This window comes from Haliotis rubra, unplaced genomic scaffold (assembly GCF_003918875.1).
Source record: "Haliotis rubra isolate DU_JTF1 unplaced genomic scaffold, ASM391887v1 Scf498, whole genome shotgun sequence".
Classification (NCBI taxonomy): domain Eukaryota; kingdom Metazoa; phylum Mollusca; class Gastropoda; order Lepetellida; family Haliotidae; genus Haliotis; species Haliotis rubra.
This window is the reverse complement of record NW_025767188.1, coordinates 146680-290858: the sequence shown is the minus strand read 5'-3', so window position 1 is coordinate 290858 and position 144179 is coordinate 146680. Positions and strand designations below refer to the sequence as shown.

Here is a 144179-nt window from a genome sequence, read left to right as displayed (position 1 = left end):
TATCAGGTTTATATATGTCTTTGGTTATGTCACCTGATATGCTGTGTCTTGTCCGTTGAACAGATATCCACAATGAAAGTTCACATTCCTCACAAACAGTTTTTTTATATACATCAAACTATTCTAGTATATACATAGCAGGGGTCATACAATGTGCATAACATCACAAACATTTATATTGCTTAAATAAATTATTCTGTTACCTGCTTGCAAACAACACGTATATTGCTACAACCTACAACTATTCACCTTTAGATCCGGGGCCAAACGAGTCCAACAGTCCCTGGATGACAAAGATAGGCTTGACGTCATCCGCCCACTCCTCCACTGGTCTCTTGGGGTCAGACACGTTCGTCATCTTGCTGCAGAATGGACACAGGAGAGACTTGGCACTGAGGGCTTCCCGTCTGGTTTTGGTGTAGTTGACGACACATTTCCGACAGAAGGTGTGATTACACACAAGTGTACAGGGCTTGTCAAACACCTCTGTACATATGGTGCATGTCAGGAAGTGTTCTGTCAACTTCTGGGAGGTCGCCATCTCTCCTACCAAAAGTCAGCAGACACAACATAAACATTCTATCCACTATACAAACCACAACATTCATTACACAAACACCGACCATATTTGTAGTCCCGATTTACTGACAGGTCTAAAACAACCAAGTCTAGTAAATCCTGCTCTTGGAATTATGAACGAATGAAAACATATTCCAGATGTATGTAGATCCTATAATCAATGAGAGGTAACCATGGTAGACGGGTTGTAACTGGGTCGTCTGTATTGTGTGTGTATGATGTGTGCGTGTGTGGGTCGCCCTGTCTTGTTGGTCATAAATAAAACATAGAACAGCTATTCTATCACATATTTCACGTTATACACAAACAATCCTGTATTTGAGAAGCGTTAGAAACTGTATATAGGATGAAGGGAAGTGACCATCAGTTGGTTTGATTCTGTCAGTCTTGTAGATTCTTTCTTTGGCCTGATATTGATACTGGATACTTCTTCATACGTAAAACACAGAACATACAATCCCTCAGATATTTCACGGTTTACACAAACACAAAATTCTCTCCTTTGCCTGACATACTGGAACCGTTGAGCCACAATACGAATGTTTATGGGCACTCGTGGTGCCTCCTCATGTCGTGGTAAGAACATGCACGCAATAGAAAGGCAGCTACAACTCTGCCTTAACAAAATCCAAAAATGAGCCAATGAAAATGGTTTTTAAGTTTCCAAAATCCAAAACAAATTGTATTCACTTTTGTCGTAAATACAAACCACACAAGGATCCAGACCTAACTTTAGATGGTACTCCCATCAAGGTAGTAGAAGAGGCCAAATTCCTTGGACTCATATTCGACCGCCACCTGACATTCTTACCACACATAAAATATTTGAAAACAAAGTGCTTGAAGGCTCTAGACTTGCTAAAAGTAGTTTCAAATACAGAGTGGGGAGGGGATCAGACCACCCTCCTTCACTTGTACAGATCATTTGTTCGCAGTAAACTATGGCTCCAATGTCTACGGTGGAGCCTGCAAAAGCAATTTAGAAAAATTAGACTCTATCCACCACCAAGGACTGAGGCTCTGCCCACCACTTGGAATCAGGATCAAACCCAAATAACTGCAGCTAAAATTGATCTCGACATCATTGCACCATACCGACTTCTGTCCTCACCACCATGGCAAATGGTGAAACCACAGGTCGATCTTTCCCTCACCAAACTCAAAAAGTCTGAAACAAATCCCTTGGTGTTCCAACAGGAATACAACCAGTTACGTTCGAAGTATAATACTCACAGATCCATTTTCACAGAAGGATCAAAGGACGATGGCCAAGTTGCCAGCGCTACAGTCATCGGAGCCAAGACTGTCTCCTCTAGGATCCCCGACAACAGTTCCATTTTCACCGCTTAAGCCAAAGCTATCTTCTCAGCTTTGACCTACATTCAACAGCAAAATCAGTCCAAAAAATTCATCGTATTTACAGATTCATTATCCTGCCTTCAACAAATTCTAAACGTGACTTCAAGTCACCCAATCATCCTGGACATATTAGAACTGTACAACGACCTTTCTACTGACCAATATGACATCATCCTCTGCTGGTTGCCGGGTCACGTCGGCATAGCAGGTAACACTAAGGCCGATGCTGCAGCAAAAGCAGCTCTAGAAAAGCCCTTATCTCCACTGCTAATCCCGTACAGTGACTTCAAACCCACTATCAAAAGCTATACTCGGGACCTGATGCAAAAAAGGTGGGACACTCAAGTAGGAAGAAACAAACTCCATGAATTGAAGCTAATAATCGGTTATACCTACTTGGGTTGTCAGTCAAGACGCGATGAGGTAATTTTACGACGATGTCGTATTGGCCACAGTCGATTTACACATGACTATCTGAAAACGGATGGGGATGGACCCCCCATGTGTGTCTCTTGCAATGAGGTGTTCACCGTCAAGCATATTCTGCTCGAATGCGTGGACTTATCGCCTGCAAGGGACTCACATTATGATGCAACAAACCTAGATCTGTTCTCACGCGTGAGCGCCCATCTGATACTGAACTACCTCAGGGAAGTTGATCTGTATCATAAATTGTAACTGTGAAATGTAACAACCATAAATTGTAACTATGAAATGTAACAAACCGCCTGCCCTTAAATTTGATGCTATGACTTTTTCTGCTTTTGAATGACAATGTAATCAATAAATGTCTTTGAAATAAAACTCATTCCGAATATGTACTTACAATGTTTACTAATGCAAACTTGTTCTCGCCACTATATTGCTGGAATAATGCCGATGTGACGTAAAGCCCAACTCAACTCAACTCAATTGTACTGATTTCTGAACTTAGTTAATTTTAGAATACAACTCTTAATTACAGCACATTTCTATGTTGTTGTTTATGTTGGTTTCAAACCCTGCTCGTTTACGGTATTAATTCATAATTTAGTTCAGATGTTTAGTTCAAGAAACACTGCCATGAAAGTCAAGTGGTCGGTCCCCGTGCTGTTGTATGAGTTGTGCTATTGTGCTATAGGAATATGTTATCTTTTGAGGTTGACAAGCATTACCACATGACATTGTATAGTATAACAGACTGGGCATGTTTTGGTGTCACGAAGCACCATGAATCAGTGGTCTGTCTGTGAGCAGCTCGTCAATGGATCTTTGCAACTCGTCGTCACCAGCTTTACAACATGCAGTTATGAACCGTGTGCAGCATGTCAATCACCTGACAGAGTTACATGGCGACACCCGCTCATTACCATATCGAAAGTAGGAGAAGTTCAGTTCGGGTTTCTCTATATTAGATGTAAAATATTGTGGTAATGTAGAAGTATTTTACCATATTTTGTGCTGTAGCAATTATCTGAGATCAATTCAGTAACAACTTAAGCAAACACACATTATATACATACATCCACATAGATCGGGACAGATCTCAGTATTGAAGTCACGAGGCTGATCAAGGAAGTAATGAAAGTAGACACTTCATACACCATGCTCAGTCTAAACATTGCAGGATATTAGGTGCCCGGATTTGAGAATGTACCTGGAGATGACCTAACAGTTAGATGAACCATTGTGGTGTTACCTGTACACAGTAGGACAGTTGTGTAGCTTTATAACTGGAATAGACACAGCCCCTGTGACAACACACTTACCTGAGACAGACAGGTAACCGGTGTGGAGTTAAACTGATCATCAGGCGAGATGGACCCTAGGTAACCCGTGTAGAGGGAAACTGAGCACAGAAAGTGATATACCGTACAGGGTTGACGTGGTTCATTCGTGATCAACTCGTCATTCAGGGACAGTTTGCATGCTACGGAAAGGGACGAGAGTGAAATCGCCATTGAATGCGCGGGTAACGATTCAAGATTTATTGTCGCAGTTTTATAGCTGTGATAGTGTTAAGATTACAAACTTCAGGTTCCTGTGATATAGGTGGATGACTGCATAACTACAATCACTCACTCACTCACCCACCCAGGAATAAGTCACGCCGTTATCTTTTTGTGGGTCTGTTATATTCAGTACATTAACAGTTGGTATGTTAATACAGATTGAATGCATGAGCGCCGACAATATTATCTGTGCATTAAAACATTACAGAAATATAATGATCACTGAGGGGTTGAAATTTACAAAGACCAGGGGCGATAACTCATGACATGAGTTAAACAAAGCCATAAATGATATCGGCGGTAATCGCCGCATAGCATACAATATTTACCTTAGATGGTTAACATAAGGAACTGAGAACGTGCTGTCTCACGGTAATTTTTGCCTTAAAATAAAATATATGAATTCAGGATAATGATGACATCAGAGTTGCTAGCGTTCCAAGGTTTATTCAGATGCAGAGTGAATTCAACAAAACATTTCAATTAACATGTTTTGAACATTACATTTATGAATTATTTCAATTCCATCATATGTATACATATATATGAACACATCAAATAATGATAAGGTACAGTATTACAGATAACTGATAAGAACATATTGTACTCATATATATAACACTATACTTATCGAAACATCAGTGGAGGTAGGGGCATAGAACGTAGATGCAGTTAGGCTGCATTAGTTTAATAATGGGGCTATATAAAGAAGGAAAAAGGGGTTAAGCTTCGGTGGGTGTGTGTGTGGGGGGGCGAGGGGGGGCGTAGAAGGCAGTAAGGCAGGGGACAGCAGCTGAGAGACGAGCGCTGGGAGTAAGCTGGCTGTGTTGAGTGGCCTTGACCTTGTCAGTGAGAGCTTGCGTCAGGTTGTTTACATTAGTATGGTGTCCTATAATTGCCATCGCGTGTCGCGTAAAAAAAGAACTACGTCGTGGGCGACGTCGCTCACGACGTCGCATAAAAAAGACGACGTCGACCACGACGTCGAGTAAGACGTCGTCCACGACGTCGTGCAGAAATACACAAGAATGATCTACGACAAAAATACAAAATCGACGTCGTCCACGACGTCGAAGGCGACGTCGCCCACGACGTCAAGGCCGACGTCGCGCACGACGTCGCGGGCGACGTCGTGTTTAGAAATTGTTTTATTGGAAAATCGGGGAATAACCTTTTGTGGTGCAGTTGTATTTCTATTGATCTCTAATCACTGATTTCATGTTAAACATTACTACTTATTTAAGTAAACCAATCGAGGGGTAAGCGCCAGAACACCTTAAGTAAAAAATTCTGTCAAATTTAGTTGATGCTTGATGTTGTGAAAACGGTGTTGTTTTAAAGGATCAAAACACTGGTTTTCTACAAAATGTAAAATGTCTCCACTCAGGAAACGAAATATGACTTTTGTACCAGCGGGTTGACATGTGAACCAGCGGGTTTAGTGAGTGAGTTTAGTTCACTCAGTTCATTAGTAATGAGTTATTCAATTTCTTACATAAACGTGCAAGCTATAAGAATGTTGGAATTGACAGTTTTCATCATCATTTCCACAAATTCAGTTATGGAAAATGCACAATTGTAGCGACCAGAACTGGGATAAACAGTCCACAATTTCGTAAAACCCTATTTACTGCAGTACTGCTCCCGGTTAACTCTAAAACTTAAGGCAATCTATGCGCGGAATATGATTTAGTTAATGTTTTTGTGAGGAGACACTGAAAATTATCAGTTACATATTTCCATATTCCTCTGCAAATATGTAGCTCACATTTAATTTTCCAATATAGGTTTGAAGCACCTTAAGAGTTTCTAATTATTTTTGTACTTGTCAGTTATTCAATCGTTTATATCGTGTGGCAATTCCCACTCAAACAAACCTCTCGTTTCATTTTCATTAACTGTGTTGTTTTATAATGCAAGCATCATGTTATTTACATCACGTAATAAATATCATATAATCGGCCACGTTAATGGAAATAGTTCAAACACCCCATTGTGTTCTGAAATAATTCTGATTTTTGTCGTAATTAGCTATGTAACTGTGAACAAATTTCCGTATTCAGGTGTATGTGACCGAATTTTGCTGCATTTATACATGATCCTTTACTTGCATGGGGGGTGTCACTTACTTTGTAAATAAATTGTAAGGGGAGTTGGTCATTCACGTTGCACATGTTTCTCCATAAAGATCAGCATCACACCCCATCAATTATGAAATATCCCTTAGATAAAAGTGTTGAAAACAAAATATTGTAATATCATTCAGGCTGAAAGGCAAGGGGTGGGGTGGGGGTGGGGGGTGTGTGTATGTGTCGGATATATAACTTCCATCACAGAGAATGAAAGGAGGGAAGGGCGTTTATCGGATATATTAATAGAAGAGGCCAAACCTTTTCCACGTCCATAAGTAATCTCTACTAAAAGCTGAGTCGAATGTACAATTCTGACTATATCATGAGCATGTATTTGTTTCAGCAGTATTACAGGTGTGCGACGTTGTTGGTAAACAGTCATTGATTGTCATCATACGACATCACACAGAATGAAAGTCGTGAAGGGTATATCGGATATATAACTTACACCTCAAAGAATGAAAGTCGGAAGGGTATATCGGATATATAACTTACACCTCACAGAATAAAAGCCGGGAAGGGTCTATCGGATATATAACTTACACCATACAAAATGAAAGGCGGGAAGGGTCTATCGGATATATAACTTACACCTCACAGAATGAAAGGCAGGAAGGGTATATCGGATATATAACTTACACCTCACAGAATGAAAGGCGGGAAGGGTATATACCGGATCTATAACTTACACCATACAGAATGAAAGGCGAGAAGGGAATCTCGGATATATAACTTACACCGTACAGAATGAAAGACGGGAAGGGTATATCGGATATATAACTTACATATCACAGAATGAAAGGCGGGAAGGGTATATCGGATATATAACTTACACCACACAGAATGAAAGACGGGAAGGGTATATCGGATAAAAAAAACTAAGCCACACAGAATGAAAGGCGGGAAGGGTATATCGGATATATAACTTACACCACACAGAATGAAAGGCGGGAAGGGTATATCGGATATATAACTTACACCACACAAAATGAAAGACGGGAGAGGTTGTACACCGGCTATGTTCTATTCATTCAGACTGATGGTGAGGGAGGGTGTGCATAGCATGTTTAATGTATACTCATGCCAATAATGGTCGTCACCCCCCACACCCCCACACCCTCACTGCAATTAAAAAAATTGAAGGGGGTGACAACCATTATTGGCATGAGTATATTACAAGTCAGTGTGCGAACTGGTTTCCAAATTTTGTTACCCAGTCGGGCTACCTATGCCTGAAAGTTACTAGCCCACAAAATAATTCACTAGCCCGAAATTTGAATGTAGAAATTAGCAAAAGATTGCAAAAATGAGAATAAGATAATGTCGGCATGGCATGGGTTTCATCATTAATCTGCTGATATGATGAACATTTTTGTCAGACCATAATCTCGCATGATTCAAAAGTTTATTATAACTTAACAAGTCGGAGAGAGTGAAATATTTACAAAATGACCCCGTGAATTGGGTGTGGGATGGGTGGGGGCGGGGAAGAGAATGGTTTCTTTTGTTGTATTGGATATGCTGCATTATTCATGCAGATGCAAGTCACACATATCTTCATAGCTGCTTAAAAACTTGTAACATTTATTGGTGTTTGACACAACCTACCTACTGTGTGTGTGAGTGCGTGCGTGCGTGCGTGCGTGTGTGTCGTTATAACTAACGGGCCGGGTGCTCTTTTTAATGTATCATACTATGTCTATACATTTTGTACCACAGCATGTGACACTTTGAGAAAATAATTTCTTCTTCTTCTTCTGGAATATTGCTAAAAGTGGCATAAAACCATACTCATTCACTCGATCTGCTTCTTAAGTGCCTTAATCATAAGCGCAAGCTCACACACCATTTCACTTTAGACATATATACGTGCTGGTATTTCTATGACCGAACCCATTTATAGGCATTTTTCTACTGTCTATTACTGAACATTCCTATGGTTGATGATTTGCACTGGATATAAGTTGGATATCTTGTACTCTTGGCCATGTGGCCATGTGAAGAAATCAGCTTTAGAATGGTATGCATTTAAAATATTGCATAGAATGAAATGAATGTTATTTCCACAGAAAACATCCAGAATGTTGCTTAATTGTTGTGATTGAGCACACAGTACATGACATTGTTGTGTATTTTAACAATGAAATACTACTCAAAAGTGTTTTTTGTTTTGGAAGCTGCATCATAGGTATGTCATACCATTAGCCATGAGGAAGTTAATGGTCATGATAGTCATGGCATATAAGAAACTTTAGACTTGTGCTGCAATCTAAGAGCTCAATACTTCAAGCATATTCCTATAACCTCTTAAGATTGTTAGATAGGTCAGGAAATGGCAAGCATTACTTTTCATAATTACCTTTCCCATCTTCAGTTATAACTGCACACTTATAACTACATGTATATTATTCATGATTTTTCTTCAATGCTTTGTTCTTGACAAACAAGTGATAAAACCCCACATATATAATATATTTTAATTCATTTTATCAAATTTAACAACCAAAATCACTGGATGGCTGAACATGTCAGTCTATCAAACAAAACTTTTCAAGGTAAGAGCTTACTCCACAGTCCTTCTTAAATTTACTTGTCCAATAGTATACATATTAATCCAAATTCATATTTAATACCTTAATGGGTCACACTTTAACTTTTCAACATATTGTATACATGGGTTAAAATCAAGACAACATTATCTCTTTACATGCATTGCAAAAATTAAGAAATTACCTAACCATATACATTCCCGTCCAAATTCATTCACAGATTTACAAATTATTTCACAAATATTATTATTTCTCCCACAAAATGTCCTATATGAAATAACCACCTTGCTCAAATAAACAGTAGGTTCTCACACCTTTCATAGAGTCAGTTCCTCCTTGGAATTCTTGTTTCAACAATCTGGTGAGCAGCAGCAGATCTGAACAGACAGCTACTCAGTAGCAATTAGGGAAGCATCTGGTGACATGTTCATGGCAAGTCTGCACAGTCAGTGCTAACTCAAGCTGGTCTCTATTCACTTGACTCAGCCATTAACAGACAGTTTTAACCAATTCCACTTTCACCAATTCAGTTCAAGCAAGTCTAGAAACAGACAAACACTCATATCCAAATATGATGGCAATTCATTGATTATAATCAACCTTTGATATACTAGTATAGTACATAATATCATCTGTCAAATACTGGAATTTGTTTTCTGCAATACATATTACAATGTTTGCAGCAAAAGTGAAAAATACAACCCCGTTATGACACTGTATAATTGTATAACTGGACTCATTTGAAAACAATGAAATGTGACTGTTTCTTATAGTACATCTACATAACATAGCAATTACCCAATCACAGCTGCTGTAAAATGCCACCAAATTAGGCTGTGAACTGTTTGCACCACTTCCTCCCTCAGATGCCAAGACCCCCTTCCCTCCTCTACCCATCCCCAGTGTCAGTGTCAGTGTCTAACTGGTAACTAGTTGAGGGTTGTTGGAATTAATTAAGAGTGTAAGAACATTTGACCTCTGGGTTTATAACCAAAGGTTTCAGAATACCTTTATCAGATAGTACAATGTTTCCTTCATGAACAGTTGTCATAGTACAGGCACTGATATAGAAAGAACTTCAAAGAAGAAGAAAAAGAAGAATGGCCATCTTCACCTGAATGCTAACACAAATAGGTAAGTTAATATTTCATTTAAATTCTACCAGATTTATGACCACTGACTGAACTGTTCTGTAATATCAGCCTGCAATGATAAAACTGTAATTTACCATTTCTCGCATTGTTCCACACTGTTATACATTCCTTGTGAAGGAAGTCTTATTGGTATACTTATTATTATAATTCTATGTATCATTGTTGTTATTCGTAATTATATATATGGATGGAATTTCAATGATATTTGTATGAGAAATTCTGTCAAGTCTATTTATCTTTGGCATTATCCAGTTAAAAAGGACAAAGGTGGGAAATGAAGATCTATTGAAGGTTTGAGATTTGAGATTATCTCTTACAAATGTATTCATATTTTCAAAAGGATGACCCCATGTGTTTTCAAGAATTTGATAATAGTAGTAACATGGGGCTTGAAATTTAGTTTTTGACCCCTCAACTAGGAAATTACCACACTGTATAAATATTCCAGAAGCTAAATGAATTGGAATCTTATGACCTAAACTATGCTTGAAGTGAATTGAAACATTAAATGTTACACTTGAAATATAAAGAAAAACACATATAAATTTATCAAGGAATTATGTGTTCCCAAACCTGATATGAGTGATATGGAAAATGACCTTTCAGATACATTGATGATTTATTGAGCGGTTTAAAGAAAACTCTCATTGAGCAAGAAATAAGCGTTACAGAATTTCAAAAAAGTGTTAGAGAAAACTTTAGAAGTGTCAATGAAGGCATGTTATCAAGTCTTTAAAAATATATAGTATTTCTTGGAGAAACAACACAGAAGATGAGATACACAGAAAACTGATATGACATAGAATGCAATAGTAGAATGAGAAAACAATATCCAAGGACATCTCACATCAAAAGAAACTCAATTAGGAATGATACACTACACAATATTTAGAAGCAATCCTAATGAAAACTAATAAGGTTCCTGGGGTGAGAACAATATCCAACGATTCATAAATTCTCTGAACATATCCTAAGAAACTGAAGTACAGTCCTCGACTTTACCCACCAGTCTAATAGCTAAGTCTGGTAAAATTTGTTCTTGTCAAGTAAGAGCACACAAACTTCCAGTCCATAAAGTGAGACAAAAATGCTGAAAATAATGCCAATTTACATTTTCAGTCCAGCAAACTTGAGAGACTTTAGCACAGACTGCAAGTACAGTAACCAAAGTTAAAGGGTGCCAGAAACAGATATATCACTCATCTAGCATAACATTTAAGGAGCTATTTTCTGTGTACTGTAGACTGAATAATGTTATCCTACTTGACATGAAAAATATTCTATGTATATGGTGAAATTGAATCTACTAAAAGAAAATTTTTGATTCAAGTACAGAAAATAGCAGCGTTCAACTTCAGAAACTATGCAAGTTCCAAGAGCATTCTTTGAGAACAAGGTAAGTATGCTGGATGAATAACAATATAGATATTGTTTACTGTTTAAGCATTATACAGTGTCATAATGTCACAAGTTTATAGGAGTTGTTTCTACACAGTGTTCACTGTTCTTTCTCTATGAGGTTAATCTTGTCATGTATCGACAGAACCTAATACAGGGAAACTTCTGGTAAGAAAATGTAACATGTCTAACTTGTTCCCATATCCTTGTTCCATGTGATTTCTGCATTGATGTGTAGTTATGTAACAGACTAAACCCAAGAAGTTCTCAACAGCCTAAAAGTTAAATGCACATTCATATAATTCACCTTTGGTATAGCTTACGTTAACATAACTAAATGAAACTGCCATTCCTATTTATTCTTAAAAATTGTCATGGTTTATAAGAAATTAGGTAATTAGTAAGTCAATGTTTCTTCATCTCGCCTATGTATGTCTAGCAAAAAGTGTACTCTCCTTACAGTGGCGACGGAAATGGGTGCGGAGAGAGTCACACAATGTTTCTCCAGAGATATCTGTATCAGGAAGTAAAGGCAGGATTTGCATCCTGTTACATACATGTAAAGGTAACTGAATAGTTAATGATAAGATACAGTGCATGAGTGAAGATGTTAAGTTTAATGTTAGACTTTTTAAGTGTCCCAAATACCAGTTTGGTAAAATAAATGTTTCATATGACTAAAATTCTCACTCCTCTCCAATCACTCTGCTCCGCTCCCATCAACTCACTCCGCTCCACTCCACTCCACTCTCCCCTCCTCCCCACTCCACTTAAATCCAGTCATTCCCTCCACCAACTCCTCCTATTACACTACTCTCACTACACCCTCTTCAGTCGCTCGACTCACTCCGCTCCAGTCACTCCGCCTACAACGCTACTCTCACTACACCCTCTTCCCTCGCTCGACTCACTCCGCTCCACCCACTACACTACTCTCACTACACACTCTTCCCTCGCTCGACTCACTCCACTCCACCCACTAGACTACTCTCACTACACCCTCTTCCCCCGTTCGACTCAGTCCGCTCCACCCACTACACCCACTACACTACAACCTCCCCTCGCTCGACTCACTCCGCTCCACCAACTCCACCCACTACACTACTCTCACTACACCCTCTTCCCTCGCTCGACTCACTTCGCTCCACCCACTACACTACTCTCACTACACCCTCCCCTCGCTCTACTCACTCCGCTCCACCCACTCCACCCACTACACTACTCTCACTACACCCTCTTCCCTCGCTCGACTCACTTCGCTCCACCCACTACAGTACCCTCACTACACCCTCTTCCCTCGCTCGAAATCACTCCGCTCCAGTCACTCCACCCACTACGCTACTCTCACTACACCCTCTTCCCTTGCTCAACTCACTCCACTCCAGTCACTCCACCCACTACACTACTCTCACTACACACTCTTCCCTCGCTCGACTCACTCCGCTCCACCCACTCCACTACACTACTCTCACTACACCCTCTTCCCTCGCTCGACTCACTCCGCTCCAGTCACTCCAACCACTACACTACTCTCACTAGACCCTCTTCCCTCACACCACCCACTCCTCTCAAGTCAACTCCACCCAACTTCTCTCACTCACTCACTCATTCCCAACCCATCCACGCACTCTCTCATTTCACTTGCACCACCCACTTCTCTCCACTCCGCTCTTGTTCAATCCACTCACTTGGCAACTGCCATTCCAAGTTATTCAAAGTACTTTCCATGGTTTTTAAGTATGTTGGTGGCCATTTTCTTGAATGTTTTTGATGTAGTTAGTTAATGCAAACATGGAACATTGATTATGTCTTTCTGTTTTCTTCACAGTACAACACCACACCACACTTTGTACGAAGCAGTGAAAGAAGCATGTCATTTCTGATTGAGAAATTCAAGAACTTGAATTACAAGCATCTCAGCAATGAAAGTTCAGAAATGGAGTCCATCCCAAGTGTTTGTGACTGTATTGAGTTTTGATACAGAGGGGCAGAAGGGCAAGAAGGCTTATGTTAATTTCTAACTCTGTAACTGGAAAAGTGTAAATGGAGGAATGACTAAATAAATGACTTTTAAAGCTTTGCAGATGCCATATCTTCATTATATTTCAAAGTTACCATGTGCAGATTTACATGTAAGAAATGGAAATACACTAAGCTGAAATTCTTAATTTTTAACAATCATTATTAATTTACATGCATTTGACCAGAAATGGGATAATGCCTTTAAAACCTACAGTTTATGGAATTTCAAGAAGTTTTCTTGGTTGATGATTGGAAATAGCATTTAAAACCTACAAGTAAACTATTAATGTACTGGGTCTATAATACAAATGTTCAGAGATTTTTAACTATTATTATTAACCACGTGCCTTTGACCAGAAGTGGGATAATGCCTTTAAAACCTACAGTTTATGGAATTTCAAGAAGCTGTCTGGGCTGATGATATAGATTAGCATTTCAAACCTCTGAGCAAATTATGAATGTACTAGGTCTATAATTCTATTTTACAGAGATTTTTAACTATTATTATTAATCACGTGCCTTTAACCAGAAGTGGGATAATGCCTTTAAAACCTACAGTTTATGGAATTTCAAGAAGTTATCTTGGATGATGATAGGAAATAGCATTCCAAACCTACAAGTAAGTTATAAATGAACTGGGTTAATAATTCAAATTTTCAGAGATATTTAACTATTATTATTAATCACATGCATTTGACGAGAAGTGGGATAATGTCTTTCAAACCTACAGTTTATGGAATTTCCAGAAGCTGTCTGGGCTGATGATATTAAATAGTATTTGAAACCTCTGAGCAAATTATGAATGTACTAGGTCTATAATTCTATTTTACAGAGATTTTTAACTATTATTATTAACCATGTGCCTTTGACCAGAAGTGGATAATGTCTTTAAAACCTACAGTTTATGGAATTTCAAGAAGCTGTCTGGGCTGATGATATTGAATAGTATTTGAAACCTCTGAGCAAATTATGAATGTACTAGGTCTATAATTCTATTTTACAGAGATTTTTAACTATTATTATTAATCACGTGCCTTTGAACAGAAGTGGGATAATGCCTTTAAAACCTACAGTTTATAGAATTTCAAGAAGTTATCTTGGCTGATGATAGGAAATAGCATTCCGAACCTACAAGTCAATTATTAATGTACTGGGTCAATAATTCAAATTTTCAGAGATTTTTAACTATTATTAGTTATCATATGCATTTGACCAGAAGTGGGATAATGCCTTTAAAACCTACAGTTTATGGAATTTCAAGAAGCTGTCTGGGCTGATGATATAGATTAGCATTTCAAACCTCTGAGCAAATTATGAATATACTGGGTCTATAATTCTATTTTACAGAGATTTTTAACTATTATTATTAACCACGTGCCTTTGACCAGAAGTGGGATAATGCCTTTAAAACCTACAGTTTATGGAATTTCAAGAAGCTGTCTGGGCTGATGATATAGATTAGCATTTCAAACCTCTGAGCAAATTATGAATGTACTAGGTCTATAATTCTATTTTACAGAGATTTTTAACTATTATTATTAATCACGTGCCTTTAACCAGAAGTGGGATAATGCCTTTAAAACCTACAGTTTATGGAATTTCAAGAAGTTATCTTGGATGATGATAGGAAATAGCATTCCAAACCTACAAGTAAGTTATAAATGAACTGGGTTAATAATTCAAATTTTCAGAGATATTTAACTATTATTATTAATCACGCGCATTTGACGAGAAGTGGGATAATGTCTTTCAAACCTACAGTTTATGGAATTTCCAGAAGCTGTCTGGGCTGATGATATAGATTAGCATTTCAAACCTCTGAGCAAATTATGAATATACTGGGTCTATAATTCTATTTTACAGAGATTTTTAACTATTATTATTAACCACGTGCCTTTGACCAGAAGTGGGATAATGCCTTTAAAACCTACAGTTTATGGAATTTCAAGAAGCTGTCTGGGCTGATGATATAGATTAGCATTTCAAACCTCTGAGCAAATTATGAATGTACTAGGTCTATAATTCTATTTTACAGAGATTTTTAACTATTATTATTAATCACGTGCCTTTAACCAGAAGTGGGATAATGCCTTTAAAACCTACAGTTTATGGAATTTCAAGAAGTTATCTTGGATGATGATAGGAAATAGCATTCCAAACCTACAAGTAAGTTATAAATGAACTGGGTTAATAATTCAAATTTTCAGAGATATTTAACTATTATTATTAATCACGCGCATTTGACGAGAAGTGGGATAATGTCTTTCAAACCTACAGTTTATGGAATTTCCAGAAGCTGTCTGGGCTGATGATATTAAATAGTATTTGAAACCTCTGAGCAAATTATGAATGTACTAGGTCTATAATTCTATTTTACAGAGATTTTTAACTATTATTATTAACCATGTGCCTTTGACCAGAAGTGGATAATGTCTTTAAAACCTACAGTTTATGGAATTTCAAGAAGCTGTCTGGGCTGATGATATTGAATAGTATTTGAAACCTCTGAGCAAATTATGAATGTACTAGGTCTATAATTCTATTTTACAGAGATTTTTAACTATTATTATTAATCACGTGCCTTTGAACAGAAGTGGGATAATGCCTTTAAAACCTACAGTTTATAGAATTTCAAGAAGTTATCTTGGCTGATGATAGGAAATAGCATTCCAAACCTACAAGTCAATTATTAATGTACTGGGTCAATAATTCAAATTTTCAGAGATTTTTAACTATTATTAGTTATCATATGCATTTGACCAGAAGTGGGATAATGCCTTTAAAACCTACAGTTTATGGAATTTCAAGAAGCTGTCTGGGCTGATGATATAGATTAGCATTTCAAACCTCTGAGCAAATTATGAATATACTGGGTCTATAATTCTATTTTACAGAGATTTTTAACTATTATTATTAATCACGTGAATTTGACCAGAAGTGGGATAATGCCTTTAAAACCTACAGTTTATGGATATTCAAGAAGCTGTCTGGGCTGATGATATAGATTAGCATTTCAAACTGCTGAGCAAATTATGAATGTACTAGGTCTATAATTCCAATTTACAGAGATTTTTAACTATTATTATTAATCACGAGCCTTTGACCAGAAGTGGGATAATGCCTTTAAAACCTACAGTTTATGGAATTTCAAGAAGTAATCTTGGCTGATGATAGGAAATAGTATTTCAAACCTACAAGTAAACAGTTAATGTACTGGATCAATAATTCAAATTTTCAGAGATTTTTAACTATTATTATTAATCACTTGCCTTTGACCAGAAGTGGATAATGCCTTTAAAACCTACAGTTCATGGAATTTCAAGAAGTTATGTGGGGTGATGATTGTACATAGCATTTCAAACTTACAAGGAAATTGTGAATGTACTGGGTCTATAATACAAATGTTCAGAGATTTTTAACTATTATTATTAATCACGTGCCTTTGACCAGAAGTGGGATAATGCCTTTAAAACCTACAGTTTATGGAATTTGAAGCTTTCCTTTGGACTGATGATATTGAATAGTATTTCAAACCTGTGAGTAAATTATGGATGTACTGGGTCAGTAATTCAAATTTTCAGAGATTTTTAACTATTATTATTTATCACATGCATTTGACCAGAAGTGGGATAATGCCTTTAAAACCTACAGTTTAAGGAATTTCAAGAATTTATCTGGGAGGATGATAGTAAATAGCATTTCAAACATACAAGCAAATTGTGATTATACTGGGTCAATAGTTCAAATTTTCAGAGATTTTTAACTATTATTATTAATCATATGCATTTGACAAGAAGTGGGATAATGCTTTTAAAACCTACAGTTTATAGAATTTCAAGAAGTTATCTTGGCTGATGATAGGAAATAGCATTCCAAACCTACAAGTAAATTATTAATGTACTGGGTCAATAATTCAAATTTTCAGAGATTTTTAACCATCATTATGAATCACGTGCATTTGAGCAGAAGTAGGATAATGTCTTTAAAACCTACAGTTTATACAATTTCAAAATGGTATCTGGGCTGATGATATTGAATGACATTTCAAACCTGTGAGCAAATTATGAATGTACTGGGTCAATAGTTCTTATTTTCAAAGATTTTTAACTGTTATCATGAATGACATGCCCTTTGCCCGAAGTGGGATAAAGCCTTTAAAACTTACAGTTTATGGAATTTCAAGATTTACTCTGAGCTTATAGTGGTAAATAACAATTCCAACTTGTCAGCAAATTCTGAATGAAATAATAGTATAGCATTAATAATGAAATAGTAATAATGATACTCACATGTCCTTAACCAAGAGTGGGAATATGCCTTAAAAATCTACAGTTGGATGTATTGTATGAGAAGGGTTGATTGTTAGCACACTATTAATGTATTAGTGATTTGCATGTAGTAACCTTTAGTATTTTGAGGGAAACAGTGATTGTGCAATGTTTGATTTGTGTCTAAACTGTGTGCTGTGCGTGATGCCCTTGAAGGGTGATAGTTATTTGACTCAAGCTGAATGGGTGTGAGTGTGTAAACTGTTAGGTTCATGTTATATCTATCTGGTAAAGTTATTATGGCGTTCTTATTCCTTGTTGTGACAATATCTGCTTGAGTAAAGTTGAAAATTACAGTTATCGAATCTAAAGATTCCTCATGGCTGTTGATAGTATTTAGTCATAAGTGAAACTTGTGAAACAGAGTCTACATGCAACAGGTCAATATTGCCAATGTTTAGAGATTTTAAAACTATTTTATACTATTCATATGCCCTTAATTAGATAAAGGAAAACAACTTTAAAATCTGATGATAGTAGATCATATTTCAGACATGTAGAAAGCAGACTATGAAAGCAAATAGGCCATTAATTAGTACAACTTTAAGAGAGTTAACTTCATTTAATCCTGTAAGCCTTTGACCAGGAGAGGGATAATGTCTCCTAAGTCTAATACTAACAGAATAATCTGACATTTAAAAATTGTGGGCTGAATCTTGAACAGGACAATATCTCTTATTTTCAGAGAATCTGTACAATATTCTTATAATACATACAGATTCAACCAGAAGAGGGATAACACCATCAAATTACAATCAATGGAATCTTCTGATTTCATTTTGGCTGCTCATAGCAAATCACACTTCATATTTAAGAGCACACTGGGCTGATCTACAGTACTAATTTTAAGAGATTTATTTAATAGTATTACTTATATTCCCTCAACCAAACGTGTTTGAAGTGGAACAAGTTTAAAATCTATATTTTAATGGAATTTATTATTTTCTTTTGGGTTCTTATACTTCATACTTATGGGCAAAATCTAAAAGCAGTGGGGCAATATTGCATGTTTTAATTTCCTTGACTACATTTATCACACAAATTCCCTAATCCAAAGCTGGCATAAATTGTTTTTGCTTGTTTGTTGTTTGTTGCTACACAATATTCTAGCTACATGATATCTGTAAATAACTGAGTTTGTACCAGACAATCCAGTTATTGATATCATAAGCAGCCACACATGCAATCATTGAGACTTGATTCTAAACAATGACTAAGTCATTGAGCCTGACAACCATATCCACATCAGGTAGCATTGGTTTCTGGGGAAAATTACACACAAAAAGTAAATATGAAGGCATCATTTACCTTGACAGTTTCATCTCAGTAACAATATGTCATCAAAGAAGCTTCAGCTGCTTGGCCTTCTAACACAATGAGCAGATGACCCTTTCAAGCAAATTGTGAAGGGGGGACTACTCTAACCGCTAATTAGTTCAGCAAATATAATGTTATTGATGACAATGCATGGAATAACAAGTTCAAGCTGCTATGAAGGGCTCAGTGAATTTCCCATTTATATCAAGCTGACCAGGAAGGGGATTTTCAAAGGAACATTAAAGAAACATTTTTTGATAATTTCTACATTATCATTTTTCTTCAAAGTTATAACTATAGCCTTCTGAGATGGGGCACAAACTCTCCCACTTTTTTCATTCTGAAGTAATTATGCCTTGTATGTCTGGTGTCTGTTACAAACAGCTTCCATGTACACAATAATGATGAAAGCTATAAATGATCATTACTGGCAAATCGTATATGCTAATAGCAGTAATATTAACACAACATTACTTGGAGGCTAAACATGTTATAAAAATAGGGAGCCACTAACTGCTTAGGGGCCATGTAAACATTTGGGGATGAGAACTTTAACTGGACCTTTCACTCAGCATTATCAGCATAGTATTATGTGTGATGGCGTGTTACTGAATACACCCTACCATTATAAATAATAGATCACCACTCTTTTCACAGTGTCATGAATGTGTACATGAACCTGTATATTTTTCGAGTATTTCATAAGAAATATTATCTGAAAAGTATGACCAAGCAACATACCAATCTCTTATATACTCTCACAAATGGCATAACACAAATAACTTAAATCCCCAAAACAAACTTTAATTGTTATACATACATACCCATCAAGAATGGATGTAACATCATTAAAAAAATAATTATGACATAATTTAATTTTCTTTTATTCCCCGATCTTTTTTAAAAGAAACTATTTACTGTATTATTACATAAAACGCTGTGCAAAAATGGCCAGGCTTGCCGATATTTAGATACAACTTACTATATTTTTACACATATTAGCATAATTATCAAACTATAAAATCAAAATCCAATACCATTCACATCATATCTTTTCTGGTTCTATTTGTGGGCATACACATGTATTGTTAAAAGGAATAATTAGCTATATTTTAAAATATCATTAGATATTGCAAGAAAGTCATATTTCAAGTTGAGCAGTAACCATTTCTGGGAATGAATGAATCATTATGAATAAAAAATGAATGAAGAACACCTGACACCTAAATTCAGCATCCACAACCAGGAACATTAATTGGTCGCTCACTTATTTTTAAGCTAGTAGAGTAATTACAGTAAAGCGTATGAAAATGAATTCTATTTCGTTTCAGTTTCACGTTTCTACATTTTCTGCGCTGCTATATTTAGCTATTATGGCGGACATCGACTATGGAGCGCTGCCATTGGCATTTTTGCGATCAGTAGTTAAAATAAAGGACACGAGTTGTGCAGCTGATTTTGATCTTAATAATTGTTTGTCGATTAAATACATAGTCGACAGTAAGACGTATAATTCTCCATATTAGTTATCCCAGTTCTGGTCGTATCCCACTTCTGGTCGCAACACACAATAGGTTTCTTTATACTTCTCGTGGTGGAACATACATATATGTAAATGGTTATATGTTTATTGTGAACAAGAAGAAAAGGGGAAAATGGATCTCGTGGAGATGCATTCAGAACGACTGCATATCAGTCTTAACAGTGAACGACATAATTTCCCAAGTACCTGGAGACCACAACCACGGACCTGTACACAGCGAAGTCAAAGTGAATCTTTTCGACTGTACCAAAAATACTGACGGCCCCCGCACAAACAACAACCTCCGGGGTTGCAATCGGCATGGCCGTCTCATGAAGGTTGTGGTAAAACAACATCCCACCCTATTCGAGATGGCCAAGTTCCTGGAAGATGAACAAGGACTGAACGAGGCAAAGATGCTTCAGTACAATGCCGGCCAAAGACTGTCCCCAAATAGAAGTACAGAGATTTGGAGGAACGACTAGATACCTTGAAGTTCAGGCTTGCAAATAACCACCCGACATTGATGGAGTACCTGGACAATGACAGATAGACAGACAGACAGTCACACAGGCTTTATTCAGTAGTTACGGCCCAGTGGCCCAGAGTACAATTGAAGTTACTCAATTACAACTATTGGTCACGTGACATTAAATTATGATTTTACATGTGATTTACGGATGGACATCAAATGTTTCATGAAAATGGCAACAGCTTTAATAATATCAGCATTATTAGAATTAAGTACATTGAATATCGTTTGTGGGGCATCATTAGTGCATTTTAAATACTTCTTTCGGCAGGCAGAGAAAGTCTTACAGACTAATAATAAGTGTCGTTCGTCTTCAGTTTTACCAGAAGAACAATAAGAACATGATAAATCTTCCAATATATTATTATCTTTTCTAAAACGTTGTATTTTTAAGGCATGAAGAGAGATTTTAAATTTGCAAAAAAATTATTAAAAGGGACTTATCATTAAGAACACTGACATATTTTGCAGGTCCGAACATCGGTTTACATTGTGAATAATGACTAGGAAAACTGGATAAATTGACTGATGCGTACCAACTCTGAATATATATCTTTTATTCGTTTTTTAAATGTTGACAAAACATTTTTATATCAACAACATTTTGCTTAAATCAAACATGAGAAAACTCGCTTGAAAATAACATATTTCTCACATCTGAAGCCCATGAATACTTTCCACATTTATCCAGTGATAACAATATTTGACAGCTTTGATGGGGGTAGCGATAATCAGGCATTCTTATAAGTTTAATCCAGTATCTAATAACTCTCATTTGACTCTCAATATGCATGTTATAGCATCCTGTTTCGCCAAGTATGGCTTTATTGGAAGCAAATATACCTTCTGTAAGAAATCTTTTAAAATAAGATGCATGGACATTTTCAATGGCTTCGAAATAATTTGCTCCCCATATTATATGGGAAATTATGACATGATTATATATGTTAAAAGAAATATACTAAATCACAACCTTTTGTAATATGTTATAAAGGATCAAAGAAAGTATACATTTACACACACACACATTCTTATTCTAAACCGTAAACAACACCATCCCAAATCCGATAGCCAGCGCGTATGCATATGCTTAAATTTGCTAGTACACATGAAAGGCAAAATGGTATTATATCTACTAGTACCTAAATACTTCTTTATAGAGTCGCAAAGCGTAGTATTTTAAGCAAACACGTTGCTCGAAGTGAAGCCTTCATTTCTATATATTCTGAACAAACACACTGTGTCACAAGCGTTCGGTCCGGGTTGGCTCGAGTCGTCTAAAGCACCTAACACCTCAAAGGTGTATCTTTAATTGTGCTTAAATCCATAGATTAGTATTATATCTACCTACATATCACATTGAAATGTTACAAAATGCCACATGTAAAGGTAACTGCTCCGTTAAAGTGAAGCCCTTGTCTGCCCACCCTCAAAATAGCCTCAATCAAAGTGTTCAGTCTGTTCGGCCTGACTTGGCCGGGCTGTCAAAAGCAACTAAAACCTCACACATGTATCTTGAAATGTGTTTAAATCCATAGATCATTATTATATCTACCTAAATGCCACATTGTGATGTTACAAAGAAAACTGGGTCTATAAAGTGGTATTTAGATAGATATAACTATATTCATTGGATGTAAACAGAATCTAGGATTCATCTGTGAGACTTCAAGATACATGTGCGAGGTTTAAGTTGCTTTTGACAGCTCCGGCCAAGTGGGGCCAACAAAACTTAACACTTTGATTGAGGCTATGTTGAAAATAGAGAGTGAGTGAGTGAGTGAGTTTAGTTTTACGCCGCACTCAGCAATATTCCAGCTATATGGCGGCGGTCTGTAAATAATCGAGTATGAACCAGACAATCCAGTGATCAACAGCATGAACATCGATCTGCGCATTTCGGAACCGATGACATATGTCAACCAAGTCAGCGAGTCTGTCCACCCGCTCCCGTTACGACAAGCATGGGTTACTGAAGGCACTTTCTAATCCGGACCTTCACGGGTGAAAATGGAGAGAGGAAGGGGCTGGAAAAGTGATATATAGGTAGATGTAATACTAATCTGTGAATTAAAACGCAATTTAAGATACATGTGTGAGGTTTAAGCTGCTTTTGACGGCCCGAGGTATGCCGGACCGAACAATAGTGGCGGTGATTATGTTTAGAGTGTGGGGAAGAGATCGTTTCATTTGCAGATGGGTATGCCTTACGTACAATGAACAGTGGCCTTCTAGGGTGGTATTTGATTGGATATAGGTGTAAAAACATTTTCGGGTGGACAGAAATGTTTATAGGGAGTGACTGAAGTATTTTTGCGTTTTAAATCCTGTTTCGTTTAACGATTCTTCTTTTTAGACGTAACCTTGGTCAGCCACGTTCAGAGGCCGATAACCACTCGATATAGTCCGACGTCGCTCACGACGTCGCCCACGACGTCGTCCACGACGTCGTTCACGACGTCGCCCACGACGTCGCCCGTTATTTTTTGTAGCCAAAATATATTTTACAAAGCGCGACGTCGTCTTTTTTATGCGACGTCGCCCACGACGTACTTCTTTTTTTACGCGCCACGCGATGGCAATTATAGGACACCATACCTCTCTCACCTTCAACCTACTGTTACATTTAGACCAGGCGTTCAACCCTCAGTTATCCATTCTATGTCCCAAGTATAACAAATAAGCCCACACTTTCAGACCCGCCGCTCAAACTCAATTACCCATACTCTGCACACGGCACGCTACCTCTCCCCTCTCGCTAATGTATGGTGTCCTATAATTGCCATCGCGTGGCTCGTAAAAAAAAGAACTACGTCGTGGGCGACGTCGCCCACGACGTCGCATAAAAAAAGACGACGTCGCCCACGACGTCGTGTAAGACGTCGTCCACGACGTCGCGCAGAAATACACAAGAGAGATCTACGACAAAAATACAAAATCGACGTCGTGTTTAGAAATTGTTATATTTGAAAATCGGGGAATAACCTTTTGTGGTGCAGTTATACTGCTATTGATCTCTAATCACTGATTTCATGTTCAACATTACTACTTATTTAAGTAAACCAATCGAGGGGTAAGCGCCAGAACACCTGAAGTAAAAAATTCTGTCAAATTTAGTTGATGCTTGATGTTGTGAAAACGGTGTTGTTTTAAAGGATCAAAACACTGGTTTTCTACAAAATGTAAAATGTCTCCACTCAGGAAACGAAATATGACTTTTGTACCAGCGGGTTGACATGTGAACCAGCGGGTTTAGTGAGTGAGTTTAGTTCACTCAGTTCATTAGTAGTGAGTTATTCAATTTCTTACATAAACGTGCAAGCTATAAGAATGTTGGAATTGACAGTTTTCATCATCATTTCCACAAATTCAGTTATGGAAAATGCACAATAGGTTTCTTTATACTTCTCGTGGTGGAACATACATATATGTAAATGGTTATATGTTTATTGTGAACAAGAAGAAAAGGGGAAAATGGATCTCGTGGAGATGCATTCAGAACGACTGCATATCAGTCTTAACAGTGAACGACATAATTTCCCAAGTACCTGGAGACCACAACCACGGACCTGTACACAGCGAAGTCAAAGTGAATCTTTTCGACTGTACCAAAAATACTGACGGCCCCCGCACAAACAACAACCTCCGGGGTTGCAATTGGCATGGCCGTCTCATGAAGGTTGTGGCAAAACAACATCCCACCCTATTCGAGATGGCCAAGTTCCTGGAAGATGAACAAGGACTGAACGAGGCAAAGATGCTTCAGTACAATGCCGGCCAAAGACTGACCCCAAATAGAAGTACAGAGATTTGGAGGAACGACTAGATACCTTGAAGTTCAGGCTTGCAAATAACCACCCGACATTGATGGAGTACCTGGACAATGACAGATAGACACACAGACAGTCACACAGGCTTTATTCAGTAGTTAAGGCCCAGTGGCCCAGAGTACAATTGAAGTTACTCAATTACAACTATTGGTCACGTGACATTAAATTATGATTTTACATGTGATTTACGGATGGACATCAAATGTTTCATGAAAATGGCAACAGCTTTAATAATATCAGCATTATTAGAATTAAGTACATTGAATATCGTTTGTGGGGCATCATTAGTGCATTTTAAATACTTCTTTCGGCAGGCAGAGAAAGTCTTACAGACTAATAATAAGTGTCGTTCGTCTTCAGTTTTACCAGAAGAACAATAAGAACATGATAAATCTTCCAATATATTATTATCTTTTCTAAAACGTTGTATTTTTAAGGCATGAAGAGAGATTTTAAATTTACAAAAAATTCTTAAAAGGGACTTATCATTAAGAACACTGACATATTTTGCAGGTCCGAACATCGATTTACATTGTGAATAATGACTAAGAAAACTCGATGAATTGACTGATGCGTACCAACTGTGAATATATATCTTTTATTCGTTGTTTAAATGTTGACAAAACATTTTTATATCACCAACATTTTGCTTAAATCAAACATGAGAAAACTCGCTTGAAAATAACATATTTCTCACATCTGAAGCCCATGAATACTTTCCACATTTATCCAGTGATAACAATATTTGACAGCTTTGATAGGGGTAGCGATAATCAGGCATTCTTATAAGTTTAATCCAGTATCTAATAACTCTTATTTGACTCTCAATATGCATGTTATAGCATCCTGTTTCGCCAAGTATGGCTTTATTGGAAGCAAATATACCTTCTGTAAGAAATCTTTTAAAATAAGATGCATGGACATTTTCAATGGCTTCGAAATAATTTGCTCCCCATATTATATGGGAAATTATGACATGATTATATATGTTAAAAGAAATATACTAAATCACAACCTTTTTTAATATGTTATAAAGGATCAAAGAAAGTATACATTTACACACACACACATTCTTATGTGTTTTCATTGTATTCTAAACCGTAAACAACACCATCCCAAATCCGATAGCCAGCGCGTATGCATATGCTTAAATTTGCTAGTACACATGAAAGGCAAAATGGTATTATATCTACCAGTACCTAAATACTTCTTTATAGAGTCTCAAAGCGTAGTATTTTAAGCAAACACGTTGCTCGAAGTGCAGCCTTCATTTCTATATATTCTGAACAAACACACTGTGTCACAAGCGTTCGGTCCGGCTTGGCTCGAGTCGTCTAAAGCACCTAACACCTCAAAGGTGTATCTTTAATTGTGCTTAAATCCATAGATTAGTATTATATCTACCTACATATCACATTGAAATGTTACAAAATGCCACATGTAAAGGTAACTGCTCCGTTAAAGTGAAGCCCTTGTCTGCCAACCCTCAAAATAGCCTCAATCAAAGTGTTCAGTTCTGTTCGCCCGACTTGGCCCGGGCTGTCAAAAGCAACTTAAACCTCACACATGTATCTTGAAATGTGTTTAAATCCATAGATCAGTATTATATCTACCTAAATGCCACATTGTGATGTTACAAAGAAAACTGGTTCTATAAAGTGGTATTTAGATAGATATAACTATATTCATTGGATGTAAACAGAATCTAGGATTCATCTGTGAGACTTCAAGATACATGTGCGAGGTTTAAGTTGCTTTTGACAGCTCCGGCCAAGTGGGGCCAACAGAAACTTAACACTTTTGATTGAGGCTATGTTGAAAATAGAGAGTGAGTGAGTGAGTGAGTTTAGTTTTACGCCGCACTCAGCAATATTCCAGCTATATGGCGGCTGTCTGTAAATAATCGAGTATGAACCAGACAATCCAGTGATCAACAGCATGAACATCGATCTGCGCATTTCGGAACCGATGACATATGTCAACCAAGTCAGCGAGTCTGACCACCCGCTCCCGTTACGACAAGCATGGGTTACTGAAGGCACTTTCTAATCCGGACCTTTACGGGTGAAAATGGAGAGAGAAAGGGGCTGGAAAAGTTATATATAGGTAGATGTAATACTAATCTGTGAATTAAAACGCAATTCAAGATACATGTGTGAGGTTTAAGCTGCTTTTGACGGCCCGAGGTATGCCGGACCGAACAATAGTGGCGGTGATTATGTTTAGAGTGTGGGGAAGAGATCGTTTCATTTGCAGATGGGTATGCCTTACGTACAATGAACAGTGGCCTTCTAGGGTGGTATTTGATTGGATATAGGTGTAAAAACATTTTCGGGTGGACAGAAATGTTTATCGGGAGTGACTGAAGCATTTTTTGCGTTTTAAATCCTGTTTCGTTTAACGATTCTTCTTTTAGACGTAACCTTGGTCAGCCACGTTCAGAGGCCGATAACCACTCGATATAGTCCGACGTCGCCTGCGACGTCGACCACGACGTCGCTCACGACATCGCCCATGACGTCGTTCACGACGTCGCCCACGACATCGCCCGTTATTTTTGTAGCCAAAATATATTTTACAAAGCGCGACGTCGTCTTTTTATGCGACGTCGTGGGCGACGTCGCCCACGACGTAGTTCTTTTTTTACGAGCCACGCGATGGCAATTATAGGACACCATAGGTTCTAGATCCTTTGAATTAGGTTTGAGTTTTGAAGGTAAGCTGCTATGGCGTTGAAGATGATGGGGTTGGGGTGGGGGGTCGGGGGTTTGTGTGGATTAAGGAGTAGTGGGATATTGTGATATTTAGGGGGAATGCTGTTGTGTAGTTGCTTGATATTTGCTTGTTGTAGTTTGCAGTGAATGAGTATGTGGTTTATGTCGTCTTGAGTATTGCAGTGTGTACATAAGCCATCTGTATGTCTATTTTGTTTATAAAGTGTGTGGTTTAGGTTTGTGATGCCTGTGATGAGTCTGTGTATAGCCGTGTCAATGTTTTTAATGTTAGAGTATACAGGGATTTTCCTTAATGGTGATTTTATTATTGATGTGACCCATGTTGATTTGTTTGTGTTGATGTTGTGATGGAAGTTGGTATGTAGTATGTTTGATTTGATGAGTTGCTTAATTTCTGTCTTGGATGTGTGAAAGTTTATATTCGGTGATGTGTGGGTTGTTGCTAGTTTGGCTGCTGTGTCAGCTGTGTCATTTCCAGGTATGTTTGAATGGCTGGGAATCCAGATAAATGTTATATTTTGGTTTGATCGTTTAAGTGAGTCGGTTTGGATAACTATATTGTGGATAAGGTCTGGACGAGATTTGGAGTGCTTGTTTTGTATTTGCCTGATGGAGTTGAGTGAGTCGGAGAGAATGAGGAAGTTGGTCTGGGGGAGAGTGGGGATTAAGTGTAGTGCAGTGAGAATAGCTGTGAGTTCTGCAGTAGTTATTGTGGTGTAGTTTGTATAGTGGAGGTTGGTTGTAATAGGGGGGTTTTGTTGGACATGAATGCCTATACCAGTGGTTTTGTTTTGGTTGATTGAAGCATCTGTGTATATATGAGTGTGGGTGGGGTAGCTGTTGTTGATGTAGTTGTTTGTGATGTTTGTTATAGTGGATTTGTTGGTGTCTTTTGTTAGCTGATGGAGGATGTTATCTAGGTTGGTGTCTGTGATGGGTGGAGGTTTGTTGTGAATGTAGCTTGTAATGGGAGGTGTATGTTGTATGTCGTTTAGTTGTTGTGAGTGTAGCAGCTTGTAATGGGAGGTGTGTGTTGTATATCGTTTAGTTGTTGTGAGTGTAGCAGCTTGTAATGGGAGGTGTGTGTTGTATATCGTTTAGTTGTTGTGAGTGTAGCAGTTTGTAATGGGAGGTGTGTGTTGTATATCGTTTAGTTGTTGTGAGTGTAGCAGTTTGTAATGGGAGGTGTGTGTTGTATATCGTTTAGTTGTTGTGAGTGTAGCAGTTTGTAATGGGAGGTGTGTGTTGTATATCGTTTAGTTGTTGTGAGTGTAGCAGTTTGTAATGGGAGGTGTGTGTTGTATATCGTTTAGTTGTTGTGAGTGTAGCTTGTAATGGGAGGTGTGTGTTGTATATCGTTTAGTTGTTGTGAGTGTAGCAGTTTGTAATGGGAGGTGTATGTTGTATGTCGTTTAGTTGTTGTGAGTGTAGCAGTTTGTAATGGGAGGTGTGTGTTGTATATCGTTTAGTTGTTGTGAGTGTAGCAGTTTGTAATGGGAGGTGTATGTTGTATATCGTTTAGTTGTTGTGAGTGTAGCTTGTAATGGGAGGGCGTGTTGTATATCGTTTAGTTGTTGTGAGTGTAGCAGTTTGTAATGGGAGGTGTATGTTGTATGTCGTTTAGTTGTTGTGAGTGTAGCAGTTTGTAATGGGAGGTGTGTGTTGTATATCGTTTAGTTGTTGTGAGTGTAGCTTGTAATGGGAGGTGTGTGTTGTATATCGTTTAGTTGTTGTGAGTGTAGCAGTTTGTAATGGGAGGTGTGTGTTGTATATCGTTTAGTTGTTGTGAGTGTAGCAGTTTGTAATGGGAGGTGTGTGTTGTATATCGTTTAGTTGTTGTGAGTGTAGCTTGTAATGGGAGGTGTGTGTTGTATATCGTTTAGTTGTTGTGAGTGTAGCAGTTTGTAATGGGAGGTGTATGTTGTATGTCGTTTAGTTGTTGTGAGTGTAGCAGCTTGTAATGGGAGGTGTATGTTGTATGTCGTTTAGTTGTTGTGAGTGTAGCAGTTTGTAATGGGAGGTGTATGTTGTATATCGTTTAGTTGTTGTGAGTGTAGCTTGTAATGGGAGGTGTATGTTGTATTTCGTTTAGTTGTTGTGAATGTAGCAGTTTGTAGAGGTTGGTGATGCATGAGACTCTTAAAGGGTTGAGTTTGAATTTTTTAAGTGTTGATTTCTTTATGTTGTTGTATTTGTGTGTAACGAGTTTAAATAGTGGATTGTGTTGGGCCCCAGCCCAGTAAGTGAGTGTTGTTTGGTTGATTCTTTGTGTGATTGAAGTGGTGCCTGAGAGTAGAAGAGTGTGTTTAGGGACAGACAGACAGACAGATAATTTATTTGAGTCTCACCTCAACATCATACATATGTACATAAAAGGGAATAATAAAACGTTGAGCCAATCTTTACAGACTTATGAGAGACTATATCATATAAAATACAAAACTAAAAGAACATAGGATATATAATACATATTTACAGTACGAAGTTAAGAATATAAAAAGGCATGTCGACGCCGAATGATAAGAAAGCAGGTTTTGGCTGTATTAAAAGACACCTGTGGATTGGACAGTAAAAATCGGATCTTATCAAAGTCACTAAAGGACAAAAAGCTCATATTAAGCTGTTCACATTTACTAAAAAGGACACCTCTTTCAAAAGAATAAAGTGGACAGTGCAGTAAAACATGACATTCATCTTCAATAAAATCATTACAGTAAAAACATGTTCTTTCCTTTAGAGGAGTACAATTATAACGTCCAGTTTCAACTCTTAGAGGAGCAATGCCACATCTGAAAAGTGCTAAAGCACGTCTATAAGAGCGAGGCATGTGGCTAAATAAATAAAATTCAGGATGATATTCATCCTTAAAGGTAGCATATGTTCTTAACTTATTACCTCCATTGCTCGTTGTACCATTTACATTTGAAATAGAATTTTTCCAAGAAGAGTTAAAACGATCAAATAATTTACGTGTCACTTCCGAAACGACAAAGGGAATATGATAGTTAACGTGTATGTTATTAAAATGTTGGAGACCAAGATCACAAAATTTAACGTGCACTCTAAAATTCCAATTCCGTTTCCTTACTACAGCAGAAACATTACTCCAAACAAAGATTTTACTTGTTATACGGAATGGATCTAAATTACATAATCGCCTAAATAATCTAGACACACCTCGCCACTGATTAACAAAGGGTGGGCACCAACCCATGTCGCCACTAACAGCATTGTTTGGGGCATATTTACGTAAACCCATAAAAAACCTCATTGCACGGTTTTGTACAGCATCTATACATGAAGATTTATAGGTGCCCCATATGGATACGCCGTAATTAATGGTGGACCAAACCATAGAAAAAAACAACTTGGAATATGTTTGATAAGGCATACCGCCTAACACTTTATACTTAGTAGTTAATAAGCCAAGTGCCCGACTAGCGGAATTAGCTACAGATTTTGCCATGCGTAAATAATCTAAATGCTCTGTTAAAAGCAAACCTAAATAGTTATAACAATCTGTTGTCTCCAATTCCGTATCACCACATACAAATAAAACATTACTTCTTGAAACTGACGGGCGTCTAAAATGAACAACTTTGGATTTAACATTATTGACAGTCATCTTATTGGATATACACCAATTATGTAAACAGTCCAGCATAACATTTAAATCATTCTCATTTTCAGCAATTAAAACAATATCATCAGCATAGGCCAAAACTCCGATGCTGGTCTCGTCAATTTTAACACCCAGAGATAAATTCTCAATTGAAACAATGAGATCATTAACATACAGATTAAACATAAGTGGTGACAGTAAACAACCTTGCTTTAAACCACACTGCACATCGAACCATGATGTATATTGCCCATTAATACGCACAGCACATTTGACATTTTTATAAAGTGATAAAATAGCTTTATACATGTTACCATTCACACCAAGAGATCTTAGTTTCTCCCAAAGTAGAGACCTATCAATGCAATCATAGGCTTTTTTAAAATCAATAAATGCTGTAAAAGTAGACTTGTTCTGTGATTTTCTTGTTTCTATGATAGACGTCAGACTTGAGATGTGTTCCACGGTTGACCGACTCTTTCTAAAACCATTCTGATGATCATGTATAAGTTCCTGTTCTTCAGCATATTCACTGAGTCTGTTGTTGAGAACACCACAATATAATTTATACGAGGCACTAGCCAAAGTGATACCTCGGTAGGAGAGGGGGTCACGGGGGTCTTGAGAACCCGACTTCGGAATGGGTGTAATCACTCCCTTAGCCCAGCTTGAAGGCTCACACCCACTTTCAAAGCAGGTGGCAAACAGTTTATGTAGATATAAAATGCTTGTCTCGTTCTTCAGCACATCAACTGGGATACTATCGAATCAAGGGGACTTTCCCGCTTTTGCTAGTTGAATAATTCTCCTTACCTCGTCGACAGATATACTAGTGTTGAAAATATTTCCTGTTGTGTCCTCGTTGTCAGTCTGTATGTCACTAATCGCGGAGTTACCGTTCAAAAGGTCACTGTAGGCCTTACGCCAAGTCTCTAGTACCATAGTGACGTCATTACTAACGCTGCCGTCTTCACGCGTCACTTCCATCGGAATCTTCTTTCTTCTTTCTTCCCCTACTCCTACTCGCCCTATTTTCCTCCAAAATTCCCCGCTATTAGAGCTACACAATTCTTCTAACTCCTGTAGGGTTCGACGAGTGTGGTCACGTTTCGCCTTTTGTACTTGTTGATCGAAATATTTTCGTTTAGAAACATATATACATTTAAAAACACTTTTACGAGGTCCTTTACACCTACACCACTGCTTTTCAGCACTGCACATGTCAATCCACAGGAGAGCTAGTCTGTTACACCACCAGCCCTTCTTAGTCCGCTTGCGTTTATTACTTCTGCAAGACAAGTAAATAATTACTTGTTTTGTAGGTAAGACCTTCTCCATTTCAGTCCTAACTGTGTCCGTAAATACGCCGTAAGCTTGATCAATATCAAACTGATCCTTCCGCGACGAGTCTAACTTATCAACAGCATCCTGTAACGTCGCACAACATTGTTCAGATGATAAAAACCCACTGGGTACGTTAGAAGTATCGCATCTAGTCACATTAGTATTTTCAACACTGTTATCACACGGAGCCATGTACTCGCCCGCCTCTAAGGTAAGTCTATTCTCCAGGAAAGAATAGAGTGGTCAAGCTTCAACACAGCCCTGGAGCCCGTCATGCCTTCACAATCAGCTGAGTCTACCAGGGAACTAGGACGCGTCACTCGGAAATCCTTGAAGTTTTGCAGTTGTTCGTAGGGGCAAATACAATAATCTACCACGGATAAACCTCTGGGAGAAACATTAGTATAATCATTCACTTCACCATATCTACCATTAAGTATACAGAAATTTGCGTTGATAAGCATATCAATAAAACTATGACCATGAGCATTTATTATATTGTCTAAAACATGCCTCTGTGGCAACACATCAACCCCTTCCACAAAGTCTAGTAGATCCCCGCACCTACTATTGAAGTCCCCGCATATATAGGTAACACCAGGCTGGTAATACTGGTGTATCTGCGATAGAAGGGTATCACAGAAATCTGAAGCATCCGGCTGTCGTGTCGAGTTCTCGGGGGGTAGGTAGCACACGCATGCTATAATAGAGCAATTGGTAACAGTCTTGTCAGTAAGGCGTACCCATAGTATGCCTTCAAATGAATTATCTAACACTTCTAAGTTAAAATCATTAAGCAACGCCTTTTTAATAAAAAATCCTACACCACCGGATCCACATTTGGCCTTTACATGCAGTAATGTTCTATTGTGGCCTATCCAAGAGTAGTTTTCAAGATGTAAAGTAGAGTCAGCCTTAAGATGTGTCTCAGCCAATCCAATAATATCAAGGTCAGCTGAATGTAAACAAGAAGCACGAATCACGTGGTTTTCAGAAAGTGTGTCAGTAGACCATCCAGCAATGTTCCAAAACCCGCATGATACCTAGTACCGACGCGTATTACCTCGAATATCACGCCTCTCTGACGCTGCACGTGGGCTGACCCTGTTGTCGATGGATCCTCGTCTGTGATTGGACGCCCTCTCTGGGTCATGTGACGAATGTTGGTAAACATCTCCACGTGGTTGGAACGTATCATCGCTGTTGTTGTTGCGATGTTTACCGTCGTTGTAACGTCGATCGCTGCTTCCTACTCTTACTATTCTGCCGCCAGATAGTTTCAGCTTACCATCGCCCATCGTGTCCACTAATGTCTTCATGTTAGCCTCCAGCTGCCGTTGTTGTAATGGCTTGTCACTTGACAGGTAGATATTGCTGTAGTTCCTACTGTCCTTCAGTACACGTTTTGCAGACAGAATAGCTTGTTTATCACCAGAGCTTTTACACTTACCGATGATAACTCCTGCAAATCTCTGGTTTCTTGATTCCTTCCTTTCTGCTGAGTCTATCGTAATGTCTCTTAACTTGAGACCCTCCCTTATCAGACTGTTCACTTTAGTGCAAACATCCTCAGCTCTTGACTCTGGAATATTCTTGATAACGATGTTTAGATGTTTCGTGTCCGGCGCAGAACTTGCAACTTGCGAATACGCACGCGATTTCAGCTTCAAATCAGAAACCTCCCTCTGAATGTCCTGAGTCACACGTGCATGATCGTCACGGAGCTCTCGCATTTCAGCATTCACACTGTTCAAGCCAGAGTGCAATTCACTTCTCACATTACCAATGTCAATTTCTAACATCGCTTGCATTTTTTCAAGCAATTTAGATTCCATAGCATCGAATCTCTTTTCAAAATAATGTGTTTGCTTCTCGATCGCCGTCAAAACATCGGACACCGTTCTCGTGCAAATGGCGGGCGAGTCATTGTTAATGTTCGAATCACTTGCAATCGGTAACGTTTTTTTACAAACCTCATTTTTCTGCTTCTTAAACGATGTATCAGATGAGTGTTCAGCCTCTGTATGACATCTCTTCCGTGCATCTGATGGACGATGTTCGGTGACTAAGCCCGGCCCCGGCATGACATTTTCAACAAATTCCTGTGACGAAGCTAAATCCAACTCCATCGGCCTTTAAAAAGTTGTGAAACGGCGATCAAACTGGAGGAACGTTTGCAGATACTAACGTTTATCTTACTGTCGATGTTGATCGCTCGATTTCTTCTTTGTATAAGGTAATTTGACAAAAAAAATTCACAGCTTCTTCACAGCTTCAAAAGCATGTCCGCCACTCACCAAGGGCGTATAACTCTGGAGGTACCAATCCTCGTGCCTAGGGCTAGTTTTAGGGCTTTATATTGTATAGAGTTTAATTTTTGGAGGTTGCAGGAGGAGAGGGAGTGGAGGACCGGGCGGCGTAGTCCAACGTAGGCAGTATAAGCGTTTTATATATGTTGATAAGTGTGTGTTTGTCGGCACCCCAGTTTGTGCCGCTGATGGCTCTCATTAAGTTGAGATCTTTTTGACAAGAGCTGACCAAGTTATGAATGTGGGGTGTCCATGTCATATGTTGGTCAAAAGTTACTCCTAAGAATTTGGCTTCCTTTTTTAATTCAATTTTTGGATTATTTAAGTGCAGTTTGGGTGTGTAATTTTGCATTCGTTGAGTTTTGAAAAGTATGCCCACGGTTTTTTTAACATTTATGAGGAACCCCCATTGTTGGGCCCAATTTTGAATGTGGTTAAGCATTCTTTGACATTTAATAGAGACATGTTTAATAGAGGTGGAAGAGGTCCAGAAGGAGATATCGTCTGCGAATTTAGCTTTGGAAATTTCCGGCCATTTTTCTGGGAATATATCATTAATCATGAATTTAAAAAGTGTTGGAGATAATATGCTGCCCTGGGGGGTCCCATTTTCTAGGGGATGGGGGTCCGAAATGGTGTGAGATTTGAGGGTTATGAATCTATTGTTTAGGAAGGAGTGAATGAAATTTAGAATTCTGCCATGTATGGCATTTTTTGGCGCTTTTGTAGTAGGCCGTTGTGCCAAACCATGTCAAATGCCTTACTAAAGTCAATGAAAATGGCCATAGTGTATTGTTTTTGTGCATGGGCTACTTTGATATCTTGTTCTTAATGTAAAATGTGGTCCAAGGTTTGCCGATTATGAGTAAAGCCACTCTGGTCCTCCTTTATTAGTTTTTTTTAATTAATAAGATGTTTGAGCCTGTTGTTAATGATACTTTCTAGGGTTTTACATAAATGGGAAGTGAGAGAAATGGGGCGATAAGAGTAAGGCTCATTGCTGGGTTTACCCTGGTTTGAGGATTGGTACCACCTTGGCTGTTTTCCATGTGTTTGGTATAGTACCTGAGGTCCAGATATGATTAAAGAGAGTAAGTGTGAGTTTGTTGAGTATAGTGTATGTAATGGTATCTGGACCCGGGGCTGAGGCTGTCTGTTTCTGAGTGCAGATTTGAGTTCGTGTATGTTTATGATTTTATTTATTGGTAGGTCTGTATGGGGTGGTTGTGGGGTGTATTTGGGGTGTATTTTTATGGTGTTTGGGAAGGAGGGTGGGTAATTGGCGGAACTGCTTACGGCCGAGAGGTGGGCGACTTGACAGTCAAACTGCACCTGCTTATATATCGGAGGAACGCATAGCAATTGTAAATTATTGTCACCATTATCCCTTTGTTATTTCATGGGTTGTTCCTGGTTGATACAATAGTCTCATAAATTGCCTAACGTATATCGGTCTATGACCGGACGGTGGTAATAAAAACACAAGGCTGCCGTTTCATTTAGCCAGAAGCATTTCAGATTGACCGCCGACTTGCTTGTGGGATTATCATTACGTGGTCAGCGTGTCAATCAGGAAGTGACATGCAACCGGTAACTGCAGTGCAAACCGTTATCCATTGTCTACAGTATGTGCATGTCTGGCGGCATGTATTTTACAACCTGAGTGAGTTACTCTCGTTTGTGTACGGAAAATCACAACATAGAAATTTCATATCATAGTTATTATATATTTGTGTGTGAAATATTAGTGAAATATTTGCACTATTACAATACCCCTCTGTCGCGAGAAGCTTTTGTCCTCAAAAGCAAAAATGAGAATATTGTTTACAAAAATTATGTACATAACATAATACACTTCTATATGGAACCAAATTGATAAGGTTCGTACATAATGATACAAGCTGTAACACAATACACGGTAAGAAATATGTTGTAATGATAATCTAGTTGTCCATAGGGAGGACTTCATATAGGCCATGGTGAGAGATGAGGATGTTTGTGGCAAAAGGCTGAGAGAGTATGACGTTTATACGTCTTGCCATAAATGGTGAGATTTTTACTGAAAGGGGAATTTTTAATGATTGCTGGGTAAGCTTGCTACACTACCACTACCACATTAATTTTACCATCCAAGAGAGAGTCAGTCAAACTTTGAAAGATAACCTCATTCTCTTTAACACTCTAAGCCATACGCTTAAGACTAAGGTGATCCTTATGATCATTAGCAATAACTTTCGAAAACTGATTCGTGTAAAGATGAAAGTCAGGAATCGTGACTTGAACTGGTTCATTATATAAGGTATACCAGTAATAGTATCTAAAGTTGATTCCTCGAGAAAGTGCTGTAGTAATGCTAAGTTTACGGGATGTAGGTAGGTGATATCCTCGTGAGTAAGGTTTTGACAAGTTCCTAGATGAGCAGGAAAGACGAGATTCTGTGTTGAGACAGAACATAAGCATGGCAGTGCGATCATGCAAAAGGAACAACCTGTGATGATTCGTTGACCATCAGGGCAAGTGAGGGTTAGTAATGGAGAGTTATAGACAAGTAATTTGGAGGGGGTTATTTCAATTAGTTGTTGCTTTTGTTCCTGCTGAAGGAACCTGAAATTACACTGTGCTTTGACTTCCGCTTTGCTTGTAGCATATTTTATTGCCTCATGATTGATTTTTATGCCTTTAAGAGCATTTGAAAATCGAGTATCTTCATTTGCCATTATCGAGGTCAAATTGTGTTCATGCTCTGTTAATACATTGCCTAACAGTGATTCGTGCTTGGTTAGTGCATTGATGTGTTTGGCTAAGGTGTTGACATCCTTAGATGTTGCAGTGCCAAACAAAGATTTTGAAAGTTGGCCAATAAAGCCTAATAAAAATCACAACATAGGTACTTTTGTGAATTCATATAAATTTCATATCATAGTTATTATATTTTTGTGTTTGAAATATTAGTGAAATATTTGCACTATAACAGAACGATGATTCTTTATGTTAGAATGATATATATACATGTTATAAACAGTATTGTCCGGCACATTACATACCCAATGTATCGCACAGGGGCCCGTGTTTATGCCTGGGCTGCCATAGCAGACGATGAAATAATGTGTACTGGAAATAAGATAGGTTGTGATCAAAACCAAACCGATTCAGCGTAAACTGTCCATATAGACATAATGATAAGCATGGAAAGATATATTTGATACTCTATAAAACCTTCAATTGAGATACTTTGCCATTATTTGTTGTTGTGAAAGCCAGGTGATAGGGAAAGGCGCTTACCTTGCTTCGTAAGCGATGATGAGTGGGGAGATCAACTTTATAGGGTTCTGCGAAGTATTCGTGTCCGTAGTCGTCAGTGTCTCGTCTTGATCTCCTGATTGTCATCTGTCAGATTTGGCGGGTAAGTTGATCACGTGCGACGATCACACTCGGAAACATACGAGCAGCATCGGATGGCCAATCCAATGTTACCCGATGTACTAGTGCTGTAGCACCGATCACTACATTGTGTTTAGAGACAGCCCCGAGAGCGGAAGGTCGCGGGCTCGATCCCCGACCGCGTCATACCAAAATACGTTAAAATATGGTACTTGTTGGTCCCTGCCTGGCGCTCGGCATTAATGGGTACAACAAGGACTGGTCGGCTCGGAGTCAGTATAATATGTCGCACATACACATACACACGCATGCACGTCGTCATATGAGCGAAGTATTCTCAAGGACGAAGTTAAACGCAATTTCACCTCACCTCACCTCACCTCACTCACAATGCCTCGCTTTATAGTTATTTAATGTTATTTACGTTTAAAAGGGAAGATAGGATACACATTAAAATAGAAACTTTGCGTCTATCCGCGTGTCGTTTACAACACACGCTAACTACCCTGACGGCATTAATTACCCGTATTTAATATGTTGTGTGTGTAAGATTACACATTGAAGATAGTTAGTTTACTAACCTGTCACACACGTTTTGTCAGTCGTGTCTGGTGACGATATGACGTGAGAGGGTGCGAGGTGTTCAGACATAGAAAAGGCATGCAGGTTTGAATGGACCAATCGTAACGTATTGTCATTGTTGAGTAGAAGCTATTGATTGTATTATTAAAACTAAGCGATTAAGTATATGAACTGTTTCAGCGCTGATATCAGCTGAAATCAAGAAACTTATCAAAAGTACATGAATTATTCACTATTTCATTTCAGCTACTATAGTGAGCAGAAACAAAGCAATATATTACAATATATTTTTACATTGCATATGTAAGCGCCTGTTGAAATAAAGATAGAGAATTAACGATTATTTACAATACTTAAAAGGTAACTGGCGCAAAGTGATCATAATACTCAGATATACAAAGTAGGTCGCTGCCACAAACACGAGGCTGGAAAACTGAGTGCTGCGTTGACCATCAAGTAGGCATGTACACTGTTGCCGAGGGGCTATCAAAATGTTTTGAGACTGAAGTACTTCTGTTATGTGCATGATAAAAATAACTGTATGATATTGAAGAAAGGTTTTATATCATTCACATAAACGTAATGTTGACATGCACATGTCCCTACTTTACGTGACATCACATGTACCCCTATCGAAACTGCAGAAATGGATAAGCTTGTGTACAGAGAATTCATAAAGTTTTTGGTCCTCTAGGGCCACACGGCGAAGCACATTGAGAGCGATTGACAGTACCCGTTGGAGATTAGTGTGCGCCATGCTGGCTGCACCTCTGAGAGCTCTGCTTTTCACTTGCTATTTCTCAATAACACTTGTGACTAGAGGCGTGAAAATTGTCTTGAGTGTGTATCGAGTACCAGAGAACACAACCGTGAAATCATTTGGACTCTATTCCTTTTTGTTGTGGAGATATTTGAGGATATAATTTGCTGATATTTGTGATATATGGAATTCAAGCAGGGTGCCCAAGCTTGTTGGCAATCAAGAGAACAATAGACTGGCCACCTGAGTCCGTTCAGTGGACCATGCAGATTTATGTAATCAGCTTGTCATGCACTGTGTTGTTAACAATGCTGGTATATACATCAGAGGAGTTACATAATGTGGAAAAAAGAACTCACCACAAGTTACCCTTACCAACTCTCAGCTTAATAAGGTCACTGGATATTTGTAGTGTGAAGAAGACACGAAGAGGATGTCGTGGTGGATTGAAGTCAAATTCAATCTTGAACAAGAACACTATGACATACAAAACTTATGAATCCAGAATTGGTGTTTTGAATGCTAGATCAGTCAAAACTCAATCAGTCACTGTTGATAAACCAGAGACTATACAATCTCTTGTTTTAGACAACAGGTTGGATGTACTGGCCATCACAGAGACATGGTTACGGGAGGGTGACATTGACAGTTTGGTTATCAATAAACTCGCTGCACCCGGTTTTAAGTTCATCCATAAGGCGAGGACTGGCAAGCATGGAGGAGGTGTCGGTATTTTATACAGAGACTCCTACCATTGCACTCAACTTAAAATTGGGAATAGCTTCTCATCTTTTGAACATATTTCTATCAAACTGAAATCTGGCGATGAACATCTGGTACTGTCATGTGTGTACAGGCCCCCTGGCAGAATGTTGTTGGCGGAAACAGGTTTTCTCAATGAATTTTCTTCATTAATAGATGATTTGATATTGATAAAAGGTAAACTGCTACTATGTGGTGACTTTAACATTCACGCTGAAAACATAGACCTTCCTGAAACAGTTAAGTTTCTGGGTCTTCTGACCTCGTATGGTCTTCTCCAGCATATTCAGGAACCAACCCATGTGAAGAACCATACACTGGATCTTGTGATCACCAGGAAGGATGACTTAAATGTCAAGAACATTCACATGGATCAGTCTGTCATGTCAGACCACTTTGCTGTGCTAGCTACAACCAGCTTCAAAGTGCCTCGGAGGCAGAGGAATGTAATAACATTTCGGAAATGGAAGAACATTGACATGGTGCAGTTCAAAACCGAGCTGAAAGATTCTCTGGTTCAAGACACTGGTACTGGAGTACAGGAAATGGCTGAGAATTATGACACCACTGTCAGAGAAGTTGTAGACCATCACGCTCCTCTAAAGACAAGAACTGTAACTGTTCATTTGAGAGAGGCATGGTACAACGATGAAATCCGTGCAGCAAAAAGAGAACGGCGTAAACTGGAAAGAATTATGCGACACAGTGGGCTCACTGTACATAAAGAGATGCACTCCCAAGCACGGAATAGGGTAAATGCATTGGTTGAGCAGGCGAAGAGGACATATTTCACTGACATCGTGGAAGCTGCAAAAGACCAGAAGGAAATATTCAAGATCTCTAACAGACTACTGTTCAAGACAAAGTCTCAAGCCTTACAAGACAGTCTTCCTGAAGACGTTATTGCTGAAACATTCTCATCATTCTTCACAGAAAAGATTGAGAAAATTCGATCATACCTCACAAGTTTGCAGACGATCATACAAACCTCACCCACAGCTCATGCCGACATGAATATGACGGATATTCCAGAGCTGTCTTGTTTCCTACCAGCATCTGATATGGAGGTGAGACAGGTGATTGTGAGGAGTCCTACAAAGTCTTGTTCACTAGACCCCATGCCGACTTGGTTGTTGAAGGAGTGTCTGGATGAGACAGTACCAACACTAACCAGTGTGATCAATGCTTCCTTCAGTCAAGCTTGTGTTCCTAGAACCTTCAAGTTAGCATCTATAACACCACTGATCAAGAATCTTCGGCTGGATTCAAACAACCTAAAAAATTACAGACCAGTCTCCAACTTGCCCTTTGCTGCTAAGATCATGGAGAGAGTGGCAGCGTCAAGGCTTCATGATCATATCATCCGAACTGGGAAAGAAGAAACATTGCAGTCTGCATACCGATGTCATCATAGCACGGAAACGGCTCTTGTGCGTGTGCAGAGTGAATTGCTGCAGGCAATTGATTCAGATGGTGCGGCAGTGTTGGTGTTGCTCGATTTGTCAGCCGCTTTTGACACAATTGATCAGTCCATTCTTCTCAAGAGATTGAATGAGAGATTCGGTGTTACTGGTGAAGCTTATTTCTGGCTGGAGTCCTATCTGTCAGGACGATTTCAGGCTGTGAGAGTCAATGGGCAAATGTCAGAGAAAGTTAGCCTCAAGTATGGAGTTCCACAGGGTTCTGTACTGGGACCAGTGTTGTTCACAATCTATACATCACCTCTTGGGGACATTGCTCGCGCCAATAATCTCTCGTTCCATCTCTACGCTGATGACACCCAGCTGTATCTGGCCTTCAAGCCCTCCAACAGAACATCAGTAGTGGATTCATATCGTCGTTTGATGAACTGTATCAAGGACATCAAGGACTGGATGACCCTAAACTTTCTCAAGCTCAACAGTGAGAAGACGGAACTGCTGATTCTCTCTTCAAAGTCAACGAGAAGTAAACTTGCTCTGCCCATCTTTGAAATTGGAGGCTGCATCATTGAACCAAGCAAAGAAGCACGAAATCTGGGATTTGTATTTGACTCATCTATGAATGCAGAGTCCCATGTAAACAAAGTATGCAGACATGCATATTTTAATATTCGAAACATTGCCCAAATACGTCGATTTGTAAATCTTAAGACCGTAACATCTCTTGTTCAGTGCTGTGTTGTGTCCCATTTAGATTACTGCAATGCTCTTCTAATTGGACTACCAAAGCAATTGATTGCAAAGCTGCAGCGCGTTCAGAATTGTGCAGCTAGACTCGTGACAAAGACACAGAAAGACAGCCACATTTCTCCAGTGCTAAAGAAACTTCATTGGTTGAAGGTGGCAGACAGAATCACTTATAAAGTGCTCCTGTTAACCTTCAAAGCAAGGACAGGCCTAGCCCCTGTGTATCTCCAGGAACTCCTCCAGGAATACAAGCCAGCAAGGTCTCTTAGATCCATTGGACAAAGCATGCTGTGTGTTCCACACGCAAGAACCACCACCTATGGAGATCGATCATTCGCCAGAGCAGCTCCACGACTCTGGAATGATCTGCCAATAAAACTGAGACTTATAAATAACTTGGCAACCTTTAAAACCAATCTCAAGACTCACCTATTCTCAAAGACATACGCCTAGACCGAGTGGACCTTGCTTATACATGTGACATGCATCCTCTCAAATCTCTCATCTCTCTCTTTTGAGCAGTTATACTGACTGGATTCTTGCGCTATATAAGTTCTTAGTTGATGATGATGATGATACCCCATGGGACTCAGTACTCGTACTGCTACTCGAACATCGCTCTTCAATGTGCCCCTCGTATGTCTGTTTACAACACACGGGAAGTTCGGGAACAGCTCAAGTGGTGATACACTATTTAGGCGTTCGCTCTAATTGCTCTATAAATATACCTCATCTCGACTGATCTCCCTTCCACCACAATAATGTCAAGTCAATTCAGTAACAGGTGTTGATCGCGTTGAACAGAAGGCAGCTCAGACGTATGTCATTTGATCGTACACACAACTCTCCCATGTGGAGATATCCCAGAAATATCTATAGTCTACCTCCTCTACATCTGTAGTCTACCGCCTCTACATCTGTAGTCTACCTGCTCTACATCTTTAGTCTACCTCCTCTACATTTGTAGTCTACCTGCTCTACATCTGTAGTCTACCTACTCTACATCTGTAGTCTACCTGCTCTACCTCTGTAGTCTACCTGCTCTACACCTGTAGTCTACCTGCTCTACATCTGTAGTCTACCTGCTCTACATCTGTTGTCTACCTGCTCTACATCTGTAGTCTACCTGCTCTACACCTGTAGTCTGCATGCTCTACATTTGTAGTCTACCTGCTCTACATCTGTTGTCTACCTGCTCTACATCTGTTGTCTACCTGCTCTACGTCTGTAGTCTACCTGCTCTACATCTGTTGTCTACCTGCTCTACATCTGTAGTCTACTTGCTCTACATCTGTAGTCTACCTGCTCTACATCTGTAGTCTGCATGCTCTACATTTGTAGTCTATCTGCTCTACATCTCTGGTCTACCTGCTCTACATCTGTAGTCTACCTCCTCTACATCTGTGATCTACCTGCTCTACATCTGTTGTCTACCTCCTCTACATCTGTGATCTACCTGCTCTACATCTGTAGTCTACCTGCTCTACATCTGTAGTCGACCTGCTCTACGTCTGTAGGCTACCTACTCTACATCTGTAGTCTACCTCCTCTACATCTGTAGTCTACCTGCTCTACATCTGTAGTCTACCTCCTCTACATCTGTAGTCTTCCTGCTCTACAGATAGATATTCTTTATTTCCTCCAACTGAATGAAGATTACAATGTGTGGTAATAATATATTTTACATCAAATGATTAAGATAGATTATTGATAGAGTCACAAATGTTCATAAACATACAAGTGTTTTAGCAAGTATCGCCATTTCCTTATACAATGGCTTACATTAATTATTACTTTTGCCCATTCATCTCTTTCTAGTTCCATTATGCACGCAATTGGACATCCACCAAGTAAAAATGCAAGAATAACATCATCATCTTGATCCCAGATCTTAACAAAAGTTTCTACATGCAGTATATCACATATGGAGTTAAAAAGTTCATTTCTGTCATTCATATTTATCGTACATGACATAAACACGTGCTTTACAATATCATTGGCGACAGTTTTACATAAACATTCTCTTGAAACAATTTCAGCTGATCCATAGTATACAAGTCTTGCAATATCAGTTAACTGGTCGTTCTTCTCTGCAGCTAGCTTCCAGAGATAGTGTTCATTATTGAATCTTATATTGATATATCTTGACAGACGAAGTCTTGAATTAAGATGAACATAAAATAGATTTTCTCGATGAGATTTAGAAGCATCATTTACGGCATTGGACCAGCATTTCTTACTGATGAATTGACCATTATTGACATAGTTAGCTAGTTTATCGTTTAGGTTATACTTTTGTACAAGTTGCAGCATATTGTATATCGGGGATTTTCTACTATATACATTGCATGTAGACCTATCTGTACACATAAATTGACCAAGGCGAACTAGAAACATTACTTTAAAAACACAGTTATACTTTGCATTACATAACTTTCCTAATAGGTAGAGGGCTCTTTTATCTATGTTATACTGTAGTGGCATGATACCGATACAATCCAATACAACAATACTGGGAGTGCGCTCTTGTAGTCCCTGAACTTTTTTACAAAATTGTCGTTGTACAACTTCAAGTATTTCATACTCTTTAAGAGGAAGTTTACCCCATACGTTACATCCATAGAGGCCACATGATAAGATTACCCTCTCCCAGATACGTGCTGCAGATATTGGGTTAAGACCTCCAAAATACAATCCATTATTATGATTAGTGTTCATGAGTACTCGTAGCTTTTCACATGCAGTTTTTGTACGTTCAAGTGATGATTTATCTGTACTGAGATATACACCTGCATATTTAATAGATTTCCTTTGTGGAACATGTATATCACCAATTAATACATTACTGATGTCAACGTTATTGTTTGAGCATTCAAAGTGTAGAACCGCACTCTTGCTTACATTATATTTTAGTTGCCATTTATGAGCATAGTTTTTAGCGACATCGAGAAGATTTTGCAGGCCTTTGGTAGAGGAACTCATCAGAGTAGTGTCATCAGCAAGAAGAATCCCAGGGCATTTACCCCATGGCAAAATTAAGCCAGAATCTGAATTCCCAAGTTCATATAGGAGGTCATTAATAAATAATGTGAATAGCCAGGCGGACATTACTCTACCTTGGCCTAATCCTTGATTGACGGGAAATGTATCCGATTTATACCCTTCAAAGCATACAAATGATTTCATGGAGCTATAGGAGAGCCTTAATATTCTCCATAGTTTACCCGTTATTCCAATGTCATACAGTTTAATAAATAAACCATCAAGCCACACCCGATCAAATGCCTTTTCATTATCTAAGAATGCACAGAATACAGGCGACATCCTTTCATTGTAATATGCAATGTTTTCTTTTAACGTCAGTACGGCGGTTTCAGCACCATAGTGACGCCTAAATCGAAATTGCAGAGGATGGGGAAATTCTATCTTAGTATCTATCCAGGACTCTATTCTGTTAAGGAGAAGTCTTTCAAAGAGTTTACTCAATACAGAAGTCATGGTTATTCCTCTATAATTGGCAGGGTCATGTTTTGGTTTACTGTTGCCCTTGTGTATTGGAAGAATTTGACCTATAGAAAATGACTTAGGAATGTATTCAAACGTAATAATGGCATTGAAAAGTAAGGCAATATGATGCAGCAGCGATCCACCAGCCTTCTTTATGTGCTCATTCACTATACCGTCAGGACCAGGCGACTTTCGTACTTTAAATCGTTTTACTGAACAATGGATTTCATCTTCAGTGAATGGACAGTGCAATGGCGAACCGATGTCGTTATGCATGTCATCGCTTGTTTCAATATTAGCAATTTGCTCTTTCACATTCTGAGCATGTACATAGTCACATTTTACATCAGGGGAAGGAGTAGCTAGTGAATGGAAATAAAGTCCAAACAGACTCCAAATATACTTTCCCTCGTAGCAAGTTTGAGAATCATAGGTAAGTTTTTCAATATTACCTTTGCAGCGTTTGTAACGTTTTGTAGTTTTGTAAAATTCTTTAACATCTACTTCTGCTGCTTCGTAGATTTCATCAAATCTATTTTTAGCTAACTGGTGTTTTGCATGGCGATGTTTCTTACGAAATAGCCGTTTACTTTCCTTATATTTTTGCATAGGCAGCATCGTTTTTATCTCTAACTTTACCTTCTACATCTGTAGTCTACCTGCTCTACATCTGTAGTCTACCTGCTCTACATCTGTAGTCTACCTGCTCTACATCTGTTGTCTACCTGCTCTACATCTGTAGTCTACCTGCTCTACATCTGTAGTCTACCTGCTCTACCTCTGTAGTCTACCTGCTCTACCTCTGTAGTCTACCTGCTCTACATCTGTAGTCTACCTGCTCTACATCTGTAGTCCACCAGCTCTACATCTGTAGTCTACCTGCTCTACATCTGTAGTCTACCTGCTCTACATCTGTAGTCTACCTCCTCTACATCTGTAGTCTACCTCCTCTACATCTGTAGTCTATCTGCTCTACATCTGTTGTCTACCTGCTCTACATCTGTAGTCTACCTCCTCTACATCTGTGATCTACCTGCTCTACATCTGTTGTCTACCTCCTCTACATCTGTGATCTACCTGCTCTACATCTGTAGTCTACCTGCTCTACATCTGTAGTCGACCTGCTCTACATCTGTAGGCTACCTACTCTACATCTGTAGTCTACCTGCTCTACATCTGTAGTCTACCAGCTCTACATCTGTAGTCTACCTCCTCTACATCTGTAGTCTACCTGCTCTACATCTGTTGTCTACCTCCTCTACATCTGTAGTCTTCCTGCTCTACAGATAGATATTCTTTATTTCCTCCAACTGAATGAAGATTACAATGTGTGGTAATAATATATTTTACATCAAATGATTAAGATAGATTATTGATAGAGTCACAAATGTTCATAAACATACAAGTGTTTTAGCAAGTATCGCCATTTCCTTATACAATGGCTTACATTAATTATTACTTTTGCCCATTCATCTCTTTCTAGTTCCATTATGCACGCAATTGGACATCCACCAAGTAAAAATGCAAGAATAACATCATCATCTTGATCCCAGATCTTGACAAAAGTTTCTACATGCAGAATATCACATATGGAGTTAAAAAGTTCATTTCTGTCATTCATATTTATCGTACATGACATAAACACGTGCTTTACAATATCATTGGCGACAGTTTTACATAAACATTCTCTTGAAACAATTTCAGCTGATCCATAGTATACAAGTCTTGCAATATCAGTTAACTGGTCGTTCTTCTCTGCAGCTAGCTTCCAGAGATAGTGTTCATTATTGAATCTTATATTGATATATCTTGACAGACGAAGTCTTGAATTAAGATGAACATAAAATAGATTTTCTCGATGAGATTTAGAAGCATCATTTACGGCATTGGACCAGCATTTCTTACTGATGAATTGACCATTATTGACATAGTTAGCTAGTTTATCGTTTAGGTTATACTTTTGTACAAGTTGCAGCATATTGTATATCGGGGATTTTCTACTATATACATTGCATGTAGACCTATCTGTACACATAAATTGACCAAGGCGAACTAGAAACATTACTTTAAAAACACAGTTATACTTTTGCATTACATAACTTTCCTAATAGGTAGAGGGCTCTTTTATCTATGTTATACTGTAGTGGCATGATACCGATACAATCCAATACAACAATACTGGGAGTGCGCTCTTGTAGTCCCTGAACTTTTTTACAAAATTGTCGTTGTACAACTTCAAGTATTTCATACTCTTTAAGAGGAAGATTACCCCATACGTTACATCCATAGAGGCCACATGATAAGATTACCCTCTCCCAGATACGTGCTGCAGATATTGGGTTAAGACCTCCAAAATACAATCCATTATTATGATTAGTGTTCATGAGTACTCGTAGCTTTTCACATGCAGTTTTTGTACGTTCAAGTGATGATTTATCTGTACTGAGATATACACCTGCATATTTAATAGATTTCCTTTGTGGAACATGTATATCACCAATTAATACATTACTGATGTTAACGTTATTGTTTGAGCATTCAAAGTGTAGAACCGCACTCTTGCTTACATTATATTTTAGTTGCCATTTATGAGCATAGTTTTTAGCGACATCGAGAAGATTTTGCAGGCCTTTGGTAGAGGAACTCATCAGAGTAGTGTCATCAGCAAGAAGAATCCCAGGGCATTTACCCCATGGCAAAATTAAGCCAGAATCTGAATTCCCAAGTTCATATAGGAGGTCATTAATAAATAACGTGAATAGCCAGGCGGACATTACTCTACCTTGGCCTAATCCTTGATTGACGGGAAATGTATCCGATTTATACCCTTCAAAGCATACAAATGATTTCATGGAGCTATAGGAGAGCCTTAATATTCTCCATAGTTTACCCGTTATTCCAATGTCATACAGTTTAATAAATAAGCCATCAAGCCACACCCGATCAAATGCCTTTTCATTATCTAAGAATGCACAGAATACAGGCGACATCTTTTCATTGTAATATGCAATGTTTTTTTTTAACGTCAGTACGGCGGTTTCAGCACCATAGTGACGCCTAAATCGAAATTGCAGAGGATGGGGAAATTCTATCTTAGTATCTATCCAGGACTCTATTCTGTTAAGGAGAAGTCTTTCAAAGAGTTTACTCAATACAGAAGTCATGGTTATTCCTGGCAGGGTCATGTTTTGGTTTACTGTTGCCCTTGTGTATTGGAAGAATTTGACCTATAGAAAATGACTTAGGAATGTATTCAAACGTAATAATGGCATTGAAAAGTAAGGCAATATGATGCAGCAGCGATCCACCAGCCTTCTTTATGTGCTCATTCACTATACCGTCAGGACCAGGCGACTTTCGTACTTCAAATCGTTTTACTGAACAATGGATTTCATCTTCAGTGAATGGACAGTGCAATGGCGAACCGATGTCGTTATGCATGTCATCGCTTGTTTCAATATTAGCAATTTGCTCTTTCACATTCTGAGCATGTACATAGTCACATTTTACATCAGGGGAAGGAGTAGCTAGTGAATGGAAATAAAGTCCAAACAGACTCCAAATATCCTTTCCCTCGTAGCAAGTTTGAGAATCATAGGTAAGTTTTTCAGTATTACCTTTGCAGCGTTTGTAACGTTTTGTAGTTTTGTAAAATTCTTTAACATCTACTTCTGCTGCTTCGTAGATTTCATCAAATCTATTTTTAGCTAACTGGTGTTTTGCATGGCGATGTTTCTTACGAAATAGCCGTTTAATTTCCTTATATTTTTTGCATAGGCAGCATCGTTTTTATCTCTAACTTTACCTTCTACATCTGTAGTCTACCAGCTCTACATCTGTAGTCTACCTGCTCTACATCTGTAGTCTACCTGCTCTACATCTGTAGTCTACCTGCTCTACATCTGTAGTCTACCTGCTCTACATCTGTAGTCTACCTGCTCTACCTCTGTAGTCTACCTGCTCTACATCTGTAGTCTACCTGCTCTACATCTGTAGTCTATCTGCTCTACATCTGTAGTCCCACAGCTCTACATCTGTAGTCTACCTGCTCTACATCTGTAGTCTACCTGCTCTACATCTGTAGTCTACCTGCTCTACCTCTGTAGTCTACCTGCTCTACCTCTGTAGTCTACCTGCTCTACATCTGTAGTCTACCTGCTCTACATCTGTAGTCCACCAGCTCTACATCTGTAGTCTACCTGCTCTACATCTGTAGTCTACCTGCTCTACATCTGTAGTCTACCTCCTCTACATCTGTAGTCTACCTCCTCTACATCTGTAGTCTACCTGCTCTACATCTGTAGTCTATCTGCTCTACATCTGTAGTCCACCAGCTCTACATCTGTAGTCTACCTACTCTACATCTGTAGTCTACCTGCTCTACATCTGTAGTCTACTTGCTCTACATCTGTAGTCTGCATGCTCTACATTTGTAGTCTATCTGCTCTACATCTGTTGTCTACCTGCTCTACATCTGTAGTCTACCTCCTCTACATCTGTGATCTACCTGCTCTACATCTGTTGTCTACCTCCTCTACATCTGTGATCTACCTGCTCTACATCTGTAGTCTACCTGCTCTACATCTGTAGTCGACCTGCTCTACATCTGTAGGCTACCTACTCTACATCTGTAGTCTACCTGCTCTACATCTGTAGTCTACCAGCTCTACATCTGTAGTCTACCTCCTCTACATCTGTAGTCTACCTGCTCTACATCTGTTGTCTACCTCCTCTACATCTGTAGTCTTCCTGCTCTACAGATAGATATTCTTTATTTCCTCCAACTGAATGAAGATTACAATGTGTGGTAATAATATATTTTACATCAAATGATTAAGATAGATTATTGATAGAGTCACAAATGTTCATAAACATACAAGTGTTTTAGCAAGTATCGCCATTTCCTTATACAATGGCTTACATTAATTATTACTTTTGCCCATTCATCTCTTTCTAGTTCCATTATGCACGCAATTGGACATCCACCAAGTAAAAATGCAAGAATAACATCATCATCTTGATCCCAGATCTTGACAAAAGTTTCTACATGCAGAATATCACATATGGAGTTAAAAGTTCATTTCTGTCATTCATATTTATCGTACATGACATAAACACGTGCTTTACAATATCATTGGCGACAGTTTTACATAAACATTCTCTTGAAACAATTTCAGCTGATCCATAGTATACAAGTCTTGCAATATCAGTTAACTGGTCGTTCTTCTCTGCAGCTAGCTTCCAGAGATAGTGTTCATTATTGAATCTTATATTGATATATCTTGACAGACGAAGTCTTGAATTAAGATGAACATAAAATAGATTTTCTCGATGAGATTTAGAAGCATCATTTACGGCATTGGACCAGCATTTCTTACTGATGAATTGACCATTATTGACATAGTTAGCTAGTTTATCGTTTAGGTTATACTTTTGTACAAGTTGCAGCATATTGTATATCGGGGATTTTCTACTATATACATTGCATGTAGACCTATCTGTACACATAAATTGACCAAGGCGAACTAGAAACATTACTTTAAAACACAGTTATACTTTGCATTACATAACTTTCCTAATAGGTAGAGGGCTCTTTTATCTATGTTATACTGTAGTGGCATGATACCGATACAATCCAATACAACAATACTGGGAGTGCGCTCTTGTAGTCCCTGAACTTTTTTACAAAATTGTCGTTGTACAACTTCAAGTATTTCATACTCTTTAAGAGGAAGATTACCCCATACGTTACATCCATAGAGGCCACATGATAAGATTACCCTCTCCCAGATACGTGCTGCAGATATTGGGTTAAGACCTCCAAAATACAATCCATTATTATGATTAGTGTTCATGAGTACTCGTAGCTTTTCACATGCAGTTTTTGTACGTTCAAGTGATGATTTATCTGTACTGAGATATACACCTGCATATTTAATAGATTTCCTTTGTGGAACATGTATATCACCAATTAATACATTACTGATGTTAACGTTATTGTTTGAGCATTCAAAGTGTAGAACCGCACTCTTGCTTACATTATATTTTAGTTGCCATTTATGAGCATAGTTTTTAGCGACATCGAGAAGATTTTGCAGGCCTTTGGTAGAGGAACTCATCAGAGTAGTGTCATCAGCAAGAAGAATCCCAGGGCATTTACCCCATGGCAAAATTAAGCCAGAATCTGAATTCCCAAGTTCATATAGGAGGTCATTAATAAATAACGTGAATAGCCAGGCGGACATTACTCTACCTTGGCCTAATCCTTGATTGACGGGAAATGTATCCGATTTATACCCTTCAAAGCATACAAATGATTTCATGGAGCTATAGGAGAGCCTTAATATTCTCCATAGTTTACCCGTTATTCCAATGTCATACAGTTTAATAAATAAGCCATCAAGCCACACCCGATCAAATGCCTTTTCATTATCTAAGAATGCACAGAATACAGGCGACATCCTTTCATTGTAATATGCAATGTTTTTTTTTAACGTCAGTACGGCGGTTTCAGCACCATAGTGACGCCTAAATCGAAATTGCAGAGGATGGGGAAATTCTATCTTAGTATCTATCCAGGACTCTATTCTGTTAAGGAGAAGTCTTTCAAAGAGTTTACTCAATACAGAAGTCATGGTTATTCCTGGCAGGGTCATGTTTTGGTTTACTGTTGCCCTTGTGTATTGGAAGAATTTGACCTATAGAAAATGACTTAGGAATGTATTCAAACGTAATAATGGCATTGAAAAGTAAGGCAATATGATGCAGCAGCGATCCACCAGCCTTCTTTATGTGCTCATTCACTATACCGTCAGGACCAGGCGACTTTCGTACTTCAAATCGTTTTACTGAACAATGGATTTCATCTTCAGTGAATGGACAGTGCAATGGCGAACCGATGTCGTTATGCATGTCATCGCTTGTTTCAATATTAGCAATTTGCTCTTTCACATTCTGAGCATGTACATAGTCACATTTTACATCAGGGGAAGGAGTAGCTAGTGAATGGAAATAAAGTCCAAACAGACTCCAAATATCCTTTCCTCAGTAGCAAGTTTGAGAATCATAGGTAAGTTTTTCAGTATTACCTTTGCAGCGTTTGTAACGTTTTGTAGTTTTGTAAAATTCTTTAACATCTACTTCTGCTGCTTCGTAGATTTCATCAAATCTATTTTTAGCTAACTGGTGTTTTGCATGGCGATGTTTCTTACGAAATAGCCGTTTAATTTCCTTATATTTTTTGCATAGGCAGCATCGTTTTTATCTCTAACTTTACCTTCTACATCTGTAGTCTACCAGCTCTACATCTGTAGTCTACCTGCTCTACATCTGTAGTCTACCTGCTCTACATCTGTAGTCTACCTGCTCTACATCTGTAGTCTACCTGCTCTACATCTGTAGTCTACCTGCTCTACCTCTGTAGTCTACCTGCTCTACATCTGTAGTCTACCTGCTCTACATCTGTAGTCTATCTGCTCTACATCTGTAGTCCACCAGCTCTACATCTGTAGTCTACCTGCTCTACATCTGTAGTCTACCTGCTCTACATCTGTAGTCTACCTCCTCTACCTCTGTAGTCTACCTGCTCTACCTCTGTAGTCTACCTGCTCTACATCTGTAGTCTATCTGCTCTACATCTGTAGTCCACCAGCTCTACATCTGTAGTCTACCTGCTCTACATCTGTAGTCTACCTGCTCTACATCTGTAGTCTACCTCCTCTACATCTGTAGTCTACCTGCTATACATCTGTGATCTACCTGCTCTACATCTGTAGTCTACCTGCTCTACATCTGTAGTCTACCTGCTCTACATCTGTAGTCTACCTGCTCTACATCTGTAATCTACTTGCTGTACATCTGTAGTCTACCTCCTCTACATCTGTAGTCTACCTGCTCTACATCTGTAGTCTTCCTGCTCTACATCTGTAGTCTACCTGCTCTACATCTGTAGTCTACCTGCTCTACATCTGTAGTCTACCTGCTCTACATCTGTAGTCTACCTGCTCTACATCTGTAGTCTACCTGCTCCACATCTGTAGTCTACCTGCTCCACATCTGTAGTCTACCTGCTCTACATCTGTAGTCTGCCTACTCTACGTCTGCCCGGTCCTCTCAAACCCACCATGGCGTGTCTTCCATGTCACTGTTATTTATTTTTTGTTAAAGTATCACACAAAGGTATCAAAACCAAAAAGCATACATCTTTGTTCGTAGACCAGTCTGTTTTTCCTTACGGCCAATAGATCGTGGTCATTATGTCGTGTTGGCGTTTTACTTTCATTGCATGTCCTCTGTGACCTCCTTCCGTGATTCATGGCAGTTCGTGGATAACACCGTGAAGATCAGGGATAGAATTGTTCTTCAGTAACCTATGCTTTTCGTAACAGGCGACTAACGGGATCGGGTGGTCAGGCTAGCTGAATGGGTTGACACATGTCATCGTATCCCAATTGCGTAGATTGATGTTCACGCTGTTGATCCCCGGATTGTCTGGTCCAGATCCGATTATTTTGCAGAACGCCGCAAAATAGCTGGAATATTGCTGGGTGCGGCGTAAAACCCAACTCACTCACTCACTCTCTCGTGGATCACACAAAGACGTGTCTACATTTCTCATCAAAGCGTAAACAGCACAATGCAGAAATACGCAAGAATTAAACTGTTGCAATATGAACTAATAATTACAAGTTTCCAACAAGTAGATACAATTCCTGGATGTTTAAGCACACAGGTAGTAATACATATAAATGGTGAGGCTACACTACCACTAGCAGTAAGGCTGCACTACCAGTAGTCGTGGGGCTACACTACCACTAGTCGTAAGGCTGCACTACCACTAGTGGGGCTACACTACCACTAGCCGTGAAGCTACACTACCACAAGCCGTAAGGCTACAATACCACTAGTCGTGAGGCTACACTAGCACTAGTTGTGAGGCTACACTAGCACTAGTTGTAAGGCTACACTACCACTAGTCGTGAGGCTACACTACCACTAGTCGTGAGGCTACACTACCACTAGTCGTGAGGCTACACACCAACTAGTCGAGAGGCTACACTACCACTAGTTTTGAGGCTACACTACCACTCGCCGTAAGGCTACACTACCACTGGTCGTGTCAGGACTTCATATAATGTACGGAACAGTGGAATTGCCTACCCGCCAAAACCTTCATATTTCCTTGAATCCAATATAGCCGCCAAAATGAGCCTCTTGGCCCCATGGGTCATGCAGTTGAAATTGAAGGTAATCGGATTCCAGAGTTGCCCCTGACAACAACCAGATGTTATGCACACAAAATATGAATGTTATTAAAAGCCTAGCAATCTACCAGAAGAGAAACCTACCTGTTTGACTGCTATACAGTGATGCATTATATCTATGTTTATGTATTGTATGCGCACAAACAAACAATTATATATTTTTTGTACTCTGGGCCATGAGGCCATTATACGAAATAAACGCTCACTCTCACTCTCTGTATCTATTTTTGTCACGAAATGTTTAACAAAACAATCCCCATGGGAGTCACAACGTGATAAATTATGACGTAACACGTGTACACTAGTATACCACTTAATATGGGCAGTGATATGGACAATGAAAATGTGTTAACATGTTGCTACTCTTATAGTAGGTGTAGGAGTAGTCACTCAACTTCACTGTGTCACTGTGTTATTCAACTTGCTAAAGGAACCATCTGTAGCGTCGTTGTGTGACTTGTATTGAACCAATGTCACTGAGGGACACTCGACTTGGTCCAATATCGCTTTGAAAATGCATAAGAACATATGTTCCCAAACCCAGCAGAGTATCATAAATCATGCAACAGATCTGGCCACCATTACGGGTATCTAATATTGCGATTTCTGTGTTGGGTCTATATATGCCAATAGTGTGTGTGCAGATTAAAGCTAGATCTGGCCACCATTACGGGTATCTAATATTGCAATTTCTGTGTTGGGTCTATATATGCCAATAGTGTGTGTGTAGATTAAAGCTAGATCTGGCCACCATTACGGGTATCTAATATTGCGATTTCTGTGTTGGGTCTACATGCCAATAGTGTGTGTGCAGATTAAAGCTAGATCCGGCCACCATTACGGGTATCTAATATTGCGATTTCTGTGTTGGGTCTATATATGCCAATAGTGTGTGTGCAGATTAAAGCTATACACATGCCACACAACAACCGACTGTTAAACAGGAGTGAGTGAGTTTCATTCTACGCCGCATTTAGCAATATTCCAGAAATATCACCAGAAATTAGTACCCATGTGAGGAATCGCACCTATTTAACAGGATACCTCTGTCTATTGCAGACCAAATTAAAAAGCTTCAGCCAAGCTTAATAGTTGTTGTTTAACGCTGCACTCAGCAATATTCCAACTATATGGCGGCGGTCTGTAAATAATCGAGTCTGGACCAGGCAATGGAGTGATCAACAGCATGAGCATCGATCTACACAACTGGGATACGATGACATGTGTTTGAAGTTTGAAAGGTATAAACTCCACCATTGACGAGTGGCGGTTGCAGTATCCAGTTTCTCAGTGTGCGAGTGGGTGTTTGTGTGAATAGCGTTTTACGCCACAGAGTAAACAGATGGTATTTTGGGTAAAGGTCTTCTGTTAGCCTTAGCCACACCAAGGTGGGGTCGGACCAACCTTACAATTTCACCTTAACTAAGGCTACCTTAGCGTAAGGTAGATTCGTACAACGGGGCGTCAACCTTAGCAAAGGTCTATGGTTAAAACTTAAGGAGATAAGGTAACCTTAGAGCTAAGGTTGTTTTGTACAACGGGACCCTGGAGATTGACAGTGGGGATCTCTCTCTGTGCCTCTGTGTCTCTGTGTCTGTGACTGTCTCTGTGTCTCTCTCTGTGTCTCTGCCTCTCGCTCTCTCTGTCTCTCTCTGTGTCTGTCTCTGTGTCTGTGTCTCTCTCTCTCTGTGTCTCTCTATGTCTCTCTCTCTCTGTGTCTGTCTCTGTGTCTGTCTCTGTGTCTGTCTCTGTCTCTGTGTCTCTGTCTCTCTCTGTGTGTCTCTCTCTCTATGTCTCTCTCTCTCTCTGTCTCTCTTTCTCTCTCTCTCTCTCTCTCTCTGTGTGTCTCTCTCTGTCTCTCGGCACCCATGAAGGGCCACCTCCTCGTGGTGGGTGCTGGGTCACGCTAAGCGCCCTTCAACCCCCTGTTGTGGACCCGGGGGGATATTAGGTCCACCAACCCGTTTGCCGTGGGTTGCGCCCCTGTGTCGGTGGAGGATGGGATTCTGGTGGTTGAGGGCAATAGGATCCTGGAACCGTGTTCCTGTTGCCCAACACACCACTTCGGCCCTTACTTCACCTAGACGGGTGGTGGAACTGGCCCGGTTCCATCAATCGGCTGGTCACGCCAAGCCCTGTGCGTGGTGACTATATTGCACATTATATTATCATTGGGTCTTGGATTTTTTGGATCTACTGTGTTTGAAATGTTATTACATTAAATTGCCTAGAGTCCTATGCCAGAAGGCGGTGGCTCATGGGCCAATCTGGTGATAATAGACCTCTGGAATCTGTGATTCTTGGGAATGGTGTCATGGGCCGAACCAGCCTGGCATATATTCTTTTAGTTTTCCATAGCTTTTCAAGTCTTTGTCTCTGGAGTATAACGCCACTGTATCCCTGGTGTCAGCATCTAGGAGATCCGGTGCTATTTGACACTGTCCTTGTTGACACTCCGTGGTGGGTGGGGAGCAGTGGTGCTGAATCTATTTACACTTATCATGGATCCCACTCCATCTGGTTCATTGCGAAACGAAAAAAAGCGACGTTTCGAACATGTTGATGACCCTTCAAAAACTGTTTCTTCGAATTCTGACTCATGGGCTCGTTTCCTTGTGATTGAGGCAACTGATTTTCTGCCTATAAAACTAAATCCTTTTGCGATATCTAAGGCTGTTTCTGGAATTTGTGGAGATGTTAAGAACGTCACCCGTCTCCGTAGTGGTTCACTTCTGGTGGAATGTGCACGGAGACAGCAGTCTCTCAATCTTTTGTCCATCAAAACTTTTGCCAATATTGAGGTTGATGTGTCTGTGCACAGAACATTAAATTCATGTCGAGGAATCATTCGCGACAGAGCTCGCTGTCTATTCGACATGTCAGAGGATGATATTGCTGCAGAGCTTGTAGATCAAGGTGTAACCACTGTAAAACGTTTCACCGTCAAGAGAGAGGGTACCCTTGTGAAAACTAATACCTATCTCTTGACGTTTGCCCGTGCATCTTTACCACAGTCAATTAAGGCAGGATACTTTAATATCGGAGTGGATGTGTATGTCCCCAGTCCACTCCGGTGTTATAAATGCCAGAAATTTGGCCATGGATCCAACTCTTGTCGTGGCTCTGTGGTGTGTCATGGCTGTGGTGACAATCATGAACACGCAGACTGTGACAAAGAGTTTAAATGTGCAAACTGTTCTGGTCCACATGACTCTTCATCCAAATCCTGTCCCGTTTGGCAAACGGAATAAAAAATAATGAAGCTGAAGTGCGAAAAGAACATCCCATACCTTGACGCTAAAAAACTCTTTAAAAGTGAGAATCCGACTCCATTACATCCGTCATACTCTGCTGCAGTAACTCGGTCTGTAATGACATCCTCTGTTACCTGTCAAACAGATCTGACTTGGGTCAAGTCAGAGAAGCCCATGAATTCTTCTTCACCCTTACCCTCGACATCCCGAGCAACTCAATCTCCATCTGCCTCTCAGACCTCATCTGGATCTCAGACTTCGTCTGTCTCTCAGTCTTTATCAGACTCTCAGACTAAGACTCGGCCAGAGACATCTCAAGCGTCAGCTCAACAGTCAAACACTGGTCATTTGCCCAAAAAGAAAGGAAAAAAATTCAACAGGAAACAACAATTACCAACTGTCCCAATACCTTCAGAGGTTCCTTTTGAGAACCCCTTTGAACCTCTAGATATGGAGGTGTCACCGTCCACTCAGGACACACGGAGGAGCTCCACTTCCTCACATTCACGCGGACGATCACCAATTGAGGCACCATGACTCAATTGTCCACTATAATTCAATGGAATTGCAGAGGACTCAAACATAATTTCAACGAGATTCAATTACTAACACAGGATTTTCAGCCGTCAGCTATATGTCTCCAAGAGACATATCTAAAACATACAGATAACTTTATTCTGAGACGGTATAGTGATTATCACTCTTTCTCCTCCAGGAGACAAAGCAACTGGAGGTGCTTCCATTTTGGTACGGCAAGGGATAATACACAGCCCTGTTCCTCTTAGTACAAATCTTCAAACTGTTGCTGTTCGCATTACCCCTGCATATTGCATTGACTCTGTGCAGTTTATACATTCCTCCTCTACTGATATTAGACAGTCGGATCTTAAAAACCTATATGACCAGCTTCCGAAGCCATGTATCATCATGGGCGATCTGAACGGTCACAACCCACTTTGGGGAAGTGACCATACTAATACAAAAGGTAAAATACTTGAATTCATTTCCGATAATAATTTATGTATTTTTAATGATGACTCAACCACTTATTTACATCCAGCTACGGGAACATATTCTTCCCTGGATCTATCACTCGCCGATTCCAACGTATATAATGAATTTGAATGGGGGGTACATGATGACCTATGTGGGAGTGATCACTTCCCCACCATTCTCAAAGCGGTCAACCCTGGTGATGATCCACCTTTATCACGACGGAATTTTGCCAGGGCTAACTGGTCATTGTATCAGACACTATGTACTGATCACTTAAAACATGACATTTTTGCGAACAGCGAAGATCCTATACAGTTATTTTCAGATATACTGAACAACATTGCTGACCAAACTGTACCAAAGTCCTCTGCAATTCCACACCTTCGTAAGCCATGGTTCAATAATGACTGTAAACAGGCCAGAAAGTGTAGGAAGAAAGCTGAAAAGTATTTTCGCCGACATCCTACTGTCCATAATCTAGACAAAGTTAAAATTTTAAATGCTAAGGCTAGACGTGCTTTTAAACAAAATAAGCGTCAGTCTTGGCGAACTTATGTTTCTAAAATAAATTCACGCACACCTATGTCAAAGGTGTGGAACATGATTCAGAGAATAAAGGGCAAAGGTTCCAAATCTACTGTTCACCATCTGAAGGATGGTGATAATTTATTAACTGATAAAACTGATATTGCCAATAAACTTGGTGAAACTCTCGCCAAGCACTCATCTTCATCCACTATGTCCCTGAGTTTCAAAACTTTCAGAAACAACAGGAGAAGAAAAGGTTACATTTTAACTCAGACAATGGTGAAGATTATAATGAATTATTTTCACTACATGAGCTACATACCGCCCTTGAGCAAGCTCATGATACAGCAACAGGGGCTGACGATATCCACTATCAGCTCCTGAAGCATTTGCCCGAACCATGTTTGGAAACATTGTTAAATATTTTTGATTCAATATGGACTTCAGGGAATTTCCCAACTTCATGGCGTAATGCCATTGTCGTCCCCATTCCAAAACCCGGCCGGGATCATACTGATCCATCAAATTACAGACCAGTTTCTTTAACGAGTTGTGTCTGTAAAACCATGGAACGAATGGTAAATAATAAACTGACATGGTATCTTGAAACCAATAATCTCATAACAAATATTCAATGTGGTTTCAGGAAAAATCGTAGTACCATTGATCATTTGGTACGTTTAGACTCCTTTGTCAAAAATGCAATAGTCAATAAACAACATGCAGTATCGCTATTCTTTGATCTCGAGAAAGCGTACGATACCACCTGGAAGCATGGCATTTTAAAGGATTTACATGATTTTGGTTTAAGGGGTCGTTTACCTCTTTTTATATCACAGTTTTTAAAAGACAGGCAATTTCAAGTCCGAGTGGGTTCAACCCTGTCTGACCATTACAATCAGGATCAGGGTGTCCCACAAGGCAGTATTTTGTCTGTCACTTTATTTAGCATTAAGATCAACAGTTTATCCACGGTTATAAACGATTCAATTGATGGATCACTTTTTGTGGATGATTTTAACATTTCTTGTCGCGGTAAGAATATGCATACTATTGAACGGCAACTACAGTTGTGTTTAAATAAAATACATAAATGGTGTCTTGAAAACGGCTTTAAATTTTCTAAATCAAAAACTAATTGCATACACTTCTGCCGTAAATATAAACCACATAAAGACCCAAAACTGTTTTTAAATGGTACTCCCATCAAGGTTGTAAAAGAGGCCAAGTTCTTAGGTCTCATTTTCGACTCCCATTTAACTTTTCTTCCGCATATCAAATCTCTCAAAACTAAATGCCTGAAGGCACTTGATTTATTGAAAGTCGTGTCTAATTCAAGGTGGGGAGGGGATCAAGCTACGCTCCTACACCTTTACAGATCACTTGTCCGCTCGAAGCTTGATTATGGCTCCATCGTTTATGGTGGAGCCTGCAAAAGCAACCTAAAACTCTTAGATTCAGTCCACCATCAAGGTCTGAGACTTTGTCTTGGGTCCTTCAGAACATCTCCTGTTGACAGTCTCTACGTCGAGGCAGATGAGCCTTCTCTTACCCAACGCCGTATAAAATTATCATTACAGTATATTACGAAGCTATATTCTAACGAGTCTAATCCTGCGTTTCACTGCATCTTCACTCCTCTTTATGAGGATTTGTATAACAAAAAGCCTTCTCTTGTTCCGCCTCTTGGGCACAGAATTAAACCATTCCTTTCTGCTGCCGGCATTGAGCTGGAAAATATATCTCCTTCTCGTCTTTTTTCTTCTCCTCCTTGGCAATTGGTGAGGCCAGACGTTGACTTAACATTAACCACATTTAAAAAATCCGAAACTAATGATTTAAAGTATAAACAAGAATTTAGTCAATTAAGAAATAAATATAATAACTATAAATCCTTATATACAGATGGATCCAAGGATGGTGGCGCGGTTGCTTGTGCCACTGTCATTGGGTCCAAAACAATATCTTCCAGACTACCCAATGACAGTTCAATTTTCACAGCAGAAGCAAACGCAATACTAACAGCTCTTAAATATATTAATAAACACCGTAAATATAAACAATATATCATCTTTTCAGATTCTCTTTCGTGTCTTCAGGCTATTAAAAATCTTTCTTGCAAACATCCACTTTCATTAGAAATTATTGAATTGTATAATGAGCTTGCTACTGGCCAATGCGACATCGTCTTTTGTTGGTTACCCAGCCACGTTGGCATTTCTGGGAACACGATGGCTGATATTGCTGCTAAGGCTGCACTCAACAAATCTGTGACACCACTTCTGCTCCCATACTGTGATTACAAAGCTTGCATTAGATCTTACATCCATGATCTGATGCAAAAGAAGTGGGACACCCAAGTAGGTATCAATAAATTACATGCAATAAAACCCTATATCGGGTACACTTACTTGGGTTGTCAGTCCAGATTTGAAGAGGTCATTATACGACGATGTCGTATTGGCCACACAAGATATACGCATGAGTACCTATTGAAAGGTGAGGATCCTCCGTTTTGTATCCCTTGTGATGAACGAATCACGGTCAAGCATGTCTTGCTTGACTGTGTTGAATATTCCATCACAAGGGATATTTATTTCAAAGTAAAAACTATGAAGGATCTTTTTAGTCATATAAGTTCTCATTTAATTATTGCCTTTTTAAAAAAATTAGACTTGCTAACTGATTTGTAAATAGATATATATTTTATTATTGGTAGTTTAAATTAGTAAATGATATTGTTAGTGGCTGTACCCTCAAAGGGGGTTGAAGTAGCGTAAAATTATTGTCCTCCTGAGAGGGTACGTAAGTCCCAAAACATTTAGTCAATTTAAGTGTACCAGGTTTTTAATCGTAGAATATGTGTACTTTTAATTTATGGTTAGGTTTTCTTCTGTCGCCAATGGCTGAAGGGATGGTGTAAATCCAGCTAGGGTCCATGCAGGAAGCAAATGTACTGTAAGTCCCCATGGTGATAGTGTGGTGATCTACCTTCAGTTGTTGGCGATCAATAGCCTGTTTTTATATTGTATCGTCTTGTATAGTTCAAATGTTTTAGATTTAGTTACTAGTTTTATATCTATATCTGTGATAATTTAGTTATTTTACTATCCTTCGTCGGCAGAATTCTATAATTTCACTTAAATTGTTGATATATTTATAACTTGCTTTAGTCACGATATGGCTGAAATATTGCCGATGTGACTTAAAATCTTAACTCACTCACTCACTCTCTGTCTCTCTCTGTCTCTCTCTCTCTGTCTCTCTGTGTCTCTCTCTCTGTCTCTCTGTGTCTCTCTCTCTCTGTCTCTCTGTGTCTCTCTCTCTGTCTCTCTCTCTCTGTCTCTCTGTGTCTCTCTCTCTGTCTCTCTCTGTCTGTATCTCTCTCTGTCTCTCTCTCTGTCTCTCTCTGTCTGTCTCTCTCTGTCTGTCTCTCTCTGTGTCTCTCTGTCTGTCTCTCTCTGTGTCTCTCTCTGTGTCTCTCTCTATCTATCTCTCTGTCTCTCTCTGTGTGTCTCTCTCTGTCTCTCTCTCTGTCTCTCTCTGTGTCTCTCTCTCTGTCTCTCTCTCTCTCTCTGTATGTCTCTGTCTCTCTCTGTGTGTCTCTCTCTGTCTCTCTCTCTTTGTCTTTCTCTGTCTCTCTCTGTCCCTCTCTGTCTCTCTCTCTCTCTCTCTCTCCCTCTCTCAAAACAAAATAGTGTGAAACAACACATCATAATTAGAAATTTCAAAGGCAGAACAATTGCAAGGGTAGTATACCATATTAGCCAAGGAAATGGTAATGTTCTATACTGAGCCAGACATCACTACGTACATGTAACACATCAGGTCTTTGGTGACATTTAGAAGGATACACATCAGGAAGAGTTTTATCGATGTCAACTTCTTTATTATCAGGAACACAACGTTTCTTACTCCTTCATCAAGTGAATGAATGATATGAGGCAGAGAGTATATAACTGTACACGTCGGTATAAACACTACATGTATCAATTTACAACACTCACACTAAACAGAAATTTTGATAAAATAGGGGCCGGGTAACCCAGTGGTTAAAGTGTTCGTTCGTCACGACGAAGACCCGGGTTCGATTCCCAACAAATGACAAAGTGTGGAATAATGTGAAAAGCAGCGTAAAAGTGCAACTAAATTTTGTAAAACAATTGTTCATCAAAGTCACTTATAGAAAAAGTGATTCAAAAGCATTACAACTCAAAATATCAATATTTTACATGATTTTGGACCACATAGTGTTATTGAGACAATATATCTGAATATAAAGTAGAAGTAATGGCTGCTTACATTACATTACATTCCAATAGAGTATGGTTTTATATCGCTTTTAGCTTTTTAGCAATATCAAGTCGGGGGACACAAGAAATGGACTTCACACATTGTACCCATGTAAGGAATCAAACCGGGGTCTTCGGCGTGACAAGAGAACATTTTAACCACTAGGCTACCCAACCAACACTCGTTATATTACAAGTTGTGTCTTTCTACAACAGGCATGATTCGTCACGTTCACATCAAAAGTCAAATGTTCCTACAGTGCATCACATCATATCTATCAAGGTAACATATATCTATATTTAACATACAGAAAGAGATTGTGACATGTTCACTCACTTACAGCATGTAAATACCTTCACTTCATTGTCTTTACACAAGTACATACGACCACGCCCACCAACACACAGTCCCCATGGACTCTTGACACCATCCTGTGATGTCAGTATGTTTCTGACAAACTGTCCTGACTCTGTCAGATGGATGACTCTGTGTTTTGAGAAGTCTGTCACCAGGATGTCGCCTGTGCTGGTACTTGTGATACCACGTGGGTACTTCAATGCTGTGTCTCCTGTAGGTCTGTAGTTGAACACCACATCACCCTCGGGGGTCAGACACACGACACACTTGGTTCCACCGTCAGACACCAGGATGTTTCCCGTCCTCGTGGTACAGAGGGAGTAGGGAGACTTTAAGATGTCTCCACTTCTGTGACCAGAACAAACTGACTTCAGCACGTGTCCCGACATATCCAGGATATCAACACAGGGAGGGGAGTGGGAACCTGCTGCTAGTGTTGATGGTGTCAGAGACGTTATACCCCAGTACTGTTTGCTGGTTGTGATGGTCGAGAGCAGCACCAGGTCAGGGTTCACTTCAACTGTTACAATCTGACTGGTATACGGCACAGTGACAGCCACCTGGTTGTGTTTCAGCCTTGTTATACCATAGGGTCTACCTTCCAGACTGAGCTTGCTGTGACCTGGCTGACTGTTCCTGGTGTAGAAGGACTTTACACTGTTGTTGTTGTAGTCTGTAACTACCACTGTGTCTGTACCATTCACCTCTAGCATTGTTACGTCATAGGGGTCTCCCCTACCTGCATCTCCTGCTACAGTCACATCAATGGTGTCCTGTAACACAGGAGCAGCCTTCAGGTCCAGCACATCGTCATACTGGACGTGTATCTCACCCAGATGGAGATCTTCCAGTGCTCTACTCAGCTTGTCAGTGTCCTGTCTGAATGTTATCCTGTCTATTCTTCCCTTCTCATTCACGTCTAAGACTCCGACAGCCTCCACATCACCGGCCTCACATCCCTGATACATCTCATACACATCCATGTCACACTCAGATTGTAGAGCCTGGTCTATCAGCTCAGCCTGTTGTTGGTACATCTGTACTGACATCTCACCCGACTTTACGTCTGCTTTCAGTTGCCCAATGTGTCTGTCAGACAGCTCTTTCAATTCAGACAGAAGTTTCCGTTCCTTGGCTTTGATCATCTGTATTGCTTTGAGACTTGCAGACTTGATACTTGATTCTATTTGTATATATAGCGCCAATTCTTCTTTGACAATGAAGTTTTGTTTTCCAACATATGTTTTCATCTCATCGTGTTTCTTTAACAAATTCTGTTTATTCCTTTTCAGCTCGGTTTTCATTGCAGGAATCTCTGACTCAATTTCAACAATCATCTCACATTTCCTGTGATGGATAGTGCAGCATGTTTGACAAACACCTGTTTTACAATCTTTGCAAAGATATTTCAGATTCTCGTCCTTGTGAGTTTTACACATGACCTTTCTCTTGACCTTGACCTTTGTCTCTCCAGACAGGTCAACTACGTCATGGTGACGGAAGGAGGGGATTCGTTGGTGCATCCTTGTACATTGTTCACATAGTGCGTCGTCACAAACAGAACACCAAGATGTAGCTGGAGTTGTCTCCCCATCCTCCTTACAATAACTGCAGTTAGTTGTATCTGAAATAACCATTCATTCATGTGGTGACATTAACCTGGTGACATCACAATGTATTAAAGGGCTAGATGTGGTGATAAAAACATGGTGACATCACAATGTATTATAGGTCTGGATGTGAGGATATCAACCTGGTGACATCGAAATGTATTATAGGGCTAGATATGGTGATATTAACCTGGAGACGTCAGAATGTATTATAGGGCTAGATGTGGTGATATTAACCTGGTGACATCACAATGTATTACAGGGCTAGATATTGTGATATAAACCTGGTGACATCACAATCTATTATAGGGCTAGATGTGGTGATATTAACCTGGTGACATCACAATGTATTATATGGCTAGATGTGGTGATATTAACCTGGTGACATCACAATGTATTATATGGCTAGATGTGGTGATATTAACCTTGTGACATCACAATGTATTATAGGGCTAAATATGGTGATATTAACCTTGTGAAATCACATTGTATTATAGGGCTAGATGTTGTGATATTAACCTGGTGACATCACAATGTCTTATAGGACTAGATGTGGGGATATTAACCAGGTGACATCACATCGTATTATAAGGCTAGATGTGGTGATATTAACCTGGTGACATCACAATGTATTATAGTGCTAGATGTGATGATATTAACTTGGTGACATCACAATGTATTATGGGGCTAGATGTGGGGATATTAACCTGGTGACATCACAATGTATTATAGGGCTAGATGTGGAGATATTAACCTAGTGACCTCACATTGTATTATAGGGCTAGATATGGTGATATTAACCTGGTGACGTCAGAATGTATTATAGGGCTAGATGTGGTGATATTAACCTGGTGACATCACAATGTATTATAGGGCTAGATATGGTGATATAAACCTGGTGACATCACAATCTATTATAGGGATACATGTGGTGATATTAACCTGGTGACATCACAATGTATTATAGGGCTGGATGTGGTGATATTAACCTGGTAACATCACAATGTATTATAGGGCTAGATGTGGTGATATTAACCTGGTGACATCACAATGTATTATATGGCTAAATATGGTGATATTAACCTTGTGAAATCACAATGTATGATAGGGCTAGATGTTGTGATATTAACCTGGTGACATCACATTGTATTATAGGGCTAGATATGGTGATATTAACCTGGTGACGTCAGAATGTATTATAGGGCTAGATGTGGTGATATTAACCTGGTGACATCACAATGTATTATAGGGCTAGATATGGTGATATAAACCTGGTGACATCACAATCTATTATAGGGATACATGTGGTGATATTAACCTGGTGACATCACAATGTATTATAGGGCTGGATGTGGTGATATTAACCTGGTAACATCACAATGTATTATAGGGCTAGATGTGGTGATATTAACCTGGTGACATCACAATGTATTATATGGCTAAATATGGTGATATTAACCTTGTGAAATCACAATGTATGATAGGGCTAGATGTTGTGATATTAACCTGGTGACATCACAATGTATTATAGGGTTGGATGTGTCTCATCATGTTCCTACTTGACACATGTGAGAAAATGTATCGGAAACATCGGAACACCGATGTCGCACCGTAAACGTTGTTGTACGGATCATGAATAAGGTTTATATATGTCTTTTGTCATGTCACCTGATAAGCTGTGTCTTGCTCGTTGAACACATATCTACAATGAATGTTCACATTCCTCACAAACAGATTGTTACATACACCAAACTATACTAGTATATACATAGCAGGGGTCATACAGTGTTCATAACATCACAAACATTTATACTGCTTAAATCGATTATCCTGTTACTTGCTTGCAAACAACACGTATATTGCTACAACCTACAACTATTCACCTTTAGATCCGGGGCCAAACGAGTTCAACAGTCCCTGGATGACGAAGCTCGGCTTGACGTCATCCGCCCACTCCTCCACCGGTCTCTCGGGGTTAGACACTTTCGTCATCTTCCTGCAGAATGGACACAGGAGAGACTTGGCACTGATGGCTTCTGGTCTGGTTTTGGTGTAGTTGACGACACATTTCCGACAGAAGGTGTGATTACACACAAGTGTACAGGGCTTGTCAAACACCTCTGTACATATGGTGCATGTCAGGAAGTGTTCTGTCAACTTCTGGGAGGTCGCCATCTCTCCTACCAAAAGTCAGGAGACACGACATAAACATTCTATCCACTATACAAACCACAACATTCATTACACAAACACTAACCATATTTGTAGTCCCGATTTACTGACAGGTCTAAAAGAACTATGTCTAGTAAATCCTGCTCTTGGAATTATGAACGAATGAAAACATATTCCAGATGTATGTAGATCCTATAATCAATGAGAGATAACATTGGTAGACGGGTTGTAACTGGGCCGTCTGTATTGTGTGTGTATGATGTGTGTGTGTGTAGGTCGCTCTGTCTTGCTTGTCATAAATAAGACATAGAACAGCCATTCCCTCACATATTTCACGTTATACACAAACAATCTTGTATTTTAGAAGCGTTAGAAACTGGGTATTGGATGAATGGAAGTGACCGTCTGTTGGTTTGTTTCTGTCCGTCTTGTAGATTCTTTCTTTGGCCTGATATTGATACTGGATACATTTTCATACGTAAAACACAGAACATACATTCCCTCAGATATTTCACGGTTTACACAAACAAAATTCTCTCTTTTGCCTGACATACTGGAACCGTTGAGCCACAATACGAAAGTTTATGAGCAGTTGTGGTGCATTTGTACTGGTTTCTGAACTTTGTTAAATTTAGAATGCAAATGTTAATTACAGCTCATTTCTTTGTTGTTGTTTTTGTTGGTTTCAAAGCTTATTCTTTTACGGAATTAATTCATAATTTAGTTCAGGTGTTTACTTCACGAAACACTGCCATGAAAGTCAGGCGGTCGGTCCCTCGGGCTGTTGTATGGGTTGTGCTATTGTGCTATAGGAATATGTTATCTTTTGAGGTTCACAAGCATTACTACATGACATTGTATAGTATAACAGACTGGGCATGTTTTGGTGTCACGGAGCACCATGAAACAGTGACCTGTCTGTGAGCAGCTCGTCAATGGATCTTTGCAACTCGTCGTCACCAGCTTTACAACATGCAGTTATGAACCGTGTGCAGCATGTCAATCACCTGACAGAGTTACATGGCGACACCCGCTCATTACCATATCGAAAGTAGATGACGTTAAGTTCGGGTTTCTCTTTATTAGATGTAAAATATTGTGGTCATGTAGAAGTATTTTACCATATTTTGTGCTGTAGCATTTATCTGAGATCAATTCAGTAACAACTTTAGCAAACACACATTATATACATACATCCACATACATCGGGACAGATCTCGGTATTGAAGTCACGGGGCTGATCAAGGAAGTAATGAAAGTAGACACTTCATACACCATGCTCAGTCTAAATATTGCAGTATATTAGGTGCCCAGATTTGAGAATGTGCCTGGAGATGACCTAACAGTTAGATGAACCATTGTAGTGTTACCTGTACACAGTAGGACAGGTGTGTAGCGTACTGGAATAGACGCAGCCCCTGTGACAACACACTTACCCGAGACAGCCAGGTGACCGGTGTAGAAGGAACTGAGCACCAGGCGAGATAGACCCTAGGTAACCGGTGTAGAGGGAAACTGAGAACAGGAAGATATACCGTACAGGGTTGACGTGGTTCATTCGTGATCAACTCGTCATTCAGGGACAGTTTGCATGTTACGGAAAGGGACGAGTGATGTCGAATGAGTGATGGTGTTTTGAAATCGTCTTGAATGCGCAGGGTCACGATTCAAGATTTATTGTCGCAGTCTTATAGCTGTGATAGTGTTAAGATTAGAAAATTCAGTAACCTGTGATATAGCTGGATGACTGCATAACTTCAATCACTCACTCACTCACTCACTCACCCAGGAATAAGTCACACCGTTATCCTTTTGTTGGTCTGCTACACCCTACACGTTCACAAAGCACATGTTGTCTGTTGGTTTGGACTTGAATATGGAAACTGTTGTACCTTCGACAACATGAACATTCATGTTGACTCGTCTGCTCGTCAGACGGAAGACCCGGGTTTGATTCCCCACATGGACCAAATGTGTGAAGCCCATTTAGGTGTCCCACCGTGATACTGCTAAAAGCGGTGTTAAGACACTCCCTAACTTTTCTGAGGTAGGTCAAGACTTCAGATTGTTTGTACTGACGTTAAATATAAAAGAGTAAATACTGAAGTATACCGGACGAGAAGTGTGTTGTGCGGGTATCAGTGAAGGCGACCGGAGACCGTCAGAACTCCTGGACATGACACCGGCTTGTTGACGCTCAAGATTACTGAATGATGTCGGTACAGTCACAGACTTGTGTACAGATTGGTCAAGACTTGCATGTGGTTAACATCAGTCACGAACCGTATGCTTCATTCCCCATGGGATTCTGGTTTTCAAGGATCAAGGAACATCTGCCTGTTGTCCATGGGGACTATATGAATAGGTTCCGTCCCTAGGAAGAATAATTGTTGTCATGCACCGGCTGCTTGGAAGCTGCTACAATAGCAATCACTCGTTTATCCGGCCAACACTCGACTATATACAAACTACCGCCATCAACATGTGTCTGGAAACTGAGTCCTGCGTTGACCATCAAGTGGGCGTGAACACTGTTTACGAGGGGCTATCAAAATGTTGGAGTCTGAAATTATTCTGATATGCGCATGATAAAAATGACTGTATGATACTGAAGAAAGGTTTATATCATTCACATAAACGTAATATTGACATGCACATGTCGTTAGTTTCCGGTTACGTGACATCTAACCACATGTACCTCTATTGAAAGTGCAGAAATGAATAAGCTTGAGTACAGAGTATTCATAAAGTGTTTGGCCCTCAAGGGCCATACGGCGAAGCACATTGCTGAGCAGACCCGTGAAGGTCCGGGTTAGAATATTGATCTTCAGTAACCCATGCTTGTCGTTAGAAGCGACTTACGGGATCGGATGGTCAGGCTAACTTGGTTGACACATGTCATCGGTTTCTTAATTGCGCAGATCGATGGTCATGCTGTTAATCACTGGATTGTCTGGTCCAGAGTCGAATATTTACACACCGCCGCCATATAGCTGGAATATTGCTGAGTGCGGCGTAAAACTAAACTCACTCACTCACATTGCTGAGCGATTGACATGGGACTCAGTACTCCAACTGCTGTTGATCGCTCTTGAATGTGCCCCTCGTATGTCTGTTTACAACACACGAGAACAGCTCAAGTGGTGATACACTATTCAGGCGTTCGCGGGGCGGTGGGGTAGCCCGGTGGTTAAAGCTTTGGTTCGTCACGCCGAATACCCGGGTTCGAATCCCCACATTGGTACAATGTGTGAAGCCCATTTCTGGTGTCCCCCACCGTGATATTGCTGGAATATTGCTAAAAGCGGCATAAAACCAAGCTCAGTCAGTCAGTCAGGCGTTCGCTGTTATTGCTATATATAAATACCTCATCACGATTTATCTCCCTTACACCACTCAGTTGTCAAAACAATTCAGTAACAGGTGTTGATCGCGTTGAAAAGAGGGAAGCTCAGACGTACGTCATTTGACCGTACACACAACTCTCTCATGTGGGGATATCTACATCTGTAGTCTACCTGCTCTACATCTGTAGTCTGCCTGCTCAACTTCTGTGGTCTACCTGCTCTTCATCTGTAGTCTACCTGCTCTACATCTGTAGTCTGCCTGCTCAACGTCTGTGGTCTACCTGCTCTACATCTGTAGTCTACCTGCTCTACATCTGTAGTCTACCTGCTCTACATCTGTAGTCTGCCTGCTCAACTTCTGTGGTCTACCTGCTCTACATCTGTAGTCTTCCTGCTCTACATCTGTAGTCTACCTGCTCTACATCTGTAGTCTACCTCCTCTACATCTGTTGTCTGCCTGCTCTACATCTGTTGTCTACATCTGCAGTCTACCTGCTCTACACCTGTAGTCTGCCTGCTCTACATCTGTAGTCTACCTGCTCTACATCTGTATTCTACCTGCTCTACATCTGTAGTCTACCTGCTCTACATCTGTAGTCTACCTGCTCTACATCTGTAGTCTGCCTGCTCTACATCTGTATTCTACCTGCTCTACATCTGTAGTCTACCTGCTCTACGTCTGTATTCTACCTGTTCTACACCTGTAGTCTACCTGCTCTACATCTGTAGTCTCCCTGCTCTACATCTGTATTCTACCTGCTCTACACCTGTAGTCTACCTGCTCTACATCTGTAGTCTCCCTGCTCTACATCTGTATTCTACCTGCTCTACATCTGTAGGCTACCTGCTCTACATCTGTAGTCTACCTCTGTAGTCTACCTGCTCTACATCTGTAGTCTACCTGGCACCCATGAAAGGCCACCTCCTCGTGGTGGGTGCTGGGTCACGCTAAGCGCCTTTCAACCCCCCGTTGTGGACCCGGGGGGGATATTTTGGTCCACCAACCCGTTTGCCGTGGGTTGCGCCCCTGTGTCGGTGGAGGAAGGTAGTCTGGTGGTTGAGGGCACTGGTTCCAGGAACAGTGTTCCTTTGCCCAACACACCACTTCGGCCCTGACTTCACCTAGACGGGTGGTAGAACTGGCCCGGTTCTATCAATCGGCTGGTCACGCCAAGCCCTGTGCATGGTAAGTATTTTGGCACACTTTTGACTTTCGAAATTTTATTGTTTGGTCTTGGCAATTTCCTATTTGCTAAAAGCACAAGTTATTACTTTTGTAATTTGCCTAGAGTCCTATGCCAGAAGGCGGTGGCTCATGGGCCAATCTGGTAGGATCTATCTTTTCAAGGTATTTTCCTGCTTGAGTATACTCTCCTAGTATCCTTGGTGCCGTCTGTAGGAGATCCACAGACATGCGGCATCGTCCTCGTTGATACTCCATGGTGGGTGGGGAGCTAGGAGAGTGAATCATATTCAATACAATCATGGCACCACCACTTAAAAAACGTTCACATGAATCAGATGATTCATTCTCGTCGGAGGACGAGGCTGCTACAGCTCTCACAAATCCTGCAAATTGGTCTCGCTTTCTTGTAATGTCTGATCCAAATGATGGTCCCCTTAAATTGAATCCTTTTGCTATTGCGAAGGCATAGAAGGTTTGGCTGGCGAAGTCAAAGAAGTTAAAAATTACGATCTGGATCTCTTCTTATTGAATGTAAGAAACAAATACAATCACAAATTCTGCTTTCAACTTCCTCTCTGGCCAATGTTCCTGTAAAGGTTTCATCTCACAGGACACTCAACAATAGCAAAGGCATCGTCCGTGATGTAGGACGTTGCTTATCTGACATGACTGAAGCAGACATTGTTTCAGAGTTGCACTCTCAAGGAGTCACTGCTGTACAACGATTTACGTATAAAAGAGACAATGAAATTCTGAAAAGCAATACATACTTGCTTACTTTCTGTCTTCCGTCACGCCCTAACTCACTTAAAGCTGGTTACTGTCACCTAAGGGTCGATGCCTACATTCCGAATCCCCTGAGGTGTTACAATTGCCAAAAGTATGGCCATGGCTCCAAATCCTGCCATAATCCAGCTGCCTGCCACCGATGTGGAGGCAAATGTGAAGACAGTACCCTCTGCACTAACCCGTCTGCTTGTGTAAACTGTTCTGGAAGTCATCCCTCGTCTTCCAGAGACTGCCCGACATGGAAACTCCAGTCAAAAATTTCACGTGTCAAACATGACCGAAATATCACCTTTTCGAGGCTAAGAAATATGTCATGGCTCAGGAAACTCCTGGCCCTGCCTTATGCCGCCGCAACTGCTTCTACTTCTGCTTCAATTTCAACTCCCAGATCTATTTCATGTAAATCGGTTGCTTGCCAGACAGAATACACTTGGGCAAAATCTTCAGCTCCAACTTTGATATCGGCCTCAGTACATGCGAAACCTACACAAACATCCAGTTCACAAACATCAAATCAGTCCACGACATCTAGCGATAAGGATCCGTCCTCATCTCACACAAAACATCATCTCCAAAATCAAAATCAGACAACAATGAGAAACAAATTGAAAAATCAAATCCAGATCTAGAGCTGAAACAATTAAAAAGAATCAAAGTGGTAGAACCCCGAAGGGGCAAATAATCCGGTCCAACTATTTAACAAGTTTGGATCACTCGAGGACATGGATGTGTCCGACCACAACCATGATAGGACACATAGCTTGTCACCTTCGAGGAAAGTAAGGGGTCGATCTCCTGTTAATCCCCGAAGAGATAGTTTCTTCACCTCTAATACAGTGGAACTGTAGAGGACTCAGGACGAATTTGAATGATTTACATCTTTTAGTCCAAGATTTTAAACCGTCAGTATTCTGCTTACAAGAGACATATCTAAAGCAGACTGATCATTTTGACTTACGTCAGTATAATGCATATCATTGTTTTTCTCCTATGGGCGATAGAGCCACTGGAGGATCTTCAATCATTGTTCGAATGATGTAATCCACAGCCCGGTTGTACTTAAAACAAGTCTCCAGGCCGTTGCAGTAAGACTTACTTTGCATGTTGCAGTTACTCTTTGCTCTCTGTACATTTCGCCTTCATCATCTGTTCAGCAGGTGGATCTTCAGGCTCTGTATGATGAACTCCTAAACCTTGTATAATCATGGGTGATTTAAATGGGCACAATCCACTCTGGGGCAGCACTAATACAAACACCAAAGGTAAATTACTGGAGGATTTCATCTCAAATAATGATTTATGCATTTACAATGACGGTTCAACTACCTATTTACATCCTGGCACAGGAACATATTCAGCTCTTGATTTATCTATTACTGACTCCAACCTATTGAGTGAATTCGAATGGTCAGTCCACGACGACCTTTGTGGAAGTGACCATTTCCCAACGATACTAACACCTGTGAATCCATCTGACGTTCCTCCATCATCGAGATGGAATTTTAAAAAGGCTAACTGGCCTTTATATGAAACTCTCTGTCGTGACAAACTTAGGCCTGAACTTTTTAATGATGTTCCTGATGCCATAAAATGTTTTTCGGATGAACTAAATAATATAGCTGACGAGTGTATCCCAAAGTCCTCTGCAATTCCTCATGTACGAAAACCATGGTTTACCAATGATTGCAAACAGGCTAGGAAGGCACGGAAGAAAGCCGAGCACTATTTCCGTCGCCATCCTATGGTCCACAATTTGGACAAATATAAAATGTTAAACGCCAAAGCACGACGTACTTTCAAGCAAAGTAAACGCTTATCTTGGCGAAACTATATATCAAAAATTAATTCTCGCACACCTATATCCAAGGTGTGGAATATGATCCAGAAAATCAAGGGTAAGGGCTCTAAGTCTAGCATACACCATCTCAAAGATGGGAACGAGTTACTTACTAATAGATCTGATATTGCTAATAAACTTGGTGAGACGTTGGCCAAACATTCTTCCTCGGCAAATTATGTACCTGAATTCCAAAAATATCAAAAATAGCAAGAAAAGAAAGCTATTAATTTTAATTCAGATAATGGGGAAGACTACAATGAAACCTTTTCGATACATGAGCTTCATACTGCTCTAGATCAGGCTCACGATACTGCTTCTGGAGCTGATAACATACATTATCAACTCCTGAAGCACTTGCCAGAGTCATGTTTGGAGACACTGTTACATATTTTTGATGATATTTGGACAACTGGAAATTTCCCTTCGTCGTGGCGTGATGCTATCATTGTGCCCATCCCTAAACCTGGACGTGATCATACTGATCCTTCCAATTATAGGCCAATTTCACTAACTAGTTGTGTTTGCAAGACCATGGAACGCATGATAAATAATCGACTTGTTTGGTACCTGGAAACCAATAACTTAATAACAGATATACAATGTGGTTTCCGTAAAAACCGTAGTACCATCGATCATTTAGTGCGTTTAGAATCTTTTGTAAAAAATGCCATAATTAATAAACAACATGCAGTGTCAATCTTTTTTGATTTAGAAAAAAGCATATGACACTACATGGAAACATGGTATTTTAAGAGATTTACACGATTTTGGATTGAGAGGCCGTTTGCCTCAATTTATATCCAAGTTTTTAGCTGACAGGCAATTTCAAGTCCGAGTGGGTTCTACCCTGTCTGACCATTATAATCAGGATCAGGGTGTCCCACAAGGCAGTATTTTGTCTGTCACACTTTTTAGCATCAAAATTAACAGTTTATCCAGGGTTTTAAACGATTCAATTGATGGATCACTTTTTGTGGATGATTTTAATATTTCTTGTCGTGGTAAGAATATGCATACTATTGAACGGCAACTGCAGCTGTGTTTAAATAAAATACATAAATGGTGTCTTGAAAACGGTTTTAAATTTTCCAAATCCAAAACTAATTGTCTACACTTTTGTAGAAAATATAAGCCGCATAAAGACCCCGGAACTATCTCTAAATGGCACTCCTATCAAAGTTGTGAAGGAGGCCAAGTTCTTGCATATTTTTGACTCACACTTAACGTTTCTACCACATATTAAAACACTTAAAACTAAATGCCTGAAGGCACTCGATTTGTTAAAAGTTGTTTCCAACTCAAAGTGGGGAGGGGGATCAAACTACGCTCCTTCACTTATACCGAGCATTGGTACGATCTAAACTTGATTATGGTTCCATCGTATATGGCGGAGCCTGCAAAAGCAACCTTAAATTACTTGATTCTGTTCACCACCAAGGTCTAAGACTTTGTCTTGGATCATTTAGAACCTCTCCAGTTGATAGTCTCTATGCTGAGGCAGATGAGCCTTCGCTTTTCCAACGCCGTATTAAATTATCCTTACAATATATTACTAAACTATATTCAAACAAATCTAATCCTGCATTTAATTGTGTCTTCAATCCTTGTATAACAAAAAGCCTTCTCTTGTTCCGCCTCTTGGGCACAGAATTAAAGCATTCCTTTCTGCTGCTGGCATAGAGCTGGAGAATATATCTCCTTCTCGTCTTCTTTCTTCTCCTCCTTGGCAATTGGTGAGGCTAGAAGTTGACTTAACATTAACCACATTTAAAAAATCCGAAACTAATGATTTACAATATAAACAAGAATTTAGTCAATTAAGAAACAAATATAATACCTATAAATCCTTATATACAGATGGATCCAAGGATGGTGGCGCGGTTGCTTGTGCCACTGTCATTGGGTCCAAAACAATATCTTCCAGACTACCCAATGACAGTTCAATTTTCACAGCAGAAGCAAACGCAATACTAACAGCTCTTAAATATATTAATAAACACCGTAAATATAAACAATATATAATATTTTCTGACTCTCTTTCTTGCCTTCAGGCAATTAAAAATCTCTCTTGCAAACATCCACTTTTAATTGAAATAATCGAATTATATAATGATCTTGCTACTGGCCAATGCGACATCGTCTTTTGTTGGTTACCCAGCCACGTTGGCATTTCTGGGAACACAATGGCTGATCTTGCTGCCAAGACAGCCCTCAACAAATCTGTAACACCACTTCTTATTCCATATTCTGATTACAAAGCTGCTATAAGATCTTATATTCGTGATCTGATGCAAAAGAAGTGGGACACCCAAGTAGGTATCAATAAATTACATGCAATAAAACCCTATATCGGTTGCACTTACTTGGGTTGTCAGTCCAGATTTGAAGAGGTCATACGACGATGTCGTATTGGCCACACAAGATACACTCACGAGTACCTATTAAAAAGTGAGGATCCTCCGTTTTGTATCCCTTGTGATGAACGAATCACGGTCAAGCATGTCTTGCTTGACTGTGTTGAGTACTCCATCACAAGGGATATCTATTTCAAATCCCGAACTATGAAGGATCTTTTTACTAATGTAAGTCCTCATTTAATTATTGCTTTTTTAAAAGAATTAAATTTGTTGACAGATTTGTAAATAGCTAAATATTTTATGATTGGAAGTTTGAATTAGTAACATAGAGTGTTAGTGGCTGTATCCTCGAGGGGGGTTAAAGTACTGTAAAATTATTGTCCTCCTGAGAGGGTACGTAAGTCCCAAAACATTCAAAGTAAATTTCAACTTTCCGTTTTTTAATCGTAGAATATTTGTAATTTTAATGTATGGCTAGATATGTCTTAATTGCTAACGGCTGAGGGGATGATATAAATCCAGCTAGGGCCCATGCAGGAAGCAAATGTACTGTAAGTCCCCATGGTCCCTAGTATGGTGATCTACCTTCAGTTGTTAGCGATCTATAGCCCATTTTTAGATTGTGTTGTCCCCTATGGTTAAAATGTTTTAGATTCAATTACTAGTTTTACATTTATATATCTGTGATACTCTAGTTGCTTTACTGTCCTTCGATGACAGGTTTTATAATATATACATATTCCATTACAATGTAAAATGTTCTCGTCACGATATGGCTGAAATATTGCCGATGTGACGTTAAATATTAACTCACTCACTCACTCACTGTAGTCTACCTGCCCTATATCTGTAGTCAACCTCCTCTACATCTGTAGTCTACCTGCTCTACATCTGTAGTCTACACCTGTAGTCTACCTGCTCTTCATTTGTAGTCTACCTGCTCTACATCTCTGGTCTACCTGCTCTTCATCTGTAGTCTACCTGCTCTACATCTGTTGTCTACCTACTCTACATCTGTAGTCTGCCTGCTCAACTTCTGTGGTCTACCTGCTCTTCATCTGTAGTCTACCTGCTCTACATCTGTAGTCTGCCTGCTCAACTTCTGTGGTCTACCTGCTCTACATCTGTAGTCTTCCTGCTCTACATCTGTAGTGTACCTGCTCTACATCTGTAGTCTACCTCCTCTACATCTGTTGTCTGCCTGCTCTACATCTGTTGTCTACATCTGCAGTCTACCTGCTCTACACCTGTAGTCTGCCTGCTCTACATCTGTAGTCTACCTGCTCTACATCTGTATTCTACCTGCTCTACATCTGTAGTCTACCTGCTCTACATCTGTAGTCTACCTGCTCTACATCTGTAGTCTGCCTGCTCTACATCTGTATTCTACCTGCTCTACATCTGTAGTCTACCTGCTCTACGTCCGTATTCTACCTGTTCTACACCTGTAGTCTACCTGCTCTACATCTGTAGTCTACCTGCTCTACATCTGTATTCTACCTGCTCTACACCTGTAGTCTACCTGCTCTACATCTGTAGTCTCCCTGCTCTACATCTGTATTCTACCTGCTCTACATCTGTAGGCTACCTGCTCTACATCTGTAGTCTACCTCTGTAGTCTACCTGCTCTACATCTGTAGTCTACCTGCTCTACATCTCTGGTCTACCTGCTCTTCATCGGTAGTCTACCTGCTCTACATCTGTTGTCTACCTACTCTACATCTATATTCTACCTGCTCTACATCTGTAGTGTACCTGCACTACATCTGTAGTCTCCCTCCTCTACATTTGTAGTCTACCTGCTCTACACCTGCAGGGTCCTCTCAAACTCACAAAGGCGTGTCTTGCATGTCACTGTTATCTATTTATTGTTAATGTATCACACAAAGATATCAAAACCAAAAATCATACATCTTTGTTCGTACACCAGCCTGTTTTTCCTTACGGTCAATAGATCGTGGTCACTATGCCTTCTTAGTGTTTTACTTTCATTGCATGTCCACTGTGACCCCCTTCCGTGATTCATGGCAGTTCGTGGATAACACCCGTGAAGATCCGGGTCAGTAACCCATGCTTCTCGTAAGAGGCGACTAACGGGATCGGGTAGTCAGGCTCGCTGACCAGATTGACACATGTCATCGTGTCCCAATTACGTAGATTGATGTTCATGCTGTTGGTCCCTGGATTGTTTGGTCCAGATCCGATTATATACAGACCGCCGCCATATAGCTGGAATATTGCTGGGTGTAGCGTAAAACTAAACTCACTCACGCGTGGATAACAAAAAAGAAGTGTCTACATTTCTCATCAACACAATAATGCAGAAATGACACAAAACTGTTGCAATAAATACTGATAATTACAAGTTTCAAACAAGTAGATACAATTACTACATATATATATATATATATATATATACACTACTTTAGCTAAACTATCATAGTCGTGAGGCTACACTACCACTAGACGTAAGGCTACACTACCACTAGCCGTGAGGCTACACTACCATAGTCGTAAGGCTACACTACCACTAGTCGTGAGGCTACATTACAACTAGTCGTGAGGCTACACTACCACTAGTCGTGAGGCTACACTGCCACTAGTAGTGAGGCTACACTACCACTAGCGGTGAGGCTACACTACCACTACCACCAGTAGTGAGGCTACACTACCACTACCACTAGTCGTGAGGATACACTGCCACTAGACGTAAGGCTACACTACCACTAGACGTGAGGCTACACTACCACTAGTAGTAAGGCTACACTACCACTAGTCGTGAGGCTACACTACCACTACCACTAGTCGTGAGGCTACACTGCCAATAGACGTAAGGCTACACTAACACTACCACTAGTCGTGAGGCTGCACTGTCACTAGACGCAAGGCTACACTACCACTAGTCGTGAGGCTACACTACCACTAGTCGTGAGGCTACACTCCTACTAGTCGTGATGCTACACTGCCACTAGTCGTGAGTCTACACTACCACTACCACTAGTCGTGAGTCTACACTACCACTAGACGTGAGGCTACACTGCCACTAGTCGTGAGGTACACTACCACTAGTCGTGAGGCTACACTGCCACTAGTCGTGAGGCTACACTACGACTACCACTAGTCGTGAGGCTACACTACCATCAGTCGTGAGGCTACACTACCACTAATCGTGAGTATACACTGCCACTAATCGTGAGGCTACGTTACCACTAGCAATGAGCCTACACTGCCACTACCCATGAGGCTACACTACCACTAGTCATGAGGCTACACTACCACTAGACGTTAGGCTACACTTCCACTAGTCGTAAGGCTACACTACAACTAGTCGTGAGGCTTCACTACCACTAGTCGTGATGCTACACTGCCACTAGTCGTGAGTCTACACTACCACTACCACTAGTCGTGAGTCTACACTACCACTAGACGTGAGGCTACACTACCACTAGTCGTAAGGCTACACTACCACTAGTAGTAAGGCTACACTACCACTAGTCGTGAGGCTACACTACCACTAGTCGTGATGCTACACTGCCACTAGTCGTGAGGCTACACTACCACCAGTCGTGAGGCTACACTGCAACTAGCCGCAAGGCTACACTACCACTAGTCGTAAGGCTACGCTACCACTAGCCGTGAGGCTACACTACCACTAGTCGTGAGGCTACACTACTACCACTAGTCGTGAGGCTACAGTGCCACTAGTCGTGAGGCTACACTACCACTAGTAGTGAGGCTACAATACCACTAGTCGTGAGGCTACACTAACACTAGTCGTGAGTCTACACTACCACTAATCGTGAGGCTACACTACCACTAGTCGTGCGGATACACTACCACTAGTCGTGAGTGTGATACAGGGGGATCTCCTTGATACTTGTTGGTTTCAGTGACACATGGTCCAAGACTTGCAGGGCACCAGTCACACACACACGGACAGCACTCATCATGGACTGCATCATGGTAACTGACGCATACCCTGACCCACTGACAAGTCCAATGTAAATACAAATTGTCTTTACCCTTGATTTCAGCCAGGCATTAGTTGACCTACACTACAATAAAACAATTTGTCAAACGTTTCATTGCAATAACGGCACCACTGATCGCCTCAGGCCAGGCCGGCCACGTGTGACGTCACAGGCGGAGGACCGTCAAACTGTGTCACGTGACCTCCGTAATCGTTTTTTGACGGAAACAGGTACCAGAAATGAAGTGTTTAGGGGTCGACTGTCGGCACAAACCATCCGAAACCGGCTGCGAGCTGCACACCTTCGTGTTCGACGACCGTATCGCGGAATCATTTTTACGCCATGACATTGACGTCAGCATTTGCTGTGGGCCCGACGTCACCTCCGATGGACTCACAGAAACTGGAATCGAGTTGTCTTCAATGATGAATCAAGATTTACCCTCAGATTCGCTGATGGTAGGATGAGAGTGTTGAGGTGACCCCGTGAACGTTATGCTCAGTGTTGTGTACAGGAAGTTGACCGATTTGGGGTCGGAAGTATCATGGTTTTGGGTACTTTCTGTGGGATTGCCCGTTCCCGACTTCTGGTTATCCGTGGGAACCTTAATGCTGCAGGTTACCGCGACCAGGTGCTAACCCCCGAATTTATTCCATTCATGGCAGCACATGGTCCAGGTCTGCACTTCCAACATAACAATGCCAGACCACATGCAGCCATCTTGGCCAGGAATAACCTGCAGAACGCAGGAATCAATGTTCTTGACTGGCCGTCAAGGCCACCTGATCTCAATCCAATCGACCACATCTGGGATGCTCTTGGTACAGGTCTGCGCACTCTCAGGAACCAACCCGAAAATTTGCAGCATCTTGGTGCTGCTTTGCAGAAACAATGGCGCCGACTCCCCAATAATGTGTTTACATACAATAGACTGCCCATGAGGAGGCGTTGCTTGGCAGTTGTGAACACACAGGGTGGCCATACACGCTACTGAATGTGTGAAACATCAGATTTAATTTCTTGTGACTTGACACTTTGTTTACGACTTTTATTGATAAATTGTGTAACCATATGGAACCGATTTTTGGCATTGTGATATTCTCAGTTCATCCTATCGACCTTAACAAGTAAATGATAACCTCTATACCACATTCTTGTGTCCTTTCTTTTATATATTATTATTATACGATTGTGAAGTTTCTAGTTTGACGTTATAAAGACTGTATGACTTTATGACTTTATAGGGGTATATACAGTGATCATTGTGGAATTCGTCCTGAAACGAACTTGATGTGTTGACCTCGTTACACTCCTTTCCTTGTATAAAGTGCTAAGACCCATCAGTCACAGTCTATACCTTGATGCCAGTTTCTTTGGCGTTACAATTCCCTGTAGTACCGTACACATATCTAAACTGGAGCATCATCGGCTTCGGGGGTTCACATAAGTCTCCATTACGTTGACGTGACGTCTTTGGAAACGTCGAAGAACGCCTAGCCAATGTCAACGAATATTGCGTGGATCGGGGACATCTCTATGACTGTAAACCTCACTACATGTTGTGTGAAGGTCACTGAACATTATATCAAGGACAACACACTGACACCCTATGTCGTCACGTATGTCGACGTTTTGTCTTCCAGGATGATGTCTTATCATCAACAAAAATAGGAACTGCCTGGTGACACAGTGACCCGGATTTACTTACAATAGATCGTTGCGCCATGTCATCACTTGTTTCAGGTTGTGCACAATCGGGATTGGATTCTCTACAACATGTATTTGCTTCACTGTTCTCAGTATCCTCCATCTGCCAGCATGTGGAATTATTTAAGGAAACGTCGCATTGTGTGTATCATAACTGTCTATGAGTATACGTTGTGTTTCCCTTAATCAGTTCGATCAAGGTTTTGCGATTTTGGTCAAGGCACGCAGCTTACCTTATCAACGTCTCTTGACATAATACACATGCAACGAAGATTCATATAGCCTTTGGACACGTCAAGGCATCATGTGTAGGGTTTTGAGATCCATATATATGTAAGTGGTAAGACAAAACACAAAACTAATGTGGTGTGGGTAAGGACACCTACATGGGGAACCCTGATTCGATTAAATCCCTAGCAACGTATGTTTGACTGAACAGGCAACCAAACGGTAGTCAGACTCGGTGAATTGGTTCATAGCGTATCATCGTAGCCCGACGGCGTGGGTCAGTGCTCACGATATCGATCACTGTAGTGTCTGTTATTTACAGGCCGTCGTCATTTCATGAAAAGTCAATGGAGATTGTAATGATCTACCAGTTGTTTCTTCTGAGTTTATAATCATCTTTTTGAAATATCAGCTGCGTTCAAATGATCGTTCATGCTCAAAATGTATTAAAATATCTAAAAGCAGCTATGTTTTTTTTACATTTTAGCCTAACCATAACATTTAGTGTTGTTGCACGACAAGGAAATAGAAGTAATGAAATGAACGAAGACTAATTGCATATTTACACATTTGATAACTGTCACTATACCTTCTAAACATTTGATTTTTTTTTCTATCTTAACTATCCAAGTCCTGTAGGTCAAAAGGATCCTAATGCAATATCAATGGTCGCTATATTACATATGCCCTGAGTGGCAAGGGGCTTGCTTCTTTGGAAGGAAATAACAAAATTTGAAACGCCCGTTCTGTTGGAATGACAGAATAAGACGCAGTAATTCTTCAGGGCCAGGAAGAATGCGTACAATAGCGACTGCTGCATTGAACCCATGAGTCCATCAAAGGAACCTCGGTCTGACTTCTATTAAACGGATGTAGAAAACAATCTGGAAGGAAACGTTCATCAAATAGATAGTTTAGGGTGTAATGAGATAATAAATGTAATATCAATTTTAAAACGTTTTAACGTCCACCTCTGATGAGTTCACGATGCAAGATCCGATGATCAAAAGGAGGAACGAGTAAATATTGTTGTACGCCGCAACTGTCCGAAATGTGCATCCGGGGATCGATGCTCAGCATTGCACAATGTGGTTAAGTAACGTTTCTGTGTCTTGATGTCATTTATGGACAAATAACTTTGTGAAAAAAAAATAATATTAAACTTGTATTGCAACAACAATACAATTACATGTTTAAGTACAAAACAACAGGTAAATAAAACATGAACTTTTACACACGTATTGAAAACACAAACACCATACAACGTGTTCAGATAAAAGACAAACCAAGGAATGTTGGAATCATATGAGTATTTACACGATGAATTATATAACAAACTACTACATACGTATAACAGTAACGAAAGACTGATAGCGCTATAGATCTCGAGTCATCACGTGACAACACGGTAAGGATCGGTAACCATGGAGACGGCCTTGGCATAAGATTGAATCAGTAACATCGAGATTGGAGTCTTTGTTCTGACGGCAACGTGTCGTAACAGTGGGGTCCTCCTTTTGGCTTCCTCCAGCACAATACAGACTTGACAAACCTTGTCACTGTCATATGACAGCATTTCAACTTGCATATCATGTATTGAACAAATTAACACGTGATTAAATATAATTGAGGGAGGTCACATCAGTCCATTCAGGTTTCAACACAGATACCCTTCACTTTGTCATCCCTGAGCTTCTGGACATTATCACAGATACAAGTTTGTGGTTATTTATGTCTTTAAATATTCACCGCCTCTTGCTCTGTTTGAAATCTTTCACCAGTCTGGACATTTCCTCCAGACCCGCGAACAGACCCTCCCCGGTCGTAGCACATGTCCCCTGGATGTACCACTTCCGGTCCGTCATCTTCTGAAGTGAAGGGCGTCGACTACTTCCGACAACTTGGCGGCAGCTTGAGGAAACAATGTTGAGATTCAGCATCAATATGATTGTTTTATCAATAACGGCGTTATTTTCAAGACTGTACTTCCCACACATTGACGTTAAACCAAAACGATAACAAAAAAACATAAGATGACTAGAAATATTATGGATAATAACAAGTTCAATCTGGGATAATGTTTTACCCTGGATCAAGTAATTAAAACACAGTTTTCTCGTCATATTATACTTCAACTTCTAAATGCCTACAAAGCCCTTCATGAGCCCCATTCCCATCATAACTACCATCATAACTACCATCATAATTACCATCATACCAACCATCATAACTACCATCATAACTACCATCATAACACCAGCAGTATCACCATCACATCAATATAAAAACCCCGCCCCTCAAAGCGTGTATGTTGATAATCCGGGGATGGCTAGATTACGTTTCCCCCCATGTCCCTACCTGGCAAGTCTTGCTTGTTAGCCAGGACGACCACAGGGACGGATCTCATCTCGTCGCTGTCGATGACGTTCTTCAGTTCTTCCCGTGACTCAACAAACCTCTCCCTGTCGTTGGTGTCTACCACGTACAAGATACCTGCAATGTAACAAGATGATATTCAATTGACGCCGTAATGAGAGAAACGACCGAATATTGAACACATATCTCCACCTGGAGGCTCACATATTTTACCAATAAATATAGCTATGTAAGAACATAGTATAAATTAGGGTTCTCGTACATTAACTCTATATTAACTTGGTGACAAATCACCAGAAAGGCTTTGTTTGTCATTCATCAATACAAAACCAAACCTACTCTCAGCCCTTAAAATAAGAAAACGAAAATAACCGAACGAAACACCCTCCTAAGACATACAACAAATCTCACCGCTGCAGTTCTGGAAGTAATGTCTCCACAAGGGTCTGATCTTGTCCTGACCCCCCACGTCCCACACGGTGAAGTTGACCCCCTTGCAGGGGCTGACAGTCTCCACGTTGAAGCCGATGGTGGGGATGGTGGAGACCACCTCGTTCAGCTTCAGCTTGTACAGGATCGTCGTTTTACCTACAACATACATCCATACATTCACTGTTACTACAATATATTGTACTGTGCGTTGGGCGTGAACAAAAACTCTCTCTTTTCACGTTTACCAATGTAAATAGTAATAAATATTCGTTTACGTAACATCTCTCCGAACAAAACATTATACGCACATCTCTATTTGAAAAATATGAACAATTGTTTCGTGAAACGTAAAATTTTGTTCAAATCAATTATGTAAATTTTCGAAATGTATCATGCAAAATTTCAATGAAATATCACATAGATCTATATAACCATAACAATTTGTGAAAGAAGCAATGCATAAAACATGAGTGAAATGCCAAGTTTATCATGTAAATTTTGAATGAAATATACCGTATTAACAAGTTGTTTAAAAGGTAGCTGCAAATAAATATTCATAAACATACCGGCAGCATCGAGTCCAACCATCAGAATTCTTGCTGGGTCTCTTGAAAACCCGGAGAACAGGCCTGTACTCAGCAAGTTTATCCAAGATAACACCCATGATTTGAGTAGCTCTGACACGAGAAGTCAATATTTAATATCTGAGACAGCGCAGGACGCGTTAATGTCGTCTTATGTTGTGTCTCGATCACAGCTTGAATGATACAGTATTATTAAACTTGGTTTATATAGTCGACGAGGTTCCAGCGTGGAGGGATATGTTTATGTTTCGGGTCGTGATGCAACATGGTTTCTACGCTGTCATATTCCACACGCACACCTGCTGACGAAACTCCAAACACCTGGCGCGAAAGACGCTGGAGAAAATGACGTCACGGGAAACCGGGTCATGTGACGGGGAATCCCCTCTAAATGTAGCCGCCTGCGCTGAGGGTTACTGTTTTGATTTGCCGATGCAGGGGAAGTTGACTGTTTCCAATTGTCTGTGATGATGTGTGATTGGATTTGACGAACGTGATGCTGATTAGTGTACCTAGGGGTCAGAACGTAGCCCAGTTGTGTCAGTTTTTAGTTCACTCTGTCAATTCTGAAATAACCTTCACCTTGCAAATGATACCTTTCCACCATTCGTCACCACTCGCCCATTTCCGTAACCGCCGAGAGTGTCTCGTCTCCGATGTATATCATAAGCGAAAATACGCCAAACCTATAAGAATGAGTGGAAGGGTTTGAGGTCATTTAATAAGAATAATCCCGAGAACATTTAATCGGTTATGACAGTACTAGTATGTGATTGTTTAGAAAATCGGGGAAATATGTATCGTCATTTTGACATTACAAATAACGATGTAACTATAGCAGAATTGTTTTGCATAATTTGGAGTTTTTAATATGGACAGCGCCATGAACAGTGAAACATTCAAATACGCACTCGTGTGTTTGTTCACATTTATAACTGCTCTTGTGTTTCCACTCAGTGTTTTCTTCTGAGATTTTACCTGCGCTTACTGACATTATGCGTGTTGATCCATTTGGTTTCGAAAGTTTATTTTTATTTTTATTTTCATCTCCATATTTATTAAGAGGTGATAACTATTTTTAAGCAATTGTGTTTGGGACTTTTTGCAGATGAAGTTATTTTTCTTATTACAATTGTACATTCAAGAAAAATATCCCATTTTGGTTTTTAACCCGTCTTAATGTATGCATTGTAGATATAAAGTAAACGGCTAATAAAAATTCTATTTTATAAATGCATTTTTGTAAAGACGGGTTAACAATCGCAAATGGGATTATTTTCTTGAATATGCAGTTGTAATAAAAGTCATATGAAAATGACGATACATTTTATATTTTTCAAGTTTTCTAGACATTCATATTAAACCGATTAATGTAAGCGGAATTATTTTTATCAAAGTACCTCAACCCTTTAAGCGCATTCTGCTTGGATCGTCGTATTTTCGCACATGATATCCATAGAGGGGATTTCGGAGGTTTCGGAAAATGGCCGTCGCCATATCCATCGCGCTGCGGAGCTATTTTTAGAACTCCACGTGACCAGAAATTGACAATTGTATATTTCGAAAACAAGCTTCCTGAATGTGACCTATGTAAGACTCCCATTGGTGTATGTGGTCATGGTGACGACAGTCATGCAGACTGACTAGATAACAACTGGTATAAATTCAGAGCGGAAAGGGACAGCCGTGATACAACTTCGCACTTTCTGCCGAAGTGGACACATTTTGTGGACTATTTATCGTGTTGAAGGGACGTTTTGTGACATCGCTATGGGCTGGTCACTCTCACGGCTTATGAGGATCCACCATGAGTTTTCATCGGTGAAAGCACGTATCCTGATGCTTGGGTTGGATGGGGCAGGTAGGCTCGGGGATGTTTGTTTGTTTGTTTGTTTGTTTGTTTGTGTATTTGTTTGTTGAAAGACGCACTAATACAAATTCCAGGTACATGACGGCGTTCCTTGAATAATCGAGTCCCATCGCCGGACCCAGTTTATAACTTTAACTGTTGGTTGGTGAAGATCAATGCGTATAAAGGATGGGGAGATATAATAATAATAATAGTCACTATCTGAAATTTGAGGTTGATTTTGTTGATGGCAATGTACTGCTAGACGGTACAGCGATGGGAGTAAACCAGGTGAAGTTATTCACCAAGTCTGCTCAGAGTCGGTCTTTTGTGGAGAAGCTTTCTGAGAAGCCATTGCATCGTGTGTACATGCAGTGTGTGGAACAGAACAGCAATCCAGCCGATTCCTGCACCTGAATGAAGTCAGCTGGTCTTAAATGTGAAACTGAGGGTTTCCATTTTGCTGCTCAGGACCAGTCAAGTCCCACTCGTAATCGCCTAAATGTGATTCTAAAAGAAAATATTTCCATGAAATGTCGATTATGCAATGAATTTACAGAGACTGTCCAATACCTTGTCAGTGGAAGCCCTTCCTTGGCACAAACAGCATATCTTAAAAGACATGATGGCATGGCTGGTTTCTTTTACTACCGTCTTCGTCATGCCTGTGGCTTTGACACCGAGGTCCATCCATGGTACGACTCTGAACATGTCCAGGGCGTCATGGAAAATGATGCTTTCAAACTTCTGTGGAATAGGCCCATATACAGCCTCAGAAGACAAACAAACCTGATCTTGTCCTTTTTGATAAAGCCATTGAATGTATTTATATCATTGAATTTTCTGTCCCTTTTGACACCAATGTGATTGGCAAGATTCAGGAAAAGCATGATAAATATGTGGACCTCGCCTTTGAAATGTCTCGCTTGCATCCCAAGTACACTGTCGTCAGACTCCCGATTGTTCTCGATGCCCTTGGTTAGGTACCCCCTGATCTCTTGGCGCACGTCAGGAGAGTGCCCGGGTTTTCCACCGGAAGTACAACCCTTCTGACACTCTGGGTAATGCAGAAGGCTGCAGTGTTGGGGAGCCTTCATATTCTCCGGAAAGTTCTTGGTGGGTTCGACTAGGCAGTGTTTCCTGGGAGAAGTCCCATTCGCTGTCTGGGCTGCGTGTAGAGGGGGCGAGGGCCCAGAGCTGATGATGAGCCTTACCAGCCTGACTGTGCCAGGATAACCCGAACCCTCTCTGCTGCATTTTAATCTTTAATCTGTAAAACATAATAATATTTCATTATGTTTAACTCAGAGAATCAGTATTAAGCGTTCCTTGTTTACTGATCAGTATAACCTGTTGTTGAAAACCTATAATACAAGACAGATCAGATACCGTAAGAAGTCCTATGTTCTCATTCAAATAATGTTATGGTTTTATAAATTTCAAAAACTGTCTTTGATAATCAAAGATTCTCACGATTAAACGATGATGTGGTAGGTGAGGTGTGGTATATAAAGAAATACACAATGTTCACAACGTACGACAGATGTTTTACTTGTTATATCGGTTGAAGCCGATAGACTCACCATATACTGTTTTCACAGAAATTATTGAGAAAATGTTTGTTTCCTAATAATGATAATAAACTTATAGAATAGATGTTACATTATGTAGTAAGGTACTCATAATGGGAGGCAACTCTTGTTACTACATCAAGAGTTATCTCCCCTGTTGTAGTATACGGCTTCCTCTGTTGACATGGCAGATTTGACAGCAGAAGGGAAAAGAAAGCTGATTCTAGATGTTTTTCAAAGGGGTGTGACCAATGCAAATGAGTTAGCTAGTAGACGTGACATTTCTGTCTACAGAAAACAGAACTTTCAATACAGAACTTTAATATTCAGTCAGGAGTTAGCATTGAGCACAAGATAAGGGCAGGGAGGCCAAGGATGTTCAGTACTACGTATAGCCGGGGAAAGTGAGCAGGGGAAAATTCAAACATATTGAATGTATCAGAATTGAGATGATTAATAGAGGAAGTCCTCCATTATGTAATGGAACCCTTAGAAACGAATTTCACAGATTTAACTGGGTGATACAGCGCAGAATCCCCTGACCATTGATAAATGATGAACAAAAAGAAAGACGTTTAAATTGGTGTAGATTCACTGATTGGGATAATGTTTCCTTGTCTGATGAAAGTTCTGTCTGCCTGTTTTCGAACTGTGTGAAAATGTAAACAAAAGGTACCGTGAAACCTATCTACCAACGCCCAAAACATAGCCCGAAATTTCACATGTGGGAGTGACGCCGTTGTGTATTTTCACTGGAAGTTTGACGAAGGAACGATATGTTGACATTTAAATGGTTACCTCCTTCCAACAGCCCGAACACTGTATGAAGATAATTGGATTTACCAGCATGATAACGACCCAAAACACACCGCTGGCTACACAAAACAGTGGCTGTCGGACGAAAATGTTCAAGTTTTAGACTTGCCCAGCTACAGCCCAGATTATATCCCATTTGAGATTTCGTGGGGACTAATGAAGGACAGAATAAACAATAAAAGGACTAGAAATATTGAGGATATGAAGAAAGAAGTGGTCCAATATAGCAACTTTGACCGACAGTGTACCTTGGCACGTTCAGTCATGTATAGCAGGACATGGGGTCTCACGAAGTACTGAAAAGACACTTAGCCTGTAAGTCTGAATAGTACCTCATACTATATATAGCACTCCGTTTGTGTCGAGCTAAGAGTAAAGTGCTCGTTGTGGTTCCCGGGACTTGGGAGTAAACAGTAAACCGTGGCACTGGCCGAGGTTAGAGTGAATATAGTTTTACGTCGACACGGCACTGTTCCTGCAATTCTGAGATGGTATTCCTACAAGAATTTGGGTCTTGGTTGAAAACAAAAACTATTTTTCACCTTTTCAGTGGTGTTGGTGTCGCAGGTAAGACGACGATCCTGTACAAGCCGAAGCTGGAAGAGGACGTTTCCACCATCCCCACCATCGGCTTCAACGTGGAGACCATCAGCCCGGTCAAAGGTGTGACGTTCACCGTGTGGGACGTGGGGGGTCAGGGGAAGATCCGACAGCTGTGGAAACACTACTACCCCAACACACAAGGTAGGTCAACATATACCCAACACTACTACCCCAACACACAAGGTAGGTCAACATATACACAACACTAGAACCCCAATACACAAGGTAGGTCAACATATACCCAACACTACTACCTCAACACACAAGGTAGGTCAACATATACCCAACACTAGTACCCAAACACACAAGGTAGGTCAACATATACCCAACACTACTACCCCAAAACACAAGGTAGGTCAACATACACCCAACACTACTACCTCAACACACAAGGTAGGTCAGCATATACCCAACACTACTACCCCAACACACAAGGTAGGACAACATATACCCAACGCTACTACCCCAACACACAAGGTAGGTCAGCATATTCACAACACTACTCCCCCAACACACAAGGTAGGTCAACATATACCCAACACTACTACCCCAACACACAAGGTAGGTCAGCATATACCCAACACTACTATCCCAACACACAAGGTAGGTCAACATATACCCAACACTACTACCCCAACACACAAGGTAGGTCAGCATATACCCAACACTACTATCCCAACACACAAGGTAGGTCAACATATACCCAACACCACTACCCCAATACACAAGGTAGGTCAACATATACCCAACACCACTACCCCAATACACAAGGTAGGTCAACATATACACAACACTAGTACTCCAACACACAAGGTAGGTCAACATATACCCAACACTAGTACCCAAACACACAAGGTAGGTCAACATATACCCAACACTACTACCCCAACACACAAGGTAGGTCAACATATACCCAACACTACTACCCCAACACACAAGGTAGGTCAACATATACCCAACGCTACTACCTCAACACACAAGGTAGGTCAACATATACCCAACACGACTACCTCAACACACAAGGTAGGTCAAAATATACCCAACACTACTACCTCAACACACAAGGTAGGTCAACATATACCCAACATTACTACCTCAACACACAAGGTAGGTCAAAATATACCCAACGCTACTACCTCAACACACAAGGTAGGTCAGCATATACCCAACACTACTACCTCAACACACAAGGTAGGTCAACACATACCCAACACGACTACCTCAACACACAAGGTAGGACAACATATACCCAACGCTACTACCCCAACACACACGGTAGGTCAGCATATTCACAACTCTACTACCCCAACACACAAGGTAGGTCAACATATACCCAACGCTACTACCTCAACAAACAAGGTAGGTCAACATATACCCAACACGACTACCTCAACACACAAGGTAGGTCAAAATATACCCAACACTACTACCTCAACACACAAGGTAGGTCAACATATACCCAACATTACTACCTCAACACAAAAGGTAGGTCAAAATATACCCAACGCTACTACCTCAACACACAAGGTAGGTCAGCATATACCCAACACTACTACCTCAACACACAAGGTAGGTCAACACATACCCAACACGACTACCTCAACACACAAGGTAGGACAACATATACCCAACGCTACTACCCCAACACACAAGGTAAGTCAGCATATTCACAACTCTACTACCCCAACACACAAGGTAGGTCAACATATACCCAACACTACTACCCCAACACACAAGGTAGGTCAGCATATACCCAACACTACTATCCCAACACACAAGGTAGGTCAACATATACCCAACACCACTACCCCAATACACAAGGTAGGTCAACATATACCCAACACTAGTACTCCAACACACAAGGTAGGTCAACATATACCCAACACTAGTACCCAAACACACAAGGTAGGTCAACATATACCCAACACTACTACCCCAACACACAAGGTAGGTCAACATATACCCGACACTACTACCTCAACACACAAGGTAGGTCAACATATACCCAACGCTACTACCTCAACACACAAGGTAGGTCAAAATATACCCAACAGTACTACCACAACACACAAGGTAGGTCAACATATACCCAACGCTACTACCTCAACGCACAAGGTAGGTCAGCATATACCCAACGCTACTACCCCAACACACAAGGTAGGTCAACATATACCCAACACTACTACCCCAACACACAAGGTAGGTCAGCATATACCCAACACTACTATCCCAACACACAAGGTAGGTCAACATATACCCAACACCACTACCCCAACACACAAGGTAGGTCAGCATATACCCAACACTACTATCCCAACACACAAGGTAGGTCAACATATACCCAACACCACTACCCCAATACACAAGGTAGGTCAACATATACACAACACTAGTACTCCAACACACAAGGTAGGTCAACATATACCCAACACTAGTACCCAAACACACACGGTAGGTCAACATATACCCAACACTAGTACCCAAACACACAAGGTAGGTCAACATATACCCAACACTAGTACCCAAACACACAAGGTAGGTCAACATATACCCAACACTACTACCCCAACACACAAGGTAGGTCAACATATACCCAACACTACTACCCCAACACACAAGGTAGGTCAACATATACCCAACGCTACTACCTCAACACACAAGGTAGGTCAACATATACCCAACACGACTACCTCAACACACAAGGTAGGTCAAAATATACCCAACACTACTACCTCAACACACAAGGTAGGTCAACATATACCCAACATTACTACCTCAACACACAAGGTAGGTCAAAATATACCCAACGCTACTACCTCAACACACAAGGTAGGTCAGCATATACCCAACACTATTACCTCAACACACAAGGTAGGTCAACACATACCCAACACGACTACCTCAACACACAAGGTAGGACAACATATACCCAACGGTACTACCCCAACACACAAGGTAGGTCAGCATATTCACAACTCTACTACCCCAACACACAAGGTAGGTCAACATATACCCAACACTACTACCCCAACACACAAGGTAGGTCAGCATATACCCAACACTACTATCCCAACACACAAGGTAGGTCAACATATACCCAACACCACTACTCCAATACTCAAGGTAGGTCAACATATACCCAACACTAGTACTCCAACACACAAGGTAGGTCAACATATACCCAACACTAGTACCCAAACACACAAGGTAGGTCAACATATACCCAACACTAGTACCCAAACACACAAGGTAGGTCAACATATACCCAACACTACTACCCCAACACACAAGGTAGGTCAACATATACCCAACACTACTACCCCAACACACAAGGTAGGTCAACATATACCCAACACTACTACCTCAACACACAAGGTAAGTCAGCATATACCCAACACTACTACCTCAACACACAAGGTAGGTCAACATATACCCAACGCTACTACCTCAACACACAAGGTAGGTCAACATATACCCAACACTACTACCTCAACACACAAGGTAGGTCAACACATACCCAACACGACTACCTCAACACACAAGGTAGGTCAAAATATACCCAACACTACTACCTCAACACACAAGGTAGGTCAACATATACCCAACGCTACTACCTCAACACACAAGGTAGGTCAAAATATACCCAACAGTACTACCACAACACACAAGGTAGGTCAACATATACCCAACGCTACTACCTCAACGCACAAGGTAGGTCAGCATATACCCAACACTACTACCTCAATACACAAGGTAGGTCAACATAAACCCAACACTGCTACCTCAACACACAAGGTAGGTCAGCATATACCCAACACGACTACCTCAACACACAAGGTAGGTCAGCATATTCACAACACTGCTATCTCAATACACAAGGTAGGTGAAAATATACCCAACACTACTACCTTAACGCACAAGGTAGGTCAGCATATTCACAACACTACTACCTCAACACACAAGGAAGGTCAGCATATTCACAACACTAATAAATAATAATAATAATAATAAATGGTTATTTCTTATGCACCATAGTCCATCCAGAGCATGCTCAAAGCGCTATATATAAAAAGAGTCACTAGAGTTCAAGAGGAAGATATGACAATTAGCCAAAATAACCGTGAGAATATTTTGCAGTTATAGGTTGTAGACTTTTTTTGAAGAGGAAGGTTTTGAGTCCCGATTCGAATGCTTCTAGGGATGAAGCATTTTTTATGGGAGTAGGAAGACTGTTCCATAGGGTTGGTGCTGCAAATATGAATGACCTATGGCAAAGTGTTTGAGACGAACTTGGGGAACTGAGAGAAGATGTTGATTCTGAGAGCGGAGAGAACGGGCAGGCATATATGTTGACAACATCTCAGAGAGGTATGGAGGAGCTAGGCCGTGTTTGCAGCGGAAAACAAGAGTGCAGATCTTGAAATGAATTCTTGCTTCAACCGGCAGCCAATGCAGACTCTGGAGGATTGGGGTTATGTGAGTCCATTTGGATGTTTTAGTGACAACACTGGCGGCAGCATTCTGAAGTTTTTGAAGTCTGAAGAGAAGATCATTGGAGATTCCAAACAGTAGGCTATTGCAATTGTCAATCCTGGAGAGAACAAGTGACTGAGTGAGAACTTTAGCAGCATCTGTGGTTACAAGATGGCGGATGTTACCAATAGAGTGGAGATGGAAGTAGCCTACTCTACAGAGATGGTTGACATGTTGCTCCATGGTGAGACAAGGATCAAGATAAACACCTAGGTTTTTTACACTGGATGAAAGTTGGATATCTGAGTTGGCTACTGTGATGTCCGTAGAGTTTATCCTTTTCAGACGTTGCGATGTGCCAATCAACATAGCCTCAGTCTTATCATCATTGAGCTTCAGCTCATTTGTCATCATCCATGAACTAATTGCCTTCGTGCACTGACTCACTCTAGATCTTGCTATTTATACATCCTCTGGTTTGAAGGAATCCATCAACTGGAGGTCGTCTGCAAATGCGTGGTGATTCAGATCAAAGTTATCAATGACCTTCTCCAAAGGGTTTGTGTATAACACAAAGAGAAGCGGCCCAAGGACTGAGCCCTGGGGTACACCACACTCTAGGATCGTTGACTCAGACATGCTTTCAGAGACAAGAACTGACTGACTCCTCATGCTCAGATAGGAACGGAACCAGGCCAATGCATCCCCTTGTATGTTATAGTCATCCTGAAGACGGCTAAGGAGCTTCTGGTGGTTGACCGTGTCGAACGCCGCTGAGAGATCAAGCAAGAGGAGAAGTGACACATTACCCAAATCCGCATGGCATCTCAGGTTATTCAGAATTTGAAGTAAGGCGGTCTCAGTACTGTGCCTAGGACGATAGGTTGATTGGAATCTGTTCAGAAAATCATTTGAAGAGAGATAGGATCTGAGTCTGACATCAACTGCACGTTCAAGGATCTTGGAAAGGAATACACAAGGTAGGTCAACATATACCCAACACTACTACCTCAACACACAAGGTAGGTCAACATATACCCAACGCTACTACCTCAACACACAAGGTAGGTCAACATATACCCAACGCTTCTACCTCAACACACAAGGTAGGTCAAAATATACCCAACACTACTACCACAACACACAAGGTAGGTCAACATATACCCAACGCTACTACCTCAACACACAAGGTAGGTCAAAATATACCCAACACTACTACCACAACACACAAGGTAGGTCAACATATACCCAACACTACTACCTCAACACACAAGGTAGGTCAACATATACCCAACGCTACTACCCCAACACACAAGGTAGGTCAACATATACCCAACGCTACTACCTCAACACACAAGGTAGGTCAGCATATACCCAAGACTACTACCACAACACACAAGGTAGGTCAGCATATTCACAACACTACTACCTCAACAGACAAGGTAGGTCAGCATATTCACAACACTACTACCTCAACACACAAGGTTGGTCAACATATACCCAACACTACTACCTCAACACACAAGGTTGGTCAGCATATTCACAACACTAATACCCCAACACACAAGGTAGGTCAACATATACACTACACTACTAGCACAACACACAAGGTACGTCAAAATATACCCAACACTACTACCTCAACACACAAAGTAAGTCAACATATTCACAATGCTACTACCCCAACACACAAGGTAGGTCAACAAATGTACCCTACACTATCATATATTAAAATGGGAGTCATACTTTTCACACAGAATAACCCACGGTGCACAGTACGTACACCCAGTCTGTTGTTATGGCCGACAAAATGGGGTAGATATCAGAAAATGTCTGTGAGTGAACTTGACGGGAGACGCTCTCCAGCTGGGCCCTCAGCTGTAGCCTGGCTCTTCTGACGTATCGTAATACCCCCATTGGGTGGATTGACGTTGACGGCAGTGCAGTGGTTGACCAACACATGCTACAACGACACATTATACCACCCCCTAGACAACATTTCATAACTTTCCCTACGGTTAAGGTTAGGAACACGAAATAAATTGCATCAATAGATATTCCAACTACAATTACATGGGATAACGCAATTGCCTTTCAAATATATCGTGGCTATTGATTGGCTAACCAAAAAAATATTTTTGGCATTTTCCCACTGAATCCTGGTTGGATGACAAAAAGATGGGTGTGTCACAGACTTCATGGTGTGTGTTTGTGTTAAACGTTACGAGAGCAGTCTGTGAAGTTATAACGGTTGGCTGTGAGGATTTACACAGTGAGAACACCGCCAAACATGTTGAAGTCAATTCTTCGATACTCCCCAGGTCTGATCTACGTGGTGGACAGCGCAGATCGTCTGCGCATGAAGGAAGCCAGGTCGGAGCTCCATGTAATCTGCAGTTCGCCGGAGATGGCTGGGGTGCCGGTAGTGGTGATAGCTAACAAGCAGGATTTGCCAGATGAGTGACTCAGACTAGTCTATAATGACCGGCAAGGTAGAATCAGACCTACAGCAGGCAAACTAGTGATTGATACTAGGCACAGTGACACTGTTATGGGGAAATTAAACCAGGGCGTTGGGAGAACTCACCAATGGTTTTACTGCGCGCGACAGGTAGATACATAACATGTTGGTTTTTGTACTGGCATAACTCACATTCCTGCCATATGCTAGCATACTGTACAGTGATGGACACGGGGTGTTTAGGGAAATCAAACCAGTTTTATCTGAGAAGAGCTAACACATTCACCACTGGGCCACCCTGCCGCCACTCTTCACATTAAATAAAAGATGAGTTCTTTGGAGTCATGGGACATCGTTTATCACGCCGCAGAAGGAAATTATTATGAATGAAGTAATTTGTAAAATATATTTGTGTTTTGGACACAGGTGCCCTAAAGCCCCCCGAGGTTGCTGAGGAACTTGACATCAGCGACCTCAAAAACCGGAAATGGCACATACACGGCGCATGCGCACCAAATGGAGAAGGGCTGTTCGAGTCGGTGCGGGAAATGTCACGTCTTGTGAAATACGTACAGAAGAATGGTTGATGATGAGTATGGCCGCTCCACAATGTCAAATATAACAAACCAACCAAAACTTCCCAGGGGACAATTATGACGTACATAGGGAACAGCTCTGCCCTCGGAAATACGGCTTCGTTTACGTCTTGATCTGACACAGAAGATGACGTCCACAGCTCTACCGGGGCCTCTCCGGATGTCCACCATCCTGCATGTAACTTCTCATGACAGAGATACTTGATATTGTTTGTTCCGGGTACTCTTAAGGCAGGCTAAAATACTGAATCCAACTACATGTGAGTGAGTCAGTCAGTCAGTTAGTCATTATTGTTTTGTTGTTTGTTTGTAAATGTTATGTAAATATTGTTTGTACTTTTTGTTCATAATAAACACGTTTTTCAAACACAGTTATCCTTGGTTTCCCTGACACACAAATATGTTATGGGGTCCGTATGTGAGTGAGCTGAGGTGAAATTGGGTTTTACGTCGTACTTGAGAATATTTCGCTCATATGACGACGTGGATGCGTGTGTATGTGTAAGTGCGGCTGCTTGTACAAGCCCAGACTTAAGCTGGTTTTATAGTGCTAGCCCACTGACATACCATGCCGCAGTGAAGCATGAATACCCCACTCAGACACATTATACTGACTCCGAGCCGACCAGTCCTTGTTGGACCCATTAATGCCGAGCGCAAGGCAAGGACCAACAAGTACCATACTTTAACGTCTTTTGGTATGACGCGGTCGGGGATCGAACCCACGACCTTCCGCTCTTGGTGCGGACGCTCTAACCACTACACCACGGAGGCGGTCTCGTATGTGAGTGAATGAGTACGGACTGTTAATCAGCTTAAGGAAGGTTTAAAACTTTGCACACTTCCTGAATAATCACCTACTCCAAGCAGACGGTGTGTTGAAGTTGACCACCTGGCAAAAGGAACTGACAGCATATAGAATGGGAACTGGAACATTTGTTCAGCGAAAGGTTGTGACGTCATAGCCAGGGAACTGTAGTGGTGGGAAATCCTTGCTGGCAATGTTGTGCGTTATAACCAGTTTGGTGTTATAACCAGGGTAGACTGTGCACATGAAACACAATATAACAATCCAATCTGCATCTAAGTACCCTTGGGAACATGGGCCACATTATGCTGTTGAGGGTAAAATCTCTTCAACACTCTGTACCCATTTATACAGTAAACTGTTTAATTCAGTTGCGTTTTACGGTCTTGTTCAATTAAGTAATACTTGGACTACTAGTATTTACGAAGCGATTAGAGATTGCTTTTTCCGGATACATGATACCGTCCTTGAGTATATCCCGGTACATCACAGTGTGTCGCTTCAATATGGAAGGAACAAATATGGTGCTGACCAATCAAAGATAATCAAGGTGAATTCGAACCTACGATCGTCGGATCATTGTCAGCTAAGGGGCGCAACTGTATGTATGTCGTAAATTTGTGTTAAAGGATGGGAGGAGTTACGATCATCTTTTTCGCTAAGACTGATTTCTTTGTATAGGCCCAGTGTATTAGGTTGCCTTCATTAAGTCGAGGTTTCGAGGGTTACGTTATTACACCGACTGACTGAGTTTGGTTTTACGCCGCTTTTAGCAGTATTCCAGCAATATCACGGTGGGGGACACCAGAAATGGGCTTCACTCATTGTACCCATGTGGGGATTCGAACCCGGGTCTTCGGCGCGACGAGCCAACGCTTTAACCACTAGACTACCCCACCGCCCCTACGTTATTAGAGTACACCAGGGGCGGTATTCATAAAATAACTTAAGTCTGAAATATGACTTAAGTTTTTGAAAAAACTAAGTTTATCACTTTTTCTGACTTAAGTTTTCAGATTTTACTCAAGTCATATTCATAAAGCAACTTAGGCTTAAGTTTTGGCGATTTCCGACTTAAATCTTAAGACTGGGCAGGGGTAGGCTTAACTGGAAGGTGTTTGACTTAAGTCAGTAAACAATATGGCTGCCGTAGCGCTGAGGCGTCGTTCATTTCACCAAAGACCCGTGAAGATCCGGGGTATAATAGGTCTTCAGCAACCCATGTGCTTGCCATAAAAAGGCGACTATCTTGTCGTAAGAGGCGACTAACGGGATCGGGTGGTCAGTTTCGCTGACTTGGTTGACACATGTCATCGGTTCCCAATTGCGCAGATCGATGCTCATGCTGTTGATCACTGGATTGTCTGGTCCAGACTCGATTATTTACAGACCGCCGCCATATAGCTGGAATATTGCTGAGTGCGGCGTAAAACTAAACTCACTCACTCACTCATTTCACCAAAAAAGACAAAGTCTCGTTGAATACAGCGATGAAGAATTAATTCGGCGATACCGTCTAGATGGGAATGGCATTAGATTCGTCGCCAGCATTTGGGAGAAAGGATATTTTTATAAAATAGGACTTCCTAATTTTTTTTATAAAAAGTAGGATTTCCTATTTTTTTAATTTCCCATATATTCTTGAAATCAATTGTTCTAAAGTTGATTACACTTATGATGATAATACCTTTAATAGATATCACTCAAAGCTTTCATATTTAGTCATATATTTATAAACTAGGATTTCCTAAAAAAAATTATAAAGTAGGATTTCCTATTTTTTAAAATTTTCCATTGTTAGTAAACAAAACACAGGAAATTTTACAAATATTCCTGACACTACATGCTGTAGCCTCATCAAACTATTTATTTGTATGAGGTCATGTTCGCTTAAAAAACCTTTTTCGTTCATACATGTTCCTTTCCTTCGTCGTGTGACCTCGGCTAATCATCACTTACACCTACTACATTTTTCCAGTGTTTGATGCATTTTATGGCTGTTTCATAGGCGTACCAATGTAATTCAGAAAAGAGAACAGAAAATCGTACTTATTCAAAACAAATAAAAACTATGTGTGGCGCGTAGTCTAAGACATTTCTGTATTCTTGACTACACCTTGACAGTTGGACCCAATGTTTACATTACCTGCCACGCCTCTTGCCGCTTCGCCGACGTCACGCCCGGACCAAACTTCCTTCCAACACTCTGGCGTTTGTTTTCACGAGTTCTGTCAAAAGCAGGACCTCGTCTTTAGTCCAATTAGGTTTTCTCTTCTTTATCTCAGACTCCGACATATTTTTCACAATGTATTACCGCGGTATCTCAATGTGTCGTCTGCCGTAAATAGCAAAAGGGAGATCCTAACGAAAGCCATTTTCACACCTTTTTATAAAAGAGTTCCGCCGGAAGTCTAAAAATAACTCGGATTCACCCTAGTGATCACGCGGGTATGCACTACGAAAAAAACTTAGTTTGTCTTTGGAAACTTAGCTAAGTTTCTGACTTAGTAGCTTTATGAATAGAATCTTAAGTCTCAGACTTAGCTAAGTCAGTTGTAAAAAACTTAAGTTTGGACTTAGGAAAAATCTTAGTTTCTTTATGAATACCGCCCCAGTACTGTTTGATATTGCAACTTGGAACAGTATTCCAGTGGGAGAAAGGCTTGACGTGATATTGACACGTCCTCATGGCATCAATAGGGAGGTTATAAGTCATTTAATGTTAACTTACAATGGAGTCTATCCTGAGTCTATCCTGAGTAATATTAAAAAATGACAAGTAGGAAACATATTTATTCGTAAAAATGTACAAGATACAATATATTTTATATCCAGCATATTAGTGATTTTGTAAAAATGTATTAAACATGAGTAAGAGGAAAATAGATATAAAACAACACAGAACTAACCCACAGGGATTACCTACAGCGTCTTCTATTCTCCCTGCCAAACGTGACAACACTGAAACCTGATACTTCTCTGAGAGGTGAGACAGGCACCTTGGAACATGGAAAAGTCACAGACCTGAGAGAATCACTGGCCGTTTACTACAACTGCTGGTTATCCCTGCTGGCAAAGGTTACCTGGGCAACATAGGCGCTAACAGTTAACTGGGTAACATGCGTGTTGCACCTAAACTGATAGCAAGGGTTTACTGATCAACATACATGTTATACCCTATCACCTGATGAAGGAGCAAGAATTAGCTTTGAAACGTTGTGATAGAGAATAAAAAAAGAATCTGTTATCCATAAAAAGTGTCATGCATTCATGTTCTTCCAGTTTTTAAATGCCCTTCAAAGACTGCAAGTTACACCCCAGCTGATAGCAAGGAATAACTGATCTATTCATGAAGGCTCTGTTACTGAGACATGCTCCAAGTTAGTGTCACTTCACTGACTATTACCACAGACAGCAACCCAGCAAGATGTGCGTTGCCGAGGCAGACAGAGTTGTCTCCCTTGTGATATCTATACGTGACTTTGAAAGGCACGTCTGTAAAAAAAGATAACCATTTAAAATGTTTCCAAATGAATTTGTTCATGGGTTATTACAAAGAGAATCTCCACAGATAAATAAACATCCCATTACACAACTATTATTGCTGAAGATGTCCTGTATTCCTACAGTGAAGACATCTTTGCATTAAATCAACATGATCACAAATCTGTGCACTGTACAACATGAAGTAATTGATTAGTGAATTGAGGAGCTACTGATTTCTGTGAGCGTGTGCAATCGATCAAAACATAGTAAAGTACATTTTTAAAAAATACATTTTCAATAAAATATTTAATTCAAAACATTTTTTCACAATGACCTATGTTCATGTTCTGTAATACTGAAGTTGTTTTTTGCTCCACCTAAGTGCAAACACACAAAAAAATCTCTGCAGCGAATTGAGGCACTGTAAGCAGCATGTGCCCCCATTTGCTGGTTCGGATTCATTTGCTGGTTCAAATACAAACACACGAAAAGCCCCACGAGAGGGTTTATCTCCAACAACAGATCAACATGGTAACAAAACATACATTTCAATAAAATAACACTGATATTTATCCAGTAAAGCTAATTACGCTCAGTAAAATATGTTCCATGGAAACAGTAATCAAAATAAATGCCAAAATATCTATCAAAAAATGATTAAAGCATAATTGTTAGAAGAATTACGAAGTGAGAATGTCAGTCAAGTTTAATAACAAATTGGTTAAACCCATTTTCAACAATGTCCCTGAAAGTACCAAAGCCATTCAAATGCTTTGATGAAACTCAGGAAATTCGTACACAACATAAGCTGTGGGGTGGTAGCCTAGTGGTTAAAGTGTTCGCTCATCACGCCAAAGACCCGAGTTCGATTCCCTTGGGTATAATGTGTGAATCCAATTTCTGTTGTACTCCGTGATGATATTGCTGGAATATTGCTAAAAGTGGTGTAAAACTAAACTGAAACATTCACTCTTACACAGCCCAGTACGCCCTGATGCTGATGAAACCAGGATAGATTGTCATAGTGTCACTGACATGGCCCTCATACAACCTAGGACATTCTCAAATATCACAGAAATAGGCTTTTGAGAGGAATCAAACCCAGATCTTCTATGTGATAAGCGAACACTTAAATCACTGTGTTACTCATAATCCCTTGAAAAGGAAAACATAAGAAAGAACAGGTACAGAGGGAGTAGAAAAGGAATTGAGTTTCAATCCTCTACCAATCTCATTATGGTCTGGACATGATTGATATGTAGGTCTGTACACTCAAGTCACTATGGATTCAGCAGACGTCAAGATGGCTTCTCGTGCAACTTCTTGTTGAGCTCACACAGCTGTTTTAGAAAGCCGTCATTGGGGAAGATCTCTCGCTTGGCTCGAACTAATTTCACAGCCTCTTTCAGAAGCATATCTCGCTTCAACATGAGAAATGCCAATACTGTGGACCCTGATCTGCTGATGCCCTGCATACAATGGATGTAGATCTTCCCTGGACAACAGAACAAAGACAAGTTGCAGAACACACAGTCAGTGGGTTTGGTTCATTGCTCTAAACAGAATTTCAAGGATTTATCCAGATCTGCTCAGTGACTGACACTTATTCCATGTCTCCAGCAAATGACAGTAAAAATTCCAGATAAACAATTTCCCAATGCCTCAGAATTTATCACATAAGGTCATGAATTTCTGTTCTTTTCAATCCCAGACACAATGTTTATCCAATTTTCCTGCCATGGGTCCTTAGTTTGGGATCCTGGATAATGTCCTAGTTATGTCCTGACAAGTCAACACATTTGGAGGACTGCCACAAGTGATGCAGATCTTAGATGCCTACCACTTTGGGGAAAACCATGAATATGGTGCAAACAAATCAGGAGTCACAGGCTAATCTGGATTCGAACTCATGATCTTTGGGACCAGGCATGTCTAAGTTAGTGGCCTCTTACGACAAGCATAGTCGCCTTTTGTGACAGGCATGGGTTGCTGAAGAACTATTCAGGCTATTCTACCCCGGATCTTCACGGGTCGAATGGTGGATGACAAATGCATCCCTTGGTATAAATATGTAAACATACCACAGTAAGGCTTCTGTGTATCTTCTCCCTCCACAATAGCAGACTGAGGAAAATCTATTCCATTCAGAAAATGGAGACTGCTTATATTATTAAGGCAACAACATTGTGGTTGGTATACTGCAAGTTTAATGCAAACAGTTTAGCTATTCAGAAAAATGGTGATGAATTATGACAATCAATCACCTAATTAATCTTTCAATGGAAATTAAAACCTATCAATCAGTGATAATCCAGGATTAACTGTAACAACGCTGCACATAATACTGACATTTTCCCTATTTTCCAAAAACTTGGACTGCCCATATTTCATTTGCACAGGCAACATGGATTCACAGGGATTTGTGGCTGAACATAAATAATAACACTTCTTGTGGCCTATATCTAAGGACATTGAAGGGAATGTAAATTTATTTCTATATGTGTATTGTGTGTTTGTGTTACTGATAATATGGCTCAAGGCCTCCATAAGATAAGAGGGTCTCCCATGTTTGCCAGGCCATTACGTTATACCTCCCCCCAAAAAAACCCCAAAAAACAAACAAAACACACACACACACATATAGGTATACAGGAATACATTTGTTTATTAATGAAAACATTATAATATTATCATAATGCTTATACTACATTATTATGACAGCTAACAAGAGCTCAAGCTTAATCCTCAGCGGTGAATGTGTGTGGACCCAGGACCACTAATATTCCATAACAACAAACAAGTCTTCATTAAGGGGTTTGTTGGTACAGTATAGAATAGTAGCTATATAGTTCTGTGGTGAGTCGTGTACTGTTTGGTACACAGCACAGAATATATTATGAATGTCATTTCAATTTTCCAATGAATATCGATTTGTTAACAGTATATTTAACTGTCTGGATGAATCCACAGGACACTATTACTTTAATAACACTACCGAATTGTACACTGGCTTTCCAGTGAAAGTCGCTCTTTGCGGGGTCAACTTGGTTTGGGGGTTTATTTTTAAATGAAACCTTCGAGGATCTGATCGTAACGCTGACTTACCTGGCGAGCCGTTAGTGGGTTATTTTTAGTCTCGGCTCCGGCTGACTGCTGAGCGATGCTACTCTTCTTCAAGACGAGATTCCTGCAAGTTTCCTCTGTCTACTTCCTCAAACAGTACATTTTCTCCCCGCCGCTCCACTGTTTATAACCCAAGCGAATTTGTCACAGTAGTAATCGTTGCTAAATATAGAACACACCTGGTCGATTCTGCAATTGTCGCCCGTTTTGAATCCCATACATGGTCAATTACAATCTACCTCCATCATTGACAACACATACCAACGAAGGTAAAGTTATTGCACCACTAATGACTCAGTGCGACTAGAGTTACGCCCCTTGGATCTTAACAGTCCCCAACCCTGACTGAGAAATAAAAATAGAGCACAATGTATACCTACCAAGGATTAGGGAATTAGGGATTATTAGGGTTTGTTTCTTCCAAGTGCCTTGACAACTTTTAAAATTGACAATTAGGGGTACGATTTGTGATTTCCTCTTTATAATGACGCTCTCCAAATATGCGTGTTATTTTTATGACCCCCTCTTGAATGAATGATTCTCTAGTAACTAATCTACTTAGAATTGGTGAAGTAGTAATAGTAGCATTGTTGTAGTAGCAGATGATGTAGCAACAGCAGCAGCAACAGCAGCAGCAGCAGTAGTAGTAGTAGTAGTAGTAGTAGTAGTAGTAGTAGTTGTACTGTGTTTTAGTGGTCTCCGTCATCTCCATCTCTCAGCAAGTGAAATTATTTACAGATTGTACTATCTTTAAGAACATATTTTTATATATTTTATACGAGTATTGTTTCCCTGGTTCAGTTAGATCAAACATTTGCGAGTTTAGGTTATTTCATGCAGCATAAATTATCACCACAGACAGACAGACAGATTTATTTCGTAGAGTGGCCATGAAGCCAAGAGAACAATGACACTCTTTTACATGGATTGCTGACATGGGAAGTGCATTGGTATAAGCATCAGAAAATGTTATTGAGTTTGTTTACAAATATGGCAAGGCGTAAAATAACATTTGCATCTTGGTTATTAAGTAAATTCACAAACTTCTGTATGTTGGGATTTACATAATAATATTGCGGTATATATCTGCAGCGTATATCAGAATAGACAGGGCATTGTAATAGTACATGGTACGTGGTAAATTATCACCCTCTCGTAACATAATACACAATAAAAACTGAGTGAGTTTAGTTTTACGCCGCTTTTAGCAATATTCCAGCAATATCACGGCGGAGGACACCAATAATATACATAGTCATAATTAATGTGGCGTGGGTAAAGACACATGCGAGTGAATACCAGATTGGATTAGTCGCCAGCAACATAGGTTTGACTTTAGAGGCGACCAAACGGATCGGATAGTCAGAGTGAGTGAGTGAGTGCGTTTAGTTTTACGCCACTTTTAGCAATATTTCAGCAATATCACGTCGGGGGAAACCAGAAATAAGCTTCACATATTGTGCCCATCTGGGGAATCGAACCAGCGTGACGAGCGAACGCCTTAACCGCTAGGCTACCCCACCGCCGCTCGGGTAGTCAGAGCCTGTGCTAGTCTAACCCATCGGTGTGGATCAGTGTGGATCAATGCTCACAGTATCAATCACTAGATTGTCTACTATTTTATCATTTGACGAAAACTGATACGGTCGTTTGAGGATATTAATGATGTCCAATTATTCCCTCGGCTTTATTTTCATTTCCTTGAAAACCCAGCTTCATTCAAACATTTGTTCATGCTCAAAATGTATTGAAATGTCTGAAATCAGCCTTTTTGATAGAGTTTAGCTTAACCATAACATTTAATGGTGTAAGACAAGGGGATGCAAGCGATGAAATGAACGAAGACTAATTTTAATGCATATTTACACATGTGATAACTGGTCACTGTAACTTCTAAACGTTTGATAACTTTTTCTGCTTTAACTATCCAGATCCTGTAGTCAAAAGGACCGTTATCCATTATCGAGCTAGTTTCCTAACGCAATATGAATGGTCGCTATATTACATATGTCCTGAGTGGCAATGGGCTTGCTACTTTGGAGGGAAATAATGGAATTTGAAATGCCCGTTCTGTTGGAATGACAGAATCAGAAGCAATAATTCTTCAGGGTCGGGGTAGAATGCGTACAATGCCAATACCGACTGCTGTATCGCACCCATAAACCGATCAAAGGAACCGCGATCCGACTTTTATAAAACGGATATTTAGGAAACAATATGAAATTGGATGTCCATTAAATAGAAAGTTTTTTGTGTAATGCGATAATAAATATGTGATATGAATTTTTTAACGTCCACCACAGATGAGTTGACGATGCAATATCCGATGGTCAAAAGAAGGAATGAGTGGATATTGTTGTACGCCGCATCTCTGAAATGTGCATCCAGGGATCGATACTAAACATTGCACAGTGTGATTACCCAGAGTATGGTTTCTGTGTCTTGATGTCTGTTATTGACAAATAATGTGAAAAGAACATTTTTTCAAACTTTTATAACAAAAAAACAATCACAATGACATCTCAAGTACAAAATAACAGGTAAATAAAACATGAACGTATACACACGTATTGAAAACACAAACACCATACAGCGTGTTCAGATAAAAGACAAACCAAGGAATGTTGGAAACATATGAATATTTACACGATGACTTATATAACAAATTGCTACATACGTATAACAGTAACGAAAGACTGATAGCGCTACAGATCTCGAGTCATCACGTGACAACACGGTAAGGATTGGTAACCATGGAGACGGACTGGGCATAAGATTGAATCAGTAACATCGAGATTGGAGTCTTTATTCTGATGGCAACGTGTCGCAACAGCGGGGTCCTCCTTTTGGCTTCCTCCACCACAATACAGACTTGACAAACCTTGTCAGTGTCGTATTACAGCATTCCAACTTGCATATCATGTATTGAACAAATTAACACGTGATTAAATATATTTGTGGGAGGTCACATCAGTCCATTCAGGTTTCAACACAGATACCCTTCAGTTGGTCATCCCTGAGCTTCTGGACATTATCACAGATACAAGTTTGTGGTTATTTATGTCTGTAAATATTCACCGCCTCCTGCTCTGTTTGAAATCTTTCACCAGTCTAGACATTTCCTCCAGACCCTCAAACAAACCCTGCCCGGTCGAAGCGCATGTCCCCTGGATGTACCACTTCCGGTTCGTCATCTTTTTGCTTGCAAAGTAACATTTATCCATTTTCTGCTTACACATAGCAATATCAATCGCCAAAACGCAGCAATATGCATGCAGTATTTGCATCCATTTCACATGTAGAATGATTCTGTAGGATATGAAGAGAACCTAGAATGCATGATATGATACACAAGTACGAGAAATATGCCGCGATTAACAGCTGAAGAGAGAGAAAGAGCCATTGTAATGGTGCAGATGGGGTCGACATACAATGCTGTTGCCAACGCCCTCGGATGCCACCGTATCACGGTTATAAGACTTATTCAGGGCTTCAGACAGACTGGGGTCCCCGGAGACAGACCAAGTAGTGAACGTCCACGCATCACAACGCCAGCTGAAGATAGGTACCTCCGTCGTTAAGGAAGGAGGGTAACGTTTCTTTTGGCGTTTAGTATAGTGTGAAACAACAAACAACTGCAATACATTCAACAAATTAACAAGTGTATTATAAAAGTAACCCAGTTTACAAATCAAGACACATCATAATTAGAAATTTCAAAGGCAGAACAATTGCAAGGGTAGTATAACATATTGACAAAGGAAATGGCAATGTTCTATACAGAGCCAGACATCACTACGTACTTGTAACACGTCAGGTCTTTGATGGCATTTAGAAGGGATACACATCAGGAAGAGAGTTTTATCGATGTCAACTTCTTTACTATGAGGAACACAACGTTTCTTACTCCTCCGTCAAGTGAATGAATGATATGAGGCAGAGAGTATATAACTGTACACGTCGGTATAAACACTGCATGTATCAATTTATAACACGCACACTAAACACAAATTGTGATAAAATAGGGGCCGGATAGACCAGTGGTTAAAGCGTTCGTTCGTCACGACGAAGACCCGGGTTCGATTCTCAACAACTTACAATGTGTGGAATAATGTGAAAAGCAGCGTAAAACCGCAACTAACTCACTGATAAAGTATTCATTCGTTCACTACATTTTATGGCGCTTCATATACCTCTCATAACGCATTATTTCCCTTTGACCGCTCAGTTGTCATGTCAATCCCACATACCCGCTGTTCAACAGACAGAGCTGTCGGTTTGTACATCACAACACATCATAAGTTGGCAAGACAATTCATGTGTATGTGTGCAGTGGTAGTACTGTATCTATCTGGTGATCGTTTGGCCACAATGGCTGCTCTAAACTGATTTCATGCTCCAACTAGTTTGGCTGCTTTTGTACCGACCAAACACGACCCCGTATCCAACACTGAGTTAACATCAACAGCATAAATGTGATCAGAATAACGTAGACAGAGTTGTTAAAATGTGAGCAAAGACGATTGCCCTGCTATACATATCACACAACATGTCGAGAAGAGAGTGAAAACCGCTGTTAAACATGCCATAAGACCTACAACCAATTCATTTAATTTTGTAAAACAATTGTTCATCAAAGTCACTTAAAGAAAAAGTGATTCAAAATCATTACAACTCAAAATATCAATACTCTACATGATTTTGGACCACATAGTGTTATCTGAATATAAAGTAGAAGTAATGGCCGTTTACATTACATTACATTCCAGTAGGTGAGAGAGTATGGTTTTATATAACTTTTACCTTTTAGCAATATTCAAGCAATATCACGGTAGGGGACACCAGAAATGGGCTTCACACATTGTACCCATGTATGGAATCAAACCCAGGTCTTCGGCGAGACGAGCGAACGCTTTAACCACTGGGCTACCCCACCATCCCTCATTAAATTACAAGTTGGGTCTTTCTACAACAGGTATGGTTCCTCACGTTCACATCAAAAGTCAAATGTTCCTACAGTGCATCACATCATATCTATCCAGGTAACATATATCTATATTTAACATACAGAAAGAGATTGTGACATGTTCTCTCACTTACAGCATGTAAATACCTTCACTACATCTGATGTACACAGGTACATACAACCACGCCCATTAACACACAGTCCCCATGGATTCTTGACACCATCCTGTGATGTCAGTATGTTTCTAACAAACTGTCCTGACTCTGTCAGATGGATGACTCTGTCTAGTGAGAAGTCTGTCACCAGGATGTCGCCTGTGCTGGTACTTGTGATACCTTGTAGATCCTCCAGTGCTGTGTCTCCCGTAGGTCTATAGTTGAACACCACATCACCCTCGGGGGTCAGACACACGACACAGCTGGTTTCCCCGTCAGACACCAGGATGTTTCCTGTCCTCGTGGTACAGATGAAGCTGGGACACTTTAAGATGGTTCCACCTTCGTGGCCAGGACAAACTGACTTCAGCACGTGTCCCGACATATCCAGGAAGTCAACACAGGGAGGAAACTCGGCACCTGCTGCTAGTGTTGATGGTGTCAGAGACGTTATACCCAAGTACTGTTTGCTGGTTGTGATGGTCGACAGCAGCACCAGGTCAGGGTTCACTTCAACTGTTACAATCTGACTGGTATCCCACACAGTGACAGCCACCTGGTTGTGTTTCAGCCTTGTTATACCCCATGGTCTACCTCCCAGACTGAGCTTGCTGTGACCCGGCTGACTGTTCCTGGTGTAGAAGGACTTTACACTGTTGTTGTTGTAGTCTGTAACTACCACTGTGTCTGTACCATTCACCTCTAACACCGTCACATCAGTGGGGTCTCCCCCACCTGCATCTCCTACTACTGTCACGTTAATGGTGTCCTGTAACACAGGAGTAGCCTTCAGGTCCAGCACATCGTCATACTGGACGTGTATCTCACCCAGATGGAGATCTTCCAGTGCTCTACTCAGCTTGTCCGTGTCCTGTCTGAATGTTATCCTGTCTATTCTTCCCTTCTCCTTCATGTCTTCGACTCCGACAGCCTCCACATCACCGGCCTCACATCCCTGATACATCTCATACACATCCATGTCACACTCAGATTGTAGAGCCTGGTCTATCAGCTCAGCCTGTTGTTGGTACATCTGTACTGACATCTCACCTGACTTTACGTCTGCCTTCAGTTGTCCAATGTGTCTGTCAGACATCTCTTTCAGTTCAGACAGAAGTTTCCGTTCCTTGGCTTTGATCATCTGTATTGCAGTGAGACTTGCAGACTTGATACTTGATTCTATTTGTATATATAGCGCCAATTCTTCTTTGACAAGGGAGTTTTGTTTTCCAACATATCTTTTCATCTCATTGTCTTTCTTTAACAAATTCTCTTTATTCCTTTTCAGCTCGGTTTTCATTGCAGGAATCTCTGACTCAATTTCAACAACCATGTCACATTTCCTGTGATGGATCGTGCAGCATGTTTGACAAACAGCTGTTTTACAATCTTTACAAAGATATTTGATCCTTTTATTCTTGTGAACTTTACACATGACCTTTCTCTTGACCTTGACCTTTGTCTCACCAGACAGGTCAACTACGTCATGGTGACGGAAAGATGGGATTCGTTGGTGCATCCTTGTACATTGTTCACATAGTGCGTCGTCACAAACAGAACACCAAGATGTAGCTGGAGTTGTCTCCCCTTCCTCCTTACAATAACTGCAGTTAGTTGTATCTGAAATAACCATTCATTCGTGTGGTGACATTAACCTGGTAAGACATCACAATGTATTATAGGGCTAGATGTGGTGATATTAACATGGTGACATCACAATGTATTATAGGGCTAGATGTGGTGATATTAACATGGTGACATCACAATGAATTACAGGGATAGATGTGGTGATATTAACCTGGTGACATCACAATGTATTATAGGGCTAGATGTGGTGATATTAACCTGGTGACATCACAATTTATTATAGGGCTAAATGTGGTGATATTAACCTGGTGACATTACAATGTATTACAGGGCTAGATGTGGTGATATTAACATGGTGACATCACAATGTATTACAGGGCTAGATGTGGTGATATTAACCTGGTAACATCGCAATGTATTATAGGGCTGGATGGGTCGCATCATGTTCCTACTTGACACATGTGAGAAAATGAATCGGAAACATCGGAACACGTCTCAGGTTGAAACGTCATGTAAATATGTTTGAAATTGTCTCACCGTAAACGTTGTTGTACGGATCATGAATAAGGTTTATATATGTCTTTGGTCATGTCACCTGATATGCTGTGTCTTGCTCGTTGAACAGATATCCACAATGAACGTTCACATTCCTCACAAACAGTTTTTTTACATACACCAAACTATACTAGTATATACATAGAAGGGGTCATACAATGTTCATAACATCACAAACATTTATATTGCTTAAATCAATTATTCTGTTACCTGCTTGTAAACAACACGTATATTGCTACAACCTACATCTATTCACCTTTAGATCCGGGGCCAAACGAGTCCAACAGTCCCTGGATGACAAAGATAGGCTGGACGTCATCCGCCCACTCCTCCACTGGTCTCTCGGGGTCAGACACTTTCGTCATCTTGCTGCAGAATGGACACAGGAGAGACTTGGCACTGATGGCTTCCCGTCTGGTTTTGGTGTAGTTGACGACACATTTCCGACAGAAGGTGTGATTACACACAAGTGTACAGGGCTTGTCAAACACCTCTGTACATATGGAGCATGTCAGGAAGTGTTCTGTCAACTTCTGGGAGGTCGCCATCTCTCCTACCAAAAGTCAGGAGACACGACATAAACATTCTATCCACTATACAAACCACAACATTCATTACACGAACACCGACCATATTTGTAGTCCCGATTTACTGACAGGTCTAAAAGAACTATGTCTAGTAAATCCTGCTCTTGGAATTATGAACGATTGAAAACATATTCCAGATGTATGTAGATCCTATAATCAATGAGAGATAACATTGGTAGACGGGTTGTAACTGGGCCGTGTTTATTGTGTGTGTATGATGTGAGCGTGTGTGGATGGCTCTGTATTTCTGGTCATACGTAAAACATGGAACAGCCATTCCCTCACATATTTCACGTTATACACAAACAATCCTGTATTTTAGAAGCGTTAGAAGCTGGATATAGAATAAAGGGAAGTAACCGTGTGTTGGTTTGATTCTGTCAGTCTTGTAGATTCTTTCTTTGGCCTGATATTGATACTGGATACTTTTTCATACGTAAAACACAGAACATAGATTCCCTCAGATATTTCACGGTTTACACAAACACAAAATTCTCTCTTTTGCCTGACATACTGGAACCGTTGAGCTACAATACGAAAGTTTATGGGCAGTTGTGTAGCCTTTGTACTGATTTCTGAACTTAGTTAATTTTAGAATGCAAATGTTCATTACAGCACATTTCTTTGTTGTTGTTTCTACTGGTTTCAAAGCTTTTTCTTTTGCGGAATTAATTCATAATTTAGTTCAGATCAATTCAGTGATAACTTTAGCAAAAACACATTATATACATACATCCACATACATTGGGACAGACCTCAGTATTGAAGTCAACAGGCAGATCAAGGAAGTAATGAAAGTATAGACACTTCATACACCATGCTCAGTCTAAATATTGCAGAATATCAGGGGCCCGGATTTGAGAATGTGCCTGGATATGACCCAACAGTTAGATGAACCATTGTAGTGTTACCTGTACACAGTAGGACAGGTGTGTAGCGTTATAACTGGAATAGACACAGCCCCTGTGACAACACACTTACCCGAGACAGCCAGGTGACCGGTCCAGAGGGAAAATGAGCACAGAAAGAGATATACCGTCCAGGGTTGACGTGGTTCATTCGTCATCAACTCGTCATTCAGGGACAGTTTGCATGTTACGGAAAGGGACGAGTGATGTCGGATGAGTGATTGTGTTTTGAAATCGCTTTGAATGCGCAGGGTCACGAGTCAAGATTTATTGTCGCAATCTTATAGCTGTGATAGTGTCAGGCTCCTGTGATATAGCTGGATGACTGCATAACTACAGTCACTCACTCACTCACTCACCCAGGAATAAGTCACACCGTTATCTTTTTGTGGGTCTGCTACACTCTACAGGTTCACAAAGCACATGTTGTCTGTTGGTTTGGGTTTGAATATGGAAACTGTTGTACCTTGGAGAACATGAACATTCATGTTGACTCGTCTGCTCGTCAGACGGAAGACCCGGGTTTGATTCCCAACATGGACCAAATGTGTGAAGCCCATTTAGGTGTCCCACCGTGATACTGCTAAAAGCGGTGTTAAAACACTCCCTAACTTTTCTGAGGACTGGACTGGACATGTTTTTGTACTGACGTTTAAAGAGTAAATGCTGAGGTATACTTGACGAGATTTTGTTGTGCTGGTATCAAAGAAGGCGACCGGAGTCCGTCAGAGCTCCTGGACATGACATCCGCACGTTGACCCTGAAGATTAATGAAAGATGTCGGTACATTCTCAGAAGTGTACAGATTGGTCAAGACTTGCTTGTGGTTAACAACGGTCACGAACCGTATGCTTCATTCCCATGGGATTCTGGTTATCAAGGATCAAGGAACATGTCGTCCATGGGGACTCTTTGAATAGGCTCCGTCAGTAGGAAGAATAATTGTTGTCATGCACCGGCTGCTTGGATGCTGCCATAATAGCAACCACTCGTTTATCCAGCCAACACTCGACTATCTACAGACTACCGTCATCAACATGTGGCTGGGTCACAGTGACAACACGCAAAGTGAAGGCAGGGTTGTAAGTTTACTTCCAAGTGGCTTGAGAATTCAGTGTACACGCTAAACCCTGAAACAATATAATAACAATATAATAACAATGTTCAGCATGTTTACAGAACATACATTTACGTCTATTTGTAAATATTCAGTACATTAACAGTATTAACGACGATTCCACCAGTTGACAACATACAACCGTGGGACGATCCCAACTATGACTATGTTTTGAATAGACCTACTGCACACTGGTATGCAAGCCACTTGCCTATCACATGTTCATGGAAAACTGATTAGATACTGAATTAATTTTTCCTCGGTCACGGTAACATTTGCAGTCATGATAACGGCAATGATCAATGTGTTGAGCCTGTATTCCGGTATACATCAGTATGGGAACACTGAAATAGTTACGTTCGAGGTTCATGATTTTATGAAGATTATTAAATAACTTTCAGCTTTATTTCATAAAATGCGTCTTCTGCTAAATTTGTCCGTAAAGGTTTAAGTATGGTGATAATCTTTTCTATGAAATACGTACCGTTACGGAAGTCGATAAGTTCGATCTCACTACTGTATACAGTACAGAAGTACCCTAAATTCGTTAGTATATGTTTTGGGAGAAGTCGATGTATCGTCTCTGATATGGTGCATCAAACATCAGTTTTATTACATTTTCGATTTCCATACACGTGTAAAGCATCGGTTATTTGTCGTGATACTTAGTCATATAAATCTGCAAAATATATATAAAATGATAAAGACCTGTAACCTCCTTAACAGCTGATAATAGATATAATAAATATAGATGAAAAAAATAAAACTGACAAATCTTTTTCTATCTCATTAACTGTCAGCTAGTGAAAAAGAAAATTCTTCAGTGTGTTCTAGTAGTAATGCGTAAAGTGTGATCAGTCCCATCTGAACAAGTCCCTGGATTCAAACGGACGAATACAATAGACCAAAACCAAACCGAGTCAGTGTAAACTGTCCATATAGACATAATGATAAGCATGGAAAGATATATTTGATACACTATAAAACCTTCGATTGAGATACTTTGCCATTATTTGTTGTTGTGAAAGCCAGGTGATAGGGAAAGGCGCTTACCTTGCTTCGTAAGTGATGATGAGGGGAGATCAACTTTATAGGGTTCTGCGAAGTATTCGTGTCCGTAGTCGTCAGTGTCTCGTCTTGATCTCCTAATTGTCATCTGTCAGATTTGGCGGGTAAGTTGATCACGTGCCTCGATCACACCCGGAAACATACGAGCAGCATCGGATGGCCAATCCAAAGCTACCCGATGTACGAGTGCTGTAGCACCCATCACTACGTTGTGTTTAGAGACCGCCTCCGTGGTGTGGTGGAAGTTAGAGCGTCCGCCCGGAGAGCGGAAGGTCGCGGGCTCGATCCCTGACCGCGTCATGCCAAAAGACCTTAAAATATGGTACTTGTTGGTCCCTGCCTGGCGCTCGACATTAATGGGTACAAGGACTAGTCGGATCGGAGTCAGTATAATGTGTCTGAGTCGGGTATTCATGCTTCACTGCGGCATGGTATCTCAGTGGGCTAGCACTATAAAACCGGCTTAAATCTGGGCTAGTACAAGCAGCCACACACACACTTACTCATGCATGCACGTCGTCATATGAGCGAAATATTCTCAAGCACAACGTAAAACTCACCTCACCTCACCTCGCCTCGCCTCACCTCACCACACCACACCTCACCTCACCTCACCTCACCACACCTCACCTTGTGCAAACTGCGATAACAACAAAATTATTGCTATCACTATTATTGTTATTGTTCTATAAAAATACCTCATCACGAGTTATCTCCCTTCCACCGCACAGTTGTCAAATCAATCCAGTAACAGGTGTTGATCGCGTTGAACACGAGGCAGAAGACGCATGTCATTTGACCGTAAACACATCTCTCCCATGTGGAGATATCCCAGAAACATATGTAGTCTATCTGCTCTACATCTGTTGTCTACCTGCTCTACATCTGTAGTCTACCTCCTCTTCATCTGTAGTCTACCTCCTCTACATCTGTAGTCTACCTCCTCTACATCTGTGGTCTATCTGCTCTACATCTGTTGTCTACCTGCTCTACATCTGTGGTCTACCTCCTCTTCATCTGTAGTCTACCTCCTCTACATCTGTAGTCTACCTCCTCTACATCTGTAATCTATCTGCTCTACATCTGTTGTCTACCTGCTCTACATCTGTGGTCTACCTGCTCTACATCTGTAGGCTACCTGCTCTACATCTGTAGGCTACCTGCTCTACATCTGTAGGCTACCTGTTCTACATCTGCAAGGTCCTCTCAAACCCACCATGGCGTGTCTTCCATGTCACTGTTTATGTATTTACTGTTAATGTATCACACAAAGGTATCAAAAACAAAAAGCATACATCTTTGTTCGTATACTAGTATGTTTTTTATCACGGCCAATAGATCGTCGTCACTATGCCTTCTTGGCGTTTTACTTTCATTATATGTCCTCTGTGACCTCCTTCCGTGATTCATGGCAGTTCGTGAGACACCGTGAACATCAGGGTTAGAATTGATCTTCAGTAACCTATGCTTTTCGTAACAGGCGACTATAACGGGATCGGGTGGTCAGGCACGCTGACTGGGTTGACACATGTCATCGTATCCTAATTGATTAGATTGATGTTCATGCTGTTGATCCCCAGATTATCTGGTCCAGATCCGATTATTTTGCAGAATGCCGCCAAATAGCTGGAAAATTGCAGGGTGCGGCGTAAAACTAAACTCACTCACCTCAGTCAATCACTCGTGGATCACAAATAGATGTGTCTACATTTCTCATCAAAGCGTAAACAGCACAATTCAGAAATACGCTTGAATTAAACTGTTGCAATATTTATTGATAATTACAAGTTTCAAACAAGTAGATACAATTCCTGGATCATTAAGCACACATGTAGTAAATACATATATATGGTGAGACTACACTACCACTAGCCGTAAGGCTGCACTACCACTAGTCGTGAGACTACACTACCACTAGTCGTGAGGCTACACTACCACTAGTCGTGAGGCTACACTACCACTAGTCGTTAGACTACACTACCACTAGTCGTAAGGCTTAACTACCACTAGTCGAGAGGATACACTACCACTAGTCGCGAGGTTTCAATACCACTAATCGTGAGGCTACACTACCACTAGTCGTGAGGCTACACTACCATTAGCCGTGAGGCTACACTACCACTAGTCGTAAGGCTACACTACCACTAGTCGCGTGACTACAATTCCACTAGTCGCGAGACTACACTACCACTAGTCGTGAGGCTACACTACCACTAGTCGCGTGAGTACAATACCACTAGTCGTGAGGATACACTACCACTAGTCGCGAGGCTTCACTACCACTAGTCGTGAGGCTACACTACCACTAGTCGTAAGGCTACACTACCACTAGCCGTGAGGCTAAACTACCATTTAGTCGTGCGGCTACTCTACCACTAGTCGTAATACTACACTACCACTAGTCGTAAGGCTACACTACCACTAGCCGTGAGGCTACACTACCACTAGTCTTGGGGCTACACTACCACTAGTCATAAGGCTACACTACCACTAGTCGTGAGGTAACACTACCACTAGTCGTGAGGCTACACTACCACTAGTCGTAAGGCTACACTACCACTAGCCTTGAGGCTAAACTACCATTTAGTCGTGCGGCTACTCTACCACTAGTCGTAATACTACTCTACCACTAGTCGTAAGGCTACACTACCACTAGCCGTGAGGCTACACTACCACTAGTCGTGGGGCTACACTACCACTAGTCGTGAGGCTACACTTCCACTGGCCGTGAGGCTACACTACCACTAGTCGAGTGACTACACTACCACTAGTCGTGAAGGTTCACTACCACTAGTCGTGAGGCTACACTACCACTAGTCGTGTGACTACACAACCACTACACTACCACTAGCCGCGTTACTACACTACCACTAGTTGTGAGGCTACACTACCACTAGTCGTGGCGCTAAACTACCACTATTCTCGAGGCTACACTACCACTAGTCGTGTGATTACACAACCACTACACTACCACCAGTCGTGAGGCTATACTACCACTAGTCGCGAGGCTACACTACCACTAGTCATAAGGCTACACTACCACTAGTCGTGAGGTAACACTACCACTAGTCGTGAGGCTACACTACCACTAGTCGTAAGGCTACACTACGACTAGCCTTGAGGCTACACTACCATTTAGTCGTGACGCTACACTACCACTAGTCGTAATACTACACTACCACTAGTCCTGAGACTACACTACCACTAGTCGTGAGGCTACAATACCACTGGCTGTGAGGCTACACTATCACTAGTCGTGAGGCTACACTACCACTAGTCGTGAGGCTACACTACCACTAGTCGTGAGGCTACACTACCACTAGCCGTGAGGCTACACTACCACTAGTCGTGAGGCTACAATACCACTAGCCGTGAAACTACAATACCACTAGCCGTGAGGGTACACTACCACTAGTCGTGAGGCTACACTACCACTTGTCCCGAGGCTACACTACCACTAGTCGTGAGACTACACTACCACTAGTCGTGAGGCTACACTACCACTAGTCGTGAGGCTACACTACCACTAGTAATTGCTAAGAGCTCGAGATACATACGAAATAAGAGAAAAGTTACATTGAAACGGTGTTAGCAATGTAACCCTCGCAGAGCAAGTCAATCACTTCTGTCGTGGAAACGATCGCCTGTACAGGACCACAGGATGAGTTAAATAATGGTTGCAGTCCTGGTGGCTCTGGATCAACACAGAAGACTCTTCCGTCTGATTTCAGGATGCTGTTCTTCCACAAGGCTACAAGGCTAGCAACTGCCATGCATCAGCTGTCTTGACACCATTCTGAACACAGTCTAGCGACAAATGTTATTTATAATCTATATATAGGGCTCGACGTGGAGTTACACCATGGATACATTTGTACACAAATGCTCCCGAGCTCTCATGGAGATGGTCACCAATGAGCTTCCTTTCCTATACCTAGGCGCTTTTCATATCACCATTCACCTTTCCTATACCTAGGCGCTTTTCATATCACCATTCACCTTTCCGATACCAAGGCGCTATTCATATGACTATCCACCTTTCAATACCTAGGCGCTATTCATATGACTATCCACCTTTACGAGTGGGAGTAATCGCAAATGAATATTAAAATATGTTCATTTATGATAAGTTAATGAACCAACAAATAAGTAGATATTTTATGATTTGAAATATTTGAAGCTTGAAGTTGTGCAAACAAGTAACTGTAATAAATACTCATTAACATACCGATAGCGTCGAGTCCAATCATCAGAATTGTAGCTGGGTCTCTGGAAAACCCGGAGAAGAGGCCTTCTATATTCCTGGTTATTATCATATAAATCCATCTGTATTTAAGTTGAACCAGTTGTTATGCACAAAAAATATGAATGTTATCAAAAGCCTAGCAGTCTACCTGAAGAGAAACCTACCTGTTTGATTGCTATACGGTGATGCATTATATTTATGTTTATGTATTGTATGCGCACAAACAAACAATCATGTATATTTTGTACCCTTGGCCATGAGGCCATTATACGAGATATACTCTTACTCTCACTCTCACTCTCACTCTCTGTATCTATTTTTGTCACGGAATGTTTACCTAAACAATCTCCATGGGTGTCACAACGTGATAAATTATGACGTTACACGTGTACACTAGTATACCACTTAATATGGGCAGTGATATGGACAATGAAAATGTGTTAACATGTTGCTACTCTTATAGTAGGTGTAGGAATAGTCACTCAAAGAGCCCCTTGTGTTATTCAACTTGCTAAAGTACCCATCTGTAGCGTCGTTGTGTGACTTGTATTGAACCAGTGTCACTGAGGGACACTCGACTTGGTCCAATATCGCTTTGAAATGTTCCCAAACCCATCTGTACCCATCTGTAGCGTCGTTGTGTGACTTGTATTGAACCAGTGTCACTGAGGGACACTCGACTTGGTCCAATATCGCTTTGAAATGTTCCCAAACCCAATAGAGTATCATTAATCATGCAACAGATCTGGCCACCATTACGGGTATCTAATATTGCGATTTTTGTGTTGGGTCTATATGCCAATAGTGTGTGTGCAGATTAAAGCTATACACATACCACACAACAACCGACTGTTAAACAGGAGGGAGTGAGTTTAATTTTACGCCGCATTTAGCAATATTCCAGAAATATCACCAGAAATTAGTACCCATGTGAGGAATCGCACCTATTTAACAGGATACCTCTGTCTATTGCAGACCAAAAAGCTTCAGCCAAGCTTAATAGCTGTTGTTGTTTAACGCTGCACTCAGCAATATTCCAACTATATGGCGGCGGTCTGTAAATAATCGAGTCTGGACCAGGCAATCGAGTGATCAACAGCATGAGCATCGATCTACACAACTGGGATACGATGACATGTGTTTGAAGTTTGAAAGGAATAAACTCGACCATTGACGAGTGGCGGTTGCAGTATCCAGTTTCTCAGTGGGCGAGTGGGTGGTTGTGTGAATAGCGTTTTACGCCGCAGAGTAAACAGAAGGTATTTTGGGCAAAGGTCTTCTGTCAGCTTTAGCCACACTAAGGTTGGGTCGGACCAACCTTAAAATTTCACCTTAACTAAGGCTACCTTAGCGTAAGGTAGATTCGTACAACGGGACGTCAACCTCAGCAAAGGCCTAAGGTTAAAACGTAAGGTAACCTTAGAGATACGGTTGTTTTGTACAACGGGACCCTGGAGATTGACAGTGGGGATCTCTCTCTGTGTCTCTGTGTCTCTGTCTCTGTCTGTCTCTCTCTGTGTGTGTCTCTCTCTCTATGTCTCTCTCTCTCTGTCTCTCTCTGTGTCACTCTCTCTGTCTCTCTCTCTGTCTCTCTCTGTCTCTCTCTGCTCTCTCTCTGTCTCTCTCTCTGTCTGTCTCTCTCTGTCTCTCTCTCTCTCTCTCTCTCTCTCTCTCTCTCTCAAAACAAAATAGTGTGAAACAACAAACAACTGTAATACGTTCAACAAATTAACAATTGTATTATAAAAGTAACCAAGTTTACAAATCAAGACACATCATAATTAGAAATTTCAAAGGCAGAATAATTGCAAGGGTAGTATAACATATTAGCCAAGGAAATGGCAATGTTCTTTACTGAGCCAGACATCACTACGTACATGTAACACATCAAGTCTTTGATGGCATTTAGAAGGGATACACATCAGGAAGTGAGTTTTATCGATGTCAACTTCTTTATTATGAGGAACACAACATTTCTTACTCCTCCATCAAGTGAATGAATGATATGAGGCAGAGAGTATGTAACTGTACACGTTGGTATAAACACTGCATGTATCAATTTACAACACGCACACTAAACACAAATTGTGATAAAATAGGGGCTGGGTAACCCAGTGGTTAAAGTATTCGTTCGTCATGACGAAGACCCGGGTTCGATTCCCAACAAATTACAATGTGTGGAATAATGTGAAAAGCAGCGTAAAAGCGCAACTAACTCACTGATAAACTATTCATACGTTCGCTACATTTTATGGCTCTTCGAATACTTCTCATAATGACTTATCTCCCTTTGACCACTCAGTTGTCCCTTTTGACCCATTCAGTAAATTTTGTCACTGATAGAAAAAGTGATTCAAAAGCATTACAACTCAAAATATCAATATTTTACATGATTTTGGACCACATAGTGTTATTGAGACAATATATCTGAATATAAAGTAGAAGTAATGGCTGCTTACATTACATTACATTCCAGTAGGTGAGAGAGTATGGTTTTATATCGCTTTTAGCTTTTTAGCAATATTCCAGCAATATCAAGTCGGGGGACACCAGAAATGGACTTCACACATTGTACCCATGTAAGGAATCAAACCGGGGTCTTCGGCGTGACGAGCGAACATTTAAACCACTAGGCTACCCAACCAACACTCATTATATTACAAGTTGTGTCTTTCTACAACAGTCATGATTCGTCACGTTCACATCAAAAGTCAAATGTTCCTACAGTGCATCACATCATATCTATCCTGGTATATATATATATCTATATTTAACATAAAGAAAGAGATTGTGACATGTTCTCTCACTTACAGCATGTAAATACCTTCACTACATTGTCTATACACAAGTATATACGACCACGCCCACCAACACACAGTCCCCATGGATTCTCGACACCATCCTGTGATGTCAGTATGTTTCTAACAAACTGTCCTGACTGTGTCAGATGGATGACTCTGTGTAGTAAGTTGTCTGTCACCAGGATGTCACCTGTGCTGGTACTTGTGATACCACGTGGATACATCAGTGCTGTGTCTCCTGTGGGTCTGTAGTTGAACACCACATCACCCTCGGGGGTCAGACACACGACACACTTGGTTCCATTGTCAGACACCAGGATGTTTCCTGTCCTCGTGGTAGAGAGGAAGTAGGGAAACTTTAAGATGTTTCCACCTCTGTGACCAGGACAAACTGTCTTCAGCATGTGTCCCGACATATCCAGGATATCAACACAGGGAGGGGAGTGGGAACTTGCTGCTAGTGTTGATGGTGTCAGAGACGTTATACCCCAGTACTGTTTGCTGGTTGTGATGGTCGACAGCAGCACTAGGTCAGGGTTCACTTCAACTGTTACAATCTGACTGGTATACGGCAAAGTGACAGCCACCTGGTTGTGTTTCAGCCTTGTTATACCACATGGTCTACCGTCCAGACTGAGCTTGCTGTGACCTGGTTGACTGTTCCTGGTGTAGAAGGACTTTACACTGTCGTTGTTGTAGTCTGTAACTACCACTGTGTCTGTACCATTCACCACTAGCATGGTTACGTCATAGGGGTCTCCTCTACCTGCATCTCCTGCTACAGTCACATCAATGGTGTCCTGTAACACAGGAGCAGCCTTCAGGTCCAGCACATCGTCATACTGGACGTGTATCTCACCCAGATGGAGATCTTCCAGTGCTCTACTCAGCTTGTCCGTGTCCTGTCTGAATGTTATCCTGTCTATTCTTCCCTTCTCCTTCACGTCTACGACTCCGACAGTTTCCACATCACCGGCCTCACATCCCTGATACATCTCATACACATCCATGTCACACTCAGATTGTAGAGCCTGGTCTATCAGCTCAGTCTGTTGTTGGTACATCTGTACTGACATTTCACCTGACTTTATGTTTGCCTTCAGTTGTCCAATGTGTCTGTCAGACATCTCTTTCAGTTCAGACAGAAGTTTCCGTTCCTTGGCTTTGATCATCTGTATTGCTGTGAGACTTGCAGACTTGATGCTTGATTCTATTTGTATATATAGTGCCAATTCTTCTTTGACAATGGAGTTTTGTTTTCCAACATATGTTTTTATCTCATCGTGTTTCTTTAATAAATTCTCTTTATTCCTTTTCAGCTCGGTTTTCATTGCAGGAATCTCTGACTCAATTTCAACAACCATGTCACATTTCCTGTGATGGATAGTGCAGCATGTTTGACAAACAGCTGTTTTACAGTCTTTGCAAAGATATTTGATATTCTCGTCCTTGTGAACTTTACACATGACCTTTCTCTTGACCTTGACCTTTGTCTCACCAGACAGGTCAACTACGTCATGGTGACGGAAAGAGGGAATTCGTTTGTGCATCCTTGTACATTGTTCACATAGTGCGTCGTCACAAACAGAACACCAAGATGTAGCTGCAGTTGTCTCCCCTTCCTCCTTACAATAACTGCAGTTAGTTGTATCTGAAATAACCATTCATTCATGTGGTGATAATAACCTGGTGATATCACAATGTATGATAGGGCTAGATGTGGTGATATTAACGTGGTGACATCACAATGTATTATAGGGCTAGATGTGGTGATATTAACCTCGTGACATCACAATATATTATAAGGCTAGATGTGGTGATATTAACCTGGTGATATCACGAAGTATGATAGGGCTAGATGTGGTGATATTAACGTGGTGACATCACAATGCATTATAGGGCTAGATGTGGTGATATTAACATGGTGACATCACAATGTATTATGGGGCTAGATGTGGTGATATTAACCTGGTGACATCACAATATATTATAAGGCTAGATCTGGTGATATTAACCACCTGACATCACAATGTATTATATGGCTAGATGTGGTGATATTAACGTGATGACATCACCATGTATTACAGGGCTAGATGTGGTGCTATTAACCTGGTGACATCACAATGTATTATATGGCTAGATGTGGTGATATTGAAGTGGTGACATCACAATGTATTACAGGGCTAGATGTGGTGATATTAACCTGGTGACATCACAATGTATTATATGGCTAGATGTGGTGATATTGAAGTGGTGACATCACAATGTATTACAGGGCTAGATGTGGTGATATTAACCTCGTGACATCACAATTTATTATAGGGCCAGATGTGGTGATATTAACATGGTGACATCACAGTGTATTATAGGGCCAGATGTGGTGATACTAACATGGTGACATCACAGTGTATTATAGGGCTAGATGTGGTGATATTAACCTGGTGACATCACAATGTATTATAGGTGCTAGATGTGGTGATATTAACCTGGTGACATCACAGTGTATTATAGGGCCAGATGTAGTGATATTACCTGGTGACATCACAATGTATTATAGGGCCAGATGTGGTGATATTAACCTGGTGACATCACAATGTATTATAGGGCCAGATGTGGTGATATTAACCTGGTGACATCACAATGTATTATAGGGCCAGATGTGGTGATATTAACATGGTGACATCACATTGTATTATAGGGCCAGATGTGGTGATATTAACCTCGTGACATCACAATGTATTATAGGGCTAGATGTGGTGATATTAGCCTGGTGACATCAAAATGTATTATAGCGCTAGGTGTGGTAATATTAACCTCGCGACAACACAATGTATTATAGGGCCAAATGTGGTGATATTAACCTGGTGACATCACAATGTACTATAGGGCTAGATGAAGTGATATTAACCTGGTGACATCACAATGTATTATAGGGCTAGATGTGGTGATATTAACCTGGTGACATCACAATGTATTATTGGGTTAGATGTGGTGATATTAACCTCGTGACATCACATTGTATTATAGGGCTGAATGTGGTGATATTAACCTGGTGACATTACAATATATTATAGGGCTAGATGTGGTTATATTGACCTGGTGACGTCACATTGTATTATAGGTCTAGATGTGGTTATATTAACCTGGTGACATCACAATATATTATAGGGCTAGATGTGGCGATATTAACCTGGTGACATCACAATGTATTATAGGGCTGAATGTGGTGATATTAACCTGGTGACATTACAATATATTATAGGGCTAGATGTGGTTATATTAACATTGTGACATCACATAGTATTATAGGGCTAGTTGGGTTATATTAACCTGGTGACATCACAATATATTATAGGGCCAGATGTGGTGATATTAACCTGGTGACATCACAATGTATTATAGGGCTGGATGTGTCGCATCATGTTCCTACTTGACACATGCGAGAAAATGTATCAGAAACAACAGGTTGAAACGTCATGTAAATATGTTTGAAATTGTCTCACCGTCAACGTTGTTGTACGGATCATGAATAAGGTTTATATATGTCTTTGGTCATGTCACCTGATATGCTGTCTCTTGCTCGTTGAACAAATATCCACAATGAATGTTCACATTCCTCACAGACAGATTTTTACATACATCAAACTACACTAGTATATACATAGCAGGGGTCATACAATGTTCATAACATCACAAACATTTATACTGCTTAAATCAATTATTTCACTACCTCCTTGCAAACAACACGTGTATTGCTACAACCTACAACTATTCACCTTTAGATCCGGGGCCAAACGAGTCCAACAGTCCCTGGATGACAAAGCTCGGCTTGACGTCATCCGCCCACTCCTCCACTGGTCTCTCGGGGTTAGAAACTTTCGTCATCTTGCTGCAGAATGGACACGGGAGAGACTTGGCACTGAGGGCTTCCCGTCTGGTTTTGGTGTAGTTGACGACACATTTCCGACAGAAGGTGTGATTACACACAAGTGTACAGGGCTTGTCAAACACCTCTGTACATATGGTGCATGTCAGGAAGTGTTCTGTCAACTTCTGGGAGGTCGCCATCTCTCCTACCAAAAGTCAGCAGACACGACATAAACATCCTTTACACTATACAAACCACAACATTCATTACATAAACACCGACCATATTTGTAGTCCCGATTTACTGACAGAACTATGTCTAGTAAATCCTGCTCTTGGAATTATGAACGAATGAAAACATATTCCAGATGTATGTAGATCCTATAATCAATGAGAGATAACATTGGTAGACGTGTTTCAACTGGGCGTGTGTATTGTGTGTGTATGATATGTGCGTGTGTGGGTCGCTCTGTCTTGCTGGTCATAAATAAAACATGGGCCGTCTGTATTGTGTGTGTATGATGTGTGCGTGTGTGGGTCGCTCTGTCTTGCTGGTCATAAATAAAACATGGGTCGTCTGTATTGTGTGTGTATGATGTGTGCCTGTGTGGGTCGCTCTGTCTTGCTGGTCATAAATAAAACATGGGTCGTCTGTATTGTGTATGTATGTATGATGTGTGCGTGTGTGGGTCGCTCTGTCTTGCTGGTCATAAATAAAACATGGGTCGTCTGTATTGTCATATTGTCGTATGATGTGTATGATGTGCGTGTGTGGGTCGCTCTGTGTTGCTGGTCATAAATAAAACATGGGTCGTCTGTATTGTGTGTGTATGATGTGTGCGTGTGTGGGTCGCTCTGTCTTCCTGGTCATAAATAAAACATAGTACACCTATTCTATCAGATATTTCACGTTATACACAAACAATCTTGTATTTGAGAATTGTTAGAAACTGGATATTGGTTGAAGGGAAGTGACCGTCTTGGTTTGATTCTGTCAGTCTTGTAGATTCTTTCTGTGGCCTGATATTGATACTGGATACTTTTTCATACGTAAAACACAGAACATACATTCCCTCAGATATTTCACGGTTTACACAAACACAAAATTCTCTCTTTTGCCTGACATACTGGAACCGTTGAGCCACAATACGAAGGTTTTTAGACACTTGTGATGCCTTTGTACTGATTTCTGAACTTACTTAATTTTAGAATACAACTCTTAATTACAGCACATTTCTTTGTTGTTGTTGTTTTTGTTGGTTTCAAACCTTGCTCGTTTACGGTATTAATTCATAATTTAGTTCAGGTGTTTAGTTCAAGAAACACTGCCATGAAAGTCAGTCGGTCGGTCCCCCGTGCTGTTGTATGAGTTGTGCTATTGTGCTGTAGAATATGTTATCTTTTGAGGTTCACAAGCATTACCACATGACATTGTATGGTATAACAGACTGGGCATAGTTTGGTGTCACGGAGCACAAGGAATCAGTGACCTGTCTGTGAGCAGCTCGTCAATGGATCTTTGCAACTCGTCGTCACCAGCATTACAACATGCAGTTATGAACCGTGTGCAGCATGTCAATCACCTGACAGAGATACATGGCGACACCAGCTCATTACCATATCGAAAGTAGGAGACGTTCAGTTCGGGTTTCTCTACATTAGATGTAAAATAATCTGTTAATGTAGAAGTATTTTACCATATTTTGTGCTGTAGCATTTATCTGTGATCATTTCAGTAACAACTTTAGCAAACACACATTATATACATACATCCACATACATCGGGACAGATCTCAGTATTGAAGTCAAGAGGCCGATCAAGGAAGTAATGAAAGTAGACACTCCATACACTATGCTCAGTCTAAATACTACAGTATATTATGTGCCCGGATTTGAGAATGTGCCTGGAGATGACCGAACAGTTAGATGAACCATTGTGGTGTCACCTGTACACAGCAGGACAGGTGTGTAGCTTATAACTGGAATAGACACAGCCCCTGTGACAACACACTTACCTGAGACAGCCAGGCAACCGGTGTAGAGGGAACTGAGCACCAGGCGAAATGGACCCTAGGTAGCCGGTGTAGAGGGAACTGAGCACCAGCCGAGATAGACCCTAGGTAACCGGTGTAGAGGAAAACTGAGCACCAGGCGAGATAGACCCTAAGTAACCGGTGTAGAGGGAAACTGAGCACCGGAAGAGATATACCGTGCCGGGTTGACGTGCTTCATTCGTGATCAACTCGTCATTCAGGGACAGTTTGCATGTTACGGAAAGGGACGAGTGATGTCGAATGAGTGATGGTGTTTTGAAATCGTCTTGAATGCGCAGGGTCACGATTCAAGATTTATTGTCACAGTCTTATAGCTGTGATAGTGTTAAGATTAGAAAATTCAGTCACATATGATATAGCTGGATGACTGCATAACTTCAGTCACTCACTCACTCACTCACTCACCCAGGAATAAGTCACACCGTTATCCTTTTTGTGGGTCTGCTACACTCTACACGTTCACAAAGCACATGTTGTCTGTTGGTTTGGACTTGAATATGGAAACTGTTGTACCTTCGACAACATGAACATTCATGTTGACTCGTCTGCTCGTCAGACGGAAGACCCGGGTTTGATTCCCCACATGGACCAAATGTGTGAAGCCCATTTAGGTGTCCCGCCGTGATACTGCTAAAAGCGGTGTTAAAACACTCCCTAACTTTTCTGGGGACTGGACTGGACATTTTTTTGTACAGACGTTTAATATATAAGAGTAAATGCTGAAGTATACTGGACAAGATTTGTGCTGTGCTGGTATGAGTGAAGGCGACCAGAGTCCGTCAGAGCTCCTGGACATGACCCCCGCACGTTGACCCTCAAGATTACTGAATGATGTCGGTACACTCACAGACTTGTGTACAGATTGGTCAAGACTGACATGTGGTTAACATCGGTCACGAACTGTATGCTTCATTCACCATGAGATTCTGGTTATCAAGGATCAAGGAACATCTGTCTGTCGTACGTGGGGACTATATGAATAGGTTCCGTCACTAGGAAGAATAATTGTTGTCATGCACCGGCCGCTTGGAAGCTGCTACAATAGCAATCACTCGTTTATCCGGCCAACACTCGACTATATACAAACTACCGTCATCAACATGTGGCTGGAAACTGAGTCCTGCGTTGACCATCAAGTGGGCGTGAACACTGTTTACGAGGGGCTATCAAAATGTTTGAGTCTGAAATACTTCTGATATGCGCATGATAAAAATGGCTGTTTGATATTGAAGAAAGGTTTATATCATTCACATAAATGTAATGTTGACATGGACATGTCCCTACTTTACGTGACATCACATGTACCCCTATCGAAACTGCAGAAATGAATAAGCTTGAGTACAGAGTATTCATAAAGTGTTTGGTTCTCTAGGGCCACACGGCAAAACACATTGAAATGCAGACCCGTGAAGGTCCGGGTTAGAATATTGATCTTCAGTAACCCATGCTTGCCGTTAGAAGCGACTTACGGGATCGGATGGTCAGGCTAACTTGGTTGACACATGTCATCGGTTCCTAATTGCGCAGATCGATGCTAATGTTGTTAATCACTGGATTGTCTGGTCCAGAGTCGAATATTTACAGACCACCGCCATATAGCTGGAATATTGCTGAGTGCGGCGTAAAGCTAAACTCACTGACTCACATTGCGATGAGCGATTGACATGGGATTCAGTACTCGAACTGCTGTCGATAGCTTTTCAATGTGCCACTCGTATGTCTGGTTACAACACATGAGAACAGCTCAAGTGGTGATACACTATTCAGGCGTTCGCGGGGCGGTGGGGCAGTCTAGTGGTTAAAGCTTTGGCTCGTCACGCCGAAGACCCGGGTTCGAATCCCCACATGGGTACAATATGTGTAGCCCATTTCTGGTGTCCCCAGCCGTGATATTGCTAGATATTGCCAAATGCGGCATGAAACTCAGTCAGTCAGTCAGGCGTTCGATGTAATTGCTCTATAAATATACCTCATCACGAGTTATCTCCCTTCCACTACATAGCTGTCAAGTCAATTCAGTAACAGGTGTTGATCGCGTTGAACAGAGGGCAGCTCAGACGTATGTCATTTGACAGTACATACAACTCTCTCATGTGGAGATATCCCAGAAACATCTGTAGTCTACCTGCTCTACATCCGTACTCTACCTCCTCTACATCTGTAGTCTACCTGCTCTACATCTGTAGTCTACCTGCTCTACATCTGTAGTCTACCTGCTCAACATCTGTAGTCTACCTGCTCTACATCTGTAGTCTACCTGCTCTACATCTGTAGTCTACCTGCTCTACATCTGTTGTCTACCTGCTCTACATCTTCAGTCTACATGCTCTACATCTGTAGTGTACCTGATCTACATCTGTAGTCTACCTGCTCTACATCTGTAGTCTACATGCTCTACATCTGTAGTCTACCTGATCTACATCTGTAGTCTACCTCCTCTACATCTGTAGTCTACCTGCTCTACATCTGTAGTCTATCTGCTCTACATATGTAGTCTATCTGCTCTACATATGTAGTCTACCTGCTCTACCTGCTCTACATCTGTAGTCTATCTGCTCTACATATGTAGTCTATCTGCTCTACATATGTAGTCTACCTGCTCTACCTGCTCTACATTTGTAGTCTACCTGATCTACATCTGGAGTCTACCTCCTCTACATCTGTAGTCTACCTGCTCTACATCTGTACTGTACCTGCTCTACATCTGTAGTCTATCTGCTCTACCTGCTCTACATCTGTAGTCTACCTCCTCTACATCTGTAGTCTACCTCCTGTACCTGCTCTACATCTGTAGTCTACCTCCTGTACCTGCTCTACATCTGTAGTCTACCTCCTCTACATCTGTAGTCTACCTCCTGTACCTGCTCTACATCCGTAGTCTACATGCTCTACATCTGTAGTCTACCTGCTCTACATCTGTAGTCTACCTCCTCTACATCTGTAGTCTACCTCCTCTACATCTGTAGTCTACATGCTCTACATCTGTAGTCTACCTGCTCTACATCTGTAGTCTACCTCCTCTACATCTGTAGTCTACCTCCTCTACATCTGTAGTCTACATGCTCTACATCTGTAGTCTACCTGCTCTACATCTGTAGTCTACCTCCTCTACATCTGTAGTCTACCTCCTCTACATCTGTAGTCTACCTCCTCTACCTGATCTACATCTGTAGTCTATCTGCTCTACATATGTAGTCTACCTGATCTACATCTGTAGTCTATCTGTTCAACATATGTAGTCTACCTCCTCTACCTGCTCTACATCTGTAGTCTATCTGCTCGACATATGTAGTCTACCTGCTCTACCTGCTCTACATCTGTAGTCTACCTGCTCTACATCTGTGGTCTACCTGCCTTTCATCTGTAGTCTACATGCTCTACATCTGTAGTCTACCTGATCTACATCTGTAGTCTACTTCCTCTACATCTGTAGTCTACCTTCTCTACATCTGTAGTCTACCTGCTCTACATCTGTAGTCTACCTGCTCTACATCTGTAGTCTACCTCCTCTACATCTGTAGTCTACCTCCTCTACCTGCTCTACATCTGTAGTCTATCTGCTCGACATATGTAGTCTACCTGCTCTACCTGCTCTACATCTGTAGTCTACCTGCTCTACATCTGTAGTCTACCTGCTCTACATCTGTAGTCTACCTCCTCTACATCTGTAGTCTACCTCCTCTACCTGCTCTACATCTGTAGTCTATCTGCTCGACATCTGTAGTCGACCTGCTCTACATCTCTAGATCTGCTATACATCTGTTTTTCCTTACGGTCAATAGATCGTGGTCATTATGTCTTCTTGGCGTTTCACTTTCATTGCATGTCCACTGTGACCACCTTCCGTGATTCATGGCAGTTCGTGGATAACACCCGAAAAGATCAGGGTCAGTAACCCATGCTTGTCGTAAGAGGCGACTAACGGGATTGGGTAGTCAGGCTCGCTGACTGGATTGACACATGTCATCGTGCCCCAATTACGTAGATTGATGTTCATGCTGTTGGTCCCTGGATTGTTTGGTCAAGATCCGATTATGTACAGACCGCCGCCATATAGCTGGAATATTGCTGGGTGCAGCGTAAAATTAAACTCACTCACGCGTGGATAACAAAAAAGAAGTGTCAACATTTCTCATCAACACAACAATGCAGAAATGACACAAAACTGTTGCAATATTTACTGATAATTACAAGTTTCCAACAAGTAGATACAATTACTATATATATATATATATATATATATATATATATACCATATATGTAGCTAACCACCATAGTCGTAAGGCTACACTACCATAGTCTTGAGGCTACACTACCACTAGTCGTGAGGCCACACTACCACTAGCCGTCAGGCTACACTACAACTAGTCGTGAGGCTACAATGACACTAGTCGTGAGGCTACACTACCACTACCACTAGTCGTGAGGCTACACTACCACTAGTCGTGAGGCTACACTACCACTAGTCGTGAGGCTACAATGACACTAGTCGTGAGGCTGCACTACCACTAGCCGTGAGGCTGCACTACCACTAGTCGTGAGGCTACACTACCACTACCACTAGTCGTGAGGCTACACTACCACTAGTCGTGAGGCTACACTACCACCGTCGTGAGGCTACACTACCACTAGCCGTGAGGCCACACTACCACTAGCCGTCAGGCTACACTACCACTAATCGTGAGGCTACACTACCACTAGTCGTGAGGCTACACTACCACTAGCCGTGAGGCCACACTACCACTAGCCGTCAGGCTACACTACCACTAATCGTGAGGCTACACTACCACTAAATGTAAAGATACACTACCACTAGTCGTGAGGCTACACTACCACTAGCACTAGTCGTGAGGCTACACTACCACTAGTCGTGAGGTTACAATGCCACTAGTCGTGACGCTACACTACCACTAGCCGTCAGGCTTCACTACCACTAGTCGTAAGGCTACACTACAACTAGTCGTGAGGCTACACTACCACTAGGCGTGAAGCTACACTACAACTAGTCGTGAGATTACACTACCACTAGTCGTAACGCTACACTACAACTAGTCGTGAGGCTACACTACCACTAATCGTGAGGCTACACTGCCACTAAACGTAAGGCTACACTACAACTAGCCGTGAGGCTACACTGCCACTAGTCGTGAGGCTACACTACCACTAGTCATGAGGCTACACTACAACTAGTCATGAGGCTACACTACCACTAGACGTAAGGCTACACTACCACTAGTCGCAAGGCTACACTACAACTAGTCATGAGGCTACACTACCACTAGATGTAAGGCTACACTACCACTAGTCGTGAGTGTGATACAGGGGGATGTCCTTGATACTTGTTGGTTTCAGTAACACATGGTCCAAGACTTGCAGGGCACCACTCATATACACACGGACATCTGCCTGGAAAGACAGGACTTTTCCTTCATCACTCATCATGGACTGCATCATGGTAACTGACGCATACCCTGACTCACTGACAAGTCCAGTGATTTACCCTTGATTTCAGCCAGGCATTAGCTGACATACACTACAATAAAACAATTTGTCAAACGTTTCATTGCAATAACGGCACCACTGATCGCCTCAGGCCAGGCCGGCCACGTGTGACGTCACAGGCGGAGGACCGTCAAACTGTGTCACGTGACCTCCGTAATCGTTTTTTGACGGAAACAGGTTCCAGAAATGAGCTGTTTAGGGGTCGACTGTCGGCACAAACCACCCGAAACCGGCTGCGAGCTGTACACCTTCGTGTTTGACGACCATATCGCGGAATCATTTTTACGCCATGACATTGACGTCAGTGTTTTCTGTGGGTCCGACGACACCTCCGATGGACTCACAGAAACTGGAATCGAGTTGTCTTCGGTGATGAATCAAGATTTACCCTCAGATTCGCTGATGGTAGGAAGAAAGTGTGGAGGCGACGCCGTGAACGTTATGCTCAGTGTTGTGTACAGGAAGTTGACAGATTTGGGGTCGGAAGTATCATGGTTTGGGGTACTTTCTGTGGGATTGCCCGTTCCCTACTTCTGGTTATCCGTGGGAACCTTAATGCTGCAGGTTACCGCGACCAGGTGCTAACCCCCCGAATTTATTCAAGTCATGGCAGCACATGGTCCAGGTCTACACTTTCAACATAACAATATGCCAGACCACATACAGCCAACTTGACCACGAATTACCTGCACAACGCAGGAATCAATGTTCTTGACTGGCCGTCAAGGCCACCTGATCTCAATCCAATCGACCACATCTGGGATGCTCTTGGTAGAGGTCTGTGCACTCTCCGGAACCAACCCCGGAGTTTGCAGGATCTTGGTGCTGCTTTGCAGGAACAATTGCGCTGACTCCCCAATAATGTGTTTACACACGATATACTGCCCATGAAGAGGCGTTGCTTGGCAGTTGTGAACAAACAGGATGGCCATACACGCTACTGAATGTTTGAAACATCAGATTTAATTTCTTGTGACTTGACACTTTGTTTACGCCTTTTATTGATAAATTGTGTAACCATATGGAACCGATTATTGGCATTGTGATATGCTCAGTTCATCATATCGACCTTAACAAGTAAATGATAACCTCTATACCACATTCTTGTGTCCTCTCTTTTATATATTATTTATTATATGATTGTGAAGTTTCTAGTTTGACTATATAGACTGTATGACTTTATGACTTCATAGGGGTATATATAGTGATCATTGTGGAATTCGTCCTGAAACGAACTTTATGTGTTCGCCTCGTTACACTCCTTTCCTTGTATATAGTGCTAAGACCCATCAGTCACAGTCTATACCTTGATGCCAGTTTCTTTGGCGTTACGGTTCCCTGTAGTACCCTACACATATCTTAACTGGAGCATCATCGGCTTCAGGGGTCCAGATTAGTCTCCATTACGTTGACGTGACGTCTTTGGCAACGTCAAAGAAACGCCAAGCCAATGTCAACGAATATTGCGTGGATCGGGGACATCTCTATGATTGTAAACCTCACTCCATGTTGTGTGAAGGTCACTGAACAGTACATCAAGGACAACACACTGACACACTATGTCGTCACGTATGTCGACGTTTTCTTCCAGGATGATGTCTTATCATCAACACATATAGGAACTGCCTGGTGACCCAGTGACCCGGATTCACTTGCAATAGCTCGTTGCGCCATATCATCACTTGTTTCAGGTTGTGCACAATCGGAATTGGATTCTCTACAACATGTAATTGCTTCACTGTTCTCAGTAATCTCCATCTCCCAGCATGTGGAACTATTTAAGGAAACGTCACATTGTGTGTATCATACCTGTCTATGAGTATACGTTGTGTTTCCCTTAATCAGTTCGATCAAAGTTTTGCGATTTTGTTCAATGCACGCTGCTTACCTTATCAACGTCTCTTGACATAATACACATGCAACGAAGATTCATATAGCCTTTGGACACGTCAAGGCATCATGTGTAGGGTTTTGAGATCCATATGTATGTAAGTGGTAAGACAAAACACAAAACTAATGTGGCGTGGGTAAGGACACCTACATGGGGAACCCTGATTCGATTAAATCCCTAGCAACGTATGTTTGACTGAACAGGCAACCAAACGGTAGTCAGACTCGGCATGAACTCGTTCATAGCGTGTCATCGTAACCCGACGGCGTTGGTCAGTGCTCACAATATCGATCACTGTAGTGTCTGCTATTTACAGGCCGTCGTCATTTCATGAAAAGTCACTGGAGGATTGTAATGATTTACCAATTGGTTCTTCTGATTTTATAATCATCTTTTTCAAATATCAGCTGCATTCAAATGATCGTTCATTCTCAAAATGTATTAAAATATCTAAAAGCAGCTATGTTTTTTTTACATTTTAGCCTAACCATAACATTTAGTGTTGTTGCATGACAAGGAAATAGAAGTAATGAAATGAACGAAGACTAATTGCATATTTACACATTTGATAACTGTCACTATACCTTCTAAACATTTGGGTTTTTTCTATCTTAACTATCCAAGTACTGTAGGTCAGAAGGATCCTAATGCAATATGAATGGTCGCTATATTACGTATGCCCTGAGTGGCAAGGGGCTTGCTACTTTGGAAGGAAATAACAACATTTGAAACGCCCGCTCTGTTGGAATGAGAGAATAAGACGCAGTAATTCTTCAGGGCCGGGAAGAATGCGTACAATAGCGACTGCTGCATCGAACCCATGAGTCCATCAAAGGAACCTCGGTCGGACTTCTATTAAACGGATGTAGAAAACAATCTGGAAGGAAACGTTCATCAAATAGATAGTTTTGGGTGTAATGAGTTAATAAATGTAATATTAATTTTAAAACGTTTTAACGTCCACCACTGATGAGTTCACGATGAAAGATCTGATGATCAAAAGGGGGAACGAGTAAATATTGTTGTACGCCGCAACTGTCCGAAATGTGCATCCAGGGATCGATGCTCAGCATTGCACAATGTGTCTGGATGTCAATTATGGACAAATAACTTTGTGAAAAAAAATAATAAAACTTTTATTGCAACAACAATACAATTACATGTTTAAGTACAAAACAACAGGTAAATAAAACATGAACGTATACACACGTATTGAAAACACAAACACCATACAACGTGTTCAGAAAAAAGACAAACCAAGGAATGTTGGAATCATGTGAGTATTTACACGATGAATTTTATAACAAATTGCTACATACGTATAACAGTAACGAAAGACTGATAGCACTACAGATCTCGAGTCATCACGTGACAACACGGTAAGGATCGGTAACCATGGAGACGGCCTTGGCATAAGATTGAATCAGTAACATCGAGATTGGAGTCTTTGTTCTGATGGCAACGTGTCGCAGCAGTGGGGTCCTCCTTTTGGCTTCCTCCACCACAATACAGACTTGGCAAACCTTGTCAAAGTCATATGACAGCATTTCAACTTGCATATCATGTATTGAACAATCAAACACGTGATTAAATATAGTTGTGGGAGGTCACATCAGTCCATTCAGGTGTCAACACAGATACCCTTCAGTTTGTCATCCCTGAGCTTCTGGACATTATCACAGATACAAGTTTGTGGTTATTTATGTCTTTAAATATTCACCGCCTCTTGCTCTGTTTGAAATCTTTCACCAGTCTGGACATTTCCTCCAGACCCTCGAACAGACCCTGCCCGGTCGTAGCGCATGTCCCCTGGATGTACCACTTCCGGTCCGTCATCTTCTGAAGGTGAAGGGCGTCCACTACTTCCGACAACTTGGCGGAAGCTTGAGGAAACAATGTTGAGATTCAGCATCAATATGATTGTTTTATCAATAACGGCGTTAGTTTCAAGACTGTACTTCCCACACACTGACGTTAAACCAAAACAATAACAAGAAACATAAGATGACTGGAAATATTATGGATAATAACAAGTTCATTCAAGGTATAATGTTTTACCCTGGATCAAGTAACTGAAACAGTTTTCTCGTAGTGTGTATATCAAACTTCTAAATGCCTACAAAGCCCTCCATGATCACCATTCCCATCATAACTACCATCATACCTACCATCATAACTACCATCATAACTACCATCATAACTACCATCATAACTACCATCATAACACCAGCAGTATCACCATCATAACTACCATCATAACACCAGCAGTATCACCATCACATCAATATGAAAACCAAGCCCCTCAAAGCGTGTATGTTGATAATCCGGGTTTGGCTAGATTACGTTTCCCCCATGTCCCTACCTGGCAAGTCTTGCTTGTTAGCCAGGACGACCACAGGGACGGATCTCATCTCGTCGCTGTCGATGACGTTCTTCAGTTCTTCACGTGACTCGACAAACCTCTCCCTGTCGTTGGTGTCTACCACGTACAAGATACCTGCAATATAACAAGATGATATTCAATTGACGCCGTAATGAGAGAAACGACCGAATCTTGAACACATATCTCCACCTGGAGGCGCACATATTTCCACAATAAATATAGCTATGTAAGAACATAGTATAAATTAGGGTTCTAGTACATTAACTCTGTATTAACTTCACTGACAAATCACCAGAAAGGCTTTGTTTGTCATTCAGCAATACAAAACCAAACTTACTCTCAGCCCTTAAAATAAGAAAACGAAAATAACCGAACGAAACACCCTCCTAAAAACAAGCAACAAATCTCACCGCTGCAGTTCTGGAAGTAATGTCTCCACAAGGGTCTGATCTTGTCCTGACCCCCCACGTCCCACACGGTGAAGTTGACCCCCTTGCAGGGGCTGACGGTCTCCACGTTGAAGCCGATGGTGGGGATGGTGGAGACCACCTCGTTCAGCTTCAGCTTGTACAAGATCGTCGTTTTACCTACAATATACATCCATACATTCACTGTTACTACAATATATTGTACTGTGCGTTGGGCGTGAACAAAAACTCTCTTCTTTCAATTTTACCAATGTAAATAGTAATAAATATTCGTTTATGTAACATCTCTCCGAACAAAACATTATGTGCACATCTCTATTTGAAAAATATGAACAATTGTTTCGTGAAACGTAAAATTTTGTTCAAATCAATTATGTAAATTTTCGAAATGTATCATGCAACATTACAATGAAATATCACATAGATCTATATAACCATAACAATTTGTGAAAGAAGAAATACATAAAACATCAGTGAAATGCCAAGTTTATCATGTAAATTTTGAATGAAATATACCGTATTAACAAGTTGTTTAAAAGGTAGCTGCAAATAAATATTCATAAACATACCGGCAGCATCGAGTCCAACCATCAGAATTCTTGCTGGGTCTTTGGAAAACCCGGAGAACAGGCCTGTTAAGTCAGCAAGTTTATCCAAGATAACACCCATGATTTGAGTAGCTCTGACACGAGAAGTCAATATTTAATATCTGAGACAGTGCAGGACGCGTTAATGTCGTCTTATGTTGTGTCTCGATCACAGCTTGAATGATACAGTATTATTAAACCTGGTTTATATAGTCGACGAGGTTCCAGCGTGGAGGGATATGTTTATGTTTCGGGTCTTGATGCAACATGGTTTCTACGCTGTCATATTCAACATGCACACCTGCTGACGAAACTCCAAACACCTGGCGCAGAACACGCTGGAGAAAATGACGTCACGGGAAACCGGGTCATGTGATGGGGAATCCCCACTAAATGTAGCCGCCTGCGCTGAGGGTTACTGTTTTGATTTGCCGATGCAGGGGAAGTTGACTGTTTCCAATTGTCTGTGATGTGTGATTGGATTTGACGAACGTGATGCTGATTAGTGTACCTAGGGGTCAGAACGTAGCCCAGTCGTGTCAGTTTTTAGTTCACTCTGTCAATTCTGAAATAACCTTCACCTTGCAAATGATACCTTTCCACCATTCGTCACCACTCGCCTATTTCCGTAACCGCCGAGAGTGTCTCGTCTCCGATGTATATCATAAGCGAAAATACGCCAAACCTATAAGAATGAGTGGAAGGGTTTGAGGTAATTTAATAAGAATAATCCCGAGAACATTTAATCGGTTATGACAGTATGTGATTGTTTAGAAAATCGCGGGAAATATGTATCGTCATTTTGACATTACAAATAACGATGTAACTATAGCAGAATTGTTTTGCATAATCTGGAGTTTTTAATATCGACAGCGCCATGAACAGTGAAACATTCAAATACATACTCGTGTGTTTGTTCACATTTATAACTGCTCCCGTGTTTCCACTCAGTGTTTTCTTCTGAGATTTTACCTGCGATTACCGACATTATATGCGTGTTGATCCATTTGGTTTCGAAATTTATTTTTATTTTTATTTTCATCTCCATATTTATTAAGAGGTGATAACTATTTTTAAGCAATTGTGTTTGGGACTTTTTGCAGATGAAGTTATTTTTCTTATTACAATTGTACATTCAAGAAAAATATCCCATTTTGGTTTTTAACCCGTCTTAATGTATGCATTATAGATATAAAGTAAACGGCTAATAAAAATTCTATTTTATAAATGCATATTTCTAAAGACGGGTTAAAAATCGCAAATGGGATTATTTTCTTGAATATGCAGTTGTAATAAAAGTCATGTGAAAATGACGATACATTTGATATAAGTTTTCTAGACAATCATATTAAACCGATTAATGTAAGCGGGATTATTTTTATCAAAGTACCTCAACCCTTTATGCGCATCCTGATTGGATCGTCGTATTTTCGCACATGATATCCATAAAGGGGATTTCGGAGGTTTCGGTAAATGGCTGTCGCCATACCCATCGCACTGCGGAGCTATTGTTAGAACTCCACGTGACCAGAAATTGACAATTGTATATTGCGCCGACAAGCTTCCAGAATGTGACGTATGTAAGACTCCCATTGGTGTATGTGGTCATGATCACGACAGTCAAGCAGACTGACTAGACTGGGGATGACAACTGGTATAAATTCAGAGCGGAAAGGGACAGCCGTGATACAACTTCGCACTTTCTGCCGAAGTGGACACATTTTGAGGACTATTTATCGTGTTGCGACGTTTTGTGACATCGCTATGGGCTGGTCACTCTCACGGCTTATGAGGATCCACCATGAGTTTTCATCGGCGAAAGCTCTAGGGCTTCAACGAGTCCATTTTCTTGGACTCGAGTACTCGAGGGGTTAGACTCGACTCGGACCCGAGTACTCGAAATTCATACCTTTCAAACAAACGATAGCGTAACTGGCATGACATGTGTTCCGATCACACAAGTGAACACTTACTTCATTCCGACTTCATATCGTCGTGTGACTAACATTTCCCATTGGTCAGAATCAGTATTTGGATGTTTACTTGCCAAATGTGGTTTTTTTTTCATCGTACTGGTTGTACTGCCTGCATAACGCAGTGATATACCGCACAGGCAGCATTTGGTGACTTTTTCTCTTTTCACTATCCAGATCAAGACACGCTCATACATTTGATTTTTTTATCGTTCTCCATGTCTGTTAAGATAGTTACCTAATCATTTTAAGAAGTGAAATCTCAAACGATGTATAATATTTACTCTCATCTGCAGACTTGTAACAACTAATACCATACAGCCACACCTTATGAGGAGTAAACTATTTAATCTAGGCGTTAATAAAAACATTATCAGATGGGTTAAAGAATTCAGGGTACATAGAACTCAGTATGTCAGTGTAAATCTTCTTTCCTCTCGGGGCGGTGGGGTAGCCTAGTGGTTAAAGCGTTGGCTCGTCACGCCGAGGATCCGGGTTCGATTCCCCACATGGGCACAACGTGTTAAGCCCATTTCTGGTGTCCC

The 144179-nt window shown here is 40.8% G+C and overlaps 5 protein-coding genes and 1 long non-coding RNA gene across 8 annotated transcripts in view; 2 read left to right on the top strand and 4 right to left on the bottom strand.

Annotated features, from left to right (window-relative positions):
• LOC124291601 (protein wech-like) overlaps positions 1 to 647 on the bottom strand; it is a 16586-nt gene extending 15939 nt beyond the window's left edge. Inside the window, exon 1 of one of the 2 annotated variants that reach the window (XM_046728643.1) lies at positions 250 to 647. In XM_046728643.1, coding sequence (XP_046584599.1) covers positions 250 to 541 — 292 coding nt within the window. In that variant the 5' untranslated portion in view covers positions 542 to 647. The remainder of the gene's footprint in view (positions 1 to 249) is intronic. The other variant, XM_046728641.1, reaches the window with a different exon arrangement.
• LOC124291619 overlaps positions 1 to 39403 on the top strand; it is a 237458-nt gene extending 198055 nt beyond the window's left edge. Inside the window, exons 2-3 of the long non-coding RNA XR_006902248.1 lie at positions 27415 to 27420; positions 39366 to 39403. This is a non-coding gene — a long non-coding RNA (uncharacterized LOC124291619). The remainder of the gene's footprint in view (positions 1 to 27414; positions 27421 to 39365) is intronic.
• Positions 39404 to 64544: 25141 nt separating this feature from the next.
• Positions 64545 to 87217, bottom strand: LOC124291618 (tripartite motif-containing protein 2-like). The gene is made up of 5 exons (XM_046728669.1): positions 87156 to 87217; positions 86569 to 86745; positions 86140 to 86274; positions 68068 to 68364; positions 64545 to 66198 (listed from the first exon to the last, which is right to left on the bottom strand). The coding sequence occupies exons 1-5, from the start codon at positions 87175 to 87177 to the stop codon at positions 64550 to 64552; spliced, it is 2280 nt and encodes a 759-aa protein (XP_046584625.1). The 5' UTR covers positions 87178 to 87217; the 3' UTR covers positions 64545 to 64549.
• Positions 87218 to 87230: 13 nt separating this feature from the next.
• LOC124291615 (ADP-ribosylation factor-like) lies at positions 87231 to 99854 on the top strand. Of its 2 annotated transcripts, none has more exons than XM_046728667.1 (4): positions 87231 to 87691; positions 91977 to 92153; positions 98807 to 98941; positions 99373 to 99854. In XM_046728667.1, the coding sequence occupies exons 1-4, from the start codon at positions 87670 to 87672 to the stop codon at positions 99531 to 99533; spliced, it is 495 nt and encodes a 164-aa protein (XP_046584623.1). In that variant the 5' UTR covers positions 87231 to 87669; the 3' UTR covers positions 99534 to 99854. The 2 variants fall into 2 exon arrangements, with proteins under 2 accessions (XP_046584623.1, XP_046584622.1); XM_046728666.1 differs by having other exon boundaries at positions 87231 to 87712.
• A 12197-nt stretch (positions 99855 to 112051) lies between these two features.
• On the bottom strand, positions 112052 to 115859 carry LOC124291593 (tripartite motif-containing protein 45-like). The gene is made up of 3 exons (XM_046728615.1): positions 115791 to 115859; positions 114479 to 114775; positions 112052 to 113700 (listed from the first exon to the last, which is right to left on the bottom strand). The coding sequence occupies exons 2-3, from the start codon at positions 114768 to 114770 to the stop codon at positions 112052 to 112054; spliced, it is 1941 nt and encodes a 646-aa protein (XP_046584571.1). The 5' UTR covers positions 114771 to 114775; positions 115791 to 115859.
• Positions 115860 to 125479: 9620 nt separating this feature from the next.
• On the bottom strand, positions 125480 to 141246 carry LOC124291607 (tripartite motif containing 13-like; the record flags this gene model as incomplete). Its single annotated transcript, XM_046728657.1, has 4 exons — positions 141057 to 141246; positions 140626 to 140760; positions 128726 to 129022; positions 125480 to 126600 (listed from the first exon to the last, which is right to left on the bottom strand). Coding segments are annotated over exons 1-4 (1743 nt in total), but the record flags the coding sequence as incomplete, so codon positions are not given.
• Between the last annotated feature and the right edge of the window lie 2933 nt (positions 141247 to 144179).

Excerpts from the sequence above, each read along its gene's own strand:
- LOC124291618 (XM_046728669.1), bottom strand. The coding sequence starts at position 87,177 with ATGGTTGGACTCGATGCTGCCG. Across the intron at positions 68,365-86,139 it reads TAACAAGCAAGACTTGCCAG|GAGAGATGGCGACCTCCCAG; the intron begins GTAGGGACATGG and ends GACTTTTGGTAG. Across the intron at positions 66,199-68,067 it reads GTTTGGCCCCGGATCTAAAG|ATACAACTAACTGCAGTTAT; the intron begins GTGAATAGTTGT and ends TGGTTATTTCAG.
- LOC124291615 (XM_046728666.1), top strand. The coding sequence starts at position 87,670 with ATGCTGATTAGTGTACCTAGGGGTCAGAACGTAGCCCAGTTGT. Across the intron at positions 87,713-91,976 it reads TCAGAACGTAGCCCAGTTGT|GTAAGACGACGATCCTGTAC; the intron begins GTCAGTTTTTAG and ends TTGGTGTCGCAG. Across the intron at positions 98,942-99,372 it reads TAACAAGCAGGATTTGCCAG|GTGCCCTAAAGCCCCCCGAG; the intron begins ATGAGTGACTCA and ends TTTTGGACACAG.
- LOC124291593 (XM_046728615.1), bottom strand. The coding sequence starts at position 114,770 with ATGGCGACCTCCCAGAAGTTGACAGAACACTTCCTGACATGCTCCATA. Across the intron at positions 113,701-114,478 it reads GTTTGGCCCCGGATCTAAAG|ATACAACTAACTGCAGTTAT; the intron begins GTGAATAGATGT and ends TGGTTATTTCAG.